Source organism: Lissotriton helveticus, chromosome 7, assembly GCF_964261635.1.
Source record: "Lissotriton helveticus chromosome 7, aLisHel1.1, whole genome shotgun sequence".
NCBI classification, from domain to species: Eukaryota; Metazoa; Chordata; class Amphibia; order Caudata; family Salamandridae; genus Lissotriton; species Lissotriton helveticus.
This window is the reverse complement of record NC_136068.1, coordinates 1,133,259,754-1,133,403,932: the sequence shown is the minus strand read 5'-3', so window position 1 is coordinate 1,133,403,932 and position 144,179 is coordinate 1,133,259,754.

The following is a 144,179-nucleotide window of genomic DNA, read 5'->3' as shown; positions in this document are numbered from 1 at the left end:
ACGCAACCCCACAGCTTGTCAGTAGGCTTTCTTCTCAACATCAGTCCTGCCAAGCATCATGCAACAGGTGTGACGCTCATGCATTTCAGTGCGGTGATCCGCATCACCGCACTGAAATGCTTTGTCACGCATTTTGCCACCTGTGCCAGCTGCCCCAGCGGCACCTGTGCCCGGGCTCTCTCTGCTTTTCCGAGAGAGGTGCTGCTCAGCCAGGTTCCTAAACAGTTAACCAGCAGCAGCTCTCAGCTCTGTAGTAGTGGCTAAGAGCGCGCTACTATGTATCTCAGTCTCTGCACTCTTCCAGGAGCTGTGTTGCCCTGGAAACAAGAATGCGGCAAATGCGGCGCGCGGCTACTACTCATCATGATCACACACTGCAGGGGGGGGGCGGGCTGCCTTTTCAGTCGATACAGCTGTCAATGGCCCCGGCCTCTTGCGGGCCTGTGTCGCGCTGTTGGGGGTGCAGAGCTGTTACTGTTCACACTGTTGCAGTGGCGATGCCTGGCGGGGTAGCGCACTTGGACAATCAATGCGGCTGTCCCATGACAGATCCGGAGTCAGCCACTAGAGATTGCTGGGGCCCCGTGAAGTGACAAGGCATCTCACACACTGCAGAGGAGGTACGGGGTCGCGGCATCTACTGGCTGGGGACAATCGGATCCGTGGGGCACTCCCCCCTGGGGCTTCCTTGGGATTTGGGAGCTCCTACAAGTTATAAAATAAATTTGCTGCTGCCCTCCCTGATTACTCGCTGAGCCGCCCAACTCACCATAAGACGTGCGGCCCTGCTGAGGCCCAATGAAGCAGTGCTCTGGTTGTTGCGGCTCATTGGGTGCACTCCAGAGAGTGCAGGCTGCACTGCCCACGAGACGCTGCAGTCTCTCTCATGCCCTGGCTGCCAGCCGTGGCCGCAGGGGGCCACATGAATCGATTACGGCGGCCGCCTGCGCGCCCCGCGGCGCCCCTGCTAAAAAACCCAGGCTGCACCTTGACCACCTCCTGGCAGCTCAGCTGAGCCGGCAATAATCAGCTCTGGCCACCAGGAGGACTGCGAGCGCGGCCGCGCCGGGGGGTGGGGGCCACCGGCGCCGGCTGAGGAGTAATCAGGATCTGGCAGAGTGGCAGTGCACATCGTGGCTGGACAGCAGCAGGTCACTTAGCTATAGAGTCAGTGTCAGTCCACGCTGAGTGCGCACGCGACGCCGGTGTCCCTTATGGTAATAGTTTTTTATTTATTTATTTTATGCGTTACTTTTTATAAAGCGCGCACTTTACCCGAAGGTCAGAGCGCTTCACAATAGGAACAGTAATGATACAACATGAGGAGAAAATTACATGAGACACACAACACTTACACAAAAGCAAACGTTAAGTTAGATGAGGCAAGGTGACGATTGTGAGCAAACAAAATACAAGAGGTAGCAAACGGTACAATACTGGAGGAAAAAGTGGCACGTGTGTGCAAGTTATAAAAGCGTGCAAAGTACAAGTAGATGTATAATACTGCAATAAATGCAGACACTCAAGCACAAGAACAAACGTTACTTAGGCAATGGTGACACTCGTGCAAGTGTCTAAAGCAAACAAAATGTAGGAGGTAGCAATCAGTATGTTACAAGAGAAAAGTGACGTGTGCATGTTACAAAAGAGTACCAAAGACAGGTAGAAGGGTAATACTGCAATAAATGGCAGACACTCAAACCGCAAGAACACACTGGGAAGCCATTTTCATAGTCAAAGGACAATACAATTTTCTATAATGGAAGTTCTTCCATCAGATAATAGAGGGCGTGAATTACTTTGGAAGTGTCTTTGAAAGAGGAGAACTTTGCACATTGATGCACCGCCACAGCACGTCGTGCATCTATGCTTGCAAAACTTTTTGGTACAACAGGTAGTATCATAACTAAGCAAGATTAAAATAAGTGGCAACTGTGGAAACGAAACCCCTGTGTTTAATCAGGTAGCACTGTTGATTGACTCGGATATGCTGTATGTATGTAGGTTAGGTAGCAATCAAATCCAGACTATTATGTAGCTTTATGAGCGCTGCAAGGCTGGCTGACACTAGATGGTACAAAAAGTAAAACCTCACTGAAACTGCATCTTACTACAGACTTTGAAACCGGAGATTCTGATGCAGTATAAGACTACAGTAAGATGTCTAAGCAACATCTCATCACTTTCCATTCTCGGCGTTAAGTTCTTGGACAATTTTATTTCCATCGTGAGTTTTGAAACTGCCATCAAAAAACATTGCATTTGTTAATGTTGCCTGAAACTCGGACTGGCTATAAGGCTTTCACTGTGCTGACATCACATTGGCCTGTTGTCAGCAGTCATTACACTCAGCAAGGGCTCAGAGCTGTTAACTTCTTTGTAGCCGCTTGCCTCCATTGACATGCGTTTATTAAAGAAAAAGGCAGAATGAGAAAGCCTAGGCTGTGAATGTAAAAACAGTAGTTCTCAAAGAAATTGGGTACCGGTAGGCCAGCCAGAAGGTGAAACAGTGTCACACAGCACCTACGCAGAGAGGTTAGAACTGAGGAACCCTTTAGCATTATTACAGCCCATTCCCCTTAGTCCTTCTACAAAGCACTGCGTCAGGTATTCACATCTACTTGCCCCGCCTTAGCACCACCGTGACCTTTACTAACATGAGTCATGATGTGAAACAAAATAATTTCACATAATGAAAAGGGGGGGCCCTCGGCCCCCCCGCACGCATGGCGGCGCGGCGACCGTCTCACCTCCTCTCCCGGGTCCTTCGACGGTGGGGGCGTGCCCTGGGGGCGCGGCCCACCGCCGATTGGCCGGCGCCCCTCCTGACCCGGATTCAATGGACTGGTTCCGGGTCGGGGGGGGGCGGGCGTTAGGAGGGGCCACCCGGCCCCTCGGGAATAAGAGGTAGGGAGCGCCCAGGAGACCCCCTTGTCCCTGGACGCTCCCTCGCTGAACGTTGTGCCCCGCGTTCGGGGCTTCTTTGTTTTGTTAATAGTCTTGCTTTATTTTTCAGATCTCCGTTCGGCGTTGCGGAGCAGCAGGACCCCGCTGGATCAGGAGCTGTACCTGGAACGTCGTGATCTCTGTTTTTGTTGTCCGCAGGCCGAGGGAGCTGTGACCACGTGGGACACCGCCTTTGCCCGGGTGCATCGCCTCGCCGGGTGTGGAGAGCCGTCGGGAGCACAAGGGCGCGGAGGCGTCGGGGAGTGCGGGGTAACGACCGCCTTTGAGACGGTAAGGTAGCGTGTGGGGCAGGGAACTGCAGTAACGGGCTGCGGTAGCTGGGAAACCGGAGCGGGTGGCGCACGCTGTTCATGCAGCCAGGATTCGAAGCAGTTAGCGCAAGCCGGGGTTCTAGACGGCCTCTTTCACGGAAAATCTGTATCATCTGACGAAATCCTCTAAATGTTTAATAATTGATAAAGGGGTGTGCTAAGCTCTCCGTGTGAAGGCTGTTAATTGATTTGTGTCCTTTGCGGTGGGGACCTAACGGTCGTAAGCGCGGGGGCGAATTACATAAGCATAATTGGGGTGAAGATCATTTAGCTCGTTTTACGTGCATTTCCTTATTCACGCGCTGGTGTTCACGGGGCTGTTTTGAAAGCGAACATACAGGGAAGTGAAGCAGGGGCGACCAGGGCAGCACCTGGATGGGAGACCCCTAGGTTAATTTTACAATTTCAAGGATAAAGCTAGGTGGCGTGGGATAATTGTTTTGTAATAATTGTTTAAAGAGTGTGGTGCATTGCCCTACCCGATAATTGCCTTATGAATTCTGTTTAGATAGGTGACTTTGACTTTGATCAAAGGGGGGCAATTGTTGGTAAGAAGTTAAATCAATAGGTATTTAAGCCCCCTTTTTTAGCTGGTTTAAAGAGAGAGTTTTGTGGTGTTGTCTACATCTAAAGTTTAGGGGTGCACATCGCCAAAAAACTAACGGGCGGGGGTTCAAGCCTCCATTGTATGTAAATTGGGCTTGTATAAGCCTGCTCCTGTGTTATCGCACGGTGTTAATACATCTCTCCATTTCAGGCACCTAACGACGTTATTTCGTGCAGATTCACTCATTTGACTTGGCGTAAGGACGTACGGACGGTCAACACCCAACCTGGTGCGCAGGACTGGTCGGTAAGAGGGGTACGGGGGGCTGGCATTCATCGCTCCTGGTGGCCGCCGGGTGGGTCTACATTAGGTTTACTCACCCCCTTACATAAGCGGACAAGCCGCTAGTGTTGCGGTCGCCGTTGCATGGTGCTGAAAGCCCCCTGGTGACCCTCCATCTGAAAGGTACACACAGCTGACCTGTTGGGAACTAAGTAGGCAGCGGGTGTTTTTTGGGGTTAGCGTCATGCCAGGTCCAAGGGGTGGAAAAAGGGGGTCCAACATGGAGGCTATGATGCGGGCTATGATGCGGGAGATGAGCGACATTAAGCAACAGCTAGGACAAATTAAGGAGCGGGAAGCTCGGTTGGAGGATAGAGAGGGCGAGGCACCGGGCCCGTCCGGGAGACCGATCCGCAAGAGGGTGGCACCAGTGCCAAGAGGGGAATTTGTCACCCCGCAAGGGAAACCTAGGTCCAAACGACCCAAGGAGGCGGTCCCCACCCCAGGCCCAGTGGATCCGTTACCCGCCGCACCGCCCGCGGTGGTCCCACCCCCGCATGTGCCTACACCCATTGCCCCTGTGGTGCCGGTGCCGGCAGGTCAACCAGTAGACGCTGGGTCTGCTCCCGCACCGGTGCCCACAATCCCGGGTACAGGCGGGCCACACCCGGCGCCCGCCCTGCCAGCTGTGCCAGGACCACTGGGCATAACCCCAGTGGTACCTGTTGTCCCGGGGGGTAATGTAGATTCAATGCCACCCGAATTGTTGTCTCAGTTAACGGCCATGATGCCATGGCTCCAAAAAGGGGGAGCCTTCCCAAATTCAGCAGACCATGCGGCAGAGGCGGCAAGGTTTGTAGAAAAAATCAGATCGGTACCGGTCGCCGACAGTGTTGCATTGCCAATTTCTTCTCCCCTTGCAGGTCCAAGTGTTCCCCAGCTGGACGGAGTAAAAGGGCAGCCGCCCCCGGTGCCCGCACTTGGTAAGGAAGTGGCATTGCCGCTCTTGGGGGACGGTGTGATACCTTCCAGGAGCGAAAATCTAGCTCAGCATGTGTCTTTAGCTGTGAAAGAAATGATTTGGGCTGATAAATACGTGTACATTTATTCTTTATTGTTGGATAATAGGGAAATGGAGCAGGCAAAAGCACTGAAAGAGTGGATGCTCCCAAGTGAATGGAGGGCGCAGTGTACTAGATTCAGGGTTGAGGAGAATCTCAATAATTGGATGCAGGCATGGGCTGTTTTCACTGCAGTTAAGGCTGAGCGTCCTCCAGATCTGCAGGCTGCATTGGCTTGCTACTCAAGCAGGATTGTGGGGTGGAGTCAACAGTATTCTGGGGAAGCATGGAAGGGTTATGATGTCAACTTTAGGAAGGCTTTGGAATTCAATAGATCATTGCCATGGGACTCGGTAGATTCCATGGCTTGGCACAAACAGTTCTCTGACACTGCACCGCCCCCTCAGTTCGGTGCGGTCAAGGCGTTCACTAGACCGCAGCAGCCCTTTCGGCCCCCCCAAACGAGTGAAATACCTGGGAAATTTAGGGCAGGTGGGCCAGAGAAGAAAGGGGTGTGCTGGGATTTTAATAGGCGTACCTGCGCAAGGGCCGCGTGTAAGTTTAGGCATGCATGTTCCTCCTGTGGGCATCCCTCTCATCCAGAAACTACCTGTAGGTCCAAGCAAGGTAACACAGGACAGAGGGGTAGGGGAAAGCCACTATAAGTCAGACAGGTTACGCCCCCCCACTCCAGTGGATGTGGTGGCAATGATTCCATTGTTGAACAGGTACCCTGACCACAAAGCGGCCACCCTACTCCAAGAAGGTTTTTCTAAAGGTTTTAGGATCCCGGCCGGGGGATACACAGGCAGTGCGCACTGTAGAAATCAATTATCAGTCAAACACAATCCGGCTGTTGTGGCCGCCAAAATTGACAAAGAGCTTTCCTTAGGCAGGATAACTGGCCCTTTTCCCGCAGTGCCAGTACCCAATTTTGTGTGTTCCCCACTGGGAGTTGTCCCCAAGAAAGAGAAGGGGCAATTCAGATTGATTCATAACCTGTCAGCGCCAAAGGGGGCGTCATTGAATGATGCCATTGACGAAGGTATCTGTAGTGTTAAGTACGCCTCTTTTGATCAGGCTGTTACCTTATTGCAGGCCACTGGACCCGGGGCGCTGATGGCGAAATCAGACATAGAATCAGCCTTCCGCCTCCTCCCAGTCCACCCGGCGGACCAGCATCTTTTAGGTTTCACCTTTAGGGATAGGTTCTACATGGACAAATGCATGCCTATGGGTTGTTCTATTTCTTGCGCCTACTTTGAGATGTTTAGTTCATTTCTTGAATGGGCCATGAGACAAGTGACGGGCCATCAAAGGGTCATGCATTACTTAGATGATTTCCTCTTCCTCGGTACAGCGGGTTCTCAGGAGTGCGCACTGGCATTGCAGGAATTTTGCGTGCTCATGCGGGCTTTTGGGGTCCCGCTTGCGCCTGGGAAGACGGTGGGCCCGACCACCTGCTTGGAATTTCTGGGCATCGAGATTGACTCAATGGAGAGATGTTTTAGACTACCCAGGGACAAGGTGTGCAAATTCAAGGCGTCGCTACAGTTATGCCTCCGGAAGGAGAAGGTTACTTTGCAGCAATTACAGGAGGTGGTAGGGCAATTGAATTTCGCGCTAAGAATCATCCCAATGGCTCGCCCCTTCTCTCGCTCCATCGCGCACGCGATGAGGGGGCTGAAGGAAAAGCACCACCGCACGCGCCTATCGTCTGAAATTCGCCAGGATATGCTCATTTGGATGGCATTCCTGGAGGATTTTAACGGTAGGGTGGTCTGGCCCGGCCCGCTCACGACATCGGCGGAGTTGGGATTATGGACTGATGCGGCCGGTAGTGTGGGCTTTGGTGCCATCCTAGGGAATAGGTGGGTCGCTCAACAATGGCCAGAAGAATGGAACACATGGGGTTTGCTCAGCAACATTGGCTTCCTGGAACTTTTTCCAATATGGGTGGCACTGATGGTTTGGCCCGAACACCTATGTAACCAATCAGTGGTGTTTTGGTCAGATAACATGACAGTGGTGGAATGTATCAATCAGCAGGGGGCGCGGTGTCCTTTCATACTTCGTCTGATCAAAGAAATTGTTCTGCGGTGCCTTCAACTGAATGCTAATTTTAGAGCCAAACATGTCCCTGGTGTTTTAAACAATGCTGCTGACTCCCTTTCTCGCTTCAAAATGCAGGTTTTCAGGGAACATCTCCCCACAGCAGACCCCTCGCCAGCACACTTCCCAGCAGTACTTTGGCAGATTGGTGCCCCAGATTACAGGACCTCGTGGTCGCTAGCCTAGCCCCCAGGACCAAGACGGCTTACGAAGGGGCGTTTCTGTCTTATTGTTCTTTCTTGGGGCCACAGTGGGAAGTGCTTTGGGCGAAGGAGGATGGGTTTGCAGCCTATTTAGAATGGATGCACAAAGAGGGGCGCTCAGTGGCAGCGGCGACCAGACATAGGGCAGCAGTGTCATTCTTCGCTCAAGCTAGGGGCTTCAGGGATCCCACTAATACCTTTATGATACGCAAGGCTTTAAGGGGATGGCGCCGTATTCAGGGACACCAGAAGGATAAGAGGAAGCCCATGGGGTTGGCCCGGCTAACAGCCTTACTGGGCACGCTGGAGATTGTTTGTAACTCAGAGTGGGAAGTGCTTCTTTTTAAGGCGGCATTCTCCCTGGCATTTTATGGGGCGCTGAGAATTAGTGAACTTGTGGCAGGATCCAAGTCTGACATATTAGGTGGCTTGCAGAAGGCTGGGGTGACGATAAGGGGTGACACCATGTGGGTGATTATCCAGAAATCAAAGACCGATCAAGAAGCTAGGGGTCACACCATAGTTCTGCAACGGGCACCCGCCAACCCGTGCTGCCCGGTGAGGCACGTAGAAGCACTCATGGGACGGATGGTCGGTTCAGCAGGCAGGGCGTTGCTCTGTCACGCCGACGGGAGCCCCTTGACCAGGTATCAATTCAGGAGAGTGTTCGAAATAGGGGTTGCAGAAGCAGGTCTTGATCCTAGAGATTTTGGATCTCATTCCTTCAGGATTGGGGCAGCAACTGAGGCGGTGGCGGGGGGCCTCCCGGTGGAAAGAGTGAAGACAATTGGAAGGTGGTCATCAGACTGCTATAAACGTTATGTTCGGATTGACATGCTATGATTACTTGTCACTCACGCTTGGTCTCTTTTCGCTCTCTTACAGTTTCTCAGACCTGTTACGCAGGGGAGGAATTTGTCGTCGGGCACCGCCAAGATTCATCGGCACGGAGCGGCGAACAGGAAACAACAAAGAACAATGTCTGGATTGTCGGTCATTCATATGTAAAGCGAGCGGAATGTGTCTTCCTGTCAGGTGATAAGAAAGGAAGGGCGGCACAACTTGGGTTGAATATCACGTTCTTTGGCAGAGGTGGGTTGTGTCTTCACGAGTTTAGGGGTTTCTTCCAAGGGCTGTTAGCACGCCAGCGGTCTCCACCGTCAGTGGTGATACTTCACCTTGGGGAGAACGACTTGGCAACACTGGGCAGGCGCATCTTGATTGAAGAGATTATCTCAACAGCGGGTTGGATAGCTAGGACCTGCCCCGGGTGCACGCTAGTATGGTCACAACTCATACCTCGACTTCAGTGGCGGGGGGGTCATTCGGTCAGGGCGTTGAATCACTCGGTAAAGAGGATCAACACACGGTTGGATAGGTTGTTTCGAACCCCCGTGTTACAGTCAATACCTCATGGGTGCATCTGGGGTCACAAGTATTACTTGAAGGACGGGGTTCATTTGACAGAAGAGGGTAATGTCCTATGGTCTGACAATATCTGGGCTTGGCTAGAGGGCTGGGATAGGAGGAGTGTGTCCTTAGGCAGGGGATAGAGGGGGAGGCCAGATCGTCGGTTAACAATACTGGCCTGTGGCGGTAAGGTCATTATCGGTGAGCACATATTTGAGGTCTGAGGGGGCGGGCATCATCCTATGGAGGTTCCCGCCCGGGGGGAGGGGCCTGCGGGCCACTCCCAGTACTCCAGGGGCAAGGTAATATGCAAAGGAGCGCGGGTAGGAGTAGTTCACGCTTTCCTTAGGCTGGTAGCCACCCCGCGCGCGTGGACTCATGACGCCACCGGCGCAGAGTAAGGGCCCTCCTTTAGTGGGTAAATGGAGTTTGGGGCGTAGACCGGGCAATTCCCGGGGTAACACTGCGCATGCGCACTTCTAGGGGGAAGGCGCAGCTTGTAGGACCTGACACCGGTAGTGACCCTGCCATATGGCCAGAAATGTACAAAAATCAAGGTAGGATGTTTAGTTTAAGCTAGGAGCAACTTGTATTAGAGTTTTGTTAAGGTCAGGCTCTCAAACTTGTTGATAACAATTGTATAACTGAATGTCCTGCTGATTTTTGTATTCATTGTTGATTATGCAATTAAAACCTTTTTTAATTTCATACTTTAATAAATACGGCCGGGCGACTAGCGCCCGCCTTCCAAAAAGTAAAACACGTCTCGTGTCCACGTTCCTGGGTATTGGGTGCCGGATTGGGGGGGAGGCGGCAGCTAGTCGCTGACCATGTGAAAAGGGGGGGCCCTCGGCCCCCCCGCACGCATGGCGGCGCGGCGACCGTCTCACCTCCTCTCCCGGGTCCTTCGACGGTGGGGGCGTGCCCTGGGGGCGCGGCCCACCGCCGATTGGCCGGCGCCCCTCCTGACCCGGATTCAATGGACTGGTTCCGGGTCGGGGGGGGCGGGCGTTAGGAGGGGCCACCCGGCCCCTCGGGAATAAGAGGTAGGGAGCGCCCAGGAGACCCCCTTGTCCCTGGACGCTCCCTCGCTGAACGTTGTGCCCCGCGTTCGGGGCTTCTTTGTTTCCCACCCACCATCCCTTGGTACAAAGTTTAAGCAGCGTTATGTCCGGTTTAATGGTAAGTTTCAAAGGTATGGACCGCGGGAGAGAGTAGGCTGTTGTTGTATTTTGTGATCTGTTGTCAGGACTTTTTCCCCTTTGTAGAAAAGTGATGTGTGAAGTGAACTGTACTTGAAGATATGTGTCTTTAGGCCTTTTTTCCCTTTGTAGCTATACGTGATATTGTGATTTTGAGTAACATGTGTGAACCGAATTGTAATTTTATGCCATGTGTCGTTAGGCCTTTTTTCCCCTTTAGCTATGCGTGGATACTGTTATTTATTAGCCAGTGTAGTTGTCCTTTAGAATTTTTTCCATAGGTCGTCGTATTTATTAGGTATGGGGCATGCGGTAAGGTCATTATCGGTGAGCACATATTTGAGGTCTGAGGGGGCGGGCATCATCCTATGGAGGTTCCCGCCCGGGGGGAGGGGCCTGCGGGCCACTCCCAGTACTCCAGGGGCAAGGTAATATGCAAAGGAGCGCGGGTAGGAGTAGTTCACGCTTTCCTTAGGCTGGTAGCCACCCCGCGCGCGTGGACTCATGACGCCACCGGCGCAGAGTAAGGGCCCTCCTTTAGTGGGTAAATGGAGTTTGGGGCGTAGACCGGGCAATTCCCGGGGTAACACTGCGCATGCGCACTTCTAGGGGGAAGGCGCAGCTTGTAGGACCTGACACCGGTAGTGACCCTGCCATATGGCCAGAAATGTACAAAAATCAAGGTAGGATGTTTAGTTTAAGCTAGGAGCAACTTGTATTAGAGTTTTGTTAAGGTCAGGCTCTCAAACTTGTTGATAACAATTGTATAACTGAATGTCCTGCTGATTTTTGTATTCATTGTTGATTATGCAATTAAAACCTTTTTTAATTTCATACTTTAATAAATACGGCCGGGCGACTAGCGCCCGCCTTCCAAAAAGTAAAACACGTCTCGTGTCCACGTTCCTGGGTATTGGGTGCCGGATTGGGGGGGAGGCGGCAGCTAGTCGCTGACCATGTAAAAAGCATCGATCTGCAGGGCTGCCCTGTCTGATCACACAAAATCGCTCAAGGGTCAGAACTATAATGACCAGCACAGATTTTCACTATTAATACGTGCCTATTTAGCAGGTGATTCCTTGTGCGACACGGTCGAGGATGTGACCCATATACACCCCCTGAAAGTGACTAATGCCACTGCAACATATATCACTGCTCTGTCTGATCATCCTTCCGGAGTCAGAGAGCTTGCTGCCTTAGTCCTGGTTTAGTTTTACCTAATACCGAGTGCTGCTGCTGGAAAACTTAACGTGTGTAATTTCATGGTTATGAATTAGTTTACAGTACAGTCCGTTTACAGGCGGGAGCAATAGGGTTAGTCTCCTTCCATTGCTGGTGATCTGCAACAGTTTCAAGAAGTTCTTGGAGTTTCTTGTTGCTCAATTGGCTGTAATTTCTGATACTTAGAAGTTTCCCTCGTCTTAATTGCATGATTTTTGCTCGCGAGAAAGTGTCACTCACAGTCGTTGAAATGTCACTCATAATTTCACTCAAATTTTTAAAATGTAACACATGGCAATCTGAAACCTTGCCAGCTATGCAACATCAAGGGTTTTGTTTGACCACCGTATTAGGATACTGGCGGTAGGAGAGACCCCCCATGGGGGAACTCCGCTCCACACCGATGTACACAAGGATCCCGTAACAGCAGATGGCATATCATAATCACCAAAATGGAGGTGGTGCCTGATCAGGCATCACGGTGGGTATTATGATGCACATTTAGCAGGGCCCGTCCCCTCATGGCCTCAGCTTTGAGGGGGGCACATCCATGCACTGTGTGGCAGGCTCAGCATGGGGCTTGGCACAAGGTGCATGGATGTTTTCAAACATCCATTTTTCTATAGCAGCTTGTGCTGCAGTCCTTTTCCGGCCGTCGCACAAGCTGCAAAGGAAAATTGGATGTTTCTTAATTTGGTGGGAGGAACTGCCAACTAACAGTCAGGCAGATTCAATCCCGCTACGTGCAACCGACAACGTAATAGGTCCATGTGTCTTAATGAAAATCAGTAACAAATGCTCTTCTCTGCTTCTTTCGTGTTGTTTTGTTTTGAAGCACACTTACTGTCGGGGCGACTTTGGAATGTTATCAATCCCTTCATCATTTGCACTCAATTCTATTATACTCTGTCTGTGTCTGAGTGTGCACGCAATGTCTAGTATCATAGACGTATTCTTATTCTTAGGGACATTCTACGTTGAGGAACAGCACACAACACACAGAAGGTCTCCTAAACAAAAGGCGACATGAATCTAAAAAAAGAAAGGACGGGGGCATCGACTTAATAATATCCCAACCTTTGCCCACGAATAGATATCGAGCGTGGGAGTGATTTCCACGAAGTCACATGTGCTAGTCACAAACAACATGAAGCGTTTTGTTGACGAACGCAGAATGTTTCTTGTGGCCGATCACTCACCTTGAGCATGTTGTTTAAATTCAAAGGCAAATTGTTCGTGAAGTAGGATGGCTGCGTCACAGAGTGATTGATGTACATCCCTCGCACTGTGGCACTGCTCCGGAGACGTGTGACGTGAACTCATTAGCAGAATAACAATCGGCGTCTCTGTGCAGTCCAAAAGCGACAACGCGTAAAGAAGAAGAAAGGGAAAGCGGAATGATCACCTCTCGATAACGCACGACACCGACCCCAATAAAAATACATCAGTGTCATTGAGGCCTGAGGAAAACCGCCTGGTAGAAATGATAGTAAATACATTCATGTTATGATATTGGCCACGGTAGGGGTCTCGGCCAATTAAAACACTGGGATGGCTGATCTCTTCGTGCCCCTTGCTGTTGCACGAGATGGAGGACAGAGGAGACAAAAACACACACCAATGTGCCAGGGCGCTCGCCTTTCTTCACACAATAAATATTTGTATATTGTATTGTGGCCTTGTATGATATAAAGCCCCTATCTCTACAAGTGGACACACTGTACTTAGGAACGCTGTATACATTTATTGGGCATAGACAGTTGACTTGTTACCATTACGAACTTATAGGACTTCGTAACCGCAGATGAACATGTGTCTAAAACTGCAATACCGATGTCTAAATAAAAGGCGTCTTTTATGTTTGTGATCCAGTTTTTCTGTGTTTTCTCGCAATAAATTCAGTAGACCATAAAATGGTGCGCTGTTTTTGGGGTTTAATTTACTTCCATGAGGGCAAGTAGGGTTATATAGGGGAATTTATTCGGATCCCGAAAATGGCAGCAATTATCGAGCAGGATCCGGCCAGCCACGGTGAAATGTGTGAACTCTCCCTGTGCTTTCTTCCCCCACCAGGACATATTCACCAGCACCCATAGAGCAGCAACCTCAAGAGGGCGAGGGAGGCCTCTTATTTAAACTCCAGCTTGGCCCAACTGGGCCAAGAACTACTATTACTATCCCTAATACTATTAGTGCATGTAGGGCAGCGACAAAGGACCTCCATCTGTTTGTCCAAACAACACCTGAAACAGAACAAAAAACCCTGTACCACAGCTGGGGCACCATACAATACCTTGCCCATGACAAACAGAAGAGAAAGTCATTTGTCAAGAACTGGCTGGAGCCAAGCACCTTGATGTTGTTGGCATCAAGGATACAGAGACACTCAGCTTGTTTTGTCACTTTATAAGTTCTGAAGAGCTAAACGGTGGTGTCCAGCCAGGTATTTTTCTTTTCAAAGCTTTGTAGGAAAGTGATACACATGCAATATAAAAATGACTGATGTATCTGACTAATGGAGTAATAATACAAATAGCCATTAACAAAGCGCTTACAATATGTGTTTATTACTACTGAAAGGAATACTTTTTAGTAACACTTTCAGATCAAAAGTTTTAGGAAAAGGAACAAGAGGGTCTGATTTAGATTTTAGCAGTACTCCCACCATCCCTCCATGGTGGCAGGTAAAAGTACTCCATTGAGTTGACATATTCCACCTGCCGTATTTAGATGTGTGCTGGCTGAACTGCCATGGGGGACTCCTATGCTGACTAACAGTACTCCGTTGCTGTCAGGTCGGCAGTATTGCGCTAAGCCTAGTTAGATGTTTCCGTTGTGCTGGCATTGTCCTAGCAACAGAATCCTGATGGAGTAAGTCCCTGGTGGAGTAGACACTGGTAAGTACTACCCATCAATGTGTCAATACACATATATGTTGTGTTTGCTCCAAAATAAATATGTAGGTAATGTGTCATTTCCCTTCTTGATACATATTGCATGCCACACATAGCATATACACCCTATTGAATGCACAACCAGAGCCACCACTAGCACAACACCCACAACTTCCAGAACAAAAATATTCTTTTTTAAATGTCAATACAGAGTGTGCATTTTACCATGTGAGGTTGTGAAATGTTCACTACTGCATTGCACATGGTAAAAAATTGCATGTAAGAGCAATGCTAAAATACATGAAGCTACAGAAATTGTCAACACTTTATCCTTAGATCCCAGCGATAACGGATTCATTTGGCATCATGGTGCAGTCGTAGCATCTAAGGAGGAAAACAGTAAAAAAGTTAAGTTTTAACAAATTTCCTTCAATTCCGCCAACTCAAAGTAGAAGGTATCTCGGCCGCAGTGGTCTCGACATTAAGGCACATCATGATTAGCTCGGTAGTAATCTTGACTGGACTCCCGCCGACAGCCGCTTCTGCTTACGATGCCATCGACTCAGGTGAAGATTCCAGGCAGAGTCAACTGTATTCTAGTGGTCTTTCATCTATGGAAGTGCCAACATCTGAATAGAGCAGGCGGATCACTTAGTAGGCGAGCAGTGAATCCGTCAAAAAAGTGACGGTGGGACCTTTACTGGCAAGATCTAAATCAGGCACCCAGTTTGTAAACTTAAGCCTTGAAGAATGCATGCAACTCCTTGGTGCCGGTTCATAATTCATTATACTCACTAAAGCTATATTACAAAGATTGTAACTAGTGACTTGCAGGTACCACTAGGGTATGTATAACAAAACCAGTAGCCATTGAGCCACTTACATAACATACAAATATGTGACCTGCATGTTTCATCCTAAGCTTTGCAGCATTCACCTTATCATCAGTGGAAGGCAAAGTGATAAAGGGCCAATTCTGTTGTACCTTCCAGATCTAAGCTGACTTGATGAGCTGTGAAAGGTGCACACCCCACTGTACAGCACAGCCCTACATTAAACCTCAATACTATCTCATGAAGAGTCAAACCTGGGACTAGACGCACACAGATTTCACAAGCAAGTGCCTTAACCACCAGAGTAATATTACTGATATCATACTGGTGACCTTGCTGGAGACACAAGGATTGCTGCAGCAGGTTCCTTAACACAGTAAGCTATTTTAAGTCTGTTTGTGATCATTACAGATATCCTATCACATTTTTGCGTATTGCCATTTTTTGGGGAAGCTGAGTTTAAAAAACATAAATTCATAAGATGACTGTCGGACTCCTTTCCACATGGCTCCACCCCCTGTGACTCAGTCCCCCTGCCTGTTTCCACCCCCTTACTCACAATGCATATGATCTCGAAGTACATCTTTTCCATTTCCAGTACTGTATGGGTGTCGAATTTTTTATTTTATTCAAACTTATATATTTTTCATTTCTAAAAATATGTTTGTAGGCACTTTTGATAGAAAATGCATTTCTCTTTCTCCTCTCTGAAAAAACACATTTGGGTTGCATTACATAGTCTTCTCTTCTCGATTGTGTCTTTCCTACTTTCCAGTAGCTTTGCTTCATAAAACAAGTATACATACATATTCACCTTTACAGAATGAGACGGGGCAAATTGCTAAGTTTCCATCTGTACAAACTGGAGCCCCGAACTGTATGATACTGGTTCTTTCCCTAACATTCCTGTGCATCACTTTCACATATGTTCTATTGGGAGCGCTTAAGAACTGGTTAACCAGTGGGAATTACGTGTGAAAGTAATAGGATCCCTTTTCATTGATGTTTAGTATTCATTTTTGTCTATGAATATCGAACTTAAATGCACCAATATTGGAGGAGGATTCTGTCAAAATATGGCTTTGTGAATCTGTTAGAGGGTATGCTTATTTCGAGGGCAATGTTCAAGGGCACACATGGGTGTAAATGCCCATCTTTTCTCGTGCTACCTAAAAGATTACTTCCATCTGAAATGTAATTACCTTTTTCATCTAAAGAAGAAAAGACAGAAAAGGTGCAGCGTTCTCCCTTTGGTAGCGTTTAACCACTTGCAGAAATTCTATGAAGAGAAAAAGGGGCGATTTTGTGATCACAAAGACTGCAATTTACACAATCACAGTTTGTAATTGGAAAATGAGGATTTGTTATCTACTAAACCCATTTTGTGATTTGGAAAAAGGCTACTTAATGGCGAAATGGGTATAGAAGTACATAATGAATTGCTATTTGGAAGGAGTGTGTTTAAGGCATCACTTCAAAATGGTGAGTCGTTAAGGGATGTATCAATGATTTGTGTAATCCAGTCGCAAAACATTAAACATTTACTTACTCCAGAGTTGGGGTATTAAGTAATTTGCAAAAGGAAATGGTCCCATTGGGACCTCTTTCCCTTTGTGTATGTAAAATATTTTTGGGGAAGTAGGCAGTTGTGCACTACACTACACTACTGACAACTCTCATACAAACTTTTTTCAAAAAAGCGTTTCTTTTTAAATGCTGTCCAATTTCTTTGAAAAATAAGAAAGTTTACTTTATTAAAATGCGATCACAGTCATGGTGGTTTACATGGTGGTCTGCTGAGTCCTGCAGGCCACCAACCCTATGATGCCATCCAATCGCAGTAAGTTGCAGTTTGCAGAATACCCCATGAATATTGATAAAATAGGCCGACTTGCGACCCAATATAATTTGGACTTTTGTGAACTGACCTATTGATACATAGATCAGTTCACAAAATTGTTTTGATTTTGCTAAAAGTCGGTGCCCAATTTCAGATCACTTTTTGCTAATGGAAATGTTGTACATCGGGCTCAAAATGCTTGGCTTTGCTCTGTTCTTTTTTTTCAGACGACATCAGAACCGGATACTATTGTCAATGGGATAGTGCAGTCTGGTCCTCTCTCTAGCTCCGAAAGGCGTCAGATATTGTTTCTGGGCCCACTCTGGAATGCATCTGTTCAAAAAGTCGCAAGCACAGTGATATGAGGCTAAGGGATGTGAAAGGCGAGCTACACTTCAATTATGGCTGCCTTTATTACCATTTGTTCATTGGTTGCATCATGGTCAATACCCCAATTGATACACAACTGAACCCTTTTACCCGGGGAGAGGAGGCAGCAAATGTAAATTATTCCTGCAACTGCACCTACCAGTTTGTGCCAGCCCAGCTGTTGTTATATGGGGGCTTCTGAAAGAGTTGGCATGAAACTGAGCTCTTCCCAGCACTCAGCAACACTTTGCGTTCACTGTAAGCAACAACCCCACTCTGTTTTGGAAAATGGACTTGAATGGCAGCTAGTACAGCTGCTTTTCCATCAGGAGGAAAATATCGTCAATTCATGTTGTGCCGGGAAATCCCCTCTAAATGTAACAGTGTTTGAGGTTAATAAGGCACGTGTGATAACCTGATTCCAATATAGATTTTCACCTCCACTGCTTCATGTGTCAGAAAAGAGGGGCCTGTTCGCCTTTTCATTTTATGACTTTCAATTATATATTTTAATATTCTTTACCTTACAATGTTGGAACTAACAAAGAATTACCTTTTTCAATCAAGAAAGTGTAATTGAAAGTCACGAGGACCTCCTAGTAGACAAAACTATGTGCGCGCTGCAGCGCTTCCAATGTCTGCAATTTCTTTTTAGGTCTAGTATACAGATAGCTTTAGCTGTCTGGTCAGAGCTATTATTGTCAAATAACACTGCCCCACACCACATGCAAAGACATATATAAACAGAAAGGCGCTTTCGGACAGCCCCTTTCAGCCACTGGTTACCGTGGTTTAGCAGCATTTAGATATTGGCAAAGAGTGGTGTCCAACAGCTTTGGAATCACCCCATGGCATAGAGCGGATATATACTTTTCAAACATTTATAGTATTTAGGAGTGATAGTACAAAAATAGACCTTTCGTTTTATATTTAGCAGTTCTAACTAGAAATTGTATTAGCTATTATTTGAAAGCGTAAACAGTTCTTGGCATTTGCTGAAATTAAGTAGGTTTTGAGTTTTCTGTGCTACTATATGCTCCACTCAAATTGAAATCTTCAGGCACCTATGTTGCTGCTTCCATGTGTTCCTCTCAATTTCAGAGCTCTCTGGATTTTGTCTGCTTCAACTGGGCTTTTCCCATTAAATTTAGAGTGTCCAGTAACCCTATGGCATGAAGTGGGTGAGTGGAGCTCAACCATATTTACATTTGTTTCTGCAAAACATTTATAAAGGTAGGCCGTAAACAGTCTTATGTGAATCTTGACACTTTCAGACAGTGTAAAATAGTTAACAAATAATTAGCAGTTTTAAAAATGCAGTGACAGCTGAAAATATCAAATAAAAAAAATGCAGTGACAGAAGCCAGATGGATGGACAGTTCTAAGCTTCACCCAAGATGGCTTTGGCACCATAGTAAATGCTGTTTCCCATTAACCTGGGTGGAAGAGGCCATGACCCATGACTGTATGCTCACTTCTTGTTCAGTCTCATCAAGTCTATTGCCAAGTCCTGCCATGGTGCTCCCTGTGCCGGACTAGGTCCTGCCCATAATTGGGGCACATATCTGAAAGCATGCCAAGCGACATCTGAATATACACTATGTGAACAGGTCCTGCCTGCCCTGGCCATGGGCGTCAATTCACTAAAATGCCAGGGGAAGCCTAAGTTGTTTTCTTATGTTATGTAGACTTGTTAAGCTAACTTTCACCCAGGATGGTACCCTAGGGCTGAGCACGTGTGAGTCTTGGAACACCTAAGGCCTAGTGGGACTACTCGTAAAGTCAGGTCTTCAGTTCTTCTGAAATACAAGAAGTGAGGAGGAGGCGCGTATATGTTGTGGCAGGTTTTCCATGCTTTAGGAGCAATGTAGAAGGCTCAGCTGCCAGAAAACGGTTTTACGGATGCATGGTGTTAGACCTGTCGTACTTAGGGTGGTCTTCACTCAAACTTATTGCCTTACTCCACCATTTTGGCATATCTAATTTTTTGTTGGGCATGGGAGTCTGTGCATTTTACCACTGCTAACTAGTGCTTAAGTGCAGGTGCTCTCTCCTTTAAACATGATGAAATTTGCTTACATCTAATTGGCACAGTTTACTTGGAAGTTCCTAGTAAAGTGGAGCTACATATACCCAGGTCCTGCAAATTAAATGCTACTCGTGGGCCTGTAGCACTCATTGTGGCACCCGCTTAAGCAACCCTTTAACCATGTTGGACAAGTCATCCTCATCTTAAAAAAAACCTACGCTGGATCCTGGTTCCCCTGACAACTATAGACCAATATTGAACATCCCACTCCTAGTGAAAGGTCTAGAGAAATGTGTGCAACAGCAGTTGAGCCAACACATTATCAACTTCCACCTATTTGATGACTTCCAATCCGGGTTCAGACCTGGACACAGCACGGAAACCCCCCTCCTCCACATCGTGGAGGGTGCCCTCCAAGCCCTTGACTAAGGCAAAATCTGTTTCTTAATCCTCCTAGACCTATCCTCGGCATGCGATATGGTAAACCACAAAACGCTCCTTGATCACCTCAAAGTCCGGATGGGATTGGATGGAAGAGTTCTTGAATGGGTTAGGTCCTTCCCCCAGAATCTATCACAGAGAATCCTAATCAAGGGTAACTTATCCGCTTCCTCTCTGATCACGGTTGGAGTCCCCCAAGGATCAACCTTGTCCCTTACCCTCTTCAATCTTTACCTTGTACCGCTCATAGAGGTGCCAACATCGCCTATCACATGTATGCCGACGACACACAGATCTACATTAAAATATCTACCCCTGAGGACAGTCACTCCCTGAATGAGGCCTTGAAGCTGACGGTGCATTGGCTCAACTCTAACCAGCTCAAACTTAATGCAAAAAAATTGAATTTCTCCTTATCTCCCCACCCAAAACCAATTCAGATATTCAGGAATGGATCAAGGCTATCACACCGTTAAACTGCCCTCCTACCATTGTGGACTCCGCTAAATCCCTGGTAATAACCCTAGACTGCAACTTGAATATGCGTGGCCATATCAATTTGATGGCAAAAACTGCTAGATTTCACTTGAGCTACCTAAGATACCTGAAACCTTTCCTCGACACCCCGACCTAAAAATGACTCCAGACTAAAATATGAGTGCTCAACCCTCGCAGGTCTACCCAAGAACTCTTTGGCCCCATTGAAAGCGTGCCTCAACGCCACCACCAGACTCCTAACAGGTTCTAAGAAATTCAACCATATCTCTCCCCACCTCAAATCTCTTAATTGGCTTCCTCTCTAGGCCAGAATTTAACTTAAACTGGCATCCATCACTCACAAGACTCTATACTCCAAGTCCCCAGCTTTTCTCGCCTAGAAACTCATGATATCTGGAGGAGCCAAAAATTCACGATCCTCCAGAGATCGTTTGCTCCAACCGCACGCTTGTGAATAGAAAACCGTACAATCGAGCATTCTCTGGGGAGCCCCAAGAATATGGAACTCACTCCAGCCCACCATCAGAAGACTTCCATCTTTGGCACATTTTAAAAAAGGATGCCAAAACTTTCCTTATCGGCAAATTCCTCACTTAACGCTTGCATTTCAATCACCTCAATGATTTGTTTCCCCTTCTGTTACGGCATTACCCATGGTTCTTCCGGATCATACCTACCCGGCACTGCTGGACATCCCACCCGGGAATTGAGACAGCTGTTCTCTCATATAATGTATCTACCTGTTTTTATCCCAACGATATCCTGGATATGTTACTACCTATTATCTCTATCCTTGCATAATCCATCTACCTGTTCCTATCCAAATTGTATACACCCGTCCTAAGACTGTTTTTTACCACCTGTCAATTCTGTAAAGCACTGTGATACCCTCACAGAACTGGTTTGCGCTCTATAAAACTGTAAAATAAATAAATAAATATTGTCTCAGGCCTGCCATTACAGTCTATGTTTGTAGTTTTAAAATTATATTTCTACCTGGCAAATTCATTTGTCACTACTGCAAGGCCTACCTCTCCCACAGGATAACATTTGGGTACATATTACATTTAATAAGTGCTAACTTTCAATTGGGAGCAGTAGGAATATCAAGTTTAGTAACTAAAGAATTGCACTTTAAAACTCTATTCAATGGTAAAGTTGGATTTTAAATTACAATTCCGAAAATGCCATTTTTAGAAAGTTGACATTTGCTTGTCCTTAACATTCTGTGCCTGCAGCCTGTTTCCTGGGTCACATGACTACGACTAGGTGTAGCTGGCAATTCGTCTTTGTGTATTGCTCACATACAGTGAGACACAGGGAATAGGTGTTGTAAGGATGGGTCATCGCGGACTTAATGAGGGGGAGGAGCTGTCACGTACCACACTTGCACGTCACAAAGGTTCTGCTTGAGCACAGTCACAAACGGTTCGACACTAGTCTTTTGTGACATCAGACAAGCTGGAGCCAGAGCAGGAAGAAAGGGAGATTCCAAACATCTTTAGAGTGGAGACCTCCAGAACCTTCTTCTACTTCAAACTGGGCTCCAGGTGTCAACAATGGATCCTCAGACACAGCTCATCAGTACACCTCTGGACCTGTGGAAGATTCAGAAGGACTGCTTTGCTGCTCTGCAAGGAGGACTGTTAATCTGTTGCCCTGCTCCCTGAGTGAAAGGAATGGACCTGAATATTGATCCCTAGACCACCAGGGTAACTCCAAGTTCTAGTTGGATGGAATCCAGATCAGAGCATCAGGGACAGAGAAGGCTCCGAACATCGTGAGCCCAGCACCTTGTCTCTACTGGCTGTGACACATACCTCAAATTGATGTCACCCCAGACCTGGACCCTTAGAAGTGGGCCTGAAGGTGTTCTGTCATCCCATCTGTGATCCTGTGAGCTGAACAGACAGTGCAACATAAAACCACTTTGTAGGTCCGCTTTTGGAAGCACCACAACGTGACTCATCCAAGGTGCCAGACACTGCAGTCTTCTCGGAATTTCCGATGTGCGATGCATCCCCGAGGCAGGCCTCTGCATCACAAGCAACTTGTCGACTGCATCCTTGATGATACACGGCTTAGCATCACAGCCCTGCAGCTTCTTCGGAACTGCAAGTGTTCAACAGGACTGTCCTTCATTGATGGCACACACACTCAACAGTGACACAAGACTCTTCATCACAGCCCTGCAGCTTTCCCAGAATCATCCCTGATGCAGGATATCAAAACACTCTGCAAACCAGGATGTAAGGTACTTTATTTAGCAGGCCTAACTTGATCCTTGCATCTGGCCAGTGCTCTATCAGGGTTTGCCTGAACGTGTGACTTAATTCTGGCCTTGTGCGACCAGATAATCGCAGTTGGTGTTTTTTGTGCTGCTAGGCACTACCTGTACTTTAAACTTTGAAACTGCATATATCCGGTCCGGGTTGTTCAAATCTAGATTGCGAGGTAAACATTATCGGCACCATCTTGTCCCCTTTTAGCTCAAATGTGCGCGTAAATAGCAGCCATTTTGAACACCATGGCCTCTCTGCCCACTACCGATAGCTCGCGCATTTCTCTCTCTCTCTCTGACCCCGCCAGCATCCCCCGCGCGCTGACAGCCCACGTTCTCACATGCTTGGGCCATAAACCACCCCTTCAGCGCGGCCTTGCCTCGGAGCCACATTCCGTACCCGACTAACACCTCCCTCCGTCCCTTTGATGATCACGCATCCTTTGATGAACCCCCTTCCTCTGTGCCCGATTGTCCCGCCCGATCCCAGGCAATCACCTAGCCCCGCGGATACAGTTTATTGCCCCCTACAGTGGAAGCTGTCCTTCTTCGAAGAATCTATGAATGATAAAGGCCCCCACCCCATGAGATCCGATCAGCCGCGCACATTCCGGGAGCCGAGGGATATCCAGCTGCGCGATAGTCATCACCTACTGAGATCAGGGTGGGACTTTTACTGTAAATATGTGTGGGAACGGGTTTGGAGCGGAGATTCCGAGGATGCCTTTCCATACATCAAAGCACTAACAAGAATGTGTTTTATGTAATAAAGCAATAAACCTGTGTATAAGAGGCCAGGCCCCAAGGATGCGTTTAGAGCACCTCGAGAAGATACCCTGTTGTCTGATTTGACGTGTTCTGCTCCGTCGGAATAAACTCCTGTTTCCTGCCTTCTGTCTCCAGCGCCTGCCTCTTTGTTTGGTAATCTCGAATGGTATGAGAGGCGGGTAACGCCGGGCAAATACTGAAGGGTTCTTGGTCGAATTCGGCCATACCTTTCAACAATTGGCGCCCCACGTGGGGCCCATCAGCGACGCGTGGATCCAGTGGGAGAGGTCCCAACGACAGAGTGAACGACTGCAACGATCGGGAAGAGCTCCTGCCCGATAGACCCTCGTCTGGCAGCCGATCATCCGAACTTCACCGGTTCCGAGCAGACCTCTCTCGAGTGATCTACGGTCCTGACTGGGAACCATCAGGAGTGCCACAGCAATTACGGAGAACGGAGGACGATCAGGCGCTGGAAGCGGAAGACGAGAAACTGTCCATGCGGTCCAGGTAAGGTCGTGTAACACGACGAATTACGAATTGATTGTTTGATTGTTTGAAAATACTAGTACTACTCATTTGATTGTTTCTGAGAGATTCTCTATTTGCAAACAAGCAAGGAGTCGCCATACTCTGTTTAGTCTTTGCAGATAGTGAAGGGTAGGTAACGCAGGCCTTTGCCCCCGTTGTAACCCGTCGTGCCTACTTCCCTCTCCATTTGATTGATTGTTATCCAAGCATTTACTGTTTTGGAATTGGTTCTTTTTGGATCATTCTCTATTTACAAAAAAGCACAGAGTCGCAATACTCTGTTTAGTCCTTGTGAATAGTGAAGGATAGGTAACGCAGGCTTTTGCCCCCGTTGTAATCCGTCGTGCCTATTTTTATCCCTCATTTGATTGATTGTTTATCCGAACATTGATCGTTCGGAATTGGTTCTCTTTGGGTTATTCTCTATTCACAAATAAGCACAGGGTCGCAATACTCTGTTTAGTCCTTGCGGATAGTGAAGGATAGGTAGTGCAGACTTTTGTCCCCTTTGTAACCCGTCATGCCTGTCTTCGCCCCGTTTGTTGGTAGTTGGTTCAGCCCGGACCGCTTATTAGAGGTGAACCATCCGGCTACACTGGAGTGCACCCCTAATAAGGACATGTTTACTAAATATGGACTAGTCACCGTGGCTTATAGCAAGCTGTGGCATAAATACACGAGAAAGGATCAGGGAAGTCAGTGGCCACTGATAGGGTCCTTCGATAACGACAAAATAAACGCGCTGGAAACAGCCCTTTATAACAATAAGACAACACCCACTATGTTCGATAGCTTCGGCATGTGGCGCAAAGAAACAGAACAGCGAAAGAAAAGAAATGAGGTCAGGTTAGAAAAGGAATTACGCAAGGCAGCTCACCTGGCCGCTAACAAATTAAAGGAAGAAATAAAAGAAAGAGAGGAAACCAAGCTAAAACAAGATTCCGAATCGTCAGGCCAGTGTCCCGTCAGGACACCCTCTACACTTTACCCCGAGCTACCTTCAAAACAGCGAACGAACGACGATTTACTACTAGGTCCCCCGATCATCTACATGCCCCCTCCATACGCCCCTTCCCAACCCTTAGCACAGCACCCGCAACCCCCAACGACAGGCGAGAGTAGTGCCGGAGCCTTGGTCCTCATGGCCTCTGCGCCGACCGAATCCCTTGCACTCAGCGCAGCACAGGCAGCAACTTCAGGTGATCCCGAAGCGGGGAGGAAAGACCCCGCGAGATCGAATAGATTAAGCAAGGACGAACGAGCTGGGATCGATAAGATCGTAAAGACACTGGTGGTGCGAAAGGAAAATGAGGATTATATAACGGATATGTACCATACATATGCCAATAGCCACAGGCGACACTTTGTCGTACGCCTTTGTTACCATACCCTTAATGCCTACGAAGACCGCTACCAAGAAAAAGGCCCTGAAAACCTAACGACTCTGTATAGGAAAATTGATATCGGAGATGGGGACGAGTGTGATGTGACGAACCTCTTCACGTGTACGCTTGAAGTTTTTCACCACCTCACGGAACTGAAACCAGAAACTAACACCACGACTCCTGCAGTGACTGAAGCCAGAGTAGAAAAAATTGACACCATGATGCCCATAAAGGAGGCCGCCCCCTATTGGGTTCCCCCACAAGGACTGGGAACACACGACGATATTAATCACCAAGATGCGAGAGGGAGGGTAGTTTACAACTGGGTTTACCAACCATGGGATCGGCAAGACATCCTGACTTTCCGAAAGTCCTTGCCTGATCTGCGAAAGAACCCCACAGCCTTCTATACAGAATTAGCCACAGCTCTGGGTTCAACGATTATGACCCTAGCGGATATTGATTTGTTTTTCGGGTTATGTCTGCCAGCTGATGTGTGGAAGCAAATCCGGAAAGTCGACCACCTTGAGCTGTTCGGACATACCTGGGTACAACTCGGTGATGTAGACAAACAGCGAGAGCCGGGACAGAAACTTATGAAAGCCATTCTAGACCTACCAGATAAGATCGTGCAGAAACTAAAAACCTTAGTCCCAGAAAGGAAAGTGGACTGGTCAGTAGTAACGGCCTGTCGCCAGAAACCCCAGGAAGACGTATCAGAATACTTCTCCCGGTTTGAAACGGTGTTCTCCGATTACAGCGGCCAGGACATGACCACTGCAACCGGACATCACTTGTTTGTCCAGAACTATGTGAAAGGCCTGACACCAGAAGTCTTGCAGAAACTACAGACTAGTGAGAGTAGTTGGGCGGCCTCCAAGCCCACAGCTATCCTTCAGATGGCTCCATACTATGAGCGACAAAAGAACGAGAACGATCAAGCGACTGAGAAAAAGAAAAAGGACTTGAAAGAGAGGGTAATGATTGCTCAGTTGCAAGGGGTGACTATAGGAAGGGAACAGTATAGAGGAAACTACCAGTCGAATGCTCCTAGAAATCCACCCCCTAGAGACCGCACACCCGCACCCGGCGCTCCACGAACAGACCTCAACGAGAATCAGTGTGCGTTTTGCAAAGGATATGGCCATTGGAAATCTAAATGTCCAGTTCTGCTAGAAGCACTCAGAAATAAAGACACAAGAGACGTAGCGGCCGGGCCGAGAAATAGAGGACAGGGACGAGGGCACCCAAACGACACCAACAATGACAGGCCTGGTAGACCGAACACATTTGACCGTCCCCGACAGAATCAGTGCCAACAGTCTGACTGCGACAATGCCCACGACTTTGCATAGGACTGCCAAGGGCAAGGAAGGGATCCAGTCGAGCTCTATGTTGACCAGCAAGGCCCTTATGTCACCGCTAAGGTCCTAGGTACGAAGTCTCCATTTCTGGTAGATACTGGTGCAACACGTAGTGCGTTGTCTAAGCGATTGATTCCCAGGGCACCCTTGTCTGGCTCACATGTGACATCAATAGGTTTTGATGGAACGCCCTCCACTAATCCCTTGTCCACACCGATCTCTTTTAATTTGGACAATAACACCACTGACACGACGTTTTTGCTCTCCTCCAACACCCCCGACGCCATTATGGGACTTGACTTATTGAAACACTTTCGAGCTACTATTAGGTGTTCACAAGACGGAGTTCGAGTTATTCTGTACGACAACCCAACACTGCTCAGATCTTGCCGCACACAACGCATGTTTTCTATCACTGACACTGACTTGTCCTTGCTCGACACCCTACCTCTGTACCTATGGGCAAAGACTGACTCGGACGTAGGACGCATGATGATAGACCCTGTACACATAACTGTTCGACAGGACGCAGTACTCCCCAAACTCCCACAGTATCGGATATCGCCCGAAGGCGAGAAGGCGTTGGTAAAAATCATCCAGTCCCTGGTAGATGCAGGAGTGGTAGAAGAAGTAGTTAGCAATGTTTGCAACAGTCCTATCCTACCCATGGTGAAGAAGCAGGGTGAGGGAGATGAAAAAGCGTACCGCTTCATCATCGACCTACGAGAAGTCAACAAAGTGGTTGTACCCCAGTACCCTGTAGTCTCAGACATCACCACCATTCTGACCCTGATTCCTTCCACTGCCACCACCTTCACGGTAATCGACCTCAAGAACGCATTCTTCTCCATCCCCATTCACGCAGACAGCCGCTACCTTTTCGGCTTGACTTTAAAATCCCGCTCATACAGATTTTGCAGAGCACCCCAGGGCCCCAGCATCTACAGCCAGGCCCTCAAGAGACAGCTGGACGCAGTCCAATTGCCGGATGGAGTGGTGTTGATACAGTACGTCGATGATATCCTTTTGGCGGCCGACACCACTCCACTTGCAGTCACAGCCACCATCCAACTCCTGCACTTCCTCGCGGAAAATGGCCACAAGGTCTCCAAGAAGAAGTTGCAATTCTGCCAACCTCAAGTCACTTACCTAGGCCACCTCTTGTCCAAAGACGGGAGAAAGCTCACACCCGATCGAATACAGGCTATTCTAGAGACCCCTATCCCTAGAACCCCGAAGCAAGTCCGCTCTTTGGTGGGCCTCACCTCCTTCTGCCGACAATGGTTGCCAAATTTCAGCCTCATTGTGAAACCACTACTTTCCCTACTGGCTAAAGATGTCCCCATTCCGCTCCCGTGGACCCCTGAATGTCAATCCTCCTTCAAGGAACTGCGAGACGCCCTTTGTTCAGCGCCCGTCCTAGGAACCCCTGATTATACAAAGCCCTTCTCTCTCTACACTCAAGAAAGGGAGGGATGTGCTTTGTCTGTCCTGACTAAGCATGGGCGGATTTTGCGAATTGGCAATCCGCGAACTTGCGTATTTACGGATTCGCAATTTGCGGATTTTTTTTTTTTTTTTGTGTTCGCAAGGATTTCTGCCAGTTCGCCAGGGTTCTGTACCAGTTCGTAATTGCGAACTTACTTGTCGGCTCGCAACGGCCACGACTATGTTGTTTCTACATCTGGTTCATCATCACAGGTTCACAGCACCTTCTGTTTCACCACTGCCACCCTCTGGTACACCCATGCCACCCTCTGGTACATCACTTCCACCCTCTGGTTGGTTTATCACTGTAGATTATGGGGGTGAAAAAAAGCAAGCACACCTGCCCTGCTTCAACTGACATGAATTAATTTGGGGTTGATTAATGTGTCACTGAATTTAAACTTCCAGTCTGGCTGGCACCTGCTTCCTTATCTGTAATTTGCTTTCTGTTGCAGTACACTTTTTTTTCACAGGACCTTTGTGGCCTACAGTTGCAAGTAGGCAACTGAACTCTGAAGGGGCGCCCCAGGAAGCACTTCAGGGAATGGTTACTAATGATAAGATTGAACTTTTGCACCTGCTGAGTGCTTTCAGTTTTGTCTGTAATTGCTTTCTGTTGCAGTGTAATTATTTTAACAGGACCTTTGTTGTATACTTGTAGCTATTCTCTGAGCCTGCTGTGAGGGTCAGAGCAGGGTCATAGAATAGTTGCAAGTAGGCAAATGAACTCTGGAGGGGCTCCTCAGGAAGCACTACAGGGAATGGTTACTAATGATAAGATTGAACTTTTGCACCTGCTGAGTGCTTTCAGTTTTGCAAAAATCCAAATATCCAGCATCATCCACAAAAAGTAATCCTTCCAGGTCAAGATCCAAATCAAAGTGACCAGCACATGAAAAAAGCACTGGGAGGAGCCTGGTGGACAGGAACAGGAAGTTGGAAACTGTGGGGCACTTCCTTCCTCCCACCCCCACCCCCCAAAATGGACTCCTTGCAAAGAAAAAGTGCAGGCAAATGTCAACCTGAGGAGTTATTCTGATAAAAATCATAATTTTCAAGGTTTATGCTGCCTGCTGGTGGATTTCTTGTGCGAAATTGCAAATTTTGCAATCTCGCAATTGCGAGATTGTCGCTGCCCGCCGCATCTACGTGTTCGCAAGTGTTTACTCCCGCGAAATTGTATAGTATTCTAGTTGGCAAGTGCGACCAAGCAAAAAATCTGCTTCGCACGGATTTTACGAATTTTCGGCAAGTTCGCGAGAGTTCGCGTATTGCGAATTTACCGAAAATCCGCAAAATCCGCGAGCGGAACGGATTTTACGCCCATGCTTAGTCCTGACTCAGTCCATTGGCCCCAAACAACGACCATGTGCCTATTTCTCTGCCACTCTTGACCCTGTAGCAAGAGCTTTGCCTGCCTGCCTTCGAGCAGTAGCCGCTGCTGCTGTCTCTATCCGACAAAGTGAGGGAATCGTACTCTCGAATTCCCTCACGGTACTAGTGCCTCATGCTGTTGACACCCTCCTAAACCAGACAAAGACACAACACCTGACCAGCGCGCGACTGACTGGGTACGAACTGACACTGCTCGCACCTCACATCACGCTGAAACGATGCACCACGCTGAACCCAGCCACCTTGCTGCCTCTGCCTGAAAACGATCCCGATGTGCCCCCAATACATGACTGTGTGATCCTCACGGACGAACAGACTAGGAGTAGAGTTGACCTCCGAGACACTGCCTTCCCAAACCCTGACGGAGAGCTATGGGTAGACGGCTCTTGCATTAAACTCCCCGACGGCACCACCTCAGCTGCCTATTCAGTTACCAGAGCCCGAACTGTAGTTGAAACCGCCCGCATCACGCAACGATCCGCCCAGGCGGCAGAACTGATTGCCCTCACACGAGCATGTATCCTAGCACAGGGGACGACAGCAAACATTTACACGGACAGCCAGTATGCCTTCGGGGTGGTTCATCATTTTGGGCTCTTATGGAAGGAGAGGGGATTTCTGACATCTCATGGTACACCCATCCTGCACGGAGATCTAGTCTCCGCTCTGACTGAAGCGGTTCTCCTCCCCAAACAACTTGCCGTAATCAAATGCCAAGCACACAAAAAGGTGACAGACATCATTGGGCAGGGAAATGCACTGGCCGACATCACTGCCCGAACCACAGCTGAGAACAGGACGACGACTCGCATGTACGTGACTAGGTCACAAGCAGAAAAATGGACGGACGCTAGGGAAACTATTAGGGACATCCAAATGGCCAGCTCACCACAAGAATTGACTGAATGGGCACGGGTGGGATTAAAAGATGATGAAGGCTGCTGGCGGACAAAAGACACGAACAAATAGTTGCTACCCAACTCGTACCTGATCCCCATACTGACGATGGCCCATTCCCCTGCACACATAGGATCTGCCCCTATGGCCGAACTTGTCTCCCGAGTTTGGCATAACGACAGAATAACAGACTCGACCAAACGATTAGTCCAACAATGTCTAGTCTGCCTGCAACACAACCCTGGGAAAGGAACTGTCGTACCCCGGGGAGGGTTTGGGGTCCCCAACCATCCATTTGAAGTCCTACAGATGGACTATATCCAGTTAGAGAGATGTCAAGGACTGAAGTATGTACTTGTTGTTGTGTGCGCTTTTAGCAAATGGGTGGAAGCCTACCCAACGCGTGACAACACTGCTATTGCCACTGCAAAAGTACTACTGAAAGAGTTCTTCCCTCGCTATGGCCTTTGCCGTATTTTATGGAGTGACAATGGCCCCCATTTTGTAGCCGAGGTTATCCAGCTCATCCTGAAAGGACTGGGGGTACGACAGAAATTCCACGCAGTTTTCCACCCCCAATCTGCTGGACTGGTCGAGCGGCACAATGCCACATTGAAACTAAAACTGGCGAAAATAGTGGCTACCACAGAACTAAAATGGCCAGACGCTCTCCCCCTAGCATTGCTGTCAATGCGTTCCACCCCCACCAAACACCACTTGACCCCGTACGAGGTCGTTTTCGGCCGGCCCATGAGTATCTGGTCCGCACCCAAACCAACATCTATTCACGACGTTCCGGACGTCCTAATGTCTGACTACCTGTATAACCTAACTAAAACACTGTCTGTTATTCATCATCAGGTGCTGCAGGCCATCCCCGATGCTTCCAGGGGCCCCGGACATGCCATCCGGCCTGGAGATTTCATCCTGATTCGGAACTTCCAGCGGGGGAAGAGTCTGGAACCTCGCTGGACGGGCCCCTGGCAGGTCTTGATCACCACCCGAACAGCTCTTCGAGTGGAGGGGAAGCGAAATTGGCTGCATGCACATCATTGCAAAAAATCTCTCCGACCCTGACGTCGACCGAAGACGTGACCACCCAAGAAGAGCTCCTGAACAAAGACCGACCATCCCTGAGCTGCTACCCTGAGACAGAGACACTCGAATTGGCGAAATTCCCTGATCCCACTGTGCCATCCAGAGAAGGGTATAACCTGCGACGAAAGGAGGGAGCTTCGGCTAAGTAGACCACTGACTAAGTTATCATTCTCAGAGCGGCGGCCTAACACAACAAAGGCTGCCAGGAGAGAAACCAAACGAAGTCTGTGGTTCTGCCCACTACCGAGCACCTTGAAGTTGATGGAAGCGCCCGATACGAAGATGATGGAAGCAACCGGACATCCGAAGACCCGCTACAGGAACCCGAAAACTGACAGTTTGCACAGCTCAAAGACTATTGCTCTTCTTTCACTCTTCTCTTTTGCCTCCTCCTCCTGACTACCTTCTGGATCGTGGAAGAGAACGCACCGGCTCATAAGACATTTCTAACGACTGCGCAGCCTACCACCATGAAAGAACACTACCTGGTCTCTCTTTCACCTCAAATCCAAGAAAGGCGTAAGGAGTTCTGGAACAACTCCTTCGTACAGTTGCTGCACCAACACAACCTTGCTGCAAATGCCACGAATTGCTGGATCTGTGGGTTGATACCACATGCCACCGGACATTCCATTCCCTTCATCCCTTCACCTTTCTCTGTTCACGGCTCCTGCCTTGCCTGGCTGATCCTCTTGCAAGAGAGCTACAGAGACAACGCCACTTCCAGCGAAACTATGTCACACTTTTATCATGGAGTCTGGCTGAACAAAACCGGGAGAGTTGCTGCTCCTTTTTGCCCTCTATCCTCCAATGCCTCTGTTCACATGGACATCCCCGCCAAAGAAAGGGTGGAGGTGCAAATATTCAACAATCCAGCCAGACCCACCTTCTTCTACCTCCGGAAACGAACAGCTGCCACCCTGACTGTGGCCCTATCTGTCGTCAATGTCTCGGGCCTCGTATGCATCACAGGCCGTGGGACACAAATGGTGGGCCACAGCACTTGCCGCATCACCAGAACTTTGTACTCAACCGACCCACCCTCTTTTGTCACCTCTCCAAACATGTACTTCGTCTGTGGTACAAAAGCCTACACCTGGCTCCCAAAGGGCTGGGGAGGTACCTGCTACATAGCCTTCATCCTTCCTCCAACCTATGTGGCTCCGGCAAACCATCACCGACAGAGACGAGCAAAGGACATCGAGCAGGCCGACTCCACTGGAGCACAATTCTTGGATGCAATGAAAGGACTCGTTCCACTTTGGGGTCCGATGGCGAACAGTCGTGCCATTCGACATTTATCCCAGGCAGTCGAGACAACGATGAACATTACAGCTGATATCCTCACAAACAATACAGCCGAGCTTCAGGCGGTCCGTCTGGTGGCTCTTCAAAACCGTCTTGTTCTGGATGTGGTTCTGGCGGACCATGGAGGAGCATGTCGTATCATCGGGTCCAGCTGTTGTACCTACATACCAGACAATTCACCCTCCGTTTACAAGGCCATCGAACACCTCCACAGACTCTCCTCAGAAGTTCACCAGGAACAAGAAGGATGGTCACTCGGGAGTTGGTTCTGGAATACTGTAAAAGACTGGGGATGGAGGTTGCTCATGATTGCACTGATACCAATCGTTGTAATATGCGGACTCCACCTGGGTATTCAATGCTTGCCACCTCTGTGTTCACTGTTTGCTAACTGTGTGTGCCCTAAGACTCCGAACTTTGAAGCTGAACGTATGAAAGCTTTGTATGATGTAGAAATCCGTAATATGATGGGGATAGACATAAATTGACAAGATGGCTAGATATGTTGAAAAGGGAGGACTGTTAAAATCTAGATTGCGACGTAAACATTATCGGCGCCATCTTGTCCCTTTTAGCTCAAATGTGCGCATTAATAGCAGCCATTTTGAACACCATGGCCTCTCTGCCCACTACCGATAGCTCGCGCATTTCTCTCTCTCTCTCTGACCCCGCCAGCATCCCCCGCGCGCTGACAGCCCACGTTCTCACATGCTTGGGCCATAAACCACCCCTTCAGCGCGGCCTTGCCTCGGAGCCACATTCCGTACCTGACTAACACCTCCCTCCGTCCCTTTGATGATCACGCATCCTTTGATGAACCCCCTTCCTCGGTGCCCGATTGTCCTGCCCGATCCCAGGCCATCACCTAGCCCCGCGGATACAGTTTATTGCCCCCCACAGTAGGAAGCTGTCCTTCTTCGAAGAATCTATGAATGATAAAGGCCCCCACCCCATGAGATCCGATCAGCCGCGCACATTCCGGGAGCCGGAGGGATATCCAGCTGCGCGATAGTCATCACCTACTGAGATCAGGGTGGGACTTTTACTGTAAATATGTGTGGGAACGGGTTTGGAGCGGAGATTCCGAGGATGCCTTTCCGTACATCAAAGCACTAACAAGAATGTGTTTTATGTAATAAAGCAATAAACCTGTGTATAAGAGGCCAGGCCCCAAGGATGCGTTTAGAGCACCTCGAGAAGATATCCTGTTGTCTTATTTGATGTGTTCTGCTCCGTCGGAATAAACTCCTGTTTCCTGCCTTCTGTCTCCAGCGCCTGCCTCTTTGTTTGGTAATCTCGAATGGTATGAGAGGCGGCTAACGCCGGGCAAATACTGAAGGGTTCTTGGTCGAATTCGGCTCTACCTTTCAACAATTCGGCCCTACCTTTCAACAGGGTCTCCTGAATGGATTTTTGTTGTTTTGATCTCAATAATATATAACATTTTAGTCTATTTGCTAAATTGGCATGAGATTGTTCTTGTATTGTATGATCACCTGATAACTGTTTGAAGTGCTGCATAAACACTTTATACATTGCCTCTAACTGGAGCCTGACTGCTTGTGCCCAGCTACCAAACAGTTAAGCACAGGCTAATTTGAGGTTTGCTTGTGACTTCATCCTGATAGAAATTATGGTTGTTGCTTGAGGAGGATTCCATACCCCTCAACCAGTAACACAATATTCAACACTTGTGGCATCCGCGGTATTCGAGCCACAACCTTGAAGAAACTGAACACAGTATGCCTGTCAAAAACAAAATGTATAGGTTGTCGGACAAAGTGAAGGCCAGTATTTAGGAGGAAGTCTCCAAGATGGTGGTGTTAGGGGTGATTGAAACAAACCTCCAACAGTCCAATTGTGCTGGTACCCAAGGCTGTCCCACTGGGTGTCACCCTGGAACTTAAGTTCTGCATGGATTACAGGGGACTGAGTTCAGTCACCAAAGATGGACACTCACCCCATCCTCTGAGCTGATGAGCTCATGAATAGGCTGGTTGCAGCGAAGTCCGTTAGTACCTTCGATCTCACATTAGGGTACTGGCAGATTGCTCTGACTGAGGTGCATAAGTGATGGGTTGTGATGTTACTTAAGATTAATGCCATTGCACTATGGTTCTTACCTTGTTGAAGCTTTCATGTTCCTTCCGTTCTGCTTCTGGTGCTCATTCCCCTTAGAATGGGAGGCTGACGACACTCTACTTCTGGCAGTTGATCTGTGGTTATGGAGGTGGTCGGAGACCAGGTTGTGCTCCTAATAAAGAACCTTACCTTCATTCTCTGTCTCCTGGTTGTACTTCAAGGAATCCATCTCAACCATTTTGGCGACGATCCTGGACATCTGTGAGCACAACCTGGTACCATTTCGCCCTGATTTTTCACTTCTTCATGCCGTGCATTAGCCTTTCCTGGATTCTGAGGCGAATTTTGAAGTTATAGGCTGTGGTTGAGTCCTTTCATCGCTTTCCTGTTTGCCATATTCATGCGAATCTGCATCAACGTCTAGCCGGCGCTGACGTCACTCCTCCAGTGGCAGTGTGTTCTAAACAAGAAGCTTGATTTCTTCTCCAGCAGCTGTATTTTCTGCTTGTTACCGGGTGAGGAGGTCAGCTGGAGGGGCTAACGTTTTTTTTGTTTGTTTTCCTGTCTCACGCTGGGAAGTGCATTCCCATGTGGCTGCATACTAGCTATCAGCTCTGCTGAAAGTTCATCGGCAATAGAGCTCTTTACGCCTCGGCTGTCTACTCTGAATGATGACGCTTTAAAATCCTGCAATGGGATTCGGTGCTAAGTCAGCGTCATAGCGTCAGCAGTCATCAGTGCTCTCTCTCGCTCTGGAACGTCATTGAACAATTTTCAATGCTGCGTGTGAGTGAATCTTAGCGTGTCTGCACGGTAAGCGTTTATCGTTTCTTCTCACAGCTGTGAAGCGCGCAATAAAGGAAATCACTTCACGCACAATTTTAACAAGATTTCTTCACAAGTTTGGGTGCTCTGAGAACTGTACTGTTTATTTCTTGTGTTCTTCACGGAAAGCTTTTTTCTTTTCTTTTCACAGCTGTGCAGTGTGCAAGAAAGGAAATCACTTCACGCACAATTTGAGCAAGATGTCATTACATGTTTGTGGTGCTCTGAGAACGGTACTGCTTATTTCCTTTGTTCTTCTTTGCAGCATTTCATCGGAAGGTGTTCCTTTTCTACAAGTTCACAATAGAACGTATTCTGACTTTTTAATTATTTGTATCTCCAATTTATTTAATAACATACTTCGCAGTGCTTCTTAGCATTTTACACAATTTTACTCGCGGTTTACTCACTGCTTGTTTTTGTTTCCTTATAACATGGCTATTAATTCTGCAAATGTTAATATGCCACCAATGTTCTTTTCCCAACCAGGTAATCCACCAATAGTTTGTGGGGGTTGGATCAAAATGTTGCATAATTATATTGTAGCCTTGAATGGTAATAATTTTGCTCCTGATAGGAAAAAAGCATTATTATTGAGTGCTATGGGTACTGAAGGCCAATGTGTGTTTAAGTATTTACCTGTAGCCATGGGACCTAATGGTCAACCTATGGACGATGTATTTAAGGAAGCAATTAAAAGGCTTGAAGTTAGATTTTCAAAAGAAGTAAATTTGGTATTATTCAGATACAAGTTTTATACACAGCCACAATTGGAAGGAGAAAGTATTGATGATTTTGTCTCCGGGTTACGTGAACTGTCAATTAAATGTCGATTTAGAGTCATGACAGAAGAACTGATCCGTGATCAGTTAATCGTTCAATGTCGTGATAGAAAGATACAAGAAAGACTGTGGGCTGCCAAAGACCCTTCTTTAAAAGATGCCATAGATATGGCTAAAGTCATTGAGGAGTCCCACAAATGTATTAAAGAGTTGGGCAAGAAGAATATAGTGTCAAATGAAGTAGGAGATGTTGAAATTAGAGATGACTGTGTTAAAGTCAATGCTGTTTCTTAAAATTTTGGTAAATCTCCTAGTACCGGAGCTACACCTAAAGTCAAGTCCAGAGAGTGTTGGCGTTGTAGAAGCCATTATCATCTGGCCAACTTTAAAAAAATTGTTTGCTGTCGAGCAGAATTGCAAACATTGTGGGTGCAAAGGCCATTATACTAGAATGTGTAAGCAATCGGATTCTTCTGATCGATGTAAGGTTAAAGTAAATGTTGTAGGAAATTATCACAATACTAACAAGGTTTTAGTTGTGGGTGAAAAGAGTGACCAAATTTTAGCGGGTGTCACACAAGACTCTCCTAGATTAAATAGCCCACTACCGTATTTCAAGTGTGTGGGAAGGATGTCACTTTGATGGTGGACTCTGGTTCCATGTACACCATCTTTCCTGAGTCCCTATTTCGCGCCACCTGGGAAGGTGTATCTTTGTTGGATAAAGATATCAATCCAGTTGGTTACCAGGGTCAATCCATAGATGTAGTGGGGTATATGATGGGTCAGATCGCCTTTAAATCACGTAGTAATCTGGGAAAGGTTTACATTGCTAAAGAGGGTCCCCCAATCCTCGGTTGGATGCAGCAATATGACTTACATATTGTCATCAATCCCAGAGCTACTGATCAAATTATGGTGGTAGAAGATGACTTACAGGTTAATGATATCCTTCAGGATGTTCACAATGTATTTGAGTATAAACTTGGTTGTGTTAAAGAGTATCAGCATGAGATCATCCTCAAGCCCAATGTGTGCCCAGTACAACACACGCTCAGGAGAGTTCCTCCCTCTATGAGACAGTGTCTTAAGGATTTGTTGGATGATCTATTGAAATCTGGAGTTATTGAACCAGTTGAGGCATCCGCTTGGATTTCTCCAGTAGTTCTCACGCTTAAGTCGGATGGCCGTCTCCGCTTCTGCATTGATCTCAGGTCTCTAAATTGAAACATTGTTACTGACACGTTTTCATTGCCTAACATTAATGAGCTTTTGCAGTCTGTTGGTGGTGACAAGTATTTTTCCAAAATCGATTTGAGAAGTGCCTACCACCAAATTAGATTGCATCCAAATTCCAAGTCTCTCACAGCATTCATCACAACGAAAGGCATATTTCAATTTGCTCTCATGCCTTTTGGGTTAGCGTCCGCTGCGAGTGTTTTTCAAAGAATGATGTCTAATATGCTTAAAGATCTGTCTGGTGTAGTTTATTTTCAAGACGACATATTGGTCTCTGGAAAAACTATTAGGAACATAATGCCTTTCTCAAACAAGTTCTGTGGGGACTTGAACAGCAGGGTCTCACAGTTAATAAAGATAAGTGTCACTTGACTATTTGGGGTATTCAATCTCTAGAGGTGGTATTGCTCCCAAAAGAAACCTTTTGGAAACTATAACAAATTTCCACCCTCCAAAGGATAAGGACCAACTCAGGTCTTTTCTGGGCCTTGTTGATTATTATTCCAAATTTGTGAGGGGTTTTGCAGACATGTCTGAGCCTTTAAGGAGACTGCTTCGCAACAGTTGCAAGTTTGATTGGGGTAGTGACCAGACTGATGCTTTTTCCAAGATTAAGATACAGATTTAGAATGCTGGTATTCTTGCACCTTTCAATGTTTAGTGTAAATCATGTCTCACTGTTGATGCTAGCCTTACTGGCATTGGTGTGGTACTTTCTCAACTTCAGAGAGGCATTGAGGGAACAATTGCATTTGCGTCCAGAACACTCACTCAAGCTCAGAGGAACTATTCAGTAATAGAGCATGAAGCTCTTGCCGCAGCGTGGGGAGTAGACTGTTTTAGGGTATACTTGTGGGGATCGAGATTTGTGTTAAAAACTGATCACAAACCACAAATGATTATTTTTTCTGGAGGAGGTGCTGGAAAAGGCTCAGCATGTCTTGTTAGGTTTGCCAAAACACCACCACTGGGTCTGGGCTTCAATAGCACAGCTTAGCCACAAGCTACTGATAAACAACAGAGGATGCTAGTGCTAGTCAATTAAACACAAAAACCTTTTTTATCCAAAAACATTGGAATCAAACCAAATGTTTTTTGTTTTTATTTTTATTTTAGTTCATTTATTTTGCTCAGTGTTTCTTTTTCACGTATTATAATTTTTCATTTATCAAACTTTACAATTTTTCGGACCTTATGTACAAAACCTAAAAATTAATATTTCCAAAACAAATTACCAACAAAATCATTCAAACTTTCAAACATACTCCACTCATACCATTACAGATAAAAAACAGCTGGAATTGTAATGTTCACAGCAAAACCATATGACATCTATTGTCTCAGAAGATGTTAGGGAGTTGTGTAGAGAGTTGTAGCGTGGAGTAGTGTCACAGAGAGGCATAGAGTGGAGCAGAGCAGAGTTTAATGGATAGGAGCATAGAGTGGAATGTCATGGAGTGTAGTGCCGTGGAGGTTCGTGTCATACAGTGTAGTGTCGTAGAGTGGAGGGGACTATAGTGAAGTGGCATAAAGTACGGTGGTGCAGAGTAGATTAGCGTAGAGTGCATTGGCTTTGAGTAAAGTGGTTTAGAGTCCATTGCCGTGAAGTGCATTGGCATAGAGTTGCGTATTGCAGTGTAGGTTGCAATGGAGTAGATTGAAGTGGGGTAGAGTGCAAGGGCATAGAGTAGAGAGGCGTAGAGTGGAGTAGAACAGCATTGAGTGCAGTGGCATAGAGTACAGTGAGGTAGATTAGGTTTTTTCAGATTAGAGTGTAGTGGCATAAAGTGGAGTGGTGCAGGGTAAAGTGAAGTGATGCAGAGTGTAGATTAGAGCGGCATAGAGTGCAGTGGTGCAGAATACATTAGAGTGACCTAGAGTGGAGCAATGCAGATTAGAATGGCATAGAGTACAGTGGTAGAGAGTAGAAGAGCATAGAGTTTAGTGGTGGAGATTCATTGACGTAGAGTGCATTAGTGTATAGTAGAGTGGTGCAGAGTACAGTGGTGTAGAGGTGCAAAGTAGAGTGGAGTTGAGTGTACTGGCATTGAGTATAGTGGTACAAAGTAGAGTAGAGAGGCAAAGAGTGAAAGGGCAGAGAGTGCAGTGTCACAGAGTGCATTGGTGCACAGTAGACTATTGTGGATTGGTATAGAGTGTAGTGGCACAGAGTACAGTGGCATAGAGGGAAGTGGAATAGAGTACAGGGCAGGAGGTGGCATAGAGTAGAGTGGTGCAGAGTAGAGTGCAGTGGTTCAGAGTAGAGCAGAATAGACTTCTGTTCCAGAGAGTGCAGTGTTGTAGAGTAGAATGTCCTAAAATGCGATGGTGTAGAGTGCATAGTGTGCTTTGGTGTAGAGTGCAGTGGCATAGAGTGGTGCAGAGTAAAGTGATGTAGAGTGCAATGGTGTACAGTGGGGTACAGTGCAATGGGGTTTAGTGTAGTAGAGTGGTACATGGAAGATTGAAGCGATGGAGAGTGGAATGGCGAAGAGTGAAATGATGCAGAGTGAAATAGAGTGGCATAAGTAGATTGTTTGAGGATAGAGTGAAGTGGCATAAAGTGAAGTGGCGTAGAGTGTCACAGAGGCTGACGAATTGTTCATTAAGAAATTGGAAAGTAAACAATAGCCAGATGGAATTCAAATGCACCAAGTTCATTGGAATATGAGGGAAGCTATCGAACCTTCACAAGTTCCAATGCATTATTCTATCCTGGAATATGACACTCCTTAAAAATCATCCCAAAAGTTGACATTAGAAAGAACATCAGTATTCTTTTATTTGTGAAGAAACCCAGTAAGTCAAATCAAACCTCTGGAGGTTTGCAAACAAATACCTAGTTATAGAAAGGTAGACATTTTGCTGAAAAACGGACAGTCAGTGGCATGCAATGTTCAAGGCAGAAGAACAAAGAGGTCTGATGATGAGAGTGTACACCCAATATTACTCGCCTTTTAATTTGCTTGGCGTTCTGTTTCCCATTGCTGATGTCTAGGGGGGGCAGATGCTGCGGAACTGACTCTCATGCTTCTTTCCTCAGCAAGCCCTTAGGACAGGATAAGCAGCGTTGCATTATTCTTAGGATCATGACTGGGCCTGGGCGGTGAACTTCGCTCCGTTCATGGAGTTTGCAGAATGTCCTGCACTCCGCACTCTGCAAACATTGATTGTTTCTCAATAAGGCCGATCAATACTAAGGGCCCTTCCAAGATGGCTGCTGTCTTCTCAAAAACATTTACTATTTCTAATTTGGACCAGTCCTATTTCTACTTCCTCTGTTTGTAAGCATGCTCTGCTTTCCATTTTGAGCCTGTCCTATTTCTACTACCTCTGTTTGTAAGCATGCTTTGCTTTGCACATTGCTGTTGGGTCAGTATGACACAATGCTTTTTCATTCAGGACCATTTCTCTATTAAGGTAAGACCCACCATCCGCACTGATAATTTCTTTCTCTATTTCCAAAAAGACGCTCTCAATAATCGGAGGAGCTATTTTTTACACTTTTCTCTCATGCTAGATTTGTTTAATCATTGTAATTCCTCTCCGGACAGGCACTGATTCCTACTTATGGTTTACTTTCATATCAAATTGAAAATGTGTGTTAATATAAGCAGCACTAGTAAGGACTTCTGAATTATTACTATATTAATCTCTGACACCAGAATATAAGTCATACTCACTCAATTCCTTTTTTTTTTTAAGTAATTGTATTGTTATATGGGTGTATATTTGGATTTCTCCCAAATCTGCTGTAATTTTTTGGATACAACAGTGCATTACCTTTCTAGGTATATCTGCCCATATATTTTTCGATTCTTCACATGTGCACAGGACTGCAATCACACTCTTACCAGTCACCTTGACGCTATGGATTATTGATCACTGCGTTACTTGTAATCACTTGTTGCCAGGGCACATGATAGCATGATGCCCTTGTTTGACAGTTCACGTATGTTTGTTTTTTGGTCCTTTGCTTCCACTACTTCAAGAGAAGTTTTCACAGTACACATATCTCTAGCTGCATGGCCCTAATATACATATCTTTAAAATCAAAATGATTTTGTCATTCTTCTAATTCTCATTCCCACTCCATCCTTTTCTGTCCTTGTTTATTTTAGGTGCTTCCTCTTAGTATGATACTCATGAACAAGCACTAATTGCGTCGAAAAAGGCTATTGTTTGCTTAATTACAGATTGTTGAGAAATAAGGTGCGTCATGTAATATATCAATTGATACCTTGCCAGGCAACTGATCCTCAGTCCTGATAATGATCCCATATTTTTACAGGAAAAAAACGTCATCGACATACACTCTGACCCGTTACACTATGCTTTCTAGTATTTTTGTTTTGGGTGCAGTCGTTTTTTGCTTTTAATAAGAAGTGACCAAAAGGTGCAGTATTAATGTGTGTGTTGCTGTTCACCCTATGTGGGAAGGGTATGCCCAGACGTGGGTCCCGTGCTCACTACGCCACTGGAGTCAAGCTAGCCTGGCTGATGACAGCTGATAGCCAGAAACCGGTCCTAGGATGCTTGACTCTGGTCCAGGGAAGACATGGCTTGGCAGTTCGGGCTGGACTGTTCCCATGAGGCACAGGGCCAAGGCTGATTTCCATATGGCCATGTCTGAACTGGGGTGGCGTGGTGAGCAAAAATAACGATAGATTAAACTCAGATCTGTGACTGGGGCTAAATGTGTTGCCAATGTGCAACATTCCGTCCATTATCTTGTGTGTTTTGTTTTCTGTTCGCCCTATATGGGAAGGGTATGCCCAGACGTGGGTCCCGTGCTCACTACGCCACTGGAGTCAAGCTATCCAGGCTGATGACAGGCTGATGACAGCTGATAGCCAGAAACCGGTCCTAGGATGCTTGATTCCGGTCCAGGGAAGACAGGGCTTGGCAGTTTGTGCTGGACTGTTCCCATGAGGTACAGGGTCAAGGCTGATTTGCATATGGCCATGTCTGAACTGGGGAGTCGTGGTAAGCAAAATAATGATGGATTAAACCCAGATCTGTGACTGGGGGTGAATGTTTTGCCAATGTGCAACATTCCCTCCATCATCTTGTGTGTTTTGCTGTATTAATATTAGTCAGTTTGCTTGCCTGTATAAGTCTATATGTTTTGTGTTGTCAGCTTTTAACACCGGTTTTTCTATGCTTTTTTGTTTTTTTTACTCATGGTTTGTTTCAGTTTATTGTTTTTTTGTTCTCTTGATCTTTGGTTTTTGAAATTATTACAGCTGGGGTAATTCAAATTTTTGTTCGAATTATAGTATTAGAATGGATCACTCTGAACAATAAACCTGTTTATGGAACTTATTTTGGGATCCAGATACAATTGCATTTAATTTTTTATTAAGGGGCCGTTGTATCTAGAATTATTCAAGAATCCTTGGTCCCATACGATCTTTGGATTTCCCTTCTATACATATACAACTTTTAGAGAGGGGCTATTTCTCTGCTCTTACAGCACTGTGTGCCTAAAGCCTGTCTCCTATACACGCCTGAGGAGGGTAAAAGGTTCACTTTGTGGATTCCCTCTAGACTACAAAAAGTGCAGTGTCTACGGAACGACACTGTGCCCTGACGGCACTCCTTGTGAGACGTGGTCTCTCGCTGTAGTGTAATTGTAATCCGTTTAAGTAATGGCAATAATGCGCTCAACATCCATTCATCGTTGTTGTATGCAAAAGTAAATTTAATATTTTCATTAATACATTGTTGCCTCACAATGTGGATCAATTCATTATAGTTTTTTTGTTTCAACAAAATCAATGTCGCTTCTTTGTTGTGCTATGAATCAAATTGCGAAATGTACATTGCTATGCATTTCGGGACACAGGCCCTTCATCAGGGCAATGAGGTACAATCTAAAAAAGGAGAAATTGCTATGTAAAGATCAGGTGTGGTTACTCTCCCACATGACAGTACAAGGATGAGGAGTCTAAAGTGCACGTCATTCCCTGTCAGTGAAAGATCCTGTAAACCATATCATTACGTGCTGGTGATCGTGGAGAATACAGCAGTTTGGTGGGCAATGGTGTGTTGCTGATTTAACGTAAAAAACACCCTGGGTGTGTGATTCAAGGTTAAATGCTTCACGGGTGAAATAACGTGAGTCAAAACAAGAATACGGTGGAAAAACGAAAAGCCGGTGTGTATTACGGTGCCGATAAAAGTGTCACAGAAAGTAAACGCCGTCTCTCGGTAGTGAGCTTTCGGTAGTGAACAGTAACAATAAAGTTGAATGCTCCCCATGCATGCAAGTTCTGGGAAGTTAAAGAGATTCCATTCTTACCGCGTATGCATTTGTGGCATCTCTATCTCTCTGGCGTTTGAATCCGGTCTGCAAACTCAAGATGTGTGCTGTGCGCACGCGTGGGAAATGTTTAAAATTCTACCTCCTAATAATCGAAGATGGATTATGTTACATGTCGGCCATCTTAAGAGGTAAATTGCCTGAAGTAGAATGGGGTAAACCCTGTCAGAGATGGTCTACACTGTCAATAAAGTAAAAAGTGTAGAAAAAATGCAAGAAAAAAAATTGTGTTGGAGCGGTACTATATGTTGAACAACAGTGACCCGGGTCCGAAAGATCGAAAAAACGAACATTAGTCGGCCATTGCTTAATGAAGTGCATTCAACCACAATGTAGCCCCATGTAATGGAATCATTTATGCTGGTAAAATGTGAAATAATCCTAACTCATGATGGATGTTCATGGAAATGTCCATGGGTGCAAGGAAAAGTGAAGGAAAAGTGTGGACATAACAAACTCTTTGATCTTGCAAAAACATAAACAGAGTACATGTGCAAAGAATAGATAAACATGTTAAAGGAAACAACTATATTCCATCCTGTCATTAAGACCCTTAGGCTGACAAGGGTCCAATTTTTTTATCAATATTTTTTCGCATTGTAAGAGTCTCTTACTGTTATCGATACCCTGTTTGACAGGGACAACCCCCAAGACAAGAAATCTGAGTTGACTGATATTATGTTTCTGAGTTGTGAAATGTGCAGCAAGAGGTGATTTCATAACCTTGTTTCTGATAGTACTCTTGTGCTTGGTCAAGCGAACTATCATTTTTCTTTCTGTCTTACCAACGTATGGGAGACCGCACGGGAATTTCAGTAAATAAAACACATTTTTGGTGTCACATGTAGCGTTGGTGAACAGTTTAATCTGTTTCCCAGATGAAGGGTGATTCAGTGTATTCCCCTGGATGACGATATTGCAGTGACTGCAGTTCAAACATGGTTTAGTTCCCATGTATCTCATTTCTGTTGCTCAGGGCGTTGTTTCCAGTAGGTCTTTGATATTCCTTGATCACTGATATGCAAAAAGTGGCACATGGTTAAAAATCCAGTTAAAATCTGGTTCATGTTGTACCATTTGCCAATTTTGTAGGATGATCTTTTTGATTTGTTGGCTCTTGGTGGAAAATGTTGACACGAAGACAGATCTATTGATTGACTTTTGTCTTGTGTTGGAGGATAGAAGATTACTGCGATTGGTGGCATCTGCCCGTTCCTTGGCTGAATCCAACACTGTGTCTGGATATTTCCTGCTTTTGAATCTTGTTAACATTTTCTGTTCGTTATTTGAGTATGATTCCGGTTCTGAGCAAAATCTTCGTAACCTGAGCAATTGTGAGTAAGGTAAATGCCTCTTTAATGATGGAGGGTGACAACTGTCGAAATGTAGGGAATTATTCCTGTCCGTTGGTTTTGTGTATAGTTCTGTTTCAATCCTATTGTTCTAACATTTTACTAATACATCACGGAATGGTAAACTGTGTGTACTCACGGAGTGAGTAAACTTAATGTGATCGTCGATGTCATTGATGTAAGAAATGAATTTGGTGATCTCTTCTGGTGGGCCAGACCAGATGAGAAAAATGTAATCGATGTACCGCCAGAATTTTAATATTTTATCGTGCCATCTCGGATTGGTCAGAATGTTGTCTATATCTAGTCGGTGCATGAACAGTTTCGCATAACTGGGGGCTGCACAATTCCCCATTGACGTGCCAACTAGATGTAGAAAATAAATACTCTCCATTCCATGTGAAATAGCTGTGATATAGAGTGTATTGCAACAGTTCCAGTAGCAAGATTTTTAATTCCTCTTTGATGGGATGGTGGATTAAAAATGATTCAATTGCTTCAAGGCCCCTATTGTGTGGAATGGACGTATACAAGGCACAAACTTCGATGGTGCATAAGGTGATAGTACTGTCCGGGTCAAGTGCGGTTTGTTCAAGTTTATTAGAATATTAAAAAAATCTGTTGTGTCACGTACATATGTTGTCATGTCCTTCACAAGTGGTTGAAGATGTATATCTATGTATTTACCTGTCGGCTCATGAATGGAACCTCTGGTGGATACTATTGGACGAAATGGTGGTTTGTTTAGGCTTTTGTGAATTTTTGGGAGCATTTGTGGAGAAGTGTGGCTCACTGGTTAGAGGAGGCAGACCTGGAAACAGAGGTCAGCCCGGGACCAGGGTTCAATTCCCGGCTCGGCGGGGTCTTGATTCCTAAAATGTCCATGGACTCGACAATTCTCACTCCGTTGCCTACTCGATTCACGGGTTCACACTCTGCGACTCTGGGCAATAGCTTGCTTAATCTCCACAACGGCCCCTCGCGGCGGGATGCCTGGCTTTCACCTTGCGGATACCCTGCCGGGGTTATCCCACAGGGGAATACCAGGACGGGTTCCCTAAGCAAGCGCTTAGAAACCGCTTGGTGATTTGCGCTATATAAATTCCTGTACATTTACATTTGTAAACTCAGACTCTTCGGATTAACTTGAGTTAAGAATTTTTTGTCCTTCTCCGTGATGGTTCCCATGGTGTATGCATTTTCCAGGATGGTTTTCAATACTTTGGCGAATGCTCCGGTGGGGTCCTGTGACAATTTCATGTAAAGCTCCGGATTCTGTACGTGATCTTTGACGCTCTCCTGATAAAATTCGGAATCCATGACTACAAGTGCCCCTCCCTTGTCTGCTTTGCAGCATTTAATGTTCTTATTGTTGACAATCTGGTTAATGGCTTGTTGTTCTTTAGCGTTGAAATTGCTTCTCCTTGAGTTTGGTTTATTGAAGAGGTCTGTGATTTCGTTTGAGGTAATAGTTTCATAGGAATCTAATATTTTGTGACTGATTGGTGCTATGACTCCATTTTTACTTCTTACGCCCATGCAAATGTCCTCTGTGGTGGTTGAGGTTTGTGGAACAATGTTGGTGAAGTAGTGTTTCAATCTCAGATTCCTCATGAACTTGTACAGACTTACTTCCGTTTCTAGTTCAGTTGAATGATAAGTAGGTACGAAGGATGTTCCTCGCTTTAGGATGGCTATTTGGGAATTAGACATTGTACTGTTGGAGATATTGATGACTAAATTATTTTGCTCCTTGTGGATTGAGCTATCGTGGTCACAGTGTCTCTGGCGGCTTCTGCTCCTCCTGGTTCGATGGCTATACCTGGGCCTTTCTCTAAAAAATGACCCCCTGTTGTAGCTTGGTCGGTTTGCTTTGATACTTCAGTTGGTCTGGAAGGTGGGATGTTCCTTGGAAGTCTTCCTGTACTCGGTCCGGCTCTTTGTGATGATCCGTTTGATGTGGAACTGCCTTCATCAGATGAAGGATTATTATATGCTCTTTGCTGTCTTCCTTGGGCGTATACCTCTGCCCAGCTGTAAACTTCGCCTAACTTGTAGTCCATATTGTCACGTTTGTATTTTCGTATTTTTCTGTTGTTAATTTCTTTAGTGTATTTGTCCAATTGGATACTTATGTCGTTTAGAGCTTTGTCAATTCATCTTTGGTCAAATTGCTGTCCAAATTCTGATGTAATTGTTTGATTTCTGTTTCTAAATCTTCAATTACTTTAGAAAGTTCTTCAACTATAAGAAGAATAAGGTCGATAGAGCATCTATTGAGGATCGCGTACCAACGCTCAGTGAACTTGGGGTTGTCAGGGCACAGTATCGTTCAGTAGACACTGCACTTTTTGTTGTTTCAATTCCCAACTCCCCAAGGTCAGAGGGGGTTTACCCATTGGCACCCAGAAGAGTTTTCGGAACGTCCAGAATTTACTGAGAAAGAATGTATTGAAAAATATCAATTTAAGAAAAGGAGTGCCGCACACCACGCATCATTTTTCCCTCTAGACTAGACATCTTCAATCATTGGGGCGCCTCTCTACCGGGGACTGTGGCGTCATGGGAAGGGGGTCGCACATTTCCCATCTTTTTGGAAAAAGGACAAGCATTCTAGATGGTAATTCCGATAGTTAAAATGCTTCAGGATGAGTGTGATTCAGGGAGCCTCCTGTGCTGTGAATCCGAAGCCTGGCAGATAGCTAAACAAGCCTGCCTGCAAGTGTCTGCCTGCCCGAAAGAAATGCTAATGTGTGTTATGAGTTAATCTAAAAATGTAAAGTGTAATCTGCAAATGTAAAGAATGCTGGGGATCCAGTACTAGCTTTAATTGATCAAATCACTCTAAGCTTTGTGATGACAAAGATTTATTATTTTTGAGTGACAGTGCAAAGAGTGAACAACTTAGCTGTCAAGTGTTTTAAATTGTAATTGTATTTACACAACACTTACAATCATCATCATCATCATATGCTTCTTTATTTTGGTTATTAGCCATAAAAGAACAGACACAGGTATATACAAAACAGAATTAAAAAAGATAAAAAACTTTTTTTTTTCTCAAAAATGCTTGAGAAAAAAATAATGAGGAGGAGGTCAGTCACATTTCCAGATCTCTAGCTTTGTACCATGAGAAAATTCGCCCTTTCCCACAACATTGAACTTAAATAACGTGAGAACGCACAGACAATATGAGTTTCGGTGTTAAATTTTAAGAGTCTATGGGGCCGAGTAAGATTGGCGGGCCGATCGCCATCGCCGGGTGGTGGCGATCTCCCCGCCATCAACCCTAAAATTCCCACCACCAAATTAGGATGGCCGTGGGGATGTGAATGGTACCGTGGCGGACGGTAAGACCGTCTGCCATGTTCCCGCAAGGGGGTCCTTTTCCACCCGCCTTGCAGGACCCGGTACAATGGGCGGATTTTTGCGGTGCAATGCAGGCACCGCCGTGGGCCTTACGATGCCTGTCTTTTTCCGTGGAGATCCCGCCGCAAAAAGACAGGCTGAGATTGCCTTCAGGGGCCCGTTGCGGGCCCCCAGTGGGTGTTAGGGTGCACGTGGGGGGTACCTATAATACCCCTCTGCACTTACATGTACAAGGTGGCAAGCACCACACGGTTTCTGTCACTTTGTACATTCACATGCACAACATGTATTCTTACATTGTGGCGGGTGCTGCCGCCGGACGCAATGTAAAAATACAGGATGCGCATGCCAGTGTGGTGCAAAAGGGGGCGGTGATGGATTAAACCCATATCTGTTGACTGGGTGTGAGTGTTTGATTGGTTCCGATGCTGCTTCCATCACCACCCCCTTTGTACTGCTTTGCCAGTGTGGTGGTCGCATCCTTAGTCGCATAGTGGGACTGCCGCAAGCATGGCGGGCGGTCCCTTTTGCCAATGTGATGGTGGGCGGACTTTGTCCACCCGCCATCGTAATCGACCCCTATGTGCTTCCATGCAGTGTGTAGTGCCGAGATTTCTACACAACTGGACCAGCCATCTGCGTCTTATCAAGAAGTAACCTTGGCAAAAAAAGAAAACATGGAGTTAGATGTCTAAAATAAATTGCATTATGTACAGTCTGGATATTATTCAAATCTATATTTCGGAAGCACCATTTTATCTAACAACGTTTTGCGCATTTTACAGCAGTCTATTTGTTACTGTGTGCAATGCAAGTTTAAAATAATGGTTTACTTATTCACAGTGCTTTCTGTTACAGGCTGTTACCTCATAGCACTAAAAATACACAAGTCACTATTCTCCACTTTACCAACAAAGATTTAATTATGTGTCTCTCTGGTTATACACAGACCTTTGCAGTGCATTAACTAATAGAGGTTTCATAATGTACTATAGTGAATTTCCCACTAGCACCTTTTTGTAAAATGTAAGCTGCCCGCTATTTCATATGTAGCTACTTGATGGAGAAAGACCTTGAAAACATCCAGAATTTTCAATTTTTAACCACACCTTTTAGGTTTAACTACTTTTATTAGTATTGACATCATTAACCGTTTAATTGTACATACTTTAAAGTTCACACGTATAACATCTTTAATCAGGACTCTGCAATTACTGCTTTCGGATGCTCCATTTTTTTTTGCAATGGGACTCATGGCCTGTGAGTCTAGGTATGCGTTTTAATGGGCCACCAACAAACTTGAGGATGTGAAACTCCCTTAACCACACCTTTTAACCCACCCCTACACTCAGACACTCAAAGCCCTCCAGCACCCCCCCTCAAATATGACTGAAGTGAAAAACAGCATCAAACTAATATAACCAGGAGTCATTTTTTGCTAAAATAGAAGCGTCTGTTTTCATAATGTTAAAAATAAAGCCTTATTAGAAAAACAGTGTGAAGGAATATTAAGGGGCCAATTCCTCACCTGGAATTAAAGAAAGCATCTTACTTGGACCTCACAGTTCATCATTAATGATTGTAAATAGTATGCTTTAATTATGATGAATGGTGTGTAGCAACCTCCAGTTCCATGCAGCTGTAAAAGCCAAGCAGTCAGCATCCAATGTATCAAGGTATGTTCTCCTCTGAAGCTGCGCAGTAAAGTTGCAGCACATGCAAATCAGCCATTATACATAGGACCACTGGAATTATGGAATAGTGTGTCCACAACATTTTTTGTATAGTTATGAATTTGCCATATTTGTCACACAATCCATCATTTGCCACATAATCAGCTGATTTAAAAAATTGAAACATTTGTTTATAGCTAAAACAGTGCATAAGTTACTAGAAAGCAGTGACGTGTTGACACAGTAAAAGGCCCTTTGCAAAGTTGGACTGATCAGTGATCACCTTTTTGTTGCTATACCTATATTTGGGTATTAAACTGGTACTGATGTGCAACCACAGACTGTCTCTCTAGAAAAATGCATACACACCCATCACTTAAGTTCAGAAAGGTGTTATCATATAAGTACGTTTTGGCAAATTATGCTTTGTTTGCGAAAAATAAAGTACTATTGTACATTTTCGATATTTTCTTTAAAGTCTTTTTGTTTGAACTGTGTGGTAGACACCGAACCACAGTCACCAACAAACCTTTGGTTTGCTAAACACTGTTTAATATTATTTCCCCACCGTGAAAATTATTTGCCAAGGGGGATTTGGAGGCGTTTATGGTTGTCAATGGTTGTCGATGATGAGGAGTACCAGGTTCTAGAAAGTTTTGTCAGGAGGTGGTCCTTATGCCTGAAAACGTTTGATGGAGGGAGGGGGGAGAAGTGGGAGGGGGGGTGCAGCATGAAAAAATTTGTAGACCTCTGCTCTAGACAATCACAAACACAGGAAGGTCAGGTGTGTCTGAGTACTCATCTGCATTCTGATGGCTTTTTCTGGGTAGGAGGAATGGAGGGAGAAGCTGATACTTACATCTGAATAGGCAGGGTCTTGTCCCGACAAAAAAGGGCTGTTTAGTCCCTACAGTTAGAATAGAATGCACAATAATATGCAGTATTAGAGAACAACATTCAACATGCAAAAAGCAACAGATAACATGCAGCCTGTATCATGCTGTGTGTAACATGCAGCATGCAACATGAAACAGCCTGTACCAAGTAGAAATGAAAACGAACCAGAGCAAATAAGGACACTAGCGTCATCAACATTGACACAGTTCCCTATGGAGAAGGTATTAAACAGCAGGCTAAGGAGAATCCCCATATAATTGCCCCTAGTAAACCCGTTCTAGGAGGAGGTGGTAGGCTAAGATCAGGTGAAAGGAGGGCCCACATGTAGGATTGAGTCCATAGCAGGGGGACTCCAACAGCAGAGGCTAGGAAAAACAAACACAATCATAGTACTCAGCCAACTGCAGTCAGACAAGGGGACTCTCCACATCAGCAAGGTCTGGTGCCTCTGCGACCTTTAGTGGGGAATGGGATTTGTTCCTGCTTGACCCCTGTGTTAGTTCCATCACACCCTGATGTTTCCGTCCGTTCTGGTGCATGAAGGTGCAGGGAAAAGCCACTCATGCAGTCTGCATAGCCTACAGTACTGGCACAATGGCCTGGGATGTGTCCCCACTTGGAAGCAGAGAGAGAGTGGCAGGTGGGGCAATGTCTATGCTAAGCATCGGCGGCTAGTCTCAAGCCTGGGCCAGACAGGACCCACTGTGTGGATGATCAGGAATGTGCTTTCCGTCTTCTGGACAGCCAGGTCCAGTGTCTTGATGAGGGGACTGAGGTAGGTGCCCAGCATCATCTATGGAGATCCAGGGGGGGACCTCACATTTGCCAGGAGGATGTCCCCATATACGCCAAGAAGGGTGCCCCTCCAGCAGACCTGAGCAATCCACCATGGGGAGGAGGGTAAGGAAACCAGGTCGCTGCATCCTCTTAAGCAGTCCAAGACAGCCAGGGACTCCCCCAAGCCCTGGAAGCACAGGTAAGAGTTGTGATGGGAGGTGATCCAGCAAGTTGGCCTCCAAGACCAGCTTCACCCAACTCTGCACTCTGTCATTAAGGGAAGGACAGGGCCCTCAATGCTGCCACCAGTGCCACCAATCTGAAGAAAAGGCCTTCATTGGCTAAAACGATGTGAAGTCTGGGCTCCCAGTGGGAAGCCGACCCATCACCCAAGCCAGCGGAGGAACGAGGGCACACCCTCGGGTGGGGTACCATGCATGGGCCAAACTGGCAGAGAACGGGGTCACGATCAAGGTCCTACCTGCCGCACAGACTATGGAGGCTGCTGGAGCACCTGAACTGCAGAGGGCACCCCGCAAATCTGCAGGGTGGGGGCCACCTCCTGGCAGAGGCCAACCGCATCTGGGGATCACGGCCAGCTGTGTTGCAGAAGGGTGCCTGTAAGTCCCTTGCCGTCAGGGCTGAGCAACAATGCACAGGCAGACTCCAAGTACGGGCAAGGCCCTTCTGCAGCTTCTCCCCTCCTCATCTCACAGAAAGGCAATTATAGCATCAAAGCCCCCTTCAGAAGGTAGGGGGCTGACATGCAACAGCTCTGGCCTGGGTGCCCCCCCATAATGGCACCAGGATCTATCGGGAAGGCCACCGTGAAAGAAGCTCTGGCTTAAGGTGGTCATCAGTGTTGTTGCCCAAGCTCCAATCCTTCTTTTTCCACATCTAAATGTAGAGGCACAAAACAAGGGTGTATTTTGTTCCAACTTACTATTTATTTTATCCTTAGAATTTTTTTTAGCAAGTAGGAAGTGACAAGATCAGCCACCCTCCTCAATGCATCCATTGCCATAGCCACATTTCCCGACACTTGGAAACATGCAGAGGTCAGACGTCTCCTCAAGAAACCCTCTGCAGACCCCAGAGATCTCCAGAATTACTGCCCCATATTGCTGCTCTTGTTTCTCACCAAAGTCTTGGAGTAGGTCATCATCTTTCAGCTTACCAAACATCTGATGAAAAACAACCTGCTAGACCCCTGTCAAACTGGTTTCAGAGCCAACCACAGCACCAAGACCACACTGATTGGTGCCACAGAAGACATCTGGTAGAGAAAACAGGAGTGTGACCCATATACCAAGTCGGGATTGGGGTTCAAAGGTTTATATCAATACAATATCCCATCAGGTAAAACTTAGGGAGGCAATTGCTAAGGTATGCACGAAGCATTAAATGAACAAGTAAATAAGGAGACAGTTATTCCAAGGATTTGTATGGAAAAGTTACTTATATATTTTGTTCAAAAATAGGAAGTAAAGGACAGGTTAGAATACTTGGAACAGCATCAAATTCAAAAAGTATAAATGGCAACCAAGAGTACTTGGTGCTCAATTATATAAGTGATGGCTGGCGACGCAAGTTAAGGGGTGAAATAACGTGGGCGGCGCAATGTGAACAAGGTGCACAATTTATACAGTTAGTGGCTCAGTGTGTGACATATTTAAGGTGACTTCAAATCACAAATCACAATTCCTTAGAGCCACACTGGATGTTGTGCCTCAATTGGCACTGTGGGGTCAACAACGTTTCGGTCCCTGATCAATTGGGACCATCTTCAGGACGGGGTTGTCTCATGTTCAAAGCTGTGGGGCAGAAGGGAACAATGAAGGATGTGATGCGGAGGGGAAAAGGGAAGAAAAGGAGGGGGAAAAGAACCGGACGGGAAGGTACATGGGCCACAGGTGGCAAGCAGATGAGAGGAGAGCTATGTGACGTGCTCAAGGGGTGAGACTCGAGGGGGTAGGTGCAAATGGCGGGAGGAAGGAGGGAATCAGTTAGGATACGTAAAGGAGGACAAACAAGGGGATGGTGCGTACCGGGGCCAGTAGTAAAAGTTCCATGCATCAAAGAAACTAGGCCCAAGAAAGACCACCCAAAGGGTAAAGAGTAAAGTAGCTGAAGCGTAAGTCGAAAAGCAGTAAGGGTGGGCGTAGTTCGCGAAGTAGCGCTACGCGAAGCTACGCGAAGCTACGCGAAGTGCACTTCGCACTACGCGAACTTCACGTAGCACTACGCGAGCTGCGTAGTAGCATGTTCGCACTGTGCAAGATGCGTTTTAAATGATTGCACAGTCCGGGCAAGCATCCAACACTGTGCAAGCATTGAAAACGGCATCTTGCACAGTGCGAGCTGTAGTTTTCTGCTGCTCGAGTAGATTATTACTCGAGCGGTAGCTTTCTCAACGCAAACAGGTAGTTTCTCATTGAGAGCGGTCGCGAGCATGCACAACTACTCACAATGAGAAACCTGACCTCCTCGCATTGAGAATCTCGCCGGGATGTCATTTTGCTTGCTCGCGGTCGCATACATGACGTTCAGGACCGCGAACAAGCAAAAAATGACCGCTACGCTGCACTACGCATGTTCGCACTGTGCTACGTGCAGCTCGTGTAGTGCGAAGTTGCAAAAACTTCGCAAACTCCGCGAGCGTAGCGTAGTGTTTCGCCCAGGGTTATAAAGCAGCAGATATTAAAAGGATCGCGAGAGAGGTGTCAATTCACATGCGATGGGTGTCAAGGAATGAATCGCAAAGGATAGTAGCGGTCCCTAAGTATGGAACCACGCGAAGGAGTGCTGCAAAAGACACTGCGTAACTAGTGAGGGAAAGGTGCACAAATCAAAGGGAGGTGGTGTGGTAAGAGAGACGGAGGGTGGAGAACAAACAGGGACTACCTGAAGGGAAACCGGAAAAAGGGGAGTCCGGCGGGCTGGTTGAAGTCCGATTCGAGGGGATATAAGGAAAGAAAAGTATAGGTTTCGGTACGTGCAGAAAGGGGCAAGGCCGATGTGAATGAAAGAGAGGAGGGAACGCATTACCTGGGGCACAGTGGTTGGCAATGTGGCGCCTTGGTGCATGCGTTAGAACAGTAAATAAATTCAAGACGTTCCAGTTGAACGATGCCTGTAGGGGTGAGGGAAACAAATTAGAGAGGAGACCAGTCTAAGGCGTTCTCGTACGTATGGAGAACCAGTAGGGACATAACTGTATAATTGAAGTGGTTAGATCATTGCCTGGAGCCGGTGAAGGAGACCGGCTGCAGTCAAGTCTCTCAGGGGGAGGGGGATGCGGGCGGGGATCACGTAACTCCGGTAGGATGGTCTGGGGCATGAAGGAATCGGTAAGGTTAAAGCCGGTCCCTATAAGTAAGGGGGGGCAAAAAAAGGGAGAAAGGGGCAGAAGGGGAGCTCATACCTGGGTAAATCGGACCAAGTAGGCAGGAATTATTCCAGCGAGGAGTCTCAGAGCGCTGATTTCCGTGTCAGGGAGGTCCCATCGAAGGAGAAGGATACCGATTGGAGAGGGGGCGTGGCTAAGGCAGGGGCAGGTCTGAGGTCGGAATGGGAGGGGAAGGGGCTGTGATGCAAATAGAAGGCATGACGATTGAGTCCCAACAGCACAGTCATGTGAAGCATGCTATATGGCTCAAACAGTTCTAAATAACAGTATGGTCATGCGCTAATGGTATAAGCGCAAGAATGAAATAATGGAGTAAATACCAGTTTATTAAGCTAAGCGCAATATGAATAATAATGTAATACATATATATCACATTAACCAGAGTGAGCGACATCGAACCATCTGGTAGACATCTGCACGCTACTCGACAGAGGAGAATCGGCCACCTTGAGCCTTCTAGACATCTCAGCAACCTTTGACACTGTTTCCCACCACGCAATCATCAAAAGACTGCACCAGATCAGAATTAACGAAAACACACATAGATGGATGGCATCATTCGTCACTGGATTCCCAAGAGTACCATCTGCAGCGTCCCTCACGGCTCATCCCTCAGCCCCACCTTCTTCAACATTTATATTACTCTGCAAGCCGACATCGTCAGAACCCACATCATCAACATCATATCCTACGCCGACGACATTCAGCTTGTCCTCTCAACCTCAGCAGACTCCACCGCATTGAAGACCAACTTCCATAACTTCATGAACAACGTCATGGCCTGGATGAAGGACAATTGCCTGAAGCTCAACACATCCAAAACTGAAGTGCTGATCTTTGGCAACCACACACCTTCCAGAATGACAACTGGTGGCCTGCTGTGCTTGGACCCACACCTACACTAAAAGACCATGCCCGCAACCGCAGCATCATCTTAGACAGCAAACTCACCATAAAACAACAGATCAACACCATCTCTACTGCCTACTTCTACACCCTTTGCCTGCTCTGAATATCTTAAAATGGCTCCCCACCATCCTGTTTAAACTACCTGGCTCTTTGACTAAACCCAACAGCCCAGTGCCTGGATACCTTCAGGGTGATAAACCTTACTTTACAAGTACTGTTTGATTAATTGACTGATTGAAGGCTTCATAGATCCTCTTCCTTTCGGGCTGTAAGAATAGGAAAACAGAAGTTAAATGTACTGCATATGCTGATGCTATTTTATTATATGTTTCAAAACCCAACACCTCCATTCCAACTTTCTTTAAGCTACTTAAAGATTCTTCCATTGTCTCTGGAGATAAATTAAATATTGATAAGTAAGAAATTATGCCACTAAATAAATATTGTATGGAAGAAATATTGAGAGATTCTGGATTTGCATGAAATTCTAAGAGAAACAAATGTTTAGGGTTTCACTATTCAATTTCTATAAATGATACAATTAATCTCAGTTCAGTTGCTGTTCAGAGCAAAACATCTACCCTGTCTGATCAATGGTCACCTTTATTTCGGTTTGGTGGAGTAGATTGGACTCTATTAAGATGATCATTCTCCCAATCATCAATTTTTATCTTTCAATACTCCCAGTCAAACTCCCTCAGCAGCTTAAGACCATAAATAATTTGCTCATCACTTTTTTATTAAATATAAAAGGCACATATATAAGTCTCAGAATTAAGGAAACCTAAGGATTCGGGGTACTGAACTTTCCTGACTGTAACAAATATCATTCTGGTTTGGTTTTGTAACAGATTTGGCCTCTGCTATCAAAAGAAGGTAATGTCCTTTGCATAGATTTGATGTTTGTTGGAAGATTTGTCAATCTATCCATTTTCTATTCCACAGGCAGTTTTCATATCACAGCAACCAACATTTTCTCTTCTTCTGCTCTCCCTACTGCAGTTGTTTCAATCAAACCTATGATTGCCAGGTCCTTTTCACCACTTCAGGCATTTTTAGAATCTCCTATTTGGAATAATAAACATATTAATTATGCAATTCTTCAATTATCTCAGGGGCCTAGAGTCCTGGAGAATCACCTATGTGCATCTGTGAATATCCTCAAAATACTTCTCTTAATGAACACTAAACTAAATATAATATATCATCTGATTATCAGTCTAGATTCAAGTTGCTAAAGAAAATTATTTCTCAACATATGTCTCCCAATGTTTTTGGTTTCTTTAATATCAATACTGCCTCTTACATTTATAAACATCTGGATATTCTCCTTGTATCCCGCTCTAAAACCAAAATAGAGGCAAAGCGAGAACAGGATCTAAAATAAGTGTTTTTATACCAGACTTGGAATGCTATTTGGTCTAAAATCCATTATACATCATTCTCAGCTAGCACCACTCATACAATGTACTATTTCTACAAACGTTTACTTTGATCTCTGCTTTTTTCCATAAATACAATAATGATGTTAGCACAGCTATTGGACGGGTTACTCTGAAAATGCTGATTTAATGCTTATGGTTTTGTATTATCCACAAGTTCAAGTTTTTTGGTTGCAAGTTTGGGATTTCAAAAATATGTTCTATCTCATTTCAATTTGATGTACCGTACATTTTTTTAGGAAGCTCCTCACTGAAAAGTTAATGGTTGGAAGGTATGTTCATTTGATTATTGCCATTGGCATACAAATAATTACATCTAGCTGCAGGATGCTACAAGAATTAATGTATCTACATGGTGGAATATGCTTTGCCACAATCATAGACTCGACAGGAGCAAGTGCTATATCAACTCAGAATTGAATTAGGAACGATTTACTTTGGCTACCATTCACTACATATTTATCTAGCCTTCACATTCCATCTCTTCATGCAAATGTGCATCCTTTTTAGACCTGGCGCCATTGGCGTGGGTCTCCCTTCCATTTCTGCTGTTGCCTCATGTGTTTTTGCTGGTGCTAGATGCTTTGGGCACTGCCCCACTGCTGTTCAGTGCCACAGTGCAAGTGCTCCGCACTCTAAATGAATGTATTAATCAGTGGTTCCATTATCGGCTGGTTTGGTTTACCTGTCAGACCCTAATACAGTGCACCAGGAGTGCCCAGGGCTTGTAAACCAAATGCTGCTGGTGGGCTTGCAGCACTGGTTGTGCCACCCACAGAAGCAGTGCTTAATTTGTAAAATATTAAGTCCAGGGGCTCACATTTATGTAGGAGGTCACACCCACTTACCCCGACTCCACCCACGTTCTCCACCGGCCCCACCCATTCACTCTAATTGGTCCACCCTCATCTTCAACTGGCGTGGAACAGATATTGAGGTACCCACCAATCCTGAAAGATATTTTCAGAAGCAATATTACAACGGAATAATGTATAATAATCTAGTACAGCTTTAAATCCTCTCTGCCTACATCTCACACACCTCACAATGTTACCCCCTGTAGAAGTGTGCCTCTTCTGAATCTGTCCTGTTCTGCATATTGATTTAATTGTGCATGGTGGCACAGAATAGAACAGTGCACCATATCCATAATGCAGACCCTGGGCTGTATAATCTGCATGGAGTAGGGCATCACCGTTTACTTTACATGGACATATTCTTAACCCAGTCATTCTCCCCATAGGAAAATTCAGTAATGCAGAGAAAAAATAGAACAGAAGCCCACAAGCAGCACTATCCCACCCACGTCCTTGTCATATTGAAAATAACGAACGCCCCTCTCCAGGCCAGGTGTACAGTTATTGAGGAATGATTGTACAAATTCCTAATTAATGATATCAAACCCATGTCAATACTTTTCCATATTTTGACAACAGTTGTTTTGAATCACTATCTAAATCGAAACCTTGGACAAGCTCAAGGAATCAAAATAAAGATGTAGATGTTGCCTCTCTTCTCGTTTGGTACAGAATCCCTGTCAACAGCCAGCTTGATTAAACTGAAGGACTCCATTTTAAACAATATGTTTCAGGACCTTGCCCAAGATCCACAAGTAATACATTTGAATACATATCCTGAGGATATTTGGGCCTATATGCATCCAGGTCACCAGTTTTCTTTTCTACAAGAAAAAGATCAATTTAGGGTCAATATATGACTCTATAACCCATCATCTGATATTTAGAAAAAGTAACATGTGCCCCAAAACAGTTCCATTAGTGTTATACAAGCCACCATGCTGGCTAAACAAGAGTTTGGGTGATGGCCTATTGTGAATAAATCATCTTGAACACTAAAGACAGTTACTCCCCATTGATAATCCTTAAACTTTAAAAGACCTGAAGGAACCTCCGAGGACCATAAAACCTTGTGATACTCAAAGTAGCCCAGTTTGTGGCAAGCTTATGTCACCGTGGCAAAGTCAGCCCATACACTGAACTCAATTCTCAATGCTACTGCTGAGGCTGTCATGTACTCCCTAGAGGCCCTCATAGCCAAAACTCCTCACTATACTTATAAATTGACCAACAACAGTACTTCAGGGACAGAATAAGCACCAACATGTCTCAACGTCAGCAGCACATGAAACTCACACTGATCAACAATAACACAGTCTTACCTCACAGTACTATCTCAATAATATCACTTCTAGAAAGTTAATCTAAATTATTTCTTCAAACATTGATAAGTAATATTAATAGCACCTATAATATGATTTGTGAGTGAATCTGCTCTTTTTTGTTTTTTTGCAGTTTTATATAGTGCACCCTCGACTCAAAGGTATTGAAACACTTTACAAGAGCATCAGTTACATTACACAAAGACACTTTATTATGTTAGGCACAGTGAGATTAAGTGATTTGCCCAGAATCACATGATAGTGAGCTGATGCCCAGACCAGAACTTGGTTCCCCAGTTCCAGAATAGGTAGTGCTGGCTGTTTTGCCACTTCTCTCCCCTAATCTGGGAGAGAAAGCCTGGAGAGTGGATGTTCAATTGCTAGAGTGCCTTGCAAACAATGTGAAGACCCACAAACTTGCAAGTTTGTAGGCATTGATTAAGGTACATTTAAACGTTGATTTATTGTTGAGGGATAAAGTAAATTTCTTTCACAAGGATGCAGTGTAGTGCAGTGGGGATAATCTCATAATTCGTGAGGTGTAGGAGAAGGGGATTGTCTACAGGAAAATCAGCATTCCCCTGAAAGAAAGTAAAAGTTATGTCTGAACCCCATTTTCTTATATGTTAACAAATGTGTAACTGTGCACAATGCACATTGACAAATGTGTGTGTATTCCTGGAAGGCTACTGTAATAATAATCAGCACTTTAAATGGGCTGGTACTTTCAGGGACCGAGTACCTGCACTTCTTTCATTTTCAAGTGAGAGTACCTGCACTTCTTAGCAGAAGTCTAATACGTTTAATTAAGGAGTACCAGCACTTCTCTGCAGCAAGAAAGTACTCTGGAATAGTAAATATCCACACTTTTCCATTTTATGCATCTTTCATCCTGTCCCTAGCGTGCTCTCGGATGTTTTGTCCAATTTCAAATTATCCCTGCAACACCATGAACGACAGGCCAGGCCCAATCTATGCAGGTCAAGTCACAACCTAAAATACTGCAGGAAAGGGTGGGTAGCGACCTTACTTCATTATGAATTCTCCTTGGCAACTGGCCCATCCAGATTACCGGGAAAAGGCCAGGTGGCACCTTCAAATACAACTTCACAAAATCAAAGTACTACTCGGTATAGGGGTACAGGGAGATTTGCCTAGGTCCAATACATTACAGAGAGAAGGCATTGCATTCAACCCGGCAGTATTCATTCATATGTAGGCCTTAGCATGCCACTAAACATCAAACCATAACAAAACGCGTCTTTAACAAACGACGATCCAAAGGTGCAAAAATAGGACATTTGCCAGATTCTAGGGTGGCTGAAAGGGGCTAATGTTTCAAAGGTCTATGCTTGTAATACGCTGGCTGCACCCTCGTTGTGGCTCCACAGGGATTAGTTTTCCATTGCGGCGCATCTTCAAGGACTACACCCAACCAACCCCACCGCGGTAACCCTGCAAAATATCCTCCAGCCAGAGAAATATTTCAAATTCTCCAATATCTACCTAGTTACCCTTGTCTAGAGGGAGCACTATCAGCCGAGCTAGTTCATGCTTTCACGCCCACAACCGTTTTGCAGTAGAATGGTCAGATGCCTGCCTGCATCCCAAATACGAAAACAAAGGGATGCTTGCATTTAATAAACAGTCATGCATCATTCCTGTTCTTCCTATTACAAAAAAACAGAAATGAGGTATGGCCCACCATATAAACGATGCTCAAAGGCTCAAGAATGTATCCGGATAAAAAGTGACACAGTCTTTAACTTTAATGGGGCACACTCAAAAGCGTCACCAGCCAAAATTAATCTGGCATCCGAAAAAATCACAATAGCAGTGTCCAACGTAGGGTAGCCATGCAACATTTTCAGGAAAAAATGCAAGCTATGAATTAGTTCAGCCAGGAATCGAATAGGAAACTGCTGTGATTAGGTTGAAAAACATTTTTTAATTGACTGGGAAGAAATGTGTGCATTTGTTAGCATTGGAAACTTTATGCACATTTTAGCGCAAACCTGAGAATTCGAAAAAGAAGTAGATAGCAGAGAAGTGCACAAAAAGGAGTCATACCGAGAAAAGAATGAACAATTAGGCATACCAGGCCCTGCCTTACCTGGTGCTGTTTAAACTTTTGTAACTACTGTCTACTCCTCAAGGCTTGCCTCAAAGCCAACGTCGTCCAGGTCACGCTCTTAGACTGAACAGCGGCGGCCGTTGAACCACGATGACTCGGTGCCAGTGGTGAGGTGTGGCCCTGTGGGTATGCTGTCCGGAGCTTGGAAAAGCAGCGAATGCGCGCTCAATCTGAAGAAATCTGCGCATGCTGCCTGTTGCTGCACACAACCCCAACCCCCACAGAAGACCAAAATCCAGCCCTGCCCAACTCAGTGTCCCCCCACAAGGCAGGCAACACTGAGCCGCGGCCGCTGGGCCGCCAGTGCCACTGCATCAACCACATTTAGATTGAGATTGAGACGAACTTGAAGACGTGAACAACAGAACTTGAAGAATCAGTCAGAAACATTCAACATCAACACAACAGTACGTAACACTCTGTAAATAGTAACAGCAGTACTTACGGTAGAGAAGCACTCACTCTGTTCCACTAATTACTGTCAAATCAATTTCGTGCACTAAATGGGTATAGACCCGACCCTGGTAATTAAGTGCCGGTGCTAAGCACCGGAAAGCATCGGCACAAATTAAGCACTGCACAGAAGTAGCCTGTAAAAGTGCGTCTAAGGTCTGCCATTGCAGAGCCTGTGTGCAGTCTGGTACTGTCATACTGACTTGGCAAGTGCACCCACTTGCCAGTCCCTAAACCTTCCCTTTTCTTCATATCAGACACCCCTATGGTAGGCCCAAGGGCAGGGTGCATTGTAAGTATAAGGTAGGACATGCCCTGGTGTGTGTGGCATGTCCTAATGGCGAATTACAGCCACTTTTGTTTTTCCCTATTGCAAGGATATCTGTTCTCCATAGGCCAGAATGGCCAGTTAGATTATTATATTTTATAATCCTAACTGACTCAGGGAACATGGTAGAAATTCGGGTTTAGTATGCCTGAACTCAGAATGATAAAATGCATCTTTTAGTGAAGTTGGTTTTAACATTCTGTGTTTAAAAATACCACTTTTAGAAAGTAGGTATTTTCTTGTCTAACTATCCAAATCCTGCCTCTGCTAGGTTGTGTATTGCTTGTCTGGAGTTTGTGATTGACAGGACTGGGGATTCCAGCAGAATGATTCAGCCCAGTGCCCAGTGGTAAATAGAGAGATCTGCATCCAGATGGGAGGAGGATTTGCACCTGAACCTTGAATAGGGCTGTGCCTGCCTTCCACAATGCTGGCTCCACCTCTTGTGGGGTGTCTGATGTTTCTGCCCTGCTCTGTGAATGGAAAGAAGGAGTCATGTAAACAGAGTGCTCCAGAACTGGTTTGAACTGGACAAAGGCCCCTCTGCCCTCAGAGGACAAAGGATTTTGGCGTATAAATATTGGGACCCTAATCCCAAGAAATTAGATCACTTTTGGACTACAAGAAGAAACCTTTGCTGAGGAGAGGAACCTTAAGAAACTGAGGAGAGACTATCCCTAAGCTGAAGTGCTGCTTGGGGCATTGGCCTGCAGTGGTTGCCTGACTGCCAAAGAAAGGAGAAAGAACATTGTGTGCTTTATTTTCAACTTGGGAAGGATCTCCAAGGGCTTGGAAAAGTGCTTGCCTCCTGCTGAAGTCTCAGGGTCAACAGACTTCACCCCCCAGCTCACCAAAGTTCTTTGGAAGTGCCTGCTACTGTTTTGGGACCTTCAGAGGGTCTGCCTGTCGCAAGGAGCTTGAAGCACGGCTCAACGAGGAAGAAGAGTGACACCGTTGCTGCTGCTGCCGCCTCATCTTGAATGACGGTACTGCAGCTGTTGTATTGCACCGCATCGTGAGAAGCGGCTCGCAACGAAGATGAAGCATGTCGCTGGTGCTGCAGTCACATCTTGGATGTCACCGCTGTAGCTGTCGTATGGCACCACATCAAAAAAAGTGCCTCGCATCCACTGAGAAGCGCGCCGGCGTCGGAGCTGCTGCCGTCGCATCTTGGATGTCGCTGCTGTAGTTGTTGCATTGTGCGGAAGCCTCTCGCCGTTGCATCGCTGAACAAGGGTGTCGCCGCTGCAGCTGACGCATCGAACCGAGACTTCTCGCATCATCAGAGAAGGGTGCCGCATCGGGAAGATCTTCACTTCTTTATTTCTTTGCACCGGAACTTTGCTGCATTTCCATCGCTGCAGCACTTTTGTTGTGGAAGCGCAACGCATCATAAGGTACATTGACGCAAAGTGTTGCATCTTAAGAACTGAACTGAACCAAGCTAAAACTAACATTTTTAAGTGTAGTATTGTGGATGTTTGTTGTTTGTGGTCTTGTGTTAAGTCTATATAAATTATACTTATTTTTGATATAAACCTTGTGTGGTGTCCATTTGTAGTGTTGTCACTGGGTTACTGTATGTGGTCACAATCGCTTTACACACTGCCTATGAGATAAGCCTGTCTGCTCATGCCAAGCTACCTAGGGGGTGAGCAAGGGTTATTTTAAAAGTGTACCCCCTTACCATGACTAGAGGCAAGGGACCCTATTTGTCACAAGTACCTACCTGTGCCAACTAAAGACCCTCAAATCTAACAAACCTTGATTCTTAACGTTTATTATTCATCTGTTTCTTACTTTTAACGCTATGTTTCTATTATTGCAAAGAATACTGTATTTTCATGATAATCCTTTCCTTTTCATCTAGTAAGGCTCTCTATGAAAAAAATCTTCTTATTTCTTTCTTGGGTATTTCTTCTGTATTTTTCTTTCCATCCTGCTTTCCTTTTCTTCTTTCTTTTCTCATTTTTCTCCCTTTCTTCTTCAGAAAAAACATCAACACACACAAACACTATGTTTTAATGATGACTTTAATTGCAAGCCTCTGTATTTTTCTTAACAGCATTTGTAATAGATTTAAATACACGGGTTGTAATTTCTATAATAGGTTTATTCTTAGTGTGAATATTGTTGTTTCGTATTTTATGGCCATTCTGGTTAATTTTTCAATTAAGCGTTTTTCAACCTAAAGAAATAAAAGAACTCAACTGTAATAAGTTATTGAAGACAAGTTCTGACCTTACATGCCTGGTGCCAGAGCCAGCAACCAAGGTGAAAGGGAGGTCAAGTCACAGAGAAGGTGTTTAAAGCAAAAAATGAAACTTTGCTTTCCATTCAGCTGCTCTGTTTTGGTTTACAGTGACTATCAGATGGAACATGCTTATCTTTTGCATTCCATAGATAATTATAGAAAAGCTTGAAACTTTCTGTGTATTTCTACTCATTCTATGCTACTGCAACTTTTGTTTTTAACAAACTTCTATTGAAATGTTTCTAATATCTTTTCGCAACAAAGAACAGGTTTCTTATGTGTTTAATTTTGCACTAGACGTTCTATTTTATTCTTCATGTTTACAAACATGCTCTTTCATACGAAAGAACTTGACACCAAGGTTTTAAGTGGGGTTTAGTAAAGGTGATGGTGAGACTGTTGCAGTCATTCTGATTAGAAACAGCACTATGCCTGGCATCACAGAACATCAGCATGTAGGGACTTGGTCACCTTACCACCTCTGTACCCATGGCCCCAAATCCAGACTAACTGATAGTGCTTTATCAGCCCTTCTAACCTTCCAGAGTGACTGGTAAGTTAGCACCTAAGAACACAAAACTCTGAACCCTCTCAGGAGTCATGGTAGTAGGTCTTCACCTATCATTCTCATACATATACATGTCCACAATAAATAGAGAACAGCCACAAAGAACACTTACAATACTTATTGAAAACATTGTGCTCTATCATGAAGCATCTATGCTGCAATTAGAAACCATATAAAAGTCAACAATGTGATTAGCATGATTAATAAATGTTCACAATGAAAAGGTCATTCATAGTGAATGACAAATCTGCCAAAACCTACCCTAACTATGAGAACACTGATATATTAGAGATCTCTGGAATCAGTTCCAGGCCCCAAACCCAACAGTAATAATCAGCTGGTCTATATCTCAGACACATAGCTCCTTCATCTCAAGAGCTTTTCTCCCCAAGCCTCACTCATCTCTGTTTTTGGAATTACATGTCTCAGCTTATATGATAAGAATTGTCTTGTGCAAAAAACAGCAGCTGGATTTTTATATAATGTCTAAAAAGTGTTAGTATCCGTACAAAGAGAAAAACAGCACAATGTTGTTTGGCCTTGCACAAAATGTTTAGACTGAATCCCAGCAGAATAGCTAAATATCAAAACATGTGCGGCCTATTTAAAAAATAACAGGGTGGTACAAAAACAAGCGCAATAAAAGCACAGCAAAAGCAGCCTACTATGTGTGCAGCTAGGCTGACATATGGGAAAAACTATAGTGGGCCCAATAGCGGATTCACGAAAGCCCCACGCTTTGCTTAGGATAGTAACACAACATTTAAATAAATGATAAAAGATTTAAGGCACAAGGTGAGCAAGTTTAAAGCATTGCAAATACATAATTTATAAACATTTTTAGAATAATACATGACATTTCAATTTTGAAAAGAGAACCGAATTAAGCCTTGCCAACAGTATCAATGATGTCACTCGCAAATTCAAAGTTTAGTGAATCCAAAATGGATTCTGTCTCTGCAGACGACAACTGGGTTACAGCACAGTTCAAAAGTTCCAAAGAACAGACATGATCCTTGATTTCAACCGATGCTGCGAAAGGAGCGCATAACCTTCATCAGTGTTTTTAGAGCCAGTATGTAGTGTTCTATATGCTGATTCACTCATCTCCACAGAGCTGGAGTGGTGGTAGTTCCAGTGGGCTTGCAAATAAAACATCCATTGAAGAGGAACAAAAATGGAACAAAAATGCCACAAATGAGGAATAAAAACAACAGAAACCCCCCAAAAACGCTGGGAAAAGAGGGAATGAAAAAGAGCCAGTATTACTACGAAGATTGTTTGAAATTAATTAACTAAGCCAGAGCTGACAATTTAAAACAATGAGCAAGGCCAGCTGTATTCACTGCATTAAAAATATGATGAAGTAATTCACCAATATGTAATAGGAGGTTTGTGTTTAACAAGGGCTGTAGCTCAGTGGATGTCCTTGCAACTTGTAAGTCAAACTTTTATCGAGCAGGTGTTAGTGCTACTTCCTTTTGAAACAATAGGGCTTTGAGTTTGCTAAGTTTATTGAAATCTGCCTTCAAAGTTGGAATGGAAGGCCACAACATGCTATCTATACCTCCTTGCGTGAGGGGAAGAAGGACTTTATTAAAGCAGGTGGAGATATTTGAGACCGATAAAATGTGTGGGATCCCAGCTCGCATTACGAAACAGTCTTGATCGCTTAACATAAAATAACTTCCATTTGTGAGGACAGTAATAAGTGGAAGTATTGAGGTGGCCGGTATTCCTTTTAGAAAACATGCCAAATTCACTACCATTGCATTACATGCACCATGAATGGTCACATGTTTGCAAAAGAGTGAGTGTCCAACAGAAGAGTTGCATTCCTTTCAAGTAAGGAAGATCTCTTCTTTCCCCCCAGTGCCGCTGGGAAATTAGCCCGACGGCGAAGGTGTTAAACGTGCAGCAGATTCCATTTGTAACAATTTCCAAATTCTATTATATGTAGAATAAATAAATCTTTTAGAACATGGGGAATTAGGGCCTAATAGTACATCTAATAAATCCATGTCTTTAGGCCGGAAAGAATGATGTTGTTCTACTGCAGGCAGTGTGGAATGTTCTGACCATTGTTGACACAATTTCATCACTGAATAGGTGATAACAATACCTGTATGTTGTGAGTGGGAGTAATGGGGATCGGGTCTGCTGGCCTCAAACCCTTGTGTGAAATTTAAGAAAGCAAGTGTAACAGCCATTTGTGTCTATTGGCCACAATAACCACCTTTGATTAACTGAATGTGTGGAATTAAATGTAACATTCTTCAACATACTATTAAGTTGTTCTTCATTATAGTTTGTAAAAAATTTCCAATTTTCAAATTGGACCATGTAGGGAACATTTGGGAGGCATTACTCTCTTTGATTTTGACCAGTCACAGACAATTAGTCTGCTGGAACGTATCATTCAGGCAGATCTTTGTGTTTGAATTAAACATGCTTGGAACAAAGTTTCCATAACCTTGTACTTGCTAAGGTTTGGCAGCCCTAATCGATTTCATTTCAATGGTGTCTTTCCAATAATCATAGCCCTTGACAGTCAATTGTGTGACAAACGAAGCAGTATATATTAGCTTAGTTTGCATGAGTATATATTTCTTTGGTGGTGTACGGGCAAATTTAAACTAAGATGTGTTTGGGTCTGATGTATCATACCCTGAAAAATACATGAATTTTATCCCTATGCATTTTGGAACTCCCTTATGGGGGAATAGGGCAATGTTCCCATTGTGATAATTAAAAATGATATGCTGAACCCTAGCAAATAATGATGTCCATAATGGTAATAACAGAAATGTCACTATAATGAGCAGAATTTAAGTACAGATCCTCTGATTTAAAACAGCATAACATTCCAGCTCCAAGAGCATGGAGTTTACAGTTCCAACATCCCAATCATCTGAATGCAACTGAGGTACTATCACATCACCCAGAGAAACCCTAAATACATATGGTACCTACAGGATCTTTGTAAGTCCGAATATACTGAAAGGAACCTCATCCCAAACAATTCCTGCAGTTACTGGAACAGCTTAAATGTTCACAAAGGACAAGCATTTTTTTTTTATGTGTAGATGAGTGTAGGGCCAATACCTCATCAACCAGTTCTGCAACTGAGTGTTTTGATAGGTAATGACCATTAACCAATGAGAAAAAAAACAATCACAAATTCAATCCACAAGCATGAAAAAACCAAGGTAAGTGTTATCCAAACATATATCCGAGGTGGGGCCAGGTAAGTGCATTTCAGCCATGAAATAAAAACACATATCCTTGATGGAGGACTATCTAAAACAGAAGAACTGTCAGAGGAATAAAATACCCAGAATCAGTTTGTTGACAAACTGGTGGCACAGGTACGGCTACTGGATTAGAAAAATCAGCTCACTAGCTACAGAGGAATTTCTTATATGGTAGCAAGAGGAGAGAGGGATCTACCAAGGACTCATCATGGTTTACTCTTTAGAATTAGCCACATGGTGTAATTTGACGTGATCAATGGTGACAACACTATTGTCTTTGGAACCTGGAAGTGGTGGCAAAGTAACAGCTCTTGTACCTTTAACACCCAGCGCTGGCACTGGTGCTCGATATGAAGGGCCAAACTCTCTTTTCACTGCCACCTTCTCTAGCACAAGTTACCCAAATTCTGGAAATCAGCTAGTAGGTTCTGGTTTCTCCTTGCTGCTCACAGAGGCAGATGTCTTCAACTGGTTGTTGGATTTGGTTTTACAGAAGTCTTGTAGATTATATCAAAAAGATTATCTGCGTTAAAGGGTGTGGCTTCTGCCACAATGGCTACACCGTCAAGGTCTAGAATGAACATTGTAATGCCAAAAAAGACTTTGTATGGGGTCCGGCCACCAAGAGATCTTTTAAGGAAGTTATAAAGGGCTTGCTGAAACCTGTATGGGTGAGGGGTTTAACAAAGCCCAATACCTAATGCTCTAGCTGATTTAAAGTCACAGTTCATCCTCTTCACAACAGAATTTACCTCAGGCTGGTATGGAGAAGAACAATGTACCTGTACACCCAGGGATGTAATAGTATACCGAAATGCTTTCGAAGCAAAGGTAGGGCCCTGGTCGGAGTTGAGTCTACTGCATGCATGTGTCCTGATAAAGACTTGAATGTCTTCAATAACAGTTCGAGTGTGAGCCAAGCACTGTGGCAAAACCCAGAGGAACCTGGAGCAAGAATCAACTGCAAGTAAAATACATTTATACACAGTATCCAAAATAAGTGGACTAGAAGAATGATCCAAATAAATGTAGCCAAAACGCTTGCCATGATGGAAGTTTTTATTGGTTGACACATGTCACAACACAGGACATATTGTTTTGCCTGTTGGTATAATCCATGCCATAAATACCTTTGCTGCAGCAGTGAAATTGTGGCCGTCACACCGGTATGTGCAGAAGCAACACCCTCACGTGCAGATATCAGTAAAGCTAATCTGTGGTCTTTGTTGGGAATCAAATGATCACCAGCTCCTGGAATAGTTGCAAAAGGAATGTTTTATTCATTTAAGTGGTATGCATATTTAGATGCAAAGCCTTTAGGTAAAGGAGTGCCATTGTTATTTGCATTAACTGCAGCCAAATTATCGCTATCTATTCTTGTTTTAGAACGAGTAATAACAGTAACAGTCGCAACGGCCGATTTGGCCACTTCATCAGCCAGAGAATTCCCTACATTGTATGCTCCCACACGCTGATGACTCAAAGCATGTATAACATAAGTCTGTGTCAACCTGTCTTTGAGACCTGCCACTTTAACACAAAGTGTGTTATGGTTGATTATGTTCACTTTAGAATATTTAAATTCGTTCAAATGCCAATAATGTAAATTACCATTAAAGGACTCTACACACTAATACGAATCACATACAAAAAGTTTGGAGAATTCAGGATTCGTATGTTCCAGTGCAAGAAGCAAAGCTTTCAGTTCAGCAAACTGCGCAGTGCAGTCCCCTAGAGTCGGTGTGCAACTTTTTTGTGGTAGTAGTTATGTTATGTTATGTTAAAAGATATTTATTGAGCGCACTGCCACCGATTGGTTTCCTGGCGCTAAGAAAGACAGAGAACGGAACCTGGGAACGTGAATAAGATGGGATTAGTGATATGCTTGTCTGAAGAGCCATGTTTTTAAAGCTTTCCTGAATGACGAGAGATCCGAGCTGGACCTAATATCAAAGGGGAAGGTGTTCCATAGACGAGATGCAAGGACGACAAATCTGCAACCACCAGAACGTTTGCGTTTGAAAGTGGGTGTCTGGAGAAGGGCTAGGTGGGCAGAGCGCAGATTGCGAGAGGGGATATGCCTGATGATGAGATTATCTATGAATTTGGGACTTTTGCAGTGGAGAGATTTAAAAATCATGCAGCCCGTTTTAAAGGAACAGTGTTGGGCCAAAGGGAGCCAGTGAAGGTACCTAAGCAGAGGAGATGCTGAATGCCATCTGGGTTGAGCAGTGATAAGTCTGGCCGCGTAGTTCTGGACCATCTGGAGGCGCTTCAGTAGATATAAGGGTAGGCCTAGATATATGGAGTTAGCATAATCCAGGTGGGAGAATACCGTGTTGATCACCACCTGGATAATGGCCTCTGGAGTAAAAAAGCGTCGCACCTTCCGGATTTTTCTGAGCTGGAAAAAACACTTGGAGACCACTTGGCCCACTTGTGTTTTTCAAGAGAGATCACTGTTCAGGGTAACTCGAAGTGTCTTTGCAGAGGAAGTAGGAGTAGGGGCTTGACACATATCTGATGGCCAGTAGTGTGTGCCCCAGTATTTGGCACTATCACCTTTGAGCACCAGCTCAGTTTTTCCAGGGTTTAGTTTTAGGTGATTTTGGTTCATCCAGGTTTGGATGAACCTCATGGTAGACTGGAAATGAGAAATGGAGAAGGTGGAGTTGTCAACAGTGAAGAGTAGTTGCAGGTCGTCCGCGTAGTTGAACACCTTCACCTGCTTATCTCTTAAGGCCTGGATTAGAGGAAGAATGTAAATGTTAAACAGGTGGGGTGACAACGAGGAGCCCTGAGGGACTCCACAAGTGATGGACTGTTTAGAGCCGACCAGGGTGCCGAGACGGACCGGCTGGAATCGGTTCTCCAAGAAGTACCCCATTCAACATAACCTCAACAACAGTGGTGCATGCCGCTGAATATTGCTCTTTAGGTTGGGCTGAACCATCAGTGTAAACAATATATTTATACTTTTCAAGAGGTAAGACAGAGACAGGCATGGGGAAGACATGCTCTTATTGCAAGAATTCTTGTGTCTGTAAAGACGGGTCAAAGACAAAGTCTACCTCGACAGCTGTTAAGGATTTTCCCCACTGTATCCATCTAGGGTGGCAGGCTTTAGTATGAGGCATGCTGGCTTTTGTGACAGCCTCTAAGGCTGCTATAGGAGCAACAACATTAATATGAATCCCTAGTGTAAGAGTACACTCTTTTTGGTTTCCAGTGGAAGGAAAATGCATTTCTGTACTGGAATATAAATGCAATTTATATGCAATCCGCACTGTTTCACCTTCATTAAAAGTGATATAGGTAATTCCAATTGCACACAGTAATACCGGGATGACTAGGTTTGCGGTACTTAAATATGTATGTAAGTGACGTGTGGCAAGCAAGTCAGATTGTAAGGATCGGAGTGTATTCATGTGTTCTGTTTTCCAATGTGAAGTGGAAAATTCAGGGTGAATTAATTCATAAAGTTGTTTGATGCATTTAACGTAATCAGAAAGGTAAGTTCGGCCAAGGATTGTAATTCCTTTAATGTATTTGGAGGTTATAATTTTGCACACTCCTCCAAACATGAGGCACAAGACTCTTTTCCTTGAAAAAAGAATACTTTAAAAGCTATGTTAGACTCCTCAAAATTGAACTTTAGCCAAATTCAGCCAATCCCAAGATTATGCAATCTACTCTGGCCAAAAGTGGCGCTAATTAATTGTCTGTTAAGTAGATATCATCTACATGTGATAATGTGTCAGGGTCAATATAATTTAGAACTGACATGATACGTTAGGCAAATAGCCCTGACTATTTTTATAGCCCCTTGGGAGTCTTGTGTATCTTCTTTGAAAGCTAATCACTGAGAAGGCTGCCCCATCTTTGCTTTCAAGGTCTAGATTGTGGCTTAAAAACCATTGCAAATGTCAGAGTTTTTTTTTTTTTTTTTGCAGACTATATTGTTTATGAGAACCATACTGTATGTATTCTATATTGCAAAAGTGTGTGTATGACTGTGTAAATGTCGGTAGTCTAAGAGTATACAATATGAATGATGTGGTTTCAATACAGGAAAAAGGGAATTATTCATCTGAGAGACACAGGGTTCAATTACTCCCTGATGCTCCAATTAGGTGAGTATTTCCCTAACAGGTGCTTTAGCATCCCGATTTATAGGGTACTGCAGTTGCTCTTGTGGGCTGGACCTTATAGATATAACATGATAAGGAGATTCTTTATCCTATCTGACAAGATTGCGCTATAATCTAAGGGTTAGTGCAAGAGTCCATTTTACTGCATAAGCTTGCCTAACTTGGTCAGGGACAAGTGCAATAAAAGAAGGAAGTATTACATCCTCACCCTGTGCGGATGTTTGTACAAAGTGGGGCCACCAATTGCCCTCTGCTAGTCAATGTTAAATTCTCTCGGAATATTGCTTTAATGGTGCGCTGTATGTTACCCTCAATTTGAATGTCTAGTTCATATAATCTGTCTGGAAGGGCTACACGCCCCTCTAGGATTTCAACTGTAATAAAAGTAACAGTTGCTTTTGCTGTCAAAAAAACTCCTAGAGATTCTAGTGCACTATTGTGACTTCTGCGACGCTGTCAAGGTGAGTCACTTTCCAACTCCTGTTCAGGAGGAGGATTCGAAGTCTTTGGCATATTTAGTGGTTATGGCCTCTACTTTCTTTTACTGAAAAGGGGTTTTATATTCAGGAGGCCTTTCCTCCTTTTTTATCTTCACGTCAGACGAGCATTGTGTCTCTCTCTTTGGCTTCACATACTCTTCTTGTCTGCGATCAAGAATTCTTCTCGAATGCAGTCTTCACTGTTGTATTTCTTGTTAGGCAATACCTAAAAGGAGCAAGGAAAATGTGTATCAGGAACCTGATTCCTATCTGGAGCCTTGAGCTTAGTGCCATCATGAAATTCGCAACATCTCTCAGAGGACTCCGGGGGTGGATAACCTCAGTGAGGTTTACCTTTCTGTGTTCTTTTAGATTCATCCCATTTTTTTTTAACAAACTCACAGGCCTCCTTGTGTTCCTTGTCAGCACTAGGTTTTCTAAGGGCGGGTTTAATAAGTCTGGTTCCCAAATTATGCGCCCTAAGGATGTGTAAACATCAGCAGTAATAATAGGCATCTCACATTCATGGGCGACTTGTGTAACTGATATGAGTCACTGGTGCATAGCCAGAGATGCTGCTTCATCTTTAATGTTTGACAGAATTATTGCAGACACCACAGGATCATTCCCAAGGCACCAAGGAACCAGCTGTCCCATGTTCGTTTTGTACTTGTTTTAATACAGCTGGTAAGTCTGACATCGAAAGAATGCCATGACTGATTGTATACACAACGTCAAAAACTGTCCCCAAGTGCTGCAGTCTCCTATAGCGCGAACTGACCCATAAGGTAGGCACATAGTCAAAATTCGGTGCTTTTCTTGTGGTCCCGCAAGGGGAAACACAACTTCAATTTGGTTGATTTTTGGGTGAGTTAAAATGGAATTTCCTCATGCTTAGTGGGTACCTTACCCTTAACTGAATGAACAATTAAAGGGCTTATTGCAGGCACTGTATATCACTGGGCTTTCGATGGCAGGCCAATTCTTGCTCAAAACATTTTGTGTGAAGCATATTGAGTCAAGCATCTATATAGACTGCAAATGATTTTGACTCTGCATGTCAGGGGTCGGTGTTTATCCAGCCAAAGCTGACCAGGTCACCCCATCTTTCTGAGGAGACCCTTGCAAACAGGTGTAAGTACATGTAAAAGGGTGCCTATGAACGAAGTATGATGTTCCCAGCCAGATGAAGTTATTTCCATGTGCACATATGCTCTGTATTGTGCTGGTGGTTGGGGAGTTGCGTGTGTATGAAATGTATTTGTATTAAAATCTACAGATGAAAAATCTACCCAAGAATAAAAGACTTCAAAGTATTAAGTGACATCTGCTTTTAACACAAAGATAAAGGCACCTGAATTAGTAAGTCCATGATGTTACATGTGCATGGACAGCAGGTCTCTAATTAACAGAAATAGCAAAAACAGGCTATGGCGCAGTCATAATACAGCAGTGTGGAAAACGAAGTGCACCTCCAAAAATTGTTTACGTCCTTTTAAACTTCCAAGCTTGAAAAACTAACAGAATTAGGTGCTTTCAAAACCCTGTGAAGGATTAATTCCCAACACCACGGACATCTTTAGTGAGAGGTGTTAGAGCATTGTGGACATCCAAAAACCCTACTCAGGAGACCTATGAATAAGTACCAAACCAAATGTTGGTGGCACCATGTTTCAGGGATTCTACTTAGAAACAGAACTTTGCCTGGTTCAAAGAACATCAGTATTTAAGGATTTAGACACCATTAGGGGTGGGTGGAATTTGTGTAGTCGTGCTACGCAAAGCTCCGCCAAACGGTAAAAAATCTCTCCGAGCACGTAGAGTTCCGTCAACATGCGGAATTGCTTTTTCTGCCCGTTCGCAATGCTTTTTTCCTGTTCGCGAATGCTGTTTGCATGCTCAAGGGAAAATATCCTGCGAACGCGCATTTTGAAAGAGCGAACAAGCAAACAATTCTGCCAAGTCGTGGATCGTGGATTTTTGGGGAATTCCGCGTTCTCCGCGGAATGTGAAATTATCCAAATTCTGCAAATTCCGCAAGCGGAACGGAATGTACCACCCAGGCCTAGCACCTCAGTACCTGTGGACCCAAATTCAGACTAACTCATTGGGCCTCATGTATGAGGTTTTACCACAGGACAGCGCTGCAGACCTCCCTGCGGCACTGCCCTACAGTAAGACAAAAGGGCAGGAATGCACTGTATCTATTCGATACGGCGCATTCCTGTCTTTTTCCCCTGCGCCGGTGCACAATGGGCCGATGTGCGCCAATGCAGGCACCTTTGCACTATGGTGCAAGGGTGCCTGCGTTGAGGGGATGAAAAACGATCAAAAGAGACTTTTTCCTTTTTCTATGTGTGCTGAAGAATGCAGCACACATAGAAAAATGAAAAATAAAAGATAAATATTTCTCCTCTTTGTGCATCCCTTACACCTCCCCTGGAGAGGCGTAGGTTTTTGGCGCTGCCTCAGATTTACAATTTCCCGTAAATCTGGGGCAGTGTTAAAATGCCATGAATGTTGCTGGGAACGCCCTCGGCAACACCCATTTAACGCCCTTTTAATGCAGAAAACTGTGCTAAAGGGTACAATGAAAAGGCCAGTCATAGTGAATGACCAATCTGCCTAATCCAATGGGAATACAGTGATATATTAGAGATCTCTGGGATTAGTGCCAGGCCCCATACCTGACAGTCATAATCAGTTGGTCTACATCTCAGATTTAAAGCTCTTTCATCTCAGGAACTTTTTTCTCTTCAAGCCTAGCTCCACTCTGTTTTTAAAATGATAACTCTCGGTTTATAAGCTAAAAATTGTCTTGTTCTGAAAAAAACCTGCTGGATTTCTCCTTTATGTCTAGGTATTAGTGTGTGACCACGGAGAAAAACAGGCCAAAATGTTGTTTGGCCTTTCACAAAATGTTCAGACTGAATGCCAACAAAAAAGCTAAATAATACAACATGTACACCCTATTTTCAAAAATAACAGTGTGGCACAAAAAACAAGCGGGTTACTCCATAACGTGTGCAAAGAAAAAGCGCCTACAACATGTGCAGTTAGGCTAACATAGGGTAAAACCTACAGTGAGCCGTATAAGGACTCACAATAAGACTGTGTATTATATAGGATACAGTACCCATGATAAGGATATTGCAAGTCACCTCAGATTTCTATACCCTTATAAAAGACTTGTTCCTCTATATAGTTATTGAACTTCACAGAGACTTGCAATATTCTTATAATATGCCGGTGGAATTACTTTATCCCATATATTTTTTATGCAATGATAGTTCTGTCACTCAGGGACATGTGGAGATCTCAAGTTGAGGGCAGCACAGAGCAATGGCGCTGTTAGCAGTCACACACCTTAGCCCAGAGCCACTTCATCCCTCACCCACCATGGCTGTATTTTGTGCACATCGCAACTATGCTTCATGTTTCTTAGGCTGTTCCACTGCTTGACGAGGGGGCGGGGAGGGGGGGTCAGTGCTCATCTCACCCTCTCATCTTCTCCTCGCTCCTGTTAGCTTGAGCTGAACTGCTTTCTAATTGGATTATTGATACTGCCGTCGTCAAATTACAACCCTTCTCATTCATGTCGAGCAGCTGTAGCCCTCATCGCTGTTGAATACAGCTTCAGAGACTGTGAATTCTGAAAGTTTATTGCTGCTTTGGTGTCTGACTGAGCCAATCTGTTGCATAGGTATTGTTGACCCCTATATGTAAAAATGCAACAACAAAAAACCTTTTAGGTTTGCCAATGTTTATTTGTTAGGAGCGGCCCAAGCGAGTTCATAATACAACGTCTAAGGAAAATTAGACTTTGTTCGGGCCACACACTTACCATTATACATTAAGACATGCGTGTACACTACATGCTTCGCAGTGAGGTAGTTGCTCAAAGTAGTTAATGTTTTCGTGTGACCTAGAAGCATGCACGGTATGCTACCCTCTGTTATATTTATCCGGTGAACATATAAAGTAAATAAATAACACCAACGAATGGTTTGGTAATATATCTTGAGCCACTGGAACTGTAGGAACACATGGACATAATCCGTACACAACAGAGGATAGATAGGAGTGTGTGAAGTGTCAAAGTATTTTTATGCAACTTCAGTGAAGTTCTACGGAAACATTGCAATTCTCCAAAGTTGACAAAGCTTTGCCATACATCATTAAAATTTGTAGCATTTGCAAAAAATCTATGTCAAAATAGCAAAATAGTACTTGCAGAAAATAATTCTGCCTAGATTTAGCAGTTAGTTGGAAAAACTCAAAAAGGTAAACTTGCAGGGAAAACGCCAACATACTTTTCCCGTCCTATAATAACAGCTGAGCAAAAAGGAAGTTCAGTCATGCACACATCTTATGATGTATTCAAAAGTTTCATCATAAATCTTAGTTCTGCGTTGAACAGAGGAGCTAGACATGAAACTCTCTGTTCGCAATATCCAATACATGAAGTGGCATACACAACTCTTTGAAGTCAAGAGGCGTGCGGTATATTCTAAATGGAAGAAAAAGTACTATCCTGGTTGGTATGTTATTTTAATAACTTAATTTTCCCAGCCATTATTGTTTCAGACACATCTTGTTTATAGTCCTAGGATTTCGATAGGGAGAAAGCTAACAGACATCACATGCTTCCTTGCGAGAAAAGACATTTTCAGCAGGGTTTATTTAATATGTGTAACATTGTCAGCAATATATAAGATAACCAAGACACCAAGTGACAGCTATACCATAAACAATGAACTATACATATCTAAAGCTGACTCCGAAGAAACGTGCAAGCACCACGTATCAGTACAGAAAAAAGAATAATCAAGCAGATCATCTGATATCAAAACCATGCAACAATTTTGTCAACATGAAAGAATAAGCACCACAAAGGAAACATTTGATAAAAAGCTTTAGTTTGTCAGCTAATGGAGTGTTACCTAATAAATAACCACTTTAACCCGTGAAAAGGAAAATAAATGGTTGAGACACTGTGGTAAATAAATAATTAATTACCGGTTCTATTTTTCAGGATACTCATATAAACAGATAGCTCAATAAATAAGAGTCAAGATTCGAGGTATCTTGAGTCACAGGCTTTAATCAGGCATAACAGGACAGGAACAGGACAGCCTGCATGGGAATAGGATGGCAGCTGCCGGGGGCAGGATCTGGAATGGCTAGCAACTTTTAATATGGGTGCACAATATATATACTTAAACAAATACATTACATTCAATACAGTAGGCGTAGCAGTAGGCGGTTCTCGTAGCAGTCGCGAAAGATAAGGGCAAAATGATGTAACAAGAAGGCGTGTACAGGGCGTATACATAGACATGTGATGTAAACGTAACAGAATATGTCATAAACGGGGCGGAAACATGGAGGGGGCTACCTGAGCAGCTGGGACCTCTAACCTAGTGGTGCGCGCAAACGGGCAATGACGTGTTACCAGGGAGAACTGGGGGCTATGACTTCTGTGCTAGAAGAGGAGACTAAAGTCTGGAGTGTCAGAGCGACATGTACCTAGGGCATATCTGGTATCTGGTGTTTGGAGAACATGTTGATAGAATCCAAAAGTTATCAGGGCAAAGGCTACTTGATACTTAAGACCGGTGCATGTATTATTCTACATGTAGTTCGTGTGCGAGGAATATTCTATGAATATTAATACAGTATTTCTCTTACATGGAGACATAAAGGCTAGACCATGACGGAAACTATTGATGTGATTCAGTAGCTTAGGAATGCAGAGAAGGAGGGCTGGACTGATAACTAGAAGCATAACATACTCTTGGCAGACTGGGAGGCAGAGCCAGGCCGGGCCGGGCACTGCGAGGCATGAAGTAAGCGAAGGGTCAGGGATACAGGTGGGGGCTGTATCGCTCCTCGGAGAGGGTTCAGGAGACAGGAGCTGAATCTGAGTCCGGGCCCTTTTGAGGCCTAGAAACGGGGACAATTCAATGAATTAACGTGCACACTGTGAAATGTGGCAACGTAGGTTTACATAGGCCTAATATTCGTTGTTTTCACGAAGACTGGAAACTGGCATACTAGAGATGGACACAACTATAATTGCGTCTTTAATCGATCAGAGGGGAATACATGCATATCGATCATGCACATATAACATAGGATGGGGAACACGTAGGCACATATAACATGGCAAAATTTACTTTTCCACATTCCCTCCTTGTGCCCTACGTTTCCATCAGGAAACATCAATATTCATGATACCATCTATCATTTCATATAGCATCATTTGCTCGTCTCGAATTGTCTTGGAACGGGATTTAGGACTAGGAATACAAGAGGTAGCACAAATGCCGCAAATCGCAGGGCCACATTGTATACAGAGGCAGCAACTGAATATGATCATTACTGCAATACCTAGGAATGACAATACTTTCCATCCCCAGGCGGATATAATACTCCAGAGCCAACCGGACCATGTCCAGGTGCCTGGATTCTGGTGTAACTGATGGGCAATTTTATGAAGTCTGGTTATAGCTGAATAAACAGACGGTGCGTTATTAGGAATGAAAATGCAGCAACTAGATCCGATGACTCTACATGCTCCTCCTCTATCGGCCAGTATGACGTCAAGAACGAGACGATTTTGGAGCACGACAAATCTCATAGCAGATTGCTCTTCAATTAAGTTACCTAGAGCAGAAGTAGTCTCATTCACTACTGCTTCAAGGGTTCTGGTTAACCTACGGATTAGCTTACTATTCTGGACAGGTCCTATAAAGAAGAAGAAACCTTTATTGAAGTCTTGATATTGTTCTAGAGTAGTTTCAGTTTGATCGACAATCGGGGACTCGATCTCTCTTCTATGTCTGACGTGTACTAGATGCGTGTTTCTGTGATAATCAGATGGGGCTAGAAAAACTGGTGGCAGTAGGAAGGCAATGTAACATGGTCCATCCCAATCGAGGGGCAGACGAACATATGCGGTCTGACCACACACAAAATAAGAATGACGTGAGGCTTTGAAAATAGATTTCCTACTGTCACTATACTTGACAATAGTAGTACAATCACTATGTCCTACATGTGCGGAACCATTCTTTCTGACACATAATTCGCCTTTGACTGGTAGTACTGAAATAGCAGGCAAATCTGGAGTAGTATCGGACTGAACATTCAGGACCATGAAATTCGAAGAATAATTACCTAAATCATATACTTCATTTTCTAGATCTAACCCTGTTCTATGGGAGAGACCTTGCTTGTCTGGGAAACATGTTCTATTCAGAAGGGACATGTCATTGGAGGATGACGTTAAAGTGGACCATGCTCCACACGAACCATTATGTGAAAACGGATAAGGAAAGAGTGGCAGAACTCCCTTCGGTGTCTGGAAAGGGGGGAGTCGACCACACACCCAACAATCAGTGGCATTGCTGGTCTGGTGTGAATAGTGTAACATTCTGATGAATGTATTATTTCGCATAGCAAGACGATAGGATAACTCGTGAGGAGGCAGATCACTAAATGTGTGCTCTACTGTAGCATTAGAAAACTTATGTACATGTGGAATTGGAAAACATAAATATAAAGCATAACTTGTGCAGGTAACCATTAGACTCAAGAGTAACAAAAAACTTAGAACAATAATACATTTGATAGAGTTTTGACTAACTCTCTCACTATGGGGGTCTATCTCATACATGTCAGGAACCTGTCTAACCGTTTCACCCGAGAGGGACTTAGACAATTAAACTGGCTGACTTATTTTACTAGACCGAAGTTTCAGTTTATACTCCTGTTGCGGAGTTTTCTCTAACAGTGGAACTTTAAGTTCAGAGTCTGTTTTTAGGCAGTCTTTAGGAAAAGTCTTTTCCTTAACAAATGTCCTTTCTGGTATTCCATGGAACTTCTTTATGTGGGACAGGTGGACCCATCCCTTCCTGCCCTCTAGTTTGGCCGCGGTCCTTGTTGTTAACAAGACGAGACGGGGCTCCTTCCAACGGGGCTCCAGTGGACTTGAACGATCAAAATTCCGCACAAATACCAGGTCGCCTGGAATGACCTCATGCGGTTTCACCTCGGTGTTGTCTGGAAATGCGGCGGCAACCTGTGAACGACAAGAGTGTAGGGCAGACATCAAGGAAGCTAGGTAATCTGTCAGCATATTACTGGAAACATCTGTAATACTGCGGGGTCTAGGTGTACCCCACATGTTTGGGGGCGGCCGAATACGACCTCATACGGGGACAGACCTGATCTGGAATGTGCAACCATCCTCATGAAGAATAAAGCAACTGGCAGGGCAACTAGCCAGTCTACACCTTTCTCTTTACAAATTTTTGCAATGCGGACTTTCAACGTCTGATTATGTCTCTCTACGAGACCGGCTGCTTCAGGATGGCGCACACAATGGAACTTCCACTGGTACCCTAACAGAAGGGAAACATGTTTCATAAGCTCAGATGAGAATGGCTGGCCGTTATCAGAATACACGACCCTAGGGAGTCCATAGCGGGGAAAGAATTCACGAACCAACTGCCTGGCAGTGGTCGCGGCTGTGTAATCTGGGACTGGATATGCTTCTGTCCACCTGGACAAAGCGCATACAACTACGAGGACATACTTGAAACCTCGACATCGCTCCATCTGAATATAATCCATCTAGAGGACTTCAAAAGGGTGGTCAGGAGGCTGGAATCCACCTTGTTCCACCGGGACACTTTTACCTGGATTGAACTGACAACATATCATACAGGTACGGACTTTCTGCTTGGCTGCTGCTCGTAAATGCTTGTTGAACCAAAGGTTCTGGATACTGTCTAACATAGCTTTTTCTCCTAGATGTGCTGGACTATGTGCGGTATTAATAATGACTTGAACCATAGAGTCGGGGAGAAACCATGTGGATTTTCCCTTCGTCAACCATCCTTGATCTGTCTGGACCCCTCCTTGTTCGGACCATTTCTTGATTTCTTCGGGAGTAGCATGTAACTGTATTCCTATGACATCTTGTGTAGGGTCCTTAACTGTCATACAAGTAGCCTGATCTGGAGTGAGTGTCTGTGTCGTGTTAACTGGAATGTCTGGGGTCTGAGCTGTAAGCTTGGCTGTTCGATCTGCTAGATCGTTACCTTGGGAAATGATGTCAGTAACTTTCGTATGTGCCTTGCACTTCATGATAGCGATAGCTGTCGGTAAATGTATTGCATCTAACAGAGCTTGAATGAGGAGACCATGCTGAATCTTGGTTCCATGAGAAGTCATGAAACCTCTCTCCTGCCAGAGCACTCCGAAGTCGTGTACAACTCCGAATGCGTAACGTGAATCTGTATATATGTTTACTTTCAGGTTCTTGGCACGTATGCAGGCTTGGGTCAGAGCAACTAGCTCTGCTGCTTGAGCAGACAGGGTGTCAATACGATGTGTTTCTATAACTTCGGTTTCAGTAGTCACTGCATACGCGGCTACTAGTTCTCCTGTACTTGTTCTCATACATGAACCATCCACATAAAGTGTCAGGTCGGGATTAGGTAATGCAATGTCTGTCAGGTCTTGTCTTGGCTTGGTCATAGTGTTAACTACTTCCACACAGTCATGTGTGGCTGAATTTGAAATAACTGATGGTAACAGTGTAGCAGGATTTAGAATGTTGCAGCGTCTGATTTCTATGTGTGGCTGGAACAGTGTCAATTCGTAACCTGTTAAACGTGCAATTGTCAAGTGCTGAGTCTGTGTTCGGTTTAAAAGAACTTCCACGGAATGTGGAACTTGTACTGTCAGGGAGTGTCCTAACACTATGGAATCACTTTGTCTGATAGCTAGAGCTGTGGCTGCAACTGACTTGAGGCACGCAGGCAAAGCCTGGGCTACTGGATCTAATGTGCTCGAAAAATAAGCACAAGGCTTGTACTGTCCTGCTTGATCTTGTGTGAGAACAGATAATGCAGTACCATCACGTTCTGTGACAAAAAGTGTGAAAGGCTTACTGTAGTTCGGTGTTGCTAGAACTGGTGCTTGACATAAGGCTTTCTTTAATTCATTAAAAACAAGTGTATGTTCCTGAGTCCAAGGGAGGACAGTCGATACGGCTGCCTCCTGTGTCGTTAATTGTATCAGTGGCTTGGCTAGAAATGCATACTGAGGAATCCATTGTCTGCAGTAAGAAGTGAGGCCGATAAAAGCTCGCACCTCCTTCTGTGTCTTGGGCTGTGGAAGACTCGCTATTAGCTGGATACGGTCTGGTGTCAACTGCCTACCCCACTTGGACAGTAAGTGTCCTAAGTATACCACTTGCTGGACACAGAATTGTAATTTGAAAGGGGACACTTTGTGCCCCTGCTCGGCCAGAAAATACAGGACTGTAAGTGACGCTCGCTCGCAGTCACGTTCAGAACGGGCTGTGATCAGTAGATCATCGACATACTGGAGCAGGGCAGTGTCAGTTGGCATGTGAATATTGTCTAGTTGTCTCTTAAGTGCTTGACTGTAAATACTAGGACTTTCTGTGAAACCTTGAGGAGCTCGTGTGAATTTATAGCTTCTTCCATTTAAACAAAAACCGAAAAGGTACTGGCTGTCTGGATGAATGGGGACACTGAAAAATGCGTTTTTGAGATCGATGACAGTGAAAAATGTAGCTTCTGGGACTACTGGGTACTGAGGTATGATACATTTATTAAGTTCTCGAAGGTCAATCACTAATCGATATACTGGAGGTGCATTTGGATCAGTACGTTTCATGACTGGAATGATAGGAGAATTACATACATTGGAGTCAGTTTCTACAACCACTCCTTGAGCAATAAGCTCGTCAATAATTTTGGATAAGGCTGCTACAGCCTCAGGTGGCAATCTGTACTGTCTGATTCGTGGCAAAACTATACCTTGCTTGAGAGTCACACGATGGGGTGTGATGTGCATATATCCTACATCAGTTGGACCTTGCGCCCATAGATGCTGTGGTACATTCAGTAATCTTGGATCAAAATCACGTAATACATAATGACCTTTAAAGTCGCGTAAAAACAATCGGACTCCTTCTGGGGAACAGCAAATTACTGCACCTAATTCTTTTAATGTTTTAATGCCTAACACATTTTCGGGACATGCTTTCGTGAGCAACAAATCAGTAGTTCGGGACAATGGACCAACTTCTAGAGTAACTGGTTTTGAAATTTCATTAACAATCGGTTTTCCTGAAAATCCAAGGGAAACATTTCTAGAGCCTGAGAGCGGAGCCCCTGGAACTTCGTCATGACTGGTAGTAGTCCTACTTGCCCCTGTATCAATCAAAAACTTTCTGTCTTTCCCTAACACTTGACTGTGTACATAGGGACCCTCTTGATCTACAGGTATCTCAATGAGAGGCAAGCCTACCTCCCTCTCTAGGCTGTTTCATGAATACTGTTGATACTCTGGATACTCTGACTGGGCATACTGGTAAATCTGCTGTGTAACATGCTGTGCGGCAGCGATAGGCTGCGGTGCTGGAACTGTCTGTTGTGCATTCTGTGGTGACTGAGAAGTCTGTGAAACTTGTTCTTGTCTAGGCGGACGTGGTCTTTCTTTAGTCTTACCAGTAGCTATGTTGTGTTTCAGAACTGCACACTCGTTTATAAAATGACCTGGCTGTTTACAGTAATTGCAAGTCCCTTTAACGGGAGCTGCAGGATGACTGGCTTGATTCGGACCCCTCTTCTGACTGTCTTGCGGAACAGATTGTGCAACTAATACTTTCATTTTCGTGACTTTCATACGTCTCCTTTCGTGATCTTGCTCTTCCCTGATTCTGTTCTGGTGATACTGGAGCATCTGTAACATTTGGGACGGGGTATTAGCTTGCCAACTACTTTCGACTTTCAAAACTCGATTTTTAACTTGTGGACTTGAATTCTCGACTAGTTTGGTAACAAAAAGATGAGGGTACGATTCACTACCTGTCTTCAGACCACTGTTAATAATAAAACATTTTTCAAATCTAGAATAAAAATCACTAGTGTCTTCATCCTGTTTCTGTTTACAAGCTGAGATGGCATCCCAATCTTCCTTTTTCGTGGTTAGTAACTTTGGCAAAACCTGTATCAATAACTCGGGCAATTCTTTAACTTTACCCCCTAGACCGGTACCTGGTACTCGTGAATTATCTTCAGCTTCTAGAGCTGTCCAATCTATCTTTTTCTCTCCCACCTCCCATTCTTTTTCCTTGAGTTTTTCATATACCCCTGCGGGCAACAGGACCTTTAACATTTTAATGATATCAGGATACGTGTATTCTCCCATACGGAGCATGTCTTTTAATTCTCGATGGAACCCTGCTGGATCTTTGTCGTGACAGGGGATTAGCTTCTTCATCTCTAAGAGTTCCATCTTGGTGATAGGGGTGTAAACAAATACTCGTTCTAGATCACCACCCGTCGTCCTAACTGGGTGTACTTCTCGTAACGGATGCTGTCTATCTATGTACAATGAATTACTTTCTGGAGGTGAGACATGAACAAAATGCGGATTCAGAAACGTTCTATATTTGTGGCGTTGTTCTAGAATGATACTAATTAAATCGGTACCTAGACCTCTCCATCTATACTGGAGTAACTCGTTCAGAACATCATGTAACGGACCTGGATCAGAATGTTGTCCCTCATACAGTGTAATGAGGTGCTGGATCATATACATACCCACCAGTTGCTGTTCGGCTGGGGGCAGTTTCAGAAACATTTGTGCCACTATTTCGTCTGGAAAAGTGGTAGAATCAGTAGTCCATCGGACTGCTGATCGGGCTAATTCTTGTTCATGCATGGTACTAAGTTCACTATAACCGATTCGTGATTTCAGAATGTGATCGGTGCCTTGAAATACTTGTTCAAGAGAACCTTGTTCTGGTGCTGGAGGAGGGAAAACTTTCTTGTGTTCTGGGCGTGAATGTCGGTCGGGAAGTCTAGTTCTACCTACATACGCTATTCTGGAGGGATTCTCGTCGTTTACCTCTTCATTAGAAGAGTCGTCTTCTTTCTCGGATACTTGTATTGCTTTTTGTTTCTCGTGTAACTTTATTATTTCCCTACGGATTTTCTTGTACATACTCTCTATACAATTCTGGGTCTTGTGTCTTCCCTCGGCTATATGGTCACTCCATTTGGTCAGGACTTTCATTTCTTCCGGATCTTTCTCCGGATAATCTTGTTCTCTTATTAAACAATTAATTAAGCTGAATCTCGACTTTTCGTTGAGCCATGGCCTCGTCAATACTTCCTGGGTCTGCTCCTGTACGGATAAAACGATATATTCTGTCTAGATAACCTTTCATATTCGGCAGGGTGTCCAAATATTCGGTCACCCGTCTTACACGCAGTGAATATATGACCATATTATCATCACCTGGGACTGGATCATAACGGCATTCGGTAAGGGCTCGCTTGATATCGGCAACTGACTGATGCTTGGGCGAACGCTGTAACGCTCGGGCATGTAGCTCGATTAATGTCACACGTCTGTGCTGAGGCGGGGTTCCAGGAGGACTTCCCCCCGAGGCCCCTTGACTAGAATCGTCGACGGGTATTGTACGGGCTGGGAGAGTGACTGATGTAGCGGGTACATGTACTGTAGGCTGGACCGGGGGTACCGTAACAGGTACCCCGGTGGCTGGAGGAACAGGAATTACATTATTTACGGGAGCTGGCGGAACAGGATTGGCATATTCTGGTACTGTATCGTCCAAATAGGACGAGAGAAAAATATCAGCTGCGGTCTGTTTGTGACGTAGCTTAATCGGAACTAATGGCGGCGGAAAATTACTGGATGCTTCCGGGGTTGCTTTTGGCAAGCCCTCGGCAAGAAGAGGATACATACCCTTAATAAGGGCATTTCTCTGTCTGTCTGACTGTTCGGCTTTAACTCGTTCACCTATTTCGATTAATTCCCTTTCTTGGGCTCTTTCTGCGGATTCCCTACTTAATTCTGTTTTTCTGATTTCTTTTTCCGTTCTTTTATGAGATTCTTTGCGCCATAACTCAATGGCATCTTTCTGGGACTGTCTGGATTTCTTTTTCCATAATACTTCTTCTACTCGCATGATGCACTCGGCATCCCATGTGCCTGATACAGGCCATCTATATTTCTCGTCTAGATCTTTAGTATTCTCGACCCATAAGTCTAGATATAATATGGCACTTAAGCCATGCTTATGATACATAAAATGACCTGGACTGTCCCTTGGCGGGACAGGAACTGCTTCCTCGAGCAGCCCTTTTCTGGTTTTTAACTGACATAATTTCGAGAATAGAGGCATGACTTAGACTGGAATCTAGACACAATACAATACACAATAAACACAATAATAACTTGAAAAAACAAATCACTCATACCACGACATTGAAAACCCATGAAATAACATTTGAAAGAACAGTTCGAACAAAATACTACCTGGATTACTGGGAACAGAACACATGGATTTCTCGAGAACAGAACTTACTGGAATGACTAGATGCACTGCTGAAACAGTACGAAACATACCGGTCCCATGAAGAGACACGTCAGGACCCGCATCCACCTAGGTGGACACTTCGTGTTGGATTTGCGTACCCAAACCCACGGACCAGAGACAAATTAATTGACCCTGTCTAGATACTACCCCAGCAACGGTACTCACCGGGCAGCAAGAACGGAAGGCCTCCGACTGGACTGGACTGCTACGACGACGGACTACGAACTTCGGACTTCAGTTACAGGTGGGCCTCCGGATACCCCGGACCTTGGACTCTCGGCTTGGGCTCTGGTCGGGACTCGCCGCATTCCTCCACCGCCTCGTCTGGACGCTGGACCGCAACCTCCGTCTCCTCCGTGGGCCTGAGGGATACTTGAAGCAGAAATATCTGCACGTGCACGGTATGGTTCCGTCACGGCTGCAGAGGATCAGGGGGCCTGCGTGGCTTCTCCGGCGCGTGGGGAAAGGGCAAGTCCCTGTTCGGGCGCCATTATGTGGTAAATAAATAATTAATTACCGGTTCTATTTTTCAGGATACTCATATAAACAGATAGCTCAATAAATAAGAGTCAAGATTCGAGGTATCTTGAGTCACAGGCTTTAATCAGGCATAACAGGACAGGAACAGGACAGCCTGCATGGGAATAGGATGGCAGCTGCCGGGGGCAGGATCTGGAATGGCTAGCAACTTTTAATATGGGTGCACAATATATATACTTAAACAAATACATTACATTCAATACAGTAGGCGTAGCAGTAGGCGGTTCTCGTAGCAGTCGCGAAAGATAAGGGCAAAATGATGTAACAAGAAGGCGTGTACAGGGCGTATACATAGACATGTGATGTAAACGTAACAGAATATGTCATAAACGGGGCGGAAACATGGAGGGGGCTACCTGAGCAGCTGGGACCTCTAACCTAGTGGTGCGCGCAAACGGGCAATGACGTGTTACCAGGGAGAACTGGGGGCTATGACTTCTGCGCTAGAAGAGGAGACTAAAGTCTGGAGTGTCAGAGCGACATGTACCTAGGGCATATCTGGTATCTGGTGTTTGGAGAACATGTTGATAGAATCCAAAAGTTATCAGGGCAAAGGCTACTTGATACTTAAGACCGGTGCATGTATTATTCTACATGTAGTTCGTGTGCGAGGAATATTCTATGAATATTAATACAGTATTTCTCTTACATGGAGACATAAAGGCTAGACCATGACGGAAACTATTGATGTGATTCAGTAGCTTAGGAATGCAGAGAAGGAGGGCTGGACTGATAACTAGAAGCATAACATACTCTTGGCAGACTGGGAGGCAGAGCCAGGCCGGGCCGGGCACTGCGAGGCATGAAGTAAGCGAAGGGTCAGGGATACAGGTGGGGGCTGTATCGCTCCTCGGAGAGGGTTCAGGAGACAGGAGCTGAATCTGAGTCCGGGCCCTTTTGAGGCCTAGAAACGGGGACAATTCAATGAATTAACGTGCACACTGTGAAATGTGGCAACGTAGGTTTACATAGGCCTAATATTCGTTGTTTTCACGAAGACTGGAAACTGGCATACTAGAGATGGACACAACTATAATTGCGTCTTTAATCGATCAGAGGGGAATACATGCATATCGATCATGCACATATAACATAGGATGGGAACACGTAGGCACATATAACATGGCAAAATGTACTTTTCCACAACACAACACTGAATTTGTATAAATTCAATATTTGATTCCAAAAGCTAAGTTCCCTTTTCTACACGCGAATAACGTCAACACCGTCCAAGTTTAGTCTAGACAAAACGGTCATTCAGCCATAGGGTCAATACTGTACCACTATATGTATATACATATATGAGGCAGATGCAAGACAAGATTAAGGGGTCATATAAGTAAATACAAGTTGATGTAGTCAACAGTAAATGGCAGACTGTTTGAAGTGAACCAAGGACATCAAGTGGTGGCTGGGCCTCAGTTCCGTCACCCGAGGTTTTTTACCACTGCTGTCCCAGTCCCCTCTTGCTATTGTTACTCTCAAATGCAAACCAAGCACACCTCTTCAGCGCTTGGCTCCTAAAGTGGCATCAGCACAGCAGCACATTGCTCCTTCAAAGAAGTGACATGGGTTGTATATCAGAACTCAGTAACTTACATACAAATACTTAATAAATCAGTGTTCAGTCAAAGCATTTACTTTTAAAAAGGAAAATTACTTAAATGCACACAAATACAAGGTGCAGTATTACAAACATACAGAATATACAATGGTCAAAGCATTAAATAAAATAGTGAACACATTCTTGGTGGGAATGACAATATAAAGCCTCTCCTAAAGGGAACCTCATATATGCCCAAGGTGCAAAAGAAGAGTGGATAAAAAAGGGACAGAGAGGAACCATCTCTATACCTAGTCTATCCCAAATATCTGCAACGCACCTGGTAACAAATCGTGTCCCTGCTGGTCCTAATATTAAAAACAGGCAATATATTCCTTATATTGCAACACATCAGGTTTGTCACAATAAACAAAATCATACCTTTAAGCTTTCTCAGGCCATTCACATGCGCAAAAGAAAGGCATTCTATATTTGACAAAACACTTTTCACATTACATACTACAGACCTAATGCCTTTGTCGATGAACTTCTGAATTATTAATCCAAGGTCTTGCACTATTGAAACAGACCTAATATTTCATCAAACGTTAATACCCACAAGAGAAAACCCAAAAGACTTCTGCCCAGACCTGAAACTTATTTAATGCTTTAACAATCTATACTGCAAGAAACAAAGCTTTGATTTTTTTGTATTAACAGTTTGCCAAACAAGGCAATACAAACAGTTCATATATACACATATGTAGGTAAGTAGGATCTGCTTCTATGGTTACCTCCACTTTTTGCCTGGTACTATGCTGTTTCTGACCAGACTGAGTGGGATTCTGCTAACCAGGACCTCAGTCTCTGTGCTTTGTTCCCTAAATTGGTTATGGTAGGGACTTAGGTACATCTCAGATTGGATACTGGTGTACCTTTATAAGTCCCTATTATATGGTACTAAGGTGCCAAGGGCATAGGTACACCAGGGGTGCCCCATGGGCTGAAGCATGTGTTATGCCGCCCACAGGAGACCACTCAAATTGTAACTGTAGACCTGCCATTGCAGCCTGTGTACGCTGGTGCTAGCACCACTTACGACAGATATAGGTATCCTTATATCCAAGGCCATTACACTTAAAACCTAAAAATCACCCCTACAGCAGGCCTTTTCATTCCTGAATGCAGGGTGCTCGGCTATAAGTGTGAGAGTGCCCCTGCATGAGCAGGGCACCCCTACAACCTTCGCAGTTCATTCTCCCAGGTTGTAAGTGTATCAGCCATTATGATACATAGAGCAGCCATGGGTCATTACTCGAAGACTATCTCTAAACAGGTTGTAACAAACCCTGTCATGTTTGGTATCAAACATGTTGGAATCATACCCCCACACTGTAAACGGTGTTGGAGGTATGATTCCATGCACTGTAAAGCTCGTCCGGGAGCCCCTCAGTGCTCCTGGTACCAATCTTTTAGATCTGGACAGCACAACATGGCTGCTGCCGACCAGAGACACGATTCTGACCTTCTGCTGCTGGGCCAAGCTTGAGCTGAGGAAAGCAGGACAATAGGTATCCTGTCACAGAGAGGTGTGACCACCTCCCAGATAGGGTTTATTGTATTGGGGCTGGGTGGGGGCGCTTGTCAGAGCCACTCAGCCTGCTTGAAGTGCACATTTGGTGCCCTCCTTGCAAAGTCCAGTTCAAACTAGCTCAGTTAGTCCTTGGCTCCCGCTCTGGTGCCAAACTGGACTAACGACATGAGAGTATCCTCCCCACTGTCCAACCTCTCCCCTGGGAGGGAACCCTGAATCATCCCAACCATTTCCTTAGGGTACATAAGAGCTTACCTGAGGTCCCTAGATTTGTCATAGGATTCAATTCAATTCCAACTCCACTTCAACTTTTATCATCCGGACATCCTGGCTGAATCATTTTGGCCGTGCCAGACTGATTGCATCATCCTTTGCTTTGAGACCAAGACTGCAACTGAGAAGTCTCTGTCTGCTCCTGACCTCGTCGGCCAGCAAACCCGCTGCACCATCCCTGTCCGTGCTCCATACAGGTTCTATTTCTTGGCCGGTGGACATCTAAAGAACTCCAAAAGAATCTCCATTGGAGTGAAGGAGTTACTCCCCTGCATCAGCACACACAGCAACAAGATCGACCGGTCAGCCGAACCTGGGCTCCCCCGGGCTCCAAAAGGCGGAGCAATACAGGTGGGAGTTCTGCATTCCCTCTAGGCCTGAGTTGTCCTTTAGTCGAGTTGAGGCCAGCATCCCTCAGAGAACGCACAGCAACTATACCTCTGTGCACCATGTTGCTGCATTGCTTCATTGGTTACCACATCAACTCGTATCGACGGAGTTGGATGCATCAAAAGGTTCTGTCAACGCTTCTATAACCTCAATATCTGACCCATGTGGACGCGGTTGGTTGGACGGACAGACTCTTTCATCTTCAGCATCCCGGTGGCTCGGGATTGGTACCCGTACTTAAAGCTTCTTTATCACCTGACCTGTTTCACTGAACTTGAGTGGCATTCATCTTCCCTGCTTCCTGGATGACCCAGTGTGGCATCGACTCTGTCCCCTCTGCTTTCAGGTACTTTTCAACACAAACCCGCGTACAGGTTCCAACAGACTCTTTTATCCTTCTGCAACAGTGGTGTCGTTCTGAAGTCCTCAATTGTGCTCGACAGTGGTTGCAGATATCCTGATTCAGAGGGTATCCATGGGTGGGATAGCTCTCCAACCTTCTGTCTTCCACGGGGTGCCCTCAGGGTCCACTGGTAAGGGTCCTTCTACTGTAAAATTAGCAACTTACCTATTGACTTGTATTGAGCCCCCAGTTGTGTTCCCACTCTGCACACGGCCTCCGTGGGGTTCCTGGTTACTTACCTTGGGTGGGTCCTTGGGTCCCCATCATTTCTACGTCTTATGGGTATAATCTTGACTTGAGTTGTGGTTCGCATACCACTATTTTAATATATGGTTTGGTCTCCCCCTGGTGACCACTGTGTATTTATGCTTTTACCTGTTTCTATTTGCAAAGTATTGTGTGCATTGTGTATATCTCCTGCTGGCAATATTTGTATGTGTTAGTGAGTATTTTATAATAAATACATATTTTTATAAATACACTGTGTGGTTCTTTTTCACTTAATCTATACCAATAAGATTATGGGGCGTATTATCAAGGGGGTTTATCTCCGCTTTTTTGGCTTTAAAAGCCAAGAAAGCGGAGATAAAATTATCTCCCTATTACCTAGCTGTCGCTAACACCAGTTAGCGACAGCTAGTAGGAGATAGCGACCATCTTGGGCCCCACTTTGCATGTCAGTGATATTTATCACTAATGACATGCAAAGTGGGCGTGCCAAGATGTTAGCGACTGGAAACAGTCGCTAACATCGCTATCTCCTATTACCAACTTTTGGAGATATTCGCGCTAAGCGCGAATATCTCCAAAAGCTAACACCTGCCCTGAGCAGTTCTTAGCCATGTTATCCAATGGGAGGTGGATAACATGGCTAAGAGCATTAGCTCGGTAATGCATGAATATCGCTGACTTTTCAGCGATATTCATGCATTGTGGCCGTTTTTTATCGCATTTGCGATAAACCTTGGTAATACCAAGGTTTATCTGCGGTAAAAATCGCCGCAGCTCAGCGGTAAAATTTTGTCTCTAACCAAGCAATAGCGATAATTATCGCTATTGCTTGGTAATATGCCCCTATGTTCTGGTAAAACAAGCTGCTTTACACTCCTCCTGGACTAAGCCTGAAGATTGCTCTCCACAGCTACCACTTAGAGAGCTTTCTAAGGTTGTCTAAGACCACTAAAATCACCATAAGGGTTGTCTGGATTAGTGCAGGGTGCCCACCTGCATAAGTGTGCACCATATATTAAGCCAGCTTCTCACAACATAACACAAAATAAACATTCCACTTAAAAACAAACTTCAATTATCTTCAAAAGTATGTATTTTAAACAAAATAAATCTATTACTATTGAACCCTACCCACCTCCATAAACAATATTTAAAATCTACAAGTACTAGTTTTTACGTGCTATCTGATCAGTATTTAAAACACTTAAATCAATCCTGCTTCCCATCCAAGCTGGAACACTTTACCTTAGACCCATTTTCTCGATGTTAATAATCCTATTTCTAAATGAGGTAAACTTTGTCACTGTGTGCAAAATAGAGCGGCAGTATTGCAAAATAAAGTAATTTTGAAACCATACACGATGGGCAAGATAGGCATTGGGATTGTACGTACAAGAAAAACAATTATCACTGTGTAAAATACATTAACTTTTGTGAAAAATATGGTGACGTCTTTACAAAAACTAAAGATATAATTACACAATTTCTTTTTATACTATCCAAATTGGGCAAGATAGACATTGTGATTGTAGCTGTAACCTTTGGATTTTCACCTGAATTTCCTGGCCCCTGAGGGAGAGAGGGAGCGAAGCTGGACTCCAACGACCAGGAGCCCCGCAACCACCATCACCTGTGCTCCTCCCGCTGCCATTTACAAAACTGCTCGCGGCCCCCGCTTCACGGGAGCCGCTCGCAGCAGTAGCTGTAACCTTTGAATTTTCACCTGAATTGCCTGGCACTGAGGGAGAGAGAGAGTGAAGCGGGACTCCAACGACCAGGAGCCCCGCAACCACCATCACCTGTGCTCCTCCCACTGCCGCCCACAGCCTATATCTTCGTGCACGCCCCCCGCTACGCGGGACGCACGCGGGACACGCGCCGGGCGACACCCGGACCAAGGGCGGGCCCATTTATGCCCGTTGGTGACCGGGGAGGCTGGGCCGGGCCCCCCGTCAGACATCCACCATACCACAAGGTTGGCTCGTAGTTGAAGTAAGTGGACTAGTTATATAAAGTTCATTCCATTTGTCCCAAAAATGCCTGCCCAGGAGAAAAAGGGGAAGAAGGCCATAGGTGTCGGTCATGTGGCCGGCACGTTGGACCAATTTATAATGAGAGCCTCGTCTGTCCTTGAGCATGAAATAGCCATTACAGAAAGGCGTCTATCTATGGACGCAATCTTCAATAAACATTCATCTTTGGGGTGTCTAGTGAGAGCGCATACTCCAGACAAAAACTTGCAATTGGCCCCCACTACCATAGTCCCAACTACAGTTACTTGCAAAATGATGGTATGGTTTCTGGAGCTTTGAATTCAGGCGAGGTATTGATACACACTGCCCCATTGCTGAGTGCCCCAACATCTAAGCGGACTAGCGGCCCTGCGTCACGTGCAATGGAAGGCCATAAAAATCTAACACATCCCATGGAGCAGAAACAGGGTGCAATTGCCAAAAGGAAGCGAGGGGGTGCTTAACAGAAGGGCAGAAATCCAAAAGTTTTTAAGTCAAATGAAAACAGTGCTGTGTCTACGATAGACCCCCTTGAGATTCAAATTGCCAAGGACAGTAGTATCATCACTGGCTCACTGAATGAGACAGACTCTGCCAATGGATCACCCCAGTCAGAGGATTCCCATTGGCAAACAATTAGCGGACTCATTGCCCTGTCTTTGAAACCTTTTATGGAAAGACTCATATTGATTGAAAATAAACTGTCAAAGATTGAAGATATGATGGTTTCTAGTGTGGATGCCATGAGGAATACTATAGTAAATCATGGCAGACCACATGATTTAACGAATGAGGGCATAAGGGGTATCGGGGTGCCTGCTAGAGCTAACCTTAATAAGAGCGCGCAATTAACGGCCCCCAGTGTAGAGAGGGATAAAGCTAGGGGTACGAATAACTTACCAGAAGTTGAGCTTACCAGAAGATGGGCCCCGTACTTCCGGGGAACCATTGCCGGGCGCTCAAAATTCACAGAGAATGAATACAACCATCCAGGGAATTGATATAGGGATAGCTCCAAAGAACATCTACCTACACCTAGATTTACCCCAGGTTTGTGCACCGTATGTCGCTATACTGACTTGGGTACCTGAATTGGACCAAGGGAAGGTTGAAACACATGACCAACTCAAAAATAAAACGGTACACTGGTTAAATAATACCAGACCGCTCCCGAGTGAAGTTCGAGGCCAGATTTTATGTGTGAGGAGAGTGGGTTGGGTGGGAAGTAGACCAAAAAAATCACTAGGAGACTGCATTGTTGTAAATTTCAAAGATCCCAGAGTAGTGGGCCATGTCTGTTTGCGTCCTACGAGATTTCCAGGTTCCACTATTGAGGCCCATAATTTAAGCCATTTTTATTGCCCCCCACACTATATGGCCAACCATGGTCAGCCTGAATGGAATAGGGGTAGCTGTGGTACCCAGCAGTTTTTTGTCCCACTCAACAATAGATATAGGGCCCGAAGTAGGTTATTTAATTTTACCACTTCTTAAATACCGAATCATACCGATTCGGTATTTAAGAAGTGGTAAAATGGAGGGGAGGATGTAGGTATTTCAGAATCGGTAAATACCGAATCGTTGAGATTCGGTATTTACCGATTCTGTAAATACCGATTCGGTAATGCCCATTGATTCCTATGGGCATTGAAGCCCATAGGAATCAATGGGCATTACCGAATCGGGATTTACCGATTCGGTAAATACCGATTGCAGCAAGGGTGCAGGGGGTGTCACTTTGAGACCCTCTAGCACCCCAAATACAGGCATGTGTGCCATGTGGCAAACAGACATGCCCTAAGGGCATGTCTGTCTGTCACATGGCATAGGTGTGCATGCACACATGTGCATGCACACCTGGATTCGGTATTTCACCACCCAATTGGATTGGGTGGTAAAATACCGAATTCTGAAGGCCTTTAGCACTGTAAACAGTGCGACCTACATCTGGAATTTACCGAAGCGGTAAAATTACCGATTCGGTATTTTACAGAATCGGTAAATTTACCGATTCGGTAAATTTACCGATTGTGCAAAATATTGGCCCCTACACCTCAATCACCAAATACCGGTCGGTAACGGTATTTGGTGACCTACATCGGGCCCTTAGTGTCTTGGATTTGGTAGATTGACTGACACCCACGTGCATTACTGTGAATGTTTTATCGAGTTTAAATCTAACTCCTAGTGAGGCAGTGGGCGGGGGCCAAACCTTCCAAAGCCATTCAAATGCTGAGGAGGGGCCGATGAGTGACAGTCTACTATTGTTCCCTAATCCAGTGGGGGTGGGGGAGTGCCCCATTAGTATAAATGTTCCCAATTATGATTGTGTTCCCCCGGACCAAGGTCCAACAGAATAGCATTTGGAATATGGTCGACCTTTGGTCCAGGGATTGGCCGAGATGCATGGGGCACACCCTCGCCGGGACAAACGTGTGGTCCGTGGAGGCTTAAGAATTCTATTGTGGAACATTGCAGGCTTGGCGACGAAAATTGATCAATTCGACTGGGGGGTCTTACAATGATGGGCGCGAGATCTGCCTATTTCAGGAAACGTGGGCAGTAGACCCCCAGTATAGAGCAGGTTTCGCGGCTTACTGTGAAACAGCGTCAAAGGGGCCTATGTGCAGACCATCGGGGGGACTCTGTATATGGGTGGGCTCTCACCTGGGATGCAAATAAGGCGTGTAGACATGCACTCCCCAGACATCACTTGCATTCTTTTGTCACATAGCAACCTCCCGAGAATAGCTATTATTAATGTCTACTCTAGGCCAGCACAGTTTGGTGCCACTTCCCCTACCCTAGACTCCCTGTCAAACTTTTTAGGCACACTTGAGGGGGGTACCCACCTTATAATTAGTGAGGATTTTAATTGTCACTATGAGCCCCTTAATGGACTGGCGCAAGTTATAAGTAGTGATGAGGATGCAGCCTGGTCAATTCCCCCACCTAATATCTACCCAACCAGGGGTTGGACACCCCTAGTTCTACAGCTAACAACCCTAACCCTGACCTACTCCTTAAGGACTTTCAATGGGCGGTTCCCTGGAGATATCCCGGGGCACTCCACCTTTGAGACAGGTGGCCGAGCGTCAACAATTGACTACCTAATGCTCAGCCTGGAGGTCTGGCGCAATGTAGTCGACTTCTGCGTTAATGTACGCTATGAAAGCGACCACAATCCCCTAATCATGGTGCTGGACTTTCAGATGGGGGGAGGAGGTATTTCTGGAGACTCTGTGCAGTGTAACAATTTGGTAGTTGCCCTAGGTGGGAGACGAATTAAGTGGGCTAAAATTTATCAATCTCCAGAAATTTTGTCCGAGCTTTATACAAGTATAATTCCATTGCTGGAGAAGACCAGCCGTATAATGCAGGTCAGATTGAGCCATGGCCTTAATAGTAATCTTGGGGAAATACACCTGGAAATGGTTCAGATCCTAGGAGAGTTCTTTTTTAATAGCGGGGCGAATAATCAAAAACCAGGCAGTGATAAAAAATCCTGGTACAACAGGGATTGCAGTGCAGCAAAAAGGGTTTTGCTGCACGCACTTAAGGGGAGAAATAATGACTACATCAGGAAAGCAAGAGTTGAATTTAGGGAAACTATAAAAAATGCTAAATTAGACTGGGAAGCAGATAGATGGCAGACCATTAAGACTGCCTTGGATTCAAAGGACATTAGATCCTTCTGGAATTTGGTCCACTCGGGGAAAACTGAGGGAAGGACTGCTACTGATCCTAATATTGATGAAGAATCCTGGCATCGATATTTTAAACACTTATATTCTAGTTCGAGTGACAGTAAGGCACCGCAATGCAATTTTAATTTTGAACCCTTACAGGAAATACCCCAATGTACAATGGGCGAGGTAGTATCAGCTTTAGCAAAGCTTCAACCATTCAAAGGCACCTGGTTTGGACAGGATTCCAGGCGACCTGTTCAAAAACGAGCAGACAGTGTGGGCACCATATTTAGTATTACGCTTCAAAGGGATTCTCAATGGCCTCCCAACACCGCCAACCTGGGCAGGCGTGGAGATTGTCCCTATCTTTAAAAAAGGGTCCCCGATTGAGCCTGCGAACTACAGGCCTATCAGTCACATCGATGTTACACAGAAATGTAATGGAAGAACACTATTGGGCAGATTACAGGAGTGGATGGAAGACCGAGATGTATTAACCCAGCTGCAAGCTGGATTCAGAGCCAAAATTTCAACCATAGACCAATTGTTTAGGCTCCAGTTAATTTACTGGAAGCACGTAGTTCTTGAAGGGGGGAGCTTGTATCTTACATTCGTGGACTTGAAGTTGGTGTTTGATATGGTGGATCGTGACCAGTTGTGGAGTATTCTACTGGACATGGGAGTTCCGCCATATCTTTGCCACCAACTTAAACGCCTCCATGAGGATACATACGCCAGAGTAAGATATGGTAAGAATGGCCTACTAACAGCGCCCTTCCTCATTGGAAAGGGAGTTAGGCAAGGCTGCGTATTAGCCCCGACCCTTTTTTCTTTTTTTTAAAATGGTCTTATCGATGACCTCCTTGCCGCAAAGGACTTGGACTCCCCGAGAATAGCGACAACTAAATTCTCACGTTAATGATTGCGGATGACACCCTGCTCCTCTCAAAGTCGTCGATGGGGATGCAGAGAGTGTTGAAGGAGTTTGACCAGTTCTGTAAAAAAAGAAACCTGATAGTTAACATCAATAAAACAAAATATATGGTGTTCAATACCAACTCCATTAAATGCCACCATCCATTGATGGATGATAGACCATTAGAACGAGTTAACATCTTTGAGCATCTGGGCCTATCGTTAAATGATAAGATCGGATGGGCCCCCCAAATTGCAAAAGCGAACTTGAAACTACCCTAGGCAATAGGGGGACTAATGAAAGTTCACAAGACCTGTGCCGTGAGAACCATAAGCCCGCCGCTTGAGATCTACAAAGTACAGGCTAGGTCTGCTGCGTTATATGGGGCAGAGCTGTGGGGACACTGCCCCTCCAATGCCCTATTACTTATTGAAAACAATCTCATTAGAAATATTTTGGGTTTGCCAGTAAGTACGCCCCTAGTTCCATTACGGATGGACCTAGATATTCTACCTATAGCGGACTTAACTTCGGCACGACCGCTGCTATATTGGCGGCGGCTGTGGAGCACACCCGAGTTGAGATACTTCAGGGAAGAATTAAAAGCGGTACTGTCATTACTGGGGGCTGCCTAGTTGTCGTTTGTCAGTGATTCTTTCCGAGCCATGGGGAGGGAGGACCTATGGTCTAGCCCAGAGGAAGCATGTTTAGCTATTCACAAAAAACAACTAGCTAAAGCCGTGAAAGGTTACAAACTGACCAGCCTAATCCAGGCAGTTACGGCCACTAGCCTAACCTATGGGTTCCTTGATTTTAAGTCACTGTATCAATTTGAACAGGCAGTAGACCTAATTCAGCCACCTTTAGCAAGGAAGCTGTACTTCCAATTCAGATATGGGTCACTCCCGCTCCATGCAGTAACCAATAAGTGGGCGGGGGTTACCAAGTCTCTTTGCCCAGGATGCACGGCGGAGGAAGAAACAGTGACCCATGTAATGCTAATTTGCCCGGCTTATAAATCGCCGAGTAAAAAATGGATCATTCAACTGTGCAGAAATCTGGGTATTAGAAATAAGCTAGACTTTTTAAGGGTCCTAAAATCTGATACAGCACCAGTATATGTTGTGACGTGTGCAAAATTTCTTTTTGCCATGTGGCTTAAAATAACATACCTGTTAAAGAATGTAACTTAGCTATTGGTGGCTGTCTTACTGAAAACGGATGTTAGTTTTTAGCCATTTTAAGAAAGTTCTTATATAGTTTTAGCTTTAAATTATATTTTTAATTACTAGGTTTTAATTAGATAAGCTGACTCCCATGTCTTTTTTGTTGCCTCTGTAACATCTGTACGCTAATGATTTGTATCCCATAATACTGCTATTGATTACACTTTTATTTTATTGTAAAAATCTTACATGTGCTTTTATGGCTGAAATAGCCGCAATAAAGTTTTTTGAATGAATGATTGTAGGTAAAGGGAAAACAATTATCATTATGAAAAATACAATTTCTTCTTCTTATTATTATTAACAAATTAAAATAAGCACAGCTACCCCGAGGAGTTTCCTGGCGCAAGACAAGTGCAGTTGGCCTGTCCAAAAACGTTCACTTTAAATATCCACAACTTCAGATTTTTGCGGAAGAAGAGTACATTACAGTTTCTGAGAGCATTTGGCAGATAATTCTACAATTTAGGACCTAGATAGGCAAAGGAATGGCCTTTCATATGGGTTAGATGGAACCTTGTTAACATGAACAAAGCTTGATTCGAGGATCTCAAGGAAGAGGTGATTGGGAGTTACCAGCTTCTGTATGTAACGTGGTGCCAGGCCAGATTTGGCCTTGAACATGTAACACAGTGCTTTGACTCAATACATTTGGAAACCTTAAGCCAATGCAATTCCTGAAGCAGACGAGGAACTGAAGCATCTTTGAGTAAGCGAAAGACCTTCCCAATTTCTTTTGTGCAAAATAGAGTGACAGTAGTGCAAATATGGATATATTTATACAGAGTGCTATTATGCAAGCTAGCTATTAACTTAATACAAAATACCCTCTCTTTTATTAAGATTAAAACTGTGACAAAGCAGCATACAGTACTTTCATTTGTGCAAAAGAGCAATTAAAACTAGGGGACCTCAATGTACTGCTTCCATATCACTAATGTGGCCGACTACTCTGCTCAATTAACTGTTCATAAACAATGGACAGGAATTTCCCTACCGCATAGCACAATGATATATTATCACATCTTAGAATTAGTATCATTACATCATTTGTTCGGCAGACCTTTGTCATTCTAAAAGGCAGAAACAGCAATTTTCTTCTACTATCATCAAAACATGAGCAGGCTAGAGTAAGTACAAAATCGTAAATCATACATTTAGACAAAAGGGACATTTACCTATATCTTACCCATCTATCTAGACAGCTTCTATCATATAAAGGCTGCAACGTGCCCAGTCTAACCTTCAGGGCCCATCACCTTATACAAAGCACTTTTTATATCCTGCAGGTAAGGCTGAATATGCCTCTGATCACTTGGTTCCTTTAAATGATACACATTATCTCTCTTACATCTTCTATGTCACTCCTCCAAGAGCACTCTTTTACTGTTTGTTTCTGATGTACAACAGACAACACTTGAAATCCAACCCCTACCATAATATCAAGGGATACCTCTTTAATATCAAGGAGATTAGCAGCCCATCTGTCAGCATTCTTCTTCTGCAGAAAAGATTTTATGATTTGCCATAAGGAGCCCTCAACAGCTCTAAGGAGACCAAAGCAGTATTTAAGGAGCCGCTGTTTGTACTTAAATAGTACACTATTGAGGCCCAGTTCTAGCATCAGTACACTATTTATGGATCCCCTAGGTAGGCCAAGCCTTTTCTTCCAGACATTCATTTCTATTGTTTACACCCTCCTCAAATATTTTACGGGCATCACCTCACACCCTTACAACAACAGACTAATGATTTTGGCATTTCATGTCTCTCTAAGCACTTCAATGACTTATTGCCCAACACTGAGCTCATCCTACATAAAGCACCAACAATGGCCTTAACCTATCATTCATGATTGTCAATATGAGGCGTAAAGTTGAGTTTATATCTAAAGAGAAGGCCAACATAGTGATATTCCTTTCCCTCTTCTACTGGGATGCCATTTAGCCACCATTTGGACCTTTTCTTCTGTACTCTCCCTTTCGAGAAGGCCATTACTTCAGCAATATTTATTTTCAAATTGTTGGACTTACAATGCTCAGCAAAAGCATCTAATTGCCTCAGCCGACCAACCGATGTAAGATCCAGCAAAACAGTATCATTGGAATAATACATCACTGGAATGGTACCATAGTTTTGCTGTAAATGATTGAACTAGATTTAATCCTACTATAGCATCTGTAATATATATATAGAGATCAGAAGAAGGGTCATCATACACCCCTGTTCAATCCATTAGGGGCATCAAATTTTCTGGTTAGAGCTCCATTGCCCCCAATTCAATCCTAGCCCATGAATCTTCATGTAGTTGGATAATCAGTTTTAATGAGCCTGGCAGGCACTCTAATTTCCTCATCTTTTCCCAAAGTAAGGGCTTATTTACTGTGGCAAACACTGTTGACAAATCAATGTATGAAAAATACAAAGGTTGCTTCTTTTTAAAGGCATATTTTTTACCAAAAGATTTAACATAAGACCATCCGTTGTTCAATAGCCTTTACGAAAAGTAAACCCTTTTGAATCTTAGGGAGAATGTTAGCCTCACTTACCCAATCTTCTAGCAGCCCCAGGAGAAGTTTCACTTATACCTTGCTGGAAATATCTAGCAGTGTGATTATATGTCAAGTCAAGTCAAAAATAAAGTTTATTTAGACCATTTGATCTATAAACCACTGTTCATACTTTGTCATATAAAATCTACATATCACAAATTCACATTCTTAACAATAAAAAATCATTTTATCCTAAAAACTACATTTATAACACTTTAAAACACAAAATTCATTTGGATTATAGAGCTGTTTGCTACTTTTAAGCCTCCAGCCAATCAGGGAGCTTATGGATGCCCTGCATAAATTTCCCGATGGCTATCGCAATATCCATTTTTCCATATCAACTAAGAGCTCCCGTGCTTGTGAATGCTTCTTAACATCATATTTTTAAAATATTGGGCAAAGGAACTGTTAATGTAAGTTTAAAAATACAAAACAATCCAATAAAATGTGCAAAATATTACATTTCATTCCTAACTTACAAACACATTTGCCATCAGGATGCGTTAAAATTGCTTTTATTGCGCTATCTATAATAATCGAGTTAATGCCTATTCTTAACTTAAGTACTTCTATTCTTAACCAACGGTTTGGTAATAAATCTAAGTATGGAAAGCTTAAATCTTTCTCCCAGCCTGAACTCATACATTTTACGGAATTTTTCTTTCTCAAATACTCTTGGTCTGTTACCTTAGAAATTTCTTTACCCTGCACTTTCTGTACACTCTTTATTACATTAATTTGGAGTGTCTTTGGGTCGATGTTCACCTTCAAGTGGTCACAAATGGCCAGGAGTTTAATTCTTGTTGCATTGGCCCATTTTAACTCACTGGTCTGAATTTCTTTCATGCACCATTGTTACACCTTTGTGACTTCCCCCAGCCCCAAGCGATTCCAGAATCTGAGGAGACTCAACTGCACCTGGACATTCCATGCAGTTAGGCCTAATTCCATTCTGACTGCCTGGATCATTGCCGAACTAGGTAGAGACAGTAAGGATTTTAAACATTTCCCCTCCTCTTTATCCCAGGAGCTTTTACCATCATTGCAGAGTACTTCCGCACCATATTCAAGTTGCGGGGGAATCATAGCCTTAAAGGCTGCCAATAGAGGTTTGTGAGACATATCGCCATAACTATGGTTGAATTTTTTCAGCCCACATACCGCTAAATGTGCTTTTAATTTCTGTGCCTCCAAATGGATGCCCCACTTCAGGGACCTTGTAAACCATATTACGAGGTATTTATATTCACTTACAGTATCCAATTTGGTTTGGCCCAAGTACCAACTAAACTTCGTACTCCTCTTCCCGAAGCACAACATTTTTGTTTTGGCCATGTGTACTGTAAGTCGTTTTGCTGTGCAATATTCATTAAATACATTTAACTTCCTCTGAAGACCCACCTCTGTTTGGTCCATTATTACAAGGTCGTCTGCATACAGCACCTCTGGCTGTGCCCAAGCGTAGAGGCAAGTCTCCTAAAAATATGGCAAACAGAAGCGGGGCCAGAACACAACCTTGCCTCAACCCTTTTATGTTTTTATTTTCAATTGTCTCTAAAAGGTTTGCCCAACATTCTTCTTTAAAAATCCTTTTCTGCTTCCTTACTAACGACTTATATTCTTTCTTCAGACTGAGTAGGAGCTCCAAATTCCCAAGAACATAACTATTCCTCTGACGTCACTCTATTATCCAAATAACACTTTTTTTGTTCTGACATTCTACGTTAAACCACCTGGGCTTTCCTTTGCTAGGCTGTGTTTTTACCTTAGCCTGTTTTTTATCTTTTAGATACACTCTAAGGCACTACACCGCCTGTGCTATTATATCCTCATACTATGCTACCTGATGACCTTCAATACTATCCTTCAGTAAATTTTGTTGAAAACATGCCAATTTTTCAACATACTCTTCCGTCAGTCTTGTAGTCAGACGCTTAGGGTATTCCACATTTTGGGGGATCACCCTTTCACATGTACTTATTGACCCACCTACAACTTCACAAAACAAGGCATTATGATCGCTGTCCCTACGCTTAATTACCCGGAACTTTTTTATTAGTACATAGTTCCAGGCCTGGATAAAAATATAATCTATAGGTCATTGTTGATTTCCTACTCTAAAGGTCTGTGTAGCTGGTCGATCTGGGTCCTTCCTGCCATTTAAGCATATTAAACCCTTCGAATCCAAGAACTTCCCAAGGGCTTCATCCTGATTGAAGGTTAGACACAACGGAAATTCTGCTGATCCTATATTGTAGGCACTCAACATGTCCTCAAACCAGCAATCTATCCTTCCAAAATTTAATTAGTGGTTAAAATCTCCCATTATCACTAATGTATCCTTCCCGTACGTTTCTATTAAGTCAATTATATCCTTTTTAAAGAGCCCTAGTTCTGTTTCGTATTCTTTTTGGGAGCCCCATTGAATATATACATTTATGATAATCAAATGGGCATCCTTCCCTTCAGTGCCTGGATGACATACCTTACAAACCAACAGCCATTTGCATAGTGAGCTAATTAGTTTGGTCTCTTTCACGAACCTGGTTGAGGCTAGGGTCATAATACCCCCCGAAGGGCGTCCACATTTTTTCTTTTTGCTGGCTTGTTTATGAATTTGAACAAACCCTTCAACTACCTGGGTGCTGCCGCATAGCCATGTCTCCTGTAAACAAATAATGTCAACATACTTTGCAACCTGGTTTAAACTATCCACCTTTGTTGTTGCTCCCAACCTGTTTATATTCCATGAGATTAATTTCAGGCTATGCGGCAACTCGGTAACCTAGTCGATCTCACTGAGACACCCTGACTCAATCAGTCCCCATGAGCAAGTACTATTGTCCAAGCCCCAGTTACCCCATTCTTTATTAGGCTTCAAATTCTCTACAGCTATGGTAATATTAGCCTTCTCTCCCGACCCCCAGTTACCCATCTCACCTGCCTTTCCCCCAAACCTGCATGAAACCTCAGAAAGCCTCCCTCTCACTGTTTCCCTTCATCTACTTCTACTTCCGAAATTATCCTTATACCCTCTTTTAAGATTTCTTTTTCAGCTTTCTGAATTACCGCTTTAACAAGCCCTGAGTAGACTAGGACCTTTGTATACTCAGTGCCATTGTTGTCACTGCAAAACCCTACCTGTCTCAGATCCTTTGTACCAATTTCTTTTAGGGTAGGGCATTTTGCAAAAGCAAATAAGAGATGGGAACGATTTAGTGGAACTACCTTTCTTTGTTTTTTCCTTCCAATCGCTTGATCATTGGGTTTAAAGTAGATCCACATTTTATTATTATTGCTTTTGTCTGAGGTTTTTAAAACCCAATCTCCACTTCCCTCCGGTACGTTCTTTCTAGGGAGTGCGTCTACTATGCTTCCTCTAACTACTACGCTTCTTAGGGGTACTTTCCCTCCTAACTTGTTACTAATGATTTTGGAGCTCTCCACCTCCCTAGGGGGTTTACGCGTGTCTTTTCGTGGTGCCCTTTTCCTTTCTACTTCGACAACATCTCCTACAGGGGTGGATTGTCTCCCTATTTCCCTTCTTTCTCTTTTATTGTTTTTCCGCATGTCATTTTCTTTAGTTGTTGCCCTAGCCTGCATTTCCTTGCCCTTCTCTTTTCCTAGGGCCTTCTGTCTTCCCTGTACATGAGATAAACTTTTATGGGAGTATCTGAAGTTCTGATGTCTAAACCAAGAAAAATCTCCCCGCCTCCTTACCAACATTGGCCATCTAGAAATGTAAATGCCATTCTGGGAACCACCCTCCACTGTTGGCTCTATGTTCCCTTCAATATGGCCATCGATTAAGGGGTTGTGAACTGTTCTAACCATTGTAGGCATCTGTCCCCTTATCCCCTGTAGTTCTTCTATCATTCTCTTAAACTGTATTTCGTGATTATTTAACAGGGTATTATTTAGCACAGAAACCTCTAGCAGTCGTTGCAGGATCTTTTGTAGCATCAGCATAATGTCCAGCATAGAGGCAGAGGATGAAGTTGTAATATCCAAGCCCAGCGTGCCATTCCTTAATATTTCATTTAGGGAGTCTAAAGGTTTTGGGCTTTGATTTTCTACATGATCCAAGCTTCTGTCAAATATGGTTCTTGCCGCAGGGTTTGACATATTAGAGCAGTCCCCCACATCTTTGGACCCAATCTCTACCGAACCTTCCTCCTCAGCCCTCAACAAGTAAAAGATCAGCGGAGAAGATACGGGTCTTGGTTCTATAGGCAGGATCCTACGACTTAGATCACTCTGTGTAAGGGAGGAGTCAACAATCTCCACGACCTCCTCTACACTTAAAAGCTCCTTATTAATCTCTTGCATTTGGGCTTGGCCTTTTCCCGGAGTGAGTGTTCTCTTAAAATGCTTCCCCACAAAGTCCTTTATTGATTTGGACACTAGGCTGCCATCTTTCTCACAACCTTGTAGTTTATTGCCAGTGGTGGTTTTCCTCTCCCTTTTTTCATTTTGCACGGGGGAATTCGCTACCGCCTCTTCGGGCCCCTCTGCGACTGGTGTCACGTCGAACTCGTCAGCCCTTTCCAATTGGTCTGAGCATATTTCCCTTGGCTTTGCCTTTCTTGGTGCCATTTCCAAGATTCTCGCCTGTTCCGTAGATTTTGCCTAGGCCAAACAGGATAGCCTTTCAATATCGGACTGCAAATTCTCCAGCTCAATTTGACTTTTCCTCCTGCCCTTTTTCTTATACTTCCTGAGTCTTTCCTACTCAAACACTGGTCCAAAATGAATTAAACTATTTTTAATATAAAATCTGTAGCCACTTTCCTTCCCTATGTGCTGACTCGCTGGCCGTGGTTTCTTCTTTGTGCTGCCTTTATCACTGCCTTACTCACTGATTGGTTAGTCCTGTTTACTATGGCAGAATAGGCTTATGCCTGCCCAGACCTCACAGGGGTCCCTGACGCGGGCGTCTCCCCAGTGATTCAGGCATCCTTTTGCACGTTTCTATATTCGCTTTTCCTCCCCAACTCCACGGACTCCGACGCCCCCACCTGGCCCACTAGTGCAAAATCAAAGGACCCTGGGCGGGGGGCGGGACCCTCGGCTGCAGCGGTGCTTTCCTCACGCAATGCCACCGAGGCCCCAGTGCACTCTGCGCCCTCTCTCTGTCTCGCGGGCCGTTCGGCACCTTCCTCAGAGATTCCCCGGGGGGGGGATTTAATTAAACGCGGGCGCGTTCTCTTCGCATTGCAGCTCCGCGTCTCACTCGCTCGCTCGCTTTGCTCCTGCTCTCCCCGTCGATCGTCCAAGCGTCCAGGGTCCAGCCTCACGTTGTCACGTCAGCCACAGCACAGCACAGCACCGAAGGGAAGTAAGCTGAGGTGCAGCAACTTGGACGCTGCTCTGATCCTCCTCCGATCCTCTGGTTGCTCTGGTTGCTCTGCCCCCGCTCCTCCTCCAAGCTCTCTCCTCCTAATATCCACTGCGTCTCTGCAACTGCACTAACACAGCTCACCGCTCTCGTTCACCTCTCCGCTCTACTCTGCGATGTTAGTGGCGGCTGCAGTGTCGGCGTCAAACTGATTTCAAGCGGCGGCTTCGCTCTGCTCGCACGCCCGTTTGCCGACCAAGTCCAGCGCTCTGCAGCCCGGCGGCAATCGTTCAGCAATCGTTCAGCAGAGGATCCACTCAGGTCTGCTCAAGACCGCTCGAGACCGATCCTCCGCTCACAACGCCTCTCCACGCCGCACACTGCTGCTCCTTGCTCCTCTCGATCCTCTCCCGCAGCTCTCTCTCTCAGCCGGAAATATGGTAGCTAGATGATATGTCCTGTTTCCCTTTTTTAAACAGCGGGACCCTAATACTGCCTTTCAACTGACCTGGAATCTCCTGGGTGCTGAATATTGCTCTAAATACTGGTGCTGGGACTTGGGCCAACACATTTGGGTTATGTTTAAGTATATCGTAGGAAAGTCCATACAGACCTTAGAGTTTTTTGGGCCTATTATAATGGATTCTATAGCCCCTACTGACGGAATCAAGTGGTTTTCCACTGCCCCCAGTATTGGTGCACCAACCTGCCAACTCTCCACTCTTTCATTATCTAACTCCTTATGTTTGCACAGTTCTAATAAATACCTTGCCCATTTTTCCTCTGGGACCGAGGCTAATACAATGCTTTTAGTCACCTCAAAACACTTTACTATATTCTAAAAGCCCTTACTGTGTCCGATCTCAGGGAGACAATTGTTTTAGTCCATGCACTCTCCTTATCTTCTCAGACTATTCTTCTATAGCATTACATTTGATTATCCTTATTCACTTGCCTCTTTTATGAGCCTCCCTTATGTTCTTATTAAGTGCAACTCTGGCCTGTTTTTAAGACCAGCTCAGCGGATCCATCCTGCCCCGGCCAAACGTTAAACCTTCTAATGCCATTTTGTTTATGGAGGCAATTAAATTCTCCTACTTCTGTACCATGAGCCCAGGCGGCAAAGTAGATTGTGCTTTTAGTACATCCATCATTTTATTTTGGGTGTAACGTTTCAGTTTACCAGTCCATACCAGTCTGCGCTCATTCAAATAGTGAATTGATGTGTTATTTTGACACAGGTCTCCTAAATGTATATCTCTTTACAGTATAAGGATTATTGGTTTATGATCAATGCATTCTAAACCACCTACTACTAAATCCATGGCTGTACCACAACTTTCTGTGGAGATCATAACACAATCTATCAATGTGAACACCCTTCCATTATAAAGGTATGTTGAGCGGGCTGGTCCCCTACACCTCTAGCTTTCACAGTAGTCAAATTCAAACTATCGAGCAACATATCCAGTTTCCTCCCTCCCCCATGAACCCGTTGCTGCTCCAGGAGCTGATACGGCATACCTAGGGCAGCATCTTTCTTCCTTTGGAACTCGCCCTTTCCTGAATTATGGAGAATCTTAGCATTAAAATCTCCCATCAGCAGGACTGGTACTTTTGGGAATCTTAAGCTTGCCATATCCATCAGAATTCTCAGCTCCTTCGACTGATTATCCCACATTTTTTTCTAAGAAGAGTAACAGTTGATCAATATTAAATCACGGCAGCCTTTTGCCCCCTTTTCTCCCTGCTTTCTGATAGTAAGCCACCAATTGAGACTGTCAAAAAATGTGTATATGCCTGAAATAATATGCACCTTTGTTATCATTTAAAACCCCCTCAATCCATTTCCATTTGTTGTCCTGCTGGTTTGTTAAATTTTCACTATTGGAGAAAATCTGCCTTCCCTTTTCAGATTTCACAATTAGGATATCATCATAATCAACATACTCATGGGCCCCTGCCCCCCCCCCCCCCCCCAATTTGGGGACCTCTTTGGACTGGTGAATTGCGGCTTCCACACTGTCCCTCTGTTCTTTCACCTGGGTCACTGATGTTACTGAGAAGACGGTCCTATCTATAAATGAATCATACATGTCAAAGCCTAATCTTTGAAGCTCGTCTAATGAGTTCATGACTTCATCCGTCACAAACCTCAAAATAAATAGACCCAGGCAACTGCCCATGATGTAGCAATCTCACTGGCCTTCGGAAGGACCACCTTAGAAATATTCTTCAAAGAACTTTTTGACAATCTTGGAACTGACACGAAGAAAGATAAAGTACATGACCTATTAAGAGTACATTCTATATCTGCAATAATGTCCATCAATTGCAGAACCCACTCTACTTCCACATAAGGGGCTAACTGCTGATCCTTTACCCCATCTTTGTTCAACCTTGGACCTAAAAGGCTAAACCTCCTATATTTAGAGGGAGACCATCCTTGCCCTGCACATGCATTGTTCTATCCTGGCCCACTTGCTTGAATTCCTACTTTGGGACAACAGTCACTCCCACCCCTTCTTGGTAATTAGGGATCACTAATGACAGGGCAGCTCCGCCCAGAGCGTCAGCAGAACCTCCTACCGATAATGATTGCCCAAGAAGTGTCTCTTCTTGTGGCACCGTCATAGGGAATTTAAGGCTTCTTTCTCTTTTCTTTTTATTAGACCACAGATTTTTCCTTTTCTCTTTCTTATGCCTGACTTGATAACAGGTTCTGGCATCTTACCCTTTTTTATATTTTTAAATATTGGGAAAACCATAATATTTTTCCTAATGTCCCGTGCTGGACATGGGAGTTCCTCCCCCTTACTGGAGCCGACTTGTCCTAAACCATCTTGTTCTCTAATGAAGGATTCCAGCTGAGATAGGTCAGCTGACATTTCACACTTGTTATCCTTTATTTTGAATTCCAATTCAGAGCCCCCTGTTCGTCTCCCATCTCCCTACCACTTGGGCCTGAGCTTTTAACACTCACAACACCACTTTCACTAACTGATTTTAAGGGTAATTTCTTAAGTATCACTGACAAAATATCTAAGAATTGATCAGAACTATCAATGGTTTTTCCCAGTAGAGACAAGATTGATGGCAAAACATGCTCAAGATTTATCAATGAGTTAGAGAAAGACTCATATTACTGGACGGGTTCAAAACCAAATTGGGAGATCCTGAACTATTTGATAAAACAGAGGTTATGAGGCTTGGGGTCCTAGAAAAATGTCCAAAGATGTTTTCAACCCCTTGGGTGCCTCGGGCAATAATTTCACATCGTTGTTTACTACTTCCTCATTCATTTTAAAGGGTGAAATGCCCAATAGAGCATATTCCAATACAATAGAGTCCTTGATAACCTGCAGTTCTGCTAGAGCTGTATACGTTAAAGACTGTTTGCCCTTAAGTGCATTTTGCTCCCTCCTGTGGAGTTCCTGGACTGGCCGAATGGAGTTCTGCAGCACTTACCCAACTTTTATTGGGGCAGTCTGCTGATCTTCTCCTGCTTGCATCTAAGCATTCATTTTTGTGTGCACTGGTGCTATGCTAGAGTAAGGAGTTGCTTCAGGTAATTTTTGAAAATACACCAATATTAATCTGCTCCCTGTTAATGCTCTCAAGTGGGGTGCTGTTTCCTCATTAGTTGAATTTCGTTTTATGGCACAGTCTGGAAGAGAGAAGTCTATCAGATCTGAGGGCTGGGAAAAGATAATATAAAAGCAAACACAGACCAGAGCCTGAAAGCTGCATCCCTCCAGACTGGGCCACTTCCACAGCTGGGCTCAAGCTCCTTGCTCTGGATACCACCGTCGGTGCCGCCCCTCCTTCCCTTGTTGCTGGTTCCATGATAGTTCTTCAGGGAAGGGGCACAAGCATGCTCCAAAAGTAGTAGAACCTGATCACCAGTAAGTATTACAACACCTTTTCCTGTAGTTCTCTAGCACCAGGACTCACACCAAGGCTCGCCCCTCTCCTGATCATCCAACTTGCAGCCTAATGAATAGTATGGTATGGTGGAGCAGCGAGGGCCAGGTTAATGCTGCGTAGTGTGCGCAGTCTGTTCGCACAGATTGAGAACAGAAAAAAAGCAGCTATTCCACAGGGTTGCAAGCAGCACCCAGACCTAGCCAGGCTGCTTCTACAACCCCTAGGTAACCACCAAGGCTGGCAGGGATCTAACCGGCAACACCCTTACTAAACAGGCTGGTCATTGTGCCAGAGGGCCTCCAAAGCTGAGGGAGACTCCAAGAACAGTCGGTGTGGAGGGGCCAAGCGTAACCCACTCCACGTCACCCCCTCACTCTGCCCTCCGTCGCCACACAGTAATTAAACTGCTGTAGTGCCTGTGCGTTGGGGTGCTGGTCCCCAGATTAACAAGCACCAAACACTCACCGGACTATGCATTACTCTGGGCCACATTGCCTCTCCGACGCCACTACCCGGGCATCAAAGGCCACTCCGCAGGCCAACGGGAGTGAAGCCAGCGGGCCAAGAGCCAGGAGCAGAGAGCCCGCAGCTCGGCAGCACCGGCCAGGGCTGCGCACCAAAGTTCTGCAGCAGTGGGTGCCCAACAGCCAACTACAAAAGGCATGGGGGCCACTAGGGACCATGGAGCTGCTTCAGACCTGGTGCTGACGTCAACAGGAGCATGTACTCCTAACTTCTCGTAACTCAAAGCATAATTACAACCCGAAACAGTTTTGCTTAAAATAGAGCTGTGGATTCTTCAGGACTCCAGTTTTGTTTATTGGCTGCAATCCCGTTTTTCCAGGAGGCAGTCTCTCGTACCATCTGATGCATAGGTCATTCACAGGTTTGTTATTAATTTTTATTATTAGGTCTCGGCTAGACAACACATGTGCTGTCTCGAAGACATGTAATGTGTTCTGTCTGTGGGCGCACAGGCCATCTATCTCCTACCACTGGTAAACTTCAGCAACGCTCTCTTTTTCTTTTATGCCATTCTTCATGGCATGTGGGCATCATACCCTCTTCTTGTTTTTGGCCCTCCCGTAGCACAAGGACCAAGTAAATGTATCCTTACACTGCTCCCAGTTAGCAGAGCTATTTTGTCTTTGTTTTTAAGTACTACATAGGAATAATTGGGGAATTTTCTCAAGAACAGTCGTTAATCATCGGCAACCTAGGTTAATGCCATCTATCGTGGGAAACTAACACTGTGTTAACTGCCTATTGTCAACATGCCGGCAACAGGCGATAGTCTCCCGATAACACACCAAATGTCCACGTTAAATTTACCGGGGCACCGATAATAAAGGAAGACCGAACGTGAAAAAGTTACGATGGGCCCAACAGCAATAAATACATCAGCGATAAGCAGCGCAGTGGGGTGTGGTCCACATGCCTCAGCCTCCTCCTCGTCGTCTGTTGCATCTGACACTTGGATCTATGGAGCATTGGTGCGTACACAGATATTGTGCAATACACCAAATGCAATGTTCAGCTTGTACCCTTTTCCTTGTCTGTACAGGAGTCTTCCATCTGTGATGCCCAGGCACTGGAAGCGTGACTTCAACATGCCAAATGTGCGATCAACAATGCCCTTGGTGCGTTTGTGGGCCACATTGTACTGCCTCAGGTCCAGGGTGTACGGGGCTCAGAGGGGTGTCATCATCCATGGGCAGAGTGAATATCCATGATCACCCCTGAGAGGTAAGTGAGATATGGGTGAATTGGTGGTTCTGCATGCTGTGTTGGCAGACGTACAAGTTTTGTGGCGTGTCATGCGTGCAACTTTGGTATTCATGTCTGCCATGTTTTGCTTCTGGCAAATGTGTGGGATCAATGTATATTACGTAGCCTCAAAGGCTGCTCCTCCCTCTCCCGAGCCAATTTCCTTGCGTGTGTTGCATGGTTGCATCACTTGCACTCCACAGAAGACCATTGTCATGCCTGTCTGCGCATGTCCGCAAGCCTGACAACACAACTTGCCTGTTTGCCGCTTTGAACCGATTGGTAGCGCTTTCATGCATGAATCATGGAAGCTACCCTTTGCTCATCGGTATCTGAGGGAGGATAAAGCAGTTTTACTCACAGGGGAGGAGTGTGAATTGAAGGTGTGTCACTCTCTTGTGTGCAAACACGTTCAAATGCACTGCGAATGTAACATGTCAGAGCAGAATCCAGCATGCTCATCAAAGGGGACACCAAGACCATCCTTCACGCCTTTCTTTACATTGCCAACTGACAGCAGCTAACTTATGTTACACAATCACAATCAGGATTGCTGTGGCTTGCATGCGGGAGTCCCATACTTGCTAACAGTGTCCCAGCGCGTAACCTGCTGTAGCAAAGTCCTTTTCACGCCCACCCAAGGGAGTTCTAATTCTACACTTTGTCCTTCCATTACGACTTTGAATGCAGAGTTCAAAATGTAGAGCAGGCACAAAGCACATTTATTCCAACAGGAACTGTCCCTCACTCCCACTAGAGATTAATTCAAGGACTGCAAGTGGCTCGGACGTCAAGTCACATACAGTAGCTACTCGACACTAACCTCCCACTTCATTTTGGAGAACTAATTCTCCAAATATTCAATGCATCTGTGTGTGGGATCTAGCATAGTCTGTGTTGTCCAAATTATATTCTGGGTCATACCATCTTTCATTCATTCTATCTATTCCAGCATCTTTGGCGGGTGTCACCTCATATTTGTCCTTGAAGCCGGTATCCTGCTCCACCTCTTTGTGCTTTGTAATGGCTGCTCACTGCGAGGCTATGCACAGGCTGGCCCAGCTCCAACTGTACCACAATCGCCTGCATGAGGCCTTTGGATGCTTGCCCTTAGCAACGATTGGCGTAAGTTATTACTTGACCTTTCGATTTGCATACTATACTTGCATCCAACCTGTGCTCCATTGCAAGAAATGTCATTTATCCTGGGCGATGGAACTTTGCCTGTCGAACACGTGGTGTCCAGTCCATGATGTGTCTGGTTGATGAGTCCCTTGGAGGCACATGACCAGGCTTGTTCTGTGGATGGTCAAATGATGCATGCAGCTTTACTTGGAATCTTGGTGAGTGGGATATCTGCAGACTTTCCTACAACGTAGTTTCATTGAACGTCACACAAATGTCCCATTTCTGGTTCTGGATGCTCTGGCATATGAGATACATGATTTTTCCTTCGACTTACTTAATTGGATGTCATTGCTTTTTTCTACCAATGACAAGGATGAACTGTTAAAGGGAATTGCATTTCTTTGCACACATACCTTCATGGATTAACTGCTTAGGTTGTCACTACTACGCCGTCTGCATCATGGACTCTTTTTTCTACAGCTCAATGTGCCTATAGCTTTTTCTACGAACTTTCCATTTTTTTCTCTGCGTTTGTCCATTTCTATTTTGGGGGAAGTTACTCACTGATAATTTGAACACTGCCTGACTTTTGTATTCTGCTTTTGGTCTTCTGTCTGTGTCATACTGACTCACCAGGGGGAGGGTGTTATGTGGGGTCATGAGGCCCTTTGGATACATTGTCGACATTCCTAAGTTAGTCTGAGTTTGCTTGTCCTATGCTTCTCTTTTTGCGCACGCCTCTGCTAGAGTTTGTATTCACGACACTTTGCCTCTGCCCTGCACATGGTAACAGATTGTTTTTCACATTCTCAGCTTTCACATCAAAGTCTGTCTGTACATAATGTGCACGATCAGTCGAGAATGTCTCTTGTTGTTCTGTTCTGGTCAGTCCCTATTACCTAGACAAGACATGTTAGCAACAGATGAAATTTGGACTAATCGTGCTTTGATATGACGTGGTTGCATGTTTTTGAAACACACTCGAAGGAAGTCCTTCCATGGAGCGGAGCTCTGCTGTTCCCATGATGGAGACCTTTGTGTTTAGGCTTTCAGGTAGGGGTTCTGCTAATGACTCCTGGAGATCTTCTGTTATGTACGATGACTTCTTACTGCTGAGGGGGGGTGATTGGGCCTAGTTATTTTGCCTTTCTCACTGTCTTCATGGATTGATGACTCCTTTTGTATTCTATGGCGATGTGACAAAGCTGATGGTGCTCACTTCATGCATGTTGCTGCTGCTTGTGGCTCGCATGCTCTTTCATGGATCACTGTGGTCAAAATAAACATTTTGTGCTTACTTGGTGCCTCTGATAATTCATATTGTGGACTAGTACGAGGGGGAGGAAGTTTGTCTTTTTCTGTGCTGCCTGGGTAGTAGTCGGGGGGCTGGTGGGGGATGGTCCTGGGGGTGGTGGTGGTGGGTGTTGTGGCCCTCTTGGGTCTCCAAGCTGCATGGTTAGTAGCTCCATGGCATCTGTTGGTCTTCAGATGTGGTTCTGGGCTAGGCTCCCTTTCTACTGCAGGTCTTTGTCTTACTTAAGACCAGAAAAAAGCAGGTCTTAAGTCCCTGCTGCTAACGTGCCTTATCATCTGTTTTTGGCCCGCATTGCCGATCTGGTTAGTCGTTGAGAATATCGCGAAGTGGTGTTATTGTGGGTTTTTGGACAGGAACGCCTACTCTACATATGATTAGCATTAGTTGTCGCTTTCAGCCATGTTGGTGTTTTTTTGCGGCAGTCATCGCAGGTTAACTGGCGTTGTCAGCTGTTAGTACAGGCTTGTGAATAGGGCGATGTATCTATTGCCAATTTCATGGTGGAAAAGTGCCGTTAGATTGGCGATGCGTCCTTGAGAATATGCCCCATTGTGTTCTCAGACTGTCTACCTTGTACAGGTACACACATACCACAAAAATGCATGGGCATGTACATAAACAAATGCATTTCTTAAAAAGTTGTTAAAACACAACAGCACTTGTTTATATTTTTTTGCAAGAACCGATGGTATTGAAGCTCTCAGTCCGTCGTCCATCTTGCCACAGCGCGAACACAAGGAGATGGCATTGGAGCACTCTAAGTGCTCACCAGTTACATTACTCAAAGAAACATTCATTTTTGTTGCTGATGCTGGTTCAATTAATGGGTTTTTTCCCATTGTTGCTTGCCCATCACCCAATACCCCCTGCTTCCCTGTTTTATCCGTCCTCCGCTACCACTTTTAGTGCTGCTTCTTTTTTGTTTATTTTTTGCACAATCTGCTGGTATTGGAGCTCTTGGTTCGTCCTGCATCCATAGTGCTAACACCAGCCGATGGTATTGGAACACATTAAGTGCTCACCAGTTACTTTACTCGATGAACAATTCATTGTCATAACAGGGGGAAGGTGAGTAATTTGTCCAGAATCACAAATTGTTCAATTGACACCAACCTGGTTCCCCTTCCCCTATTGCCAGTTCTGGCCCTTACTCCACATCCTTATTTCACTTCAAAGCTTGCCAACTCTTCATCGCCCTATTAGCAAGGCTAACAAGACAAAATATCAAATTCAAAATATAGAATTACCAAAATATCGAAGTCAAAATATAGAATGGACAAAATAACGAATGAACAGAATATAGTGGTGAAAAATATCGAATTGAAGGTAAGTAATTTAATATCGAATAGTAATTTTTACCCCTACGCTATCCAACGCTTTCCCTACTGTTGCACTCCCTGGAGTGGGAATAGTAATTTTTACCCCTACGCTATCCAACGCTTTCCCTACTGTTGCACTCACTGGAGTGGTAATAGTAAATGTTATATTTATTATTTCATTAAATTGAAATTACTTTTAAGACATTTAAAAATATTATCAAGGACGGGCGATACATTATCGCTGCTTTTATCGGCAGGAAACTGCAGATAAAATTCCTATCGAAGCTCATGTTAGATGTGATGACATCTAACATGGGCTACGATAGGAATTCATAGAGCATATTATCAAGCCCATTATCGACGTTTTATCGGCAGTTTCCTGCCAATAAAAGCGGCGATAATGTATCGCCCGTCCTTGATAATATGCCCCTATATTTTTTAAAACTATGGGGCATATTATCAAGGGGGTTTATCTCCGCTTTTTTGGCTTTAAAAGCCAAGAAAGCGGAGATAAAATTATCTCCCTATTACCTAGCTGTCGCTAACACCAGTTAGCGACAGCTAGTAGGAGATAGCGACCATCTTGGGCCCCACTTTGTATGTCAGTGATATTTATCACTAATGACATGCAAAGTGGGCGTGCCAAGATGTTAGCAACTGGAAACAGTCGCTAACATCGCTATCTCCTATTATCAACTTTTGGAGATATTCGCGTTAAGCGCGAATATCTCCAAAAGCTAACACCTGCCCTGAGCAGTTCTTAGCCATGTTATCCAATGGGAGGTGGATAACATGGCTAAGAGCATTAGCTCGTTAATGCATGAATATCGCTGACTTTTCAGCGATATTCATGCATTGCGGCCGATTTTTATCGCATTTGCGATAAACCTTGGTAATCCCAAGGTTTATGTGCGATAAAAATCGGCGCAGCTCAGGGGTAAATTTTTGTCTCTAACCAAGATGCCCCTATATTTTTGATTCGATATTTTTGTACTTACCTGTTTTTGCTTTCTATATTTTTCTTCAATATTTTTCTAATTCTATATTTGTGTATTTGATATTATGTCAGTGATCTATTAGAAAGCTGTTGCTAACATCAGTTAGCGACAGCTTTTAGGTGATAGCGAGCGGTTTGGGGCCTGCTTGCATGTCAGCGATATTTATCGCTAATGACATGCAAAGTGGGTGAACCCAACCTGTTAGCGACTGAAAGCAGTCGCTAACATTGCTATCGCCTATTATCACCGCAGGCGTAACGATTAAAATATTCGCGCTAAGCATGAATAGCGCCAAATCCTAACGCCTGCTCAGATCACTTCTTAGCCTGTATATCCAAAGGGAGGTGGATATTCAGGTTAAGTCCCTATTAGCGATAATTCCTGAATATAGCTGAATCGCCGCTATCACCGGATATTTGATAGCTTTGGAGATAAACGTTGTTAATAGCACGTTATCTCTGCGATAAAATCCAGGGATGCGCGGCGCTAAAAAAAATGGCTCCTAGCTTATTTAGTGATAAATATCGCTAGTTGTTGATAATATGCCCCTATGTACCGTGAAACATCCCACGGTACAACATCTACTTCCTCCAAAAGATGTCTGTGGCAGCTCGTAGTTGCATGTGCTTTACAAGAATAATAAATACAAGTAAACATCCTAAACCATGTACCCGTTAGATACAGAATATATTTACTTTTCAATTGGTTATGTCTTAGATACTTAACTTTAACACGTGAGCTAAGGTCACTTTTAGGTAAACCTCGTAATAAGCCTGTTAATTTGCACAGAATGCGTTGTATGTAAATCGCGTACTACTCATACTTGCTCTATACGAATTATAATACTAAACCCATATCTTTCCGCTCAACAGGCACTATTAATGCATTGATCATAACTGTAGCAAAAACTGTGTTTATAATTCCCATGCTCAAAATGATAACTCGCCACCTGAAGCAAACCTTTCACGTTTTCAGCAATTCTGCACGGTAGAAATTTGACCACATCCTTTATTGCCATCTAGTGGCCAGTTTGCATTTTGCAGCTATCTCATTGATGACACGGCATTTTCACAGTCGTCCTCCTCCCTACCCACATTGTGCTGAAATGGAGTGAGACAAACATTGATTTAACATTGCCAGTTGCAGATCAGATAACAGAAATAGACGAGTTTTAAATAACACTGAGGCCCTGCTTCGAGTGGGGACTCGACCCGTTTCGCTAATTCTCAGGGTCGGATTAAATGTATTTATTTGTTTAATGTTTTTTTTAATGCAATTTTATGTAGCGCGAACTTTACCCAAATGTGTCAGAGCGCTTTTCAATAGAACCAAGTAAGTTACATAAGGTACACGTGATGGAATTTACACACTAACAAGTTACAAATACAATCACGATTATAAAAATTAAAGGTGGCATAATTTGGTTAATACAGGTATGGAATACATATTTACAACGTTGAATTCACGTGATGAATGCCAAGCAACCGTGAGGGTCATGAACTTTCCCGGCGCGTTGAAATCATGAAGGGACAGATTTACAAGCCCCTTGGGCCTCTTTTGCGTCATTATTAACATAGAAAAAGTGACGGAAGGGTGGCGCAAGGGGCTTGTAAATCTGCCCCGCAGTGTTTAAAATGCCCAGTTCTTTTACACCTTATTGGTCTCTCAAAATGTGCTGAGAAATGCACCTGCCGGAGTGAGGAAATTAATGATTGTATCCAGCAGAGTCTGTCTCAACATGGGCGTATGGGTAGTCTGTCTCAACATGGGCGTATGGGTACGCTAAAGTATAAGCATTACGGGGCAGATTTACAAACCCCTTGCACCTCTTTTACGCCGCCGTTGCATCACTATTGTGACGCAGCAGCGGCGCAAAAGATGCGTTATGGTGTGGGGTATTTACAACGTGACGCATCTGGGAGATGCATCGCGTTGTAAAGCCCTGCGCCATAAAAAGGCGTTCCGGCGCAGGGGGGGCGTTCCTGCGCAGGAATGCCTCCTAAAAGTGGCTTTGTGAAATCTACCAGATTTCAGTCAGTCACTTTTAGGCCAATGCTGCGTCAAAACCCTGCGCCTGCTTGAAGCAGGCATTGGACAGATAGGGCACCCCCGAGCCTTGCTGGAGCTGCGTCGCGCTTGCGACGCTACTCCAGCAATGCACCGCCTTTACGGCACAGATGCGTCACGCATCTGTGCCGTTTTTGCCCCATGGTGCGCCGCATTATATATGCGGCGCACCATGGGTGGCGGAGCTGCGGCGCACAATAACTGGCGCATCCCTGGGGATGCGCCAGTTATAGTAAATCTGCCCCTACATCTTTTTGCGAGGTAGCACCGTGCCCATGGGGTCTTTGGGAGGCAGCAGACCACAGGGAGGTCTGCCACTCGGGCAGATTGGGAGAGTGGTGCATGTTGGGACTGCCATTTTGTAGTTGGGCTACCCACGTTATATAGCTGCTTCCTTTGAACTCCCTGCCACTATTTTAGGTGCATGTAAACTAGTGACTGATGCCAGAGAGATTTGTGGCGATTTTTGAAGTAGTATAACGTGCAATTGTGTGGTACAGAAGCTTTCAGTATTATTGGTAGTGCATAGTATTTCCATCGGTACGCCGCTGCCCACAGCCTCCCCAGAACCCAAATAACACACAGACAAGTCTATTGGGATGAAGAAGTTGCGGGTTTATTTGTTGTACAAATAAAAGGATGGGCTAACTTACAGGCGACCCCCTCCGCCCCGCAACCCCTTGTTGCAGGGAGCCTGAAGATGAGCCAAAGAAACACCAGCGGCCATAGCCCGGTGTGGACCCTGGGAGGATAACTCCTCCCACCGGTGGACCTATCGTCCACCCACTCCGCCCTCTGGACAAGGGAGAGTTAACTCACACCTTCCCCAGCCGGGCGGGGCGCTATAGGCAAGCCCCTGGTTGCTCAGGCTTACAACCGCCCTAAGGACTAACGGGGTGCCGTCGATCCCAAGTCCCCAAGAAGGACCCCCTGGAGTATGTATGACTCTGCACGGTGCGCTTTGCACTGGGGCTTCAGGTCCTGTTCCTGCGCCTGCTTTTGTATGGGGATCGCCCTGTAAATCCTCCTGCAACAAGAGAAAAACATTAATACATCACTACTGTCCCCCCTCCCCACTTCCCCCCTTTTCAGCGGGTGAGCGGTAGGGAGGGGAGCTGAAAAGGGCAGGTCTCGCGTCCGACGGGAAGGGAGGGGGAGGGGCAGCCTAAGGCCCTACTGCTGGCGAGGAGCAGCCAGGGATGCGACCTAACTAGTGAGGGGGCAGCAGCAAAGAGGGCGCGTGGTAGGAGGGGCCACCCTTATATCCCCTCCCTTGGCCCCACCCTATCTCCCGCCCCCCCTTAGCCAGCGCCGCCCCACCTACCCACCCCACCCCCAGGAATGGGCTGACCGGCTGCCCACGGACCTACTACAGGGTCTGCCCTCCTATGGGGTCCCCTGCGAGTACCACGGGCATCCTGCATAGTAGTTCCATCGGTACGCCGCTGCCCACAGCCTCCCCAGAACCCAAATAACACACAGACAAGTCTATTGGGATGAAGAAGTTGCAGGTTTATTTGTTGTACAAATAAAAGGATGGGTTAACTTACAGGCGACTCCCTCCGCCCGCAACCCCTTGTTGCAGGGAGCCTGAATATGAGCCAATGAAACACCAGTGGCCATAGCCCGGTGTGGAACCTGGGAGGATAACTCCTCCCACCCGTGGACCTATCGTCCACCCACTCCGCCCTCTGGACAAGGGAGAGTTAACTCACACCTTCCCCAGCCGGGCGGGGTGCTATAGGCAAGCCCCCGGTTTCTCAGGCTTACAACCACCCTAAGGACTAACGGGGCGCCGTCGAACTCCAAGTCCCCAAGAAGGGCCCCTTGGAGTATGTATGACTCTGCACGGTGCGCTTTGCACTGGGGCTTCAGGTCCTGTTCCTGCGCCTGTCTTGTATGGGGATCGCCCTGTAAATCCTCCACAGCCCTGGGCGTGGCAACCGCTGTGCCCAGAGGCCCCACCACCTAGCTCCCTAGTTCTCCTCTATTTGCTCCCTGCTGTTTCTAGAGCTTCCCATAAATCTAGTAGGAATATCGCCATGCCTACCTTGGACCAATGCACCCCGTCAGATTCCCAGCAGCCAATAGATTTCGCGTGCAGCAAGCCGTGCCTGATGAAACCCACCCCCCGCATTTCCGTAAATTTACGCATGGCTGCATTTACGCGCTTGCGGGTAACTTCCAGCGCCTCCTGCGAATACGCCCCATGCCATATGGGTCTGGGAGTTATTTCTGACCACCATAAGCTGCATGATCCCAGCTCACTGCTCAGGATGCTTAGGTCCTTCCTCATTGCATCCAGCAGACGCCTCTTGCCTACTGCTACCAAGTCATTCCCCCCCAGGTGCACCACTATGATGTTTGGCCGCCGTCTACTCTCCTTCAGTGTCCTATGCAGCGTTCCTAAGAGTTCAGACCAATGCATTCCGGGGAGGCCAAACCATGATATAATAGTATTGTTGAAGCCATGCTTCCAAGTGACTGCATTCACCCATCTTGCCAGTCTTGCGACATAAGAGTGCCCCATCACCCACACCTCTGTTCCTGCAATAAAACACACTGGTTTGCAAGTTTTTAGTTTATTGAACACTTCAAACCATTGAAAAGTAAAACAGCCACCAAAACGTGGCACATGTAATTCTACACTTCAAACACTGTACAGACAAAAGCCAAACAAGGCCACTAAAACCGTGGCATATGTAAACATATTCTTCTCTTATTGCCTAATTGTTCCCTGCTTCATTTCTGATAGAAGGACGTATTGCACTTACAGGCCTCACATAAGTTTTGTAGCAATTGGAGTCCCACCGCCCTACCCTCTTTTTTGCCTCAGCCGACAGGCCTTCCTTGAAAGCTGTTGTGGCAGCCCCTATCCGGAAAGAGTGGGAGCTGTATTTGGCCCCCCCTTTCGTGTAACCCGCCAGGAACAGGCATCCCTGCATCACATGCTCCACGTGGTATTTCGTGACCAGGGAGCCGTCCAAGTGTATCAGTAGTAGCCCATCTGTGTGTGGGCGGCAAGACAAGAAGGCGGCTAGCAGGGCCACCGGACAGTAACTGTCATTACCCAGGCGGTGCAGAGAGATGCCCCTACCCCTGCCTGACTGATCCGTTTTTGAGAATTGTAGGAATATTTCAACTGATTCATCTCTAAGGCGCACATCCCTCATCTGCAGGGCCCTAGAGTTCTTCTCCTTCTTGGAGCGAGCCACGAGCTCTCCTATTCTAAAGGCTCCAAAAAACGCTAAGCTGAATGTCGCTGCGAAGAGTGATGCTTCGTAAGCGGAGTGGGTGACCGCGGGGAGGGCGTCCAGCATCTTTTTTAATGTCTCATAGTCAATCGGGGCCCTTTGGTCTAATGACTTAGCCACCACTCTTGCCCAACCCTTGACCGCTGCCCTGGTCATAAATAATGCGGTGGGGTCCTTCTGACCCAGCAACCTGGCATGGTGCCCAATGGCTGACAGGTGTCAGGCCATCCACGAGTGGCTCTTCCCCCATCTTTGGCCCAAATCATGAATGCTTGCACCCTGTCAACCTTTGTGGAAGCCGCCTGCACCCATGGGCCCATGATTTCACAGAATTTTTTCACGCATACCTGATATCTTCTCATGGTCCGGGGTGCCAGGGACAGCTCGCCTAGCTCTCTAATGCGCTGCGACACCGCAGCAGGTGCCAGAGCCGAGCCGGGAAAGGTGTCATCTCCTCCCTCGCTCTCGGCCATGCCTCTCGGAACCGCTGCCAATGAAAACGTGAAAGAGCGTCAGCGGCTGTGTTTTGCACCCCCGGGATGTGTCTAGCTCTACATTCCACATTGTTGTACAGGCATACCTTCACTAATTCCCTGAGTAAGCATAGTACAAGCGCGCAGCCGGCAGACTGTGTGTTGATAGCTTGAACCACAGCCATGTTGTCGGACCACAGGACAACCCTTTTTGCAGTTAATAAGGCTGGCCAGAGGTGGAAGGCCACTACAATCGGAACCAGTTCTAAGACAGTTATGTTAGCTGTTATCCTTTTCTTCCTCCATGCGTTGGGCCATTTCTCTGCGCACCACTCCCTGTCCAGGATCGAGCCAAATCCCTCCCTGCCTGACACGTCAGTAAACAGCGTCAGCTCCTTGCTGCTAGTCCAGGGGTCCCTCCATATTACAGAGCCATTGAACTGCTCCAGGAATTCCCCCCACATCTTCAGGTCCTCCTTAACCCCCATGCTCAGCCTCACCTGATGGTGTCTCCGTTTTATCTTGGCAGCTGTCCTGGCTAAACTGCGTGCAAAAGCTCTACCCGCGGGGATCACTTTGGTAGCAAAGTTTAATCTGCCATGCAAGCTTTGTATGTCATCCAGTGATACCTTTTCCTAACCCAATACTGTCCGGATCTGAGCTGCCAGATCGTTGACTTTATCTGCTGGAAGCCTGGCTTCCCCTGCCTTGGTGTCGGTCTCTACACCTAGGAAGACTAGTACTTGCGCTGGCCCTACGGTCTTCCCTGGGGCCAATGGCACCCCCAGGTGTTCAGCCACTTTCTGGAATTTTGCTAGTGCCTCTGCGCAATCTGGCGTCTCTGCTCTACCTACAAACAGGAAGTCATCTAGGTAATGGGTCAAGCTTTCAACCCCCTCTGTTGCTTGCAGTACCCACTGGAGGAAGGTGCTAAAAGCCTCAAAAAATGCGCTTGAGATGGAGCAGCCCATGGGCATACACCTGTCATAATAGTATTTGTCATACAACCTGAAACCCAGTAGGTGCTGGCTGCTGGGATGTACCGGCAAGAGACGGAAAGCTGACTCTATGTCAGCTTTAGCTAGCCAGGCCCCTTTGCCAGCCCTTCTTACTAGGTCCATGGCCACATCAAATGAGCAGTAAGAAACTGAGCACACCCCTTCCTCCAAGTTGTGGTTGACAGACTCACCTTCAGGGTAGGATAGGTGATGTATCAGTCTGAAGGCCCCAGGCTCTTTTTTGGGAACTATACCCAGGGGGGAGACTATGAAATTGGAGAGCGGTGGCTGCAAGAAAGGACCCGCTACTCTCCCCAACTCCTGTTCTTTGGAAACTTTTGCTCTAACCACCTCAAGTTTTCGGCATCTCGTGCCAACGGTGCCCCTATGTAAGGTATGACAAAACCTTCAGCAAAACCTCCCAGGAGCAGTCTCCCGTCCATTCTGTTCGGGTATTTATTCAACAGGGTGATCAATCGATCCAGTCTTATTGGTGAGGGCCCTTTCTCTGCTCTGATCTGTGTGGCTGGCTGGCTGGGAGGGGCAGTACTAGGGCAGCTCAGAGCTGGGGAGGGCTTTATTGGTGGGGGAGGGAGGGCAACAATCGCGTCTGTGCTACTTATTCTGCCAAGCTCCCCCCTCCCTCCGTAATGTCCACCTTGCTTATGCCCTTTGGATGTCCTACATGCGGGAAACATCCTTTACAACGCAACTTTTACAACGCACTACCATTACGACGCAACTTTTACAACGCAAACTATTACAACGCATAGCGCTGGGGGGTGCTCTAGGATAGGGAATAGGTTTAATGTACTATCCAACACCTTCCCTACTATCCATGGGGACTGGAGTTGGAATAGTAAATTAAACTATTCACTATCCAGCGCCTAAAAACACAATGCGTTGTGAAGGTATGCGTTGTAAAACTTGCGATGTAAAGGTAGGCGTTGTAAAAGTATGCGTTGTAACATCATACATCCCCTACATGCTCCTGCCTGGTGTTGCCCTCCGCAGTTGCTGCATGTGTGTGTGAACTTACAGCATTTCCCCCAGTGGCAATGCCCGCTGTTGAACAATCTGCATGACCCTGCCTGGGACTTCCCCCCTCCCCTTTTCTGACCTCTCCCCCGTTGGCCACCCCGAAAGGGTGGGGTGCTATGTTCGGTGAGTTGCGTTGTGTTACTCTTTTCAGGTATCGCTATTTGCGTGTCCTGCCCTTTGCTGTTTGTCGCAACCCCTTGCAACGCCCTGGACCCCATATGGTCCGTCCAAAGTTGCACTTCCTTATGATCCCAGTGCATGTTAGGAGATCTGGACATCTTCTTTCTGAACTCCCTGTTGTAATTCAGCGAACCTACGCCCCCCCATTTCTTTGCCTCGTTATGAATTAATCTGCCGTACTGGACCAGGGCTGGTCCTTGATCTGAATTTTTTTTCCATAATAACAGAAGACAATATAGCAAACGCTTCCAACCAGGTGTCAATTGATTTTTCTGGCCAAGGCTGAAACCTCACTTTTTTCTCGTCTTCTTTTATCCCTGCCCTGTGCACGTCTGTACCTTGCTGCCCTAACATGAGTAGTGAGAAAATATCGATGAACTCTCTCTTCCATATTAATTCTTTTGCCGCCAATGGGACCTCCCAGGACAAGGAAGAACGCCCTGACAACAAGGGGGCGTCCAGCACCACCTCCTCCTCACTAGGTGGCAACGCAGGTGAGGATGCTGGTGCTGGCGTTACGGGAGGAATCTGTGCTGACAGGGGGGGGGCACCGTGCTCGGTGTGTTTGGCATCGCTGGTGCTGGGTGTGCCGGTAGCTCCAGGGATATGGGTGATGCTACAGGTAACGGGGCCACTGTTGCCAGAGGCGCCGGCGGAGGGGAGGCCGGTGGGGCTGGGGCAGTTCCCTCTTGCTCCGGGGTGACAACCTGTTCTGGTAGTAGCCCCACCGGCACCAACGGGGCCCCCGCTGGGCGGGTCCCTGGGGGTGGACCGGCCAGTGCAGGTGGGCTAGGGGCTGAGCCCCCAGCGCCCCATACATTCGTGGGGCTTGCCCCCCCACCAATATTTGATACACTTTCCTTCATTTCCGTCATAAACAATTGTAGGGTGGACATGATCTTACCAAGATCGCTCTTTGTGGCGTATTCCACCGAGGGTCGCGCAAGATCGTGCATGCCCGATGGGCCAGGCGCCTCATGCACCAATGCTACTGCCGTTTTTGCTCCGCCCTTCTTTTTTGGCGGGGGTGGGAATTCTTTGTTCGTAGCAACCCGTAACCTTTTGGACGCCCTAGAATGTCCTGCCCCGCCTGTGTCATCCTCATCCAAAGCTATAATGTCATCGTGACCACAGGGTTCCGGGGTGCTGGCATTGAGCAGATCTGTGGCCCACGCCAGGCCATTAGTCCTAACGAGTTGCAAGAAGATAGCCGCTTGCGCGTCCGAAGCCGACCCTGATCCCGATGCTGTTCTCTGTTCGGACATCCTGCGTGGCCTTACACCCCTGCAAGAAAAAGTAACGGTGACCATCCAAGCTATTATCCTGTTGTGGGTCCGTGGACCCCCCTCCCTTCTTGCTGTTGGTGCTCCCCTGCCCTTTGTGTACTTACTTCGTGCACTCACGCGCTGACGGGGTCTAAAGAGGCGTCAACTAGCTTTCGACTGCGATGCGACCGCTAATCCGCTGGGCGTCTCGCTCCTGTATCGATTGTAATAAAAACATAATTTAACGTTTTCCCCACCCTGCGTCAGGGAACCTAAGGAGGACCCAGGGAGACCGGACCATGAACACCGATCCCCCGGGATCGACTGCCTGTGTCCCCCCATAAAGCAGCGTGACGTCCCCCTCAGCCCTTCCTCGTTCTTACCTTCTTATTGTGCCTTGGCACCGTGCTCTCGCTGTCCTGAAGAGGCTTGCCTACCCCCGCCTGTAATAAGGAACACGCATTATACACGCACTGAAGGGCGGCACATCATGGAAACACACAGACATGGTTTACAACTTAACTCTTCAAGGTGGCGTGCCTATGATAATAACATCCGAATGTAATTTCGGCTGGCTATGATAATAAAGTCCCAACATAATCTCTGTTGACAGGATAGGGTGTACCATTGCCACGCTGATCCTTCACTGAGATCGCCACTTCTTACATACCACTATATAGTGCAACACACCAACATCGTATATCTAAAATATCTTAGGTGGCGCGCCTACGATAATGAAGTCACCAAGCGAATCTGGCTGCCAGGTAGAGCCTATCTGTAAGCGAGCTGCTACTTCTACCCGTGAGCGGACCCTGGCGCCGTGCCAATGAAACCCCAGACGGACCCCCAGCTGGGCCACCTGAACGACGGATGCCGGGCAGCGCTGAAGGCAGGGAGAAGAGGGGAACTCCACAGGGCATTGAGGGACCTCGACAGAGGCCCCCCCCCTGAAACCGCTCGCGGCCGGGGCAACTACCTCGCAACCCCGCCAAGCCGGCTCACCCGGCCCCGTGTTCCACCCCCAGGCACTGCCCAGGGGCCACACAGACGCACACGGCAACGGCCACAAGGCTCCCAGAAGGTATTGAACGTCCGGGATAAGTGTACAAAGTGAAGCCCACTCGCCCGGCCCTGGGTACACCCCAAGGGACCGCCCGGCAGGAGGAGGGGGGGGGGGTTGTGGGCCAAACAGCCGACCTATGAGCATAAAATATTCCGATCAGGCAACTGCTCACCAGACCGAGGCCAGAACACCACCCCGGCGCGTACCCTGGAGGACAGAACCCGCGGCCCGACAGAACAGCCCCAACCCTCCATCATATGCACTCGTATAATTACAATAGATGCTGAACCGGGGGGGGGTGAGGTTTCGTAAGAGCGCCGCGCCCCACACCACCAAACGGCTGGGGACAACCGGGGCACACACCATGTACGTGGCCCAAGCAGTCGAGATGCGCCTAATGCGGCCCCCCACAACGGTGAGCGCGGCACAAGGGACAACAGAGCAACAGACCCAAAGGCCTGTCCCCGCGACAGCGCACGCGGCCGGTACGTTCAGACAAACGGCCCGTTGCACAGCCTTTTCGCCAAGCGTGCCGCCTAGCCCCGTTTGACCTCCGGATGGAGTGAGTAAGCGTAGGTGGGGGGGCAGCCCGTAGGCCTCAGCCCGTAGGCCTCACCCACCGGCAAAAGATTGTACTGTCTGGCCCACCGAAACCCTGAGCACGGGAACACTATATGGCACAATAATGCTCCGCGGCACGGGGCCCAACCCGCATCAAACGGGGCCCCCCACCGCATCCCCGCAGGGCGGGGCGCCCAACACCGCAGCAGAAGCAAGGAGAACCCGCCCGGAATCGCGAGGCATGTCGGGCGGCTGGTGAGTAACAGACCGCCATTTTGCAGGGGGGGAGGTGTGTTCGGACTGTTAGCGCGGCCATCTTAGGGGCGACGCTCAGGTGTAGACCACGGCGGCACCAAGCACCCGCCCCAACGACAAATGCAGCAAGGGGCACCCTAACACAAGAAAGTCCCATGCTGCAGGGGGAAGCCGTTCATTAATTACCGCCGTTGAGTCTGCTGGTGCCCGCCAAAGCCGTTAATTAATTAACCCCGTTGAGTCTGCTGGTGCCCACCCTCGCGACACGAACCAGGCCAAATGGCCCCATACCGGATGGCATCAACAGTTTACACTCCAAGCTTCAAGCCCGTGCTGCTACCCCGACCTCACATTACAATCCCCACACGACCGATGCGAACACAGACCTCGTGCCTCCCCATGGACAAAGCCACGGAGCCCTGTCGACTTGGGTTTTGCCCAAGGACGGGGCCCAGGGGGAGGCAATGGTGGTCCGCTTACCTTCTCCTCGAAGAGAGAAGCTGAAAAGCGCGGGTCTCGCGTCCGACGGGAAGGGAGGGGGAGGGGCAGCCTACGGCCCTACTGCTGGCGAGGAGCAGCCAGGGATGCGACCTAACTAGTGAGGGGGCAGCAGCAAAGAGGGCGCGTGGTAGGAGGAGCCACCCTTATATCCCCTCCCTTGGCCCCACCCTATCTCCCGCCCCCCCTTAGCCAGCGCCGCCCCACCTACCCACCCTACCCCCAGGAATGTGCTGACCGGCTGCCCACGGACCTACTACGGGGTCTGCCCACCTATGGGGTCCCCTGCGGGTACCACGGGCATCCTGCATTAGGCATGGCAGCTGCAGTGGTGAAAGTGGTGGAGGCGATGCGGCTTCTGTGGGAGGCAGGGTACCTCAATCTTGTGGTGGGAGGAGACGCAGTGGTGGACACGACCTACCTCAATGGGCATCTGATTGCGTGGCTGTGGCGGTTTTGAGAGAGTGGACGTGGGGCGGTGGTGTGAAACTATTGAGCGGGTGTCGTGGGACCTTGTAGTGATGCGGCTGCTAGCTGGGCTGCCATTAAGTGGTATGGGGAAAGAGGCAGTGGCCTAACTACGCGGTATGGGCGTGTATGGGAGTATGGGATCACTGCCAGAGCATCTCAGGAGAAAGGGACGGCGCTGCCCTCGGGAGTGGCATTGGTCTGCAAAGAGCATGCAGGCAAGAGAGGGGGCAGAGCAACCAGAGATAGGGGCCCCCGGGTGGGGGCCTGAGGTGTATAAAGGGAACATGCTATTTAAAGCTCGTCTTTGACGCGCAGCGGAAACGCGCAGCGGGAGCGCCTTCCCTGCGCCTGAGTCGTGCCAGAGTCCTGCCCGTCTGCGCTCATCAGCGTCTCGGAGGCGGACGAGGTAGGACAGGGACTACTACCGTTGCACTGTGTACTCATAGGATTGGGTGTATGCTCCGCTCATATGTTTACCTATTCATCGTCGGAGCTTTTGGCTCTACGCTGTCAGTCCCCTGCTTGCCACTATGTTTTGCCATGCGGCCGCTCCCTTAAGAGGGGCTGCGTGGCTTGTGGCTGGCGGGTTTCAGCTTAGAGGGATGCCATCAAGGAACCCTCTCCTGCACGCCATCAATGCTCCCTGCTTAACACCAGATCTCTTAGCAGACATGCCAATGACATCTGGAATCTGCTATCCGGCACTAAAACAACTTGCCTCTTTCTTACGGAGACATGGCTCGGAGAGTCCTCGGGTCCTGATCTGGCGACTGCTATTCCCTCCAACTACAATATTTTTAGGAGAGATAGAGTGGGAGGAAGAGGCGGGGCGTGGCCTTGATTGTGGATAAGAGTGTCCCCTGTTCGATCTTTGCCGTAGAGAACATCACCGGTTGTGAAGCCTTAGGTTTTACCCTTGGGCTCTCTTCCTGTCACACGTGTACCGGGATCCTTATCTACAGAGCTCCAGGGCCATTTGGCTCTATTTTTGAGGATCTGCAGGCGGCACTTGCGGTGCCTTGCCTCAGATCGGAGCACTGTATCCTGCTGGGGGATCTGAATGTCCATATGGACGATGTAGTGAACCCCGATACCATTAAATTGCAGGAGACGGTTGGCCCTTTAGGGATGATCTCTTATATTACCAGCCCCACCCACATCAAAGGTCATACAATTGATCAGGTTCTTTCGACCAGGCCGATTGAAGTATCTCTGCCGCGTCCTGTGCTATGGACTGACCACTTTTTAATTGACTTCTGCATCCTTTCTTCCGCCTCCACTGGTTTCAGATCATTGAAGGAGGTGAAACGGATGGGGCGGAAGTTTTATAAGGTCACGGCGGAAATGCTGTCTGACGCCCTTCAGCGTCATCCCTGTCCGCTCTCTGGTAACTTGGAGGAAAATCTAGATTCTGTCCAGAAGTGGTTGGCAGTTAGATTTGACGAGCTCACACCGGGGAAACCAGTCAAATCTGTAGCCAGACATGTATTGGTCCCCTGGTTCACCCCGCCGCTTGGGTTAATGCGCCAAGACTGCAAGAAAGCCGAGAGATTGTGGCGACGTAAGTATGACCTTGATGATAAAACTAAATATCGGGATGCGATCAGGAGCTACCACAAGCATATATCTGAGGGAAAAAAAGTGTATCTGGAGCGCAGAATCGATGAGGCGGAAAATAGAAGCAAAGAACTCTTTCGGATTGTAAAGGAGTTCGTTTACCCCTCCACGAGCTCGCCCGCCCACTCGCTTTCCGCAGTCTGGATTAGCCAGCTTGGCGACTTTTTTATAAACAAAATCAAGTCCATTCAGGACACCTTCCCTGGTATAGACGTTGGGGCATCCACAGGCCTGCAGGTCACCCTCCCTTTGCCATCCGAAGAGAAGAGTCCAGTCCTTTCGAACTTTCCTTCGTTATCCGTCACCTCCTCTCTTGATCTTCTCTCCCGGCTTCAGTCAGGTTCACCGTTGGACCCGTGCCCAGCAAAATGCCTAGGAAAAATAGCGCCTGCAATTAACAGCTTGCTTAATCTGCTGCTTAATCTCTCCTTTACACTGGGCGAAGTGCCATCGGCCTGGAAGCATGCTCTGATCCTGCCGCTACTCAAAAAGCCTACGTTGGATCCTCTTGTCCATGCTAACTATAGGCCGATCTCCCTCCTCCCTGCTCTGGCTAAGGTGATCGAGAAGCATGTACAGCTCACTATTTCCAGCTTTATAGAGAGCAATAACATCTTACATGATTCTCAGTCGGGCTTCCGTGCGAATTATAGCACGGAGACAGCTTTGCTCGAGATCACCGACGCCATCAGGGAGACTTTAGATCTGGGAGGGAAGGCGATCTTGGTTATGCTGGACTTGTCGGCGGCGTTTGACACCGTTCCCCATATCGGTCTCCTTTCCAGACTCTGGGAGATCGGTTTCCGTGGGACGGTGTGGAACTGGTTTCAATCCTTTCTGACCGGCCGTCGACAAGTAGTCTGGGCACCACCATTTTCCGCAGAAATGCCGCCGCTGGAGGTGGGGGTTCCGCAGGGTTCTATCCTGAGCCCCACCCTCTTCAATATCTACGTGGCCCCTCTGGCGGCGGTTGCGGAATCTTTTGGTGCCCGGATCATATCCTATGCTGATGACACCCAGCTCCTTTTTACTTGTAAGAAGGGAGAGGCTTTTGATGGTGGTTTGATCAGGGAATGTCTGGGTGTGGTCTTTGACTGGTTTCGGCGGAACAGTCTGAAGTGCATTTCCGACAAGTCGGAATTGCTCTTCTTCGGATGTCCGCCGGATCCTAGCTGGAAGACCTGGTGGCCGCAGGACATGTTTCCTCCTGATGTGCCCTCTGTGAAAGCGAAAAACCTTGGAGTGCAGTGTGATGACAACCTTTCTTTCGGACCGCAAATTGTTGGTCTGACGGGGAAATGTTTTGGCATTTTAAAAATGCTTCAGAAGTTTCTCCCTTTGCTGTCCTTGCAACACAAGAAAATCATTGTGCAGTCTCTAATTGGCTCGCGACTCGACTACGCGAATGCCCTGTATCTAGGGCTGCCTAAATATCTGCTGGCCCGCTTGCAGATTGTACAGAACTCGGCTGCAAGAGCCATTTTTGGTCTTCCACGCAGGGCAAGAGCCTCGGAACTCCTAAAGAGACTGCATTGGTTGCCCATTGCTCAAAGAATCACCTTCAAGGTTTTGACCCTGGCTTTCAAGGCCCTCCATTTGATCTGTCCTAAGTATCTGGGGAAGCGACTGGCTTTTTATGTTCCGAGGAGGACTCTGCGGTCCGCCTTTTTGGCTAAAGCCGAGGTTCCCCCTATTAAACTTGCCCGGATCGGAGGGCGTTCCTTCCGCTACTTGGTCCCGCGCTGCTGGAATGAGCTACCGGTTTCCTTAAGAAAGTCAACCAGTCTCCTTTCTTTTAGAAAGGAGCTGAAAACCTGGCTCTTTTCAGTATGATATTTTTTCTCATGACCTTCGTGAGCAGCTGTGTTGTGTTCTCCGCTGTAGCTCTCTTTGCCAAAGCGCCGGGACACCCATCTGGGTAGCCGTGCGCTATAGAAGAGACCTTAACATAACGTAACATAACATAACATAAGGGCACCAGTAGGCATGGAGGGTGTGAGATGAGATGTTCTGGGAATATGGAGGTAAGGGGCACTCATTGGCAGAGGGAGCAGCAGATGGTCAGTGGACACATGATGAGAGAGAACAGGGGTCATGCTTAGGGAAGTGGCTGCGAGTTGAGCCTGCGGAGAGCCACGGGGGAAAGGGAGCAAGGGGAAGAGGAGCTGCAGGATTCAGGATTGCAGTCTGTGGGGACATGCCTGGGCAAACAAAGAGCAGCGTTTGAGTTGGTGGCAGCTATGTTAGAGTAGAGTGGTAATGAGGATGAGGAAAGATTGGGGTGCAGGTTGGGGAGAGCAGCACAGAGGTTGTGTGGTGGGATTTGGGTGATTCTGGGGTGAGCTGGTGCTCCAGGAGAGATGCAAGTGTATGAACAGAAGGTTGTAGGTGATCTGGGGCCCAGATGGAGGGTGTGGGCTGGTTGAAGAAGGCGCAGTCAGTACACCAGTCCTGTCATTTTTTTTTCAGGTGAAGGAGCCGTGCGTTTCTCTGAACTTGGTAGAGCGGGGGGAGCTCGAGTGCACCGAGGTGAAGAGATAGCTGAGCCCAAAGCGGTTCGCTGGACATCATTGGGGTATCCATCTGTGGTTGACAAAAAAGGGTCAGGAACTGCCTCATTGGCCCAACCAGCAGGAAGGTCCTGAGCGGCCTCCAACTAGCCCAGCGCAGTGGATGGACGAGTGGTGTTGGCAGAGCGGTATGCAGGTTTTTTCCCCCCCATGGATACTGCATATCGCACACTGACCCCTAAGAGAGTGACATTATCAAGAAAATGAGCATGTGCAGGCCTGTTTGAACCAGTGTCACGGACCTTCGGGAGTCAAGCAAGTTAATTATGAGAACAGTCTTGAGGAAGGCAAGGTCTGGGAAGGTGAGGAGACTGTGGCCGTACAGCTCAATATGTGGTTGGGGGTTCAGATAATGTCCTGTCTAGTGTGTTGGAGGAAAGGTGGATTGGCTGAGTATGGCAGCGGAGACACAAAGGACCTCAGTGGGGTACCAAGCAGCTGTACGGACACTGACCTTGGAGCCAGGTGAGGGCCAATATGCCGGTGTGGGCCTGGTGATATTGTCCACGGGTGTGGATGCGTGGGAAAAGGAAAAAGGGGATTGGCTTATTAAAGGCAAGTACGTAGCATATGTAGAGGTAGGTATGGGAGCAATACTTGACAGCGTAAAGGGTGTGCAAGGAGTGGCAACAGAGATTTGGGGTAGTAGCAGCTTGGGAGTAGGCAACAGAAGGAGTGCAGATGATAAAGGGGAGAAAGGGATGGGTTGGAGAGCAAGTAGCTCAAGATCAAGTTGATGCTCCATATGGTGGTCACAAAGCCATTGGGGTGTATTTGATGTTGGTGATAAAAGAGAAAATCTGGAAAGGGGAGTACTTAGAAATGCTCAAGTTACTCCATAGGGAGGTGTTCTTGAAGTATGGGTCAAAAGAGGAGAAATATGAGCTGGAGAGGCAGCTAAGTGTCCCCTGACAATTGAAAATTGGACTGCAGCATTTACATTTTTTGCCATAGTGTATCATGAGAAGTTTCCTGAGTGCTCTGTTGCTATGTTCAGGTATATGGATGTGATTCACAAGGCACAAATTACGGGATAGGGGATATGCCTGGGCTCAGTATGATGAGGAATTCCAGATGCGGTTTCCATGGGATTCTGAGGTGAAGTGAAACGAATTGGACTCTGATCTTTGGCAACACATCATGGTTACCATGAAGTTTGGAAAAACATTTTTCACAATCAATAGTTTACTGGTCCTTTCATGGGTGCCCCACCCAGGGAGGGGTGGGAATGGCATCCAAGGGTCAGAGTAGGACTGGGAGTACATGTTGGGACCATAAGAAAGAGTTGTGTACTTGGGAGTACTGCAAATTCAAACATGAGTCTTTCAATTGTACAGACAGGCATGCCCTTATTCATTGCTTCCAGGCAGCAGGCAGGTACCAAGGACAGAATTCAGGACAGTGACAGCAACACACGAGCGGGAAGAGGTCACACCAACAGTAACAGGCCTATCGGAACAGAGGGGGTTAGGAGGAACAGGGATCTGGTGAAAAAGGCCTGTACTTGTGTTAAACTGGACAGGTTGGAGCATTGGCTAAGATTTTCAGATCGGCTGTAGGAGGCGAGGTTACTGTGGGATGGTTTCTGGGGTAGGGGTGGGTTATTGGGGTATGCAGGTCCAGTTTGGAGGTGGGCAAATAATTTGCAGTCTGCGAAAGAACACAAAGAGACAGTGTAGGAAAAGCTGGATCAGGAAGTCTCAGAAGGCAGAATGGTGGCCCCTTTGAAGACTGTTCAATGGAGGCTTTGATTATATCACCAATTGGGGAGGTTCCTAAGAAGGAGCAGGGTCAGATATGCCTAATACAGCATCTTTATTGGCCTGAAGGGGGTCGGTTAATAATTTCATATCAGAGACTAAGGCCTCGTTGTTGTATTCCTCAGTCGACGTGGTCATGTCTTAGGTAGTGACGGCAGACCCGGGAGCATTGATGGTGAAGTGCGATGTCAAGTCAGCTTCTCAGCTGCTTCCGGTACATCAAGGTGATTTTCAACTATTGGGCATGCATTTTGGGGTGAAGTGGTACATGGACAAGACACTGCTGGTAGGCAGCTTAATTTCAAGTTCTTTTCAAATGGCATACAGGCCATCAGCTAGTGACACATTATTTGGATGATTTATTTTTCATGCGGAACCCATTTCGGTGGGCTGTCATTGGATGCTGGGAAGCTTCCAAGAGTTTACAAAGATATGACCTGGGGTGTCTTTAGCACCAGAGAAAACTGTGGGCCCGAGTATGGTTATGTCTTTCTTGGGCGGCGGTTGCCTGGAAAGTTTTGCATGAGTTTACGAAAGTTTGGTTGGTGTTGACAGTTGGTGAACAACGTGAACAACGTGGAAAGGAAGGGTAGCAGGAAGTTCCAGGTTAAGTATGGGAGTTAGGTTGCTTAAAGGTTAAAGTTAAAGGGCAGGATGTTGGATAGTTCTTTTGATGTATAGCGTGGCTTTATTTTGTAATGCAGCTTGTCCAGGTAAAGTTTGTGATGTTCACCTGTTTCAATAAAGCTCCCTTTTTCACACAGTACAAATGGTCAGTGGTCTGTGCTGCACCCTCTCTCTCAAGGAGCTGGTATGAGGGAGCCATGAGTTATTCCCACGTGTGAACTTGGAAGTATTTCACAGAGAATACTAGTTCAACTCCCTGCTAACAGCCAGTTCTAGGTTCTGTGGGCACCTGGGCAGAAAGGGACAGTGCCATCAAATGACTATCAATCATTTGCCATTCTTGGAGCAACTTTGCAAGAAGCAACAATGGTGGTACAGATATCAGTAAATAAATCAAAACAAACAACATACCCCAAATAAAAACAGTAATAATAAAGCCATTTTTGGCAAAACAAATCCATCGTCTCCTGCTTGAATCAGGTTTGTTATCGTGTATGTTGTTTTAGTCACCCAAGGTGGAAAGGTTAGGCCATGGTTTCTCCAAAACTTATACTTTACTGAGGAAAAACATATAGTCAACATGTAAGAAGAGTAGCTGCTTGTTACTGCACCATGACGCAGTGTTTTTTAAAGAAGGGGAATATTTTTCATCTCCTTTCTGCAGCATGTGGGAAGAACTAAAGGGGGGGCAGAGTGGATTACAATTTAAGGTGGTTTCCTATATACTCTGAGTAAGATATAGTGTGTGGTACAGAATGTCTTGGGGTAGGAAGCATATGAAAGCATGCAAAATAGTTGAAATTAGTTTGACTTTTATTAAAGCTTTCACTCAAGACCCCGGAAATAAGTAATAGAATCTGGTAAGAGAAACCCATTTCGGTGGGCTGTCATTGGATGCTGGGAAGCTTCCAAGAGTTTACAAAGATATGACCTGGGGTGTCTTTAGCACCAGAGAAAACTGTGGGCCCGAGTATGGTTATGTCTTTCTTGGGCGGCGGTTGCCTGGAAAGTTTCGCATGAGTTTACGAAAGTTTGGTTGGTGTTGACAGTTGGTGAACAACGTGAACAACGTGGAAAGGAAGGGTAGCAGGAAGTTCCAGGTTAACTATGGGAGTTAGGTTGCTTAAAGGTTAAAGTTAAAGGGCAGGATGTTGGATAGTTCTTTTGATGTATAGCGTGGCTTGATTTTGTAATGCAGCTTGTCCAGGTAAAGTTTGTGATGTTCACCTGTTTCAATAAAGCTCCCTTTTCCACACAGTACAAATGGTCAGTGGTCTGTGCTGCACCCTCTCTCTCAAGGAGCTGGTATGAGGGAGCCATGAGTTATTCCCACGTGTGAACTTGGAAGTATTTCACAGAGAATACTAGTTCAACTCCCTGCTAACAGCCAGTTCTAGGTTCTGTGGGCACCTAGGCAGAAAGGGACAGTGCCATCAAATGACTATCAATCATTTGCCATTCTTGGAGCAACTTTGCAAGAAGCAACATTGGTGGTACAGATATCAGTAAATAAATCAAAACAAACAACATACCCCAAATAAAAACAGTAATAATAAAGCCATTTTTGGCAAAACAAATCCATCGTCTCCTGCTTGAATCAGGTTTGTTATCATGTATGTTGTTTTAGTCACCCAAGGTGGAAAGGTTAGGCCATGGTTTCTCCAAAACTTATAATTTACTGAGGAAAAACATATAGTCAACATGTAAGAAGTGTAGCTGCTTGTTACTGCACCATGACGCAGTGTTTTTTAAAGAAGGGGAATATTTTTCATCTCCCTTCTGCAGCATGTGGGAAGAACTAAAGGGGGGGCAGAGTGGATTACAATTTAAGGTGGTTTCCTATATACTCTGAGTAAGATATAGTGTGTGGTACAGAATGTCTTGGGGTAGGAAGCATATGAAAGCATGCAAAATAGTTGAAATTAGTTTGACTTTTATTAAAGCTTTCACTCAAGACCCCGGAAATAAGTAATAGAATCTGGTAAGAGAAATCTGAGTTCTGATATATGTATCTATGTGTACGATATTCCTATGGTGTGGGCCTCACCAAAAGACAATGGAGCACTGTACATGGTCAAAGACAAGCGTAAAGTCAATGAGTGAGAGGAGCTGGAGCTGGTTTGAGGATAGATAATGCATTGTGATGTAGAGTTCTTTAGGTAGGAAAGTGTTCGACTCGTTCCAAAACTGCAGCAGTGGTCGGGCATTCCTGTTGGATAAAGGGATGTTGGTCCTGATGCTGCATGCATAGATGGGAAAGGTCAGCTGCCTTGTTTTTTTTAAGTTTATACACTTCTTAGACTGCAATCTGATGGTTTCCTGGTTGCAGGTGTATGAAGATACGGATCACTGACTAAATATCGACGGACACAATATAGACTACCCAAAATATCGAACCCAAATTATCGACAGACAAAATATCGAACTCCTATGTACAAACAGGTAAGTACCAAAATATCGAATCCAAAATATCGTTTAAATATATATACTTTGTAAAAATATCAAATTTCTTTAAAATAATGTATAATTAAAAAAATATTAAAAATAAATAGCTCAAATATACTTTAAAATAATTAAATTACATTAAAATTATTAAATAATTAATTTAACATATAAAAAAAATACAACCATATCTGTTAAAACATATAATTAACATATTAACATAATATTAATGAAAAATACACAATATTATTACCGTAGGATAGCAGGAGTGTAAAAATTACTATTGCCACTCCTGGAAGTGTAACAGTAAGGAAAGCGCTGGATAGCGTAGGGGTCAAAATTACTATTCCCACTCCAAAGACTGCAACAGTAGGGAAAGTGTTGGATAGCGTAGGGGTAAAAATTACTATTCCCACTCCAGAGAGTGCAACAGTAGGGAAGGCGTTGGATAGCGTAGCGGTAAAAATTACTATTCCCACTCCAAAGAGTGCACCAGTAGGGAAAGCGTTGGATAGCGTTGGGGTAAAAATTATTATTCCCACTCCGGAGAGTGCAACAGTAGGGAAAGCATTGGATAGTGTAGGGGTAAAAATTATAATTCCCACTCCAGAGAGTGCAAAAGCAGGGAAAGCGTTGGATAGCATTGGGGTAAATTTTACTATTCCCACTCTAGTGAAAATAAATAAATATAATTCACATAATTATCAATTAATCAATTAATAAAAATTAATTATCAATTAAGAATTAATTAATTACCAATTAAAAATTAATTAACAATTTATTCAAAATGAATACCAATAAAAGAGTTAACATATTTAATTAATTATAATTAAATTACTTCCCACCCTATTCCCCTATAAACCCACGACCCGCTACAGAAAATAAATTAATATTATTCACATAATTATCAATTAATCAAATAATAAAAATTAATTGATAATTAAGAATTATTTAATTACCAATTAAAAATTAATTAACAATTTATTAAAAATAAATACCAATAAATTAATTAACATATTGAATTAATTATATATAAATTACTTCCCACCCTATTCCCCTATAAACCCTCAACCCGCTACAGAAAATAAATTAATATTATTCACATAATTATCAATTAATCAATTAATAAAAATGTATTATCAATTAAGAATTAATTAATTACCAATAAAAAATTAATTAACAATTTATTTAAAATAAATACCAATAAATTCATTGACACATTTAATTAAATATAATTAAATTACTTCCCACCCTATTCCTCTATAAACCCACAACCCGCTACAGAATTAAATTACGCAAAAATTAAATAACATAAAATTAATTACTTAAAATAAATTACCTAAAAATATACACTTTTCACACATATACTAACATACAAAACACTTTAAAAAATTCGATATGATTAAAAATTCGATATTTTTAATAACCTATATTATGTACTTCGATATTTGGACTGTCTATATTTTTGAAATCGATATTACATTACTTACCTTCAAAACGATATTTTTGATGTCTATATTCTGTCCATTCGATATTTTGTCCATTCTATATTTTGGACTCGATATTTGTGTTCTTCGATATTTTGCCTCGATATTTAGACCATACACCGAAGATACACTAGAGCTGGTGAGCTTATCTGCAAGATAAGCAGGGGTGCTAGTTTTGATAGCTTTGTAAATGATGCAACTGATTTTGAAGCGGGTGCGGGAATGATGGGAGCCAATGGAGTTCCATCAGGATCAAGAGGATGATGTGATCATACTTCTTCAGGACCTGGATGAGACAGGGGAATTATACATATTGCAGCATAGAACTGCCAGTGTGGTATTTGGGAGGGCATGGAGTGAGGCATTACTACCATCCAAGTGTGAGAGTACAAGTGCTTAAACAGCAGTTCTGAAGTTATTTTCCGAAGAAACTGTTTGACTTTCTTTAGAAGAGAGAGCTGGTACCAGCTCATCTTTAATTTTTTTGGCAATGTGATCCTTGAGGGTATGTTTTGTGTCCAGGGTAAATCCAAGTGACTTGCTATTGGTTGAAAGTTGCTGGTTTAAAGCGGTCAAGGTTCATGTCATTGAGTCAGGTTTGTACTGAATCCTGTTTATCGTTTTTGGCGCATAACAAAGATTCTGTCATTGTTAGGCTGAGCTTCAGATAGACCCTATGCATCTAGGTCTAAATGATTTGCAAGCAGCGTTTGAGGCCTTAAATGTCTGCAGCAAAGGAGACTTTCAAGTAGAGTTGTGTATAAAATAGCATATTGGTGAATCTTAATGCTGTTATCTGTGGGTAAAGCACCAAGCAGCTCTTTGTATAGGTTGAAGATGTCAGGTGGCAGTATGGAGCCCTAGGGGACTCCACAGGTCATATGGATCTTTTGAAACCTGAGCGTGTCCATGTGAAAAAACTGGTGTCAGTTGGAAATAGAAGAATTAATGAAGGACATTGTCAGTGAATCCCATTTGAGACTTCAGGATACCTACGAGGATGGATTGGTTGACTGAGTCAAAGGCAGCTGAGAGGTCGAGCAATATGAGAAAGCAGGGGTCTTCTTCACATGTAGTCAAGAGGGCATCGGCTATGGTGTGTAGGGTAGCATTTTCCATGCTGCAGTGTTATCTGAAGCCAGACTTGTAGCCGTTCAGGAGATGGTTAGCATTCATTTGGACTTGGAGTTGAACATAGACTGCTATTTCAATGATCTTACTGATGACAGTTTTTACTAGGTGAGTGATAAGACGGTAGTTGGTGAGGTCATCATGTTCTACTGCAGTTCTTAATTTGCAGATAAATAGGTGCCAGGGCTCTCGCCAACTTGCACCCACATTGCCCCTGCCTTGCTACCAGTGAAATTAACAACACATCTACTAACCACACACTCCTACAATTGTGACAATTCAGACTATTCCATGCCCCCAAAGCAATAGGATTGGCTTGGGGAGCAGGTAATAGTATTTTTGTAAGTATAATGAATTATTATTTGGGTTCCTTGATTGAATATTGATGTAAAAAATATAGATGTAAAAATTATAGGATGCAAAAATATCAACTTCCTACTCTTGAACAGGTAAGTACAAACATATCAGAAAAAAATAGCGATGGTAAAAATATAGTTGTACATATACATATATATATATATATATATATATATATACATATATATATATATATATATATATATACATTATATACATATTTGATATGTAATGAATTTTTCTATTTTCCACTTATTGGAATTTGATAGCACTAAGAACGCTTTAGGTTATTTACAACTATTCTGGCACTATGTACTTTAATTAAGGTTCATTGGACATTCACTATATGAATAATTGAGTAACATTTTTTGTACTCAGATTTTTATTCACCATTTGCACTAAATTGTTATTTTCACATTCCTCAATCCACTGAGATATTTATCCACTCTTTGTATTGTTAATTAATATACTTTACCTTTAAAGGTAGGATGACAAACAGCTTGCAATATAGAAGTATGTCTTCTCTTTTTATGCCTGTGGAGGTGGAGCTTGTGTGTAGATTCTGCACTTAAAACTTGTTGATCTCTGTGAGCACCATGTGATCAAGACCGGGTTGCCCCGGTCGAAACGCGTCATGCTACCGGAGTGAAAGAGGAATAAAGCACTGAAACTTGAAAACTTACACGGAGTGGTTTGTGCCTGTTTTGTTGTCGGGGATTTAACACCAGGAATCTGTCTTGATACATTTGACGGAGCGACTGTCCTGTATCACGAACCCTCTCTTCGAAAGTGGCTGGGAGGATACAGTCTGTATCGCGTTTGCG